We start from the raw sequence: 142,032 nt of genomic DNA, 5'->3' as shown, positions 1-142,032 counted from the left end.
ACAATAAAGGTGGCTTCTCCCTGGCCGAGACTTAAGTTAAAGGGCCTGTCGCTTTCCCCATGTGAACCTAGGGCGTGGGAGGAAAGAAAGGCTGGATCTGCCCTCCTTTTACCGAGAATGGGTATGGATATCCTCCAAAGTTTTCTAGAAACCGGCTGTCAACATGTAACTATTCCTAACAATGAGGAGTTAATTGACCTTAAAGAAACTGGCTTTAAAACAGCAACAAGGGTTTAGTCTAAGCTCTCAGTTTAGTCCCTAATTTAATCTCTTAACTAGAGTAGGAATAAAAGAGAAAAGACAAATTTAATGACTCTCACTGAGTTGTTGAGACCAAAACATACCTATAAACTTTAGGCAAACTTGGCGGGGGGGATTGCAATCTTAGAGATGAATAATCAAAGTTTATGTATTTGGGAAAGGATACAGCAAAAATAACTTTACCACATCATATATGGTTTTCAGAATAGTTTCACCAACTCTTACTTAATCATGCATGACAACTGAGGCTCTTCAATTTTTTCTGATAGATGCTGTTCTTTAATAAAATTGAAAATTTCTTGAATAATTTTTCATGTTTTTAATCATGTTTCATAGGCTCAAAGAAATGCAAATTGGAAGGAAATTTAAGGTTTCAACAACCTTCTTTTTGTAGATGGTGAAGCTGGAGCCCTGAGTGGTGAACTATCTTGCCTAATGTGAAAAGTCCGTGGCAGTGCAACTTGTACCACTTTGTGGAGATATATGTGTACATGTGTGTGTATCTATATAGATATGTGTATATATATGTATATATGTGTGTGTATATAGATATGTGTATATGTGTGTGTGTGTGTATATATATATATAGTGAAAGATAGTGATTCACCTTTGATACACCTTCGATTTTCTCTGAAATCATTTTTCCAACTTCTCTTGGCATCACCTAATTAAGCAAAACTCCCAAACCTGGAAATTGTATTGAGATCCTAATTACGTGGCTTTCTGTCTTGTGTGCTAACATCACAAAAGTGTGGGGAAACGTAAATAAAATTGGAAAGTTGGGCCAGGCGAGGTGGCTCACACCTGTAACCCCAGCACTGTGGAAGACCGGGCCAAGCAGACTGCTTGAGCCCAGGGGTCCGAGGTCAGACTGGGCACCATGGCAAAATCCCGTCTCTACAAAAAAAAATTAGCCAGGCATGGTGGCGTATGCCTGTAGCCCCAGCTATTCGGGAGGCTGAGGTGGAAGGATCACTTGAACCTGGTAAATTGAGGCTGCAGTGAACTGTGATCACACCACTGCACTACAGCCTGGGCAACAGAGCAAGACCATGTCTCAAAAAAAATAAGAAAAAGAAAAAAAAGAAATTAGAAACTTGGCAACCTCATTAGCATATTAAGTGATTAAACTCCCTCTTCTCTTTCCTCTCCTCCTTCATCCAGACTCAGAAAAAGAGAGGCTAAATCCTTTGATATGATCCTTACTTTCCAGATTTTCAGTATTTGTCCAGACAGTTTCCTCCAAATTTCAAAAAGTTTTATTTTGAAAGAATGGGAGAAATAAAACAGAGAGGTATCAATTACCAAGAACAATTACACTGAAGAAAACACAATAATAAGTACTCTTCCCACACACACAACCCCCACCCATTTCCCCATCCCTGGCACAATATTAAAACCACCAAAGCACATCTAACAAGGAAAAACAACAGTACGTAATGAAAAAAGCAAATGTCCATACTGCTCAGTCCAACTAACCCTTATGAAATGTCCTTCCCTCAGCTAAACTCCACCCACTGGAATGATAAAGAAGTGTAGAGACAACCCCTAGGGGGGACTTGGAACTCTGCTTATACTAGCAAAGCTCAGTGAAGAATCAGTAAGAGTAGTGAATCTGTTTGGTAATGAAACACTGGATATAGCTTCCTTTTCAAATTTTGGATGATTGCAGAGAACAGGTAGAGTTTGAGACTCACAGACTTCTAATAGGACTGATCCCTGTTCCCTCAACCCTAACAGTGGAGCAGCTGCCAAATCGTGGTTGGCTGCTGAGAATAGTGGAAGTGAGGCAACTTTGGGCTTAAGACAATCTGAAAAAGATGTCTGGAAACAAGTTTACTGCTTCAGTTTCAAACTGTGAGTAAAGGGGTTTAATAGGTGGGGCTCGGACAAAGGCAAGGTGAAACTTCCTATATTATCACTTGAAGAATTAAATTATCAATTTGACTGCATGCATCCCTTGTTTTAATTAAACTCAATATGGACTATTTAAAATTTAAACAACTGTTGGAATAGAGCCTAATTAATTTCATATATAACTCAGTGTCTGAAATTGAATTTTTTTTTTTTTTTTCCTAAAGTAGTAAGTTTAAGTTTTCAGCATCTATGGAGAGATTCCCGGCCATGGGACTACATGACTTGTTTTATATCAGAATTCTCTTTATAGGAAATTTGTTTTATTCTGCCTTTGCTGGAATCAATCTATAAAGGGAAGGATGCCTGTGCAGGATTAGTTCAAGATCAGAGATTTCTCTGCTCGTGTGTGTATGCATGGGCGCGCACACACACACACAGTAGTTAAATACATTTTCCCACACACAATGCTTGTTGGAGTCCATCTCACAATTACACTTCAATAGTAGCCATATACATGTACATGCAGCAAGATGTGAGAGTTGCCCCAGAGTGATTAAAGGTGGTGCACAAATGTCAATGTGGGGAAGTCATTTTAGCATATAGATGTACACAAGCCAATAGGGTCATTAACTTGCAGATTACATTTTTCCCTTTCCCCAAGATAAATAAATCAAATGAAAAACACACACTGACATCTTCTTGGTGTCATGGACACAACTGCCTGGAAGGTCCACTCTTTGTACTTCCACTTTCCTATGACACCTTCACTTTGCCCTGAGGGGCCTTCTCATATAAGGAGGGTTGCTCCTCAGCATTCCCTGGCAAAGGCTTCTTCTCAGAAGACCGGTCTTCAGGCTTGCGGGCAATCAGCAGGCGGCAGGTGAGCAGGATTCCAAACACCAGAGCATGGGCGTAGCGTTTGAGAGGATCACCGACCAGCTGGTGGAAGAAGAGCACAGCCAACACCAGCAAGAGTAGGAAGAAGTTGGCTACATCTTTGGGACGCCCGGGCACAAGGGTCATGACGATGCCACAGGCCACCTCAAGGGCACCAATGCTTTTTCGGAGGAGAATGGAATTGATCCCCATTTTCTTCAGCAGAGGGAGGGCTCGAACATAGCTCTTGTAAGCACGTTTCTAGAGTGGAAAATATTGTAAGGAAATTACTGCATTAACCATGATTTTAACATTAGAATGAAGAAAACACAAGCAGAGTCCTCCTTCCCTACCTCCATTCCCCTTTCACACTAGCCACTGGTGTCCCATTATATATAATTTTTCATATCTTAATTATATGTAATTAAACTTAGAGACCAGGCACAGTGACTCACACCTGTAATCCCAGCACTTTGGGAGGCCGAGGCGGGCAGATCACCTGAGGCCGGGAATTGGAGACAGCCTGGCCAACATGGTGAAACCCCATCTCTACTAAAAATACAAAAATTAGCCAGGAGTGGTGGTGGACACCTGTAATCCCAGCTACTTGGGAGTCTGAGACACAAGAATGGTTTGAACTCAGGAGGTGGAGATTGCAGTGAGCCGAGATTGCACCACTGCACTCCAGCCTGGGTGACAGAGTGAGACTCCATCTAAAAAAAAAAAAAAGAAAGAAAGAAAGAAAAACACCAAGCAATCTGCTGGAATCCCTATAATTTAAACCTTAGTAGCATCTTTGCTATGGTCTGAATGTTTGTGTCCCCAACAAAAATCATATGTTGAAATCATAACCCCCAAGATGATGGTATTAGTAGGTGGGGCTTTGGGAAATGATTATGTCCATGAGGATGGAGTGTTCCTAAATGAGATTAATTCCTTTATAAAAGAGGCCTCAGAGAGCTGACTTGCCCCTTCTGCCATGTGAGGACACAGTTAGAAGGCACCATCTATGAAGAGAAAGTGGGTCCTCAATAGACGCCAAACTGCTGCTGCCTTGATCTTGGACTTCTCAGCCTACAGAACTGTGAGAAATAAATTTCTGTTGTTTATAAGCTACCCAGTTTATGCTATTTTATTATACCAGTCTGAATGGACTAAGACAAGCACCAAAGGTAATAGGGCGGATAATTTGATTTTATAGTTTAAAAACATTTATGATTATAAATCATAAATAGCATTAAGAATTTTTTTTAGCCAGGCACAGTGGCTCACGCCTGTAATCCCAACATTTTGGGAGGCCAAGGCGGGCGGATCACCTCAGGTCAGGAGGTCTAGAACAGCCTGGCCAACATGGTGAAACCTCATCTCTACTAAAAATACAAAAATTAGCCGGGTGTGATGGGGCATGCCTGTAATCCCAGCTACTCGGGAGGCTGAGGCAGGAGAATCACTTGAACCCATGAGGCAGAGGTTGCAGTGAGCCAAGATCATGCCACTGTGCTCCAGCCTGGGTGACAGAGCAAGACTCTATCTCTAAATAAATAAATAAATTAATTAATTAAATTAATTAAAAGAATTTTTTAAAAATTCACTAGGCCCATAAAAATTGGTACATGTTAGCCACATCCATATTTTCTAGTGCCTGCTTTGTCAACACCCAGGTGCATATGAATACTAAGCAAAATGAAACAAGGCAAGGCACAGTATGGTAAAGCTTCACTAATTTGAACTTCCCTAAATTGGAATCTGTGATATTTCAGAAAAGAGAGAATCTGGAGTTTATATTTGTAGAATCTATAAAAATGAAAGTGTTTGCTGAGAAAATAGAAAAATAAAAATGTATGCAAATGTCAGCCCTTTATATATCTTTAAAGTATAGTAAGACAAAATCAGTCTCATTTCATTGAGATAAATCCCCAAACCTTTATAAGAAGCTACTTTGGCTGGCTTCATTCCTTAATTTTTATTTTATTTTATTTTTCATTCTTTTGAGTCGGAGTCTCACTCTGTCGCCCAGGCTGGAGTGCAGTGGTGGAATCTTGGCTCACTGCAACCTCTGCCTCCCGGGTTCAAGCGATTCTCCTGCCGCAGCCTCCCGCATAGCTGGGTTTACAGGCGTGCACCACCACGCCTGGCTGATTTTTTTTTTCTTGTATTTTTAGTAGAGATGGGGTTTCGCCATATTGGCCAGGCTGGGCTCGAACTCCTGACTCAGGTGATCCGCCCACCTCGGCCTCCCAAAGTGCTGGAATTACAGGTGTGAGCCATTGTGCCTGGCCTCATTCCTTAATTTTGATTCAAGAACTATTTATTGCACACCTGTTATGGGTTTTGCATCAATGATGCAGAGATAAATAAGACAGGGTAATGAAGCTTTCAGACTAGTAGGGGGAAACAGATATGTAAACAACATAAAGCAGCACAGTTAGTGGTACATAAATAGAGATCTATATAAGATCACAAAGTAACAGAATTATATTGACCTTCGAGTTATAGATCATTCATATTTTTCACTCTCCATTTTAACGTGTTCCCCATTTTGGAGTAAATTGATGAGATTTTATCAAGTGTCTTATTGGGTTGGTCCACTGCTTTGTTTGCATTTAGTATCCATTCATCCATTCAATGTTTATTTTCTTTCTTTCTTTCTTTCTTTTTTTTTTTTTTTTTTTTTTTTTTTTTTTTTTTTTTTTTTTTTTGCTTTCCAGGAGGTGCTCTCATCTGAGTTCAATATTTATTAAGTGCCTCCTTGTGCTAGGCACTGTACTGGGTTCTCTGGATATAAGTGTCAATTATTCAAAGGTCCTGTCTTCCTGAAGTTTGAGGTTTATAAGGGGAAGAGCAGATATGTAAATACACAAGTGCAATAAAGTGTTATAAGTGCTGGATACAATTATGTAGCAGGAACAGTATAGGCACACCAGAGGGAGTGGTCAAATCTCCCTACATAGTGACAGAAAATTTGGAGTGGAATCTTAAAGTAGAGCAGGTGAGGCTGGGCGTGGTGGCTCATGCCTGTAATCTCAGCACTTTCGGAGGCCGAGGCGGGCAGATCACCTGAGGCCAGGAGTTCAAGACCAGCCTGGCCAATATGGCGAAACCCTGTTAATACTAAAAAAAAAAAAAATACAAAAACTAGCTGGGCATGGTGGCACATACCTGTAATCCCAGCTACCTGGGAGGCTGAGGCACGAGAATCACTTGAGCCCAGGAGGCAGAGGTTTCAGTGAGTCAAAATGACGCAAGCCTGGGCAACAGAGCAAGACTCTGTCTCTAAAAAAAAAAAACAAAAAAAAAAACAAGAAAGAAAGAAAAGAAATGGAAAGAGAGAGTCCATAAAACAGATAGAAGAAAGTATGGTCAGAAAAGCAGGAGGAAAACCAGGAGAGATCAGGTCATGAACACCAAGATAAGTTTTAAGAAGAGAATAGTCAAAAGTGCCAAATGCTAGACAAGTGTAAGAATGAGGCAGAAAGCCAACTTGACCTCTCAGAAGCATCTGGCACTTAAACTAGTGTTCACACACTCTAGATTTAGAACAAATATTAACAAGCAAATGCACCTTTACGTAATGGATTAATTATGAGTGGCCCCAGATAATTGCCTATGAGGACTCTTAAAAGACTAATGGTTTAGAAAAAAGCATGGTTTGGATGCAAACAGACTTGGCGTCAAATCCCAGCTCTGCCACTTTCTAGTCTTTTTTTTTTTTTTTAATATGGACTGTCACTCTGTCACTGAGGCTGGAGTGCAGTGGTGGGATCAGAGCTCACTGCAGCCTCTACCTCTGGTGCTCAAAAGCAATTCTCCCACCTTGCCTCAGCCTCCTGAGTTGCTGGGACTACAGGGTATGCACCATCATGCCCGGCTAATTCTTTTGCTTTGTTTTGTTTGTTGTTGTTGCTGTTTTTAGAGACAGCGCCTGGCTATGTAGCCTGCCTTAACTTTCCAAAGTGCTCCTGCCGCTTTCTAGTTGGGTGTCTCTGAGCAAATTATTTGAAGGGTCCTGAACAAGCCTGGACTAGGGTAAAGTCAGCAAGGCTACTTACTTTGGGTGGAAAATTTAAGGGGGCACCAAAAACACTCACTAATCAAGGTAAACAATATCCATGATGAACACAATATGAAACTTTTAAATAAAAATAGGCTCTGACGTTACACTTGCACGACCCTGCTTCACTCACTTCTCCCTAAACCTGCCTTGTCAGAGACTGTCCTTATTTAAAATTCTACCTCACCCTAGTCCCTACCCTGTTCCTGAGCCTATATGGAAATACAAAGTGTTAGTCATTCTTCCTCTGTCTTCCCATCTTAGATTAAATCAAAGATTTTTCATAGAGAAATTAGGAGAGAGGTTGACCAGTAGGCAGAGTAAAACCTTGGGCTGAAAGGAGCCAGACCCATGTGGGGCAGAGCTGAGCTGAGGTTTAGGGTACCTGGTGGTGGTGAGAAGCCCACCCCTTTCCTCTCATTAACCTAAATACATGCCACCTGCCTTATCCTTTGCCCTTTGCACTCTGGTGATGGTAGCAGGGGGACGTTACGGGGAAAAATGTAGACCCCAGAGGCTTCCATAATACTTTTTTTTTTTTTTTTTGAGGCAGAGTCCCACTCTGTCACCCAGACTGGAGTACAGTGGCTCAGCTCACTGCAAACTCTGCTTCCCAAGCTCAAGCGATTCTCCTGTCTCAGTCTCCTGAGTAGCTGTGATTACAGGCCTGCACCCCCACGTCCAGCTAATTTTTGTATTTTTAGTAGAGACGGGTTTTCACCATGTTGGCCAGGCTCTTCTCGAACTCCTGACTTCAGGTGTTAGGATTACAGGCGTCAGCCACCATGCCCGGCCTCTTAACACTTCTGAGGGTCTCGCTGTCACCCAGGTGGGAGTACAGTGGCACCATCAGGGCTCACTGCAGCCTCGACCTCCCAGGCTCAAGTGATCCTCCCGCCTCAGCCTCCTGAGTAGCTGGGCCTACAGGCTTGTGCCACCATGCCTGGCTAATCTCTTTTAAATTTTTTTATAGAGACTGGATCTCACTATGTTGTCTAGGCCTGTCTCAAACTCCAGCGCTCAAGTGATCCTCCTGCCTCAGCCTCCCAAAGTGTTGGGATTACAGGCATGAGCCACCACACTTGGCCAGTAAGGGCCATTTCTAATTAGCAACACAAAGGTTCTCAAGAGGCAATTCCTAAATCCTAAGTGTAAACTTCTGATGTGATAAACACAAAAGACAGGATGAGTTTTTTGTTTGTTTGTTTGTTTGTTTTTTGAGACGAGTCTCGCTCTGTCACCCAGGCTGGAGTGCAGTGGCATGATCTCAGCTCACTGCAACCTCTGCCTCCTGGGTTCAAGCGATTCTTCTGCCTCAACCTCCCAAGTAGCTGCGACTACAGGCGCACACCACCACGCCCGGCTAATTTTTGTATTTTTATTATTTATTTATTTATTTATTTATTTATTTATTTATTTATTTTGAGATGGAGTCTCACTCTGTCGCCCAGGCTGGAGTGCAGTGGCACGATCTCGGCTCACCACAACCTCCGCCTCCTAGGTTCAAGCGATTCTTCTACCTCAGGCTCCTAAGTAGCTGGGATTAGAGGTGCCTGCCACCATGCCTGGCTAATTTTTGTATTTTTAGTAGAGATGGGGTTTCACTATGTTGGCCAGGCTGGTCTTGAACTCCTGACCTCGTGATGTGCCCAGCCCAGGATGAGTTTCTTATAGTCAGTTAGGAGCCAAGACTTCCGGATGCTGGCTGAGTGGGTTCTGGAAACACTTCTTTTTTGACTAGGGCTTAACCACCCATCATTCAGGTATAAATTCTTATCTATACTATAGTGCAATCTGTAGCCTGGGGCCAAACTCCATGTTTTAAATCAAGTTCCTATAACTTCAGTAATCTTTTTTCTCTCCATTTAGTAGAACTGCATATTACTTTTTTAGTTTAGCTAACCTCTTAAACTGCAGCTGTGGATATTTTTATGTAACTGTTGCTTCTTTCTTTCCTCCGTTTCTCAAGAGGAAACTGCATGTGGATAAGCCATTTTATCAAATCTTTCATTGAAAGCTGAGTAGGTACAGATAGGATTTATTTTCTAGGACTCCAAAGAGGGAATGTTTAGTTTATTGGAGATGGGACTAAGCTTGGATGGGTCTTGACATTATAGGAAGCCATCAATCTTTCTCCTGTGGAATAGGATAGTGACATCAAAAGAATCCTATTGGCCGGGCGCAGTGGTTCACGCCTGTAATCCCAGCACTTTGGGAGGCTGAGGCGGGCAGATCACCTGAGGTTGGGAGTTCGAAACCAGCCTGACAAACATAGAGGAACCCCATCTCTACTAAAAGTACAACATAAGCTGGGCGTAGTGGCGCATGCCTGTAATCCCAGCTACTCAGGAGGCTGAGGCAGGAGAATTGCTTGAACCCGAGAGGCAGAGGTTGCAGTGAGCCGAGGCCATGCCATTGCACTCTAGCCTGTGCAACAAGAGCAAAACTCCTTCTCAAAAAAGAAAAAAAAAAAGAATCCTATTATTGCGAGCCCCCTCATTATGCTTGGTCCAGGCCACCTCAAGTTAAACAATAGAAGGGTCACATGTCTTGAGTCTATAGTAACTAGGTCTCTAAAGACTTTAATTGTACGGATAGTAATAATAAAGAGAGTTGACAGATTCACTTTCTTAAAAGGCTCTTGCAATTCAGTTTGTTAGGTCTGTATTCTTTCCATTGCAATAACCCAGGCTCTGAAACCATAGTTTCCATATAGGGGGAGGAAAAACAGGAAAAAGACGGGTTTAGTTAAATGTTTCAAGCCCCTGCAATCAAAGGCAATCATCTAGCAATATCCTTGGACTGGGATTCTTAAGCTGAATTCCAATTTTAGTTTTGCCACTAAATTGCTTGGAGAAAATTACTAAGTATTTTATTACCTTAGTTTCCCCTCAGATTCAGTAAATCAAATGAGCATTTTGGAGATTTAGGTAAATAATCAAAGTGTCATAGCATCAGCTGAGGACAACACACACACATTTGATCATTAACGAGCCACACAATTAGGCCGGGTGCAGTGGCTCACACCTATAACTCCAGTACTTTGGGAGGCCAAAACGGGTGGATCACCTGAAGTCAGGAGTTTGAGACCAGCCTGGCCAACATGGCAAAACCCCATCTCTACTAAAAATACAAAAATTAGCCAAGCGTGGTGTCACACATCTGTAGTCCCAACTACTTGGGAGGCTGAGGCAGGAGAATCATTTGAACCTGGGAGGTAGAGGTTACCGTGAGCCGAGACCACGCCACTTCACTCCAGCCTGGGTGATAGAGCCAGACGCTGTCAAAAAAAACAAAAAAACAAAAAACAAAAAAACCCCACACACAATTAGAAATCCATATGTTTGCAAGCCACAGTAATTTAATAACAAAATCATTGATGAATCAAGCAGGTCCATTCTTGTGGTATGAGGACATTCTGATTCAGACATGAGTCAAAAGCATATGGAACCTTTTATTTTTTGTTATTTTGTTATTTTATTTATTTTTATTTTTGAGACAGAGTCTCACTCTCGCCAGGCTGGAGTGCAGTTGTGCGATCTTGGCTCACTGCAACCTCTGCCTCCCGGGTTCAAGCGATTCTCCAGCCTCAGCCTCCTGAGTAGCTGAGATTACAGGCGTGTGCCACCATGCGCAGCTAATTTTTTTTTTTTTTTTTTTTGTATTTTTACTAGAGACAGGGTTTCACCATGTTGGCCAGGATGGTCTCGATCTCTTGACCTCGTGATCCACCCGCCTCAGCCTCCCAAAGTGCTGGGATTACAGGCGTGAGCCAACGTGCCTGGTCTGTAGAGCCTTTTAATTTTTTAAATTTATTATTTTTTTCTTTTTTTTTTGAGATGAATTCTTATTCTGTCACCCACGCTAGAGTGCAGCTGTGTGATCTCAGCTCACTGCAGCCTCCACCTCCCGGGTTCAAGCAATTCTCCTGCCTCAGCCTCCCAAACAGCTGGGACTACAGGCGCCTGCTGACGTGCCCAGCTAATTTTTGTATTTTCAGTAGAGATGGAGTTTCACCATGTTGGCCAGGCTGGTCTAGAACTCCTGGCCTCAGGTGATCCACCCAACTCAGCTTCCCAAAGTGCTGAGATTACAGGCGTGAGCGACCGTGCCCAGCCAGAGCCTTTCTTTAGTCATACCTTTTTTTTTTTCCTTTTTGTCATTTATTCTTCACCACACAGCAAGATCCATGATCTCATATTAATGACATTAAATTTGAATAGCTCAAAACTGTCAAATAATATTAATCTTTGATTACAATTAATAACCAGCCCAAGCCAGCTAACAGGACAAAATACAAAATGAGAACACTGAGCAAGTAGTGTCCAGTTCAGTTCACTCATGCCAATTAGGTAAAAGGAAAAGATAAATTGGCTAATATACTGTAGAATTCCATTTATATAAAGTTCAAAATCAGGTACAATTGACTTACGTTGTTAGAAGTCAGGATAGTAATTACCCTTGAGGGGGGTAGTAACTGGAAGGGGCCATGAGGAAGGTTTCTGGGGTGCTGGTCATGTGGTTTTTTTGTGGCTTTTTTTTTTTTTTTTTTTTGAGATAGAGTCTCACTCTGTCACCCAGGCTATAGTGCAGTAGCACAATCTTGGCTCACTGCAACCTCTGCCTCCTGGGTTTAAGCAATTATCCTGCTTCAGTCTCCCAAGTAGCTGGGATTACAGGTGCCCACCACTAAGCCCAGCTAATTTTTGTATTTTTAGTAGAGACGGGGTTTTGCCGTGTTGCCCAGGCTGGTCTCGAACTCCTGACCTCAGGTGATCCACCTACCTCGGCCTCCCAAAGTGCTGAGATTACAGACATGAGCCACAGCACATGGCAATGTGCTTTTTCTTAAAATGAATGCTTGGTTACACGGGAATGTTCTGAAAATTCCTTGAGCTGCATACTTATGCTATGTGCATGTTTCAGTATATATGTTATACTTCAATAAGATTTACAAGGAAAAAAAAACTATATGAAAGCAGAAGAAAGCACTGATAAAAATATATTTTGGCAAAAAATCTCAGCCTGGTTGCTATCTTAAACCATAAAGCCTACATAAGTGCTGCAAAATGTACTGACTCATGTGTGATTTTTCTGAATCTCTGTAAGAAATAAAGCCCGTGTGAATCACAGATCATTGTTTAAATGTAATAAAAAGCCATTACATATTTAATTGCCAAATTGCCACATGAATGATAAACATCTTTTTTTTTTTTTTTTAGATGGAGTTTCACTCTTGTTGCCCAGTCTGGAGTGAAATGGTGCGATCTCGGCTCACCACACCCTCTGCCTCCCAGGTTCAAGCGATTCTCTTGCCTCAGCCACCAGAGTAGCTGGGATTACAGGCATGCACCACCACGCCCAGCTAATTTTGTATTTTTAGTAGAGATGGGGCTTCTCCATGTTAGTCAGGCTGGTCTTGAACTCCCGACCTATTCTACTTTCCATTGTCATATAATGCCTACCCAAAGAGGAAGCTGGCAAGCTTGATCCTACCAGTCAAAGTGGACGCTTCCCAGATTGCATCTTAAGGCAGAAGACTGACTCCTGCTGTCAGTCAAAGATCTCTCTGAAACAAACTCTGCTTTTGTCCATACTGAGAGGCTACAAGCTCCCCAACATAAACTCTAACACATAGTTTAGCTTGTGATGGCAGACTGTGTGAACTAAGCAAAGCTGCTTCGCATCTCAGGGTCTGTTTCCTCTCTGAAAATAAACGTACTGTACCACCTCAGAGAGTGGTCTAAGCATCAGTAAATTACTATCTTATTACCTAGTTGGAAAACAATAGCAGTGATTGGGAGCTTAAAAGATTACCTATGGACATTAAATAAACTGCCCAAACATATTGGGAGTGTTTCCTCAGGATTACATAAACAGAAGGGCATTTAACTACACATAAACAAATAAATCAAATCAACAAACCTTTACTATGAGGGGATGCAAAGAACCAGGGACTTGCCCAGTCATCCTCAGGACCAAAATCTCTTGGCTTTATTGTCACCAGGATTTTGGTGTTTTCTTACCTTTTCATATGTGGTCCCCTGTGCTTACAGGATGAAGCCACTACTACAAAAAGCTGAACACCAGATTTAAAGCAAGCCAACTATTTATATGTTCCCAGTCACTGCACAGGAAACTGCGTCCCAGCACTTTTAAGGGCTGTCTCCCATTTTCAAGTGAACTAATAAAGGCATTTAGTCAAGGGAATGGCCAGTCATGTTGAATTCACGTGGGATTTAGAGTACTCTATAATGATACTTGCTAAATCTGGAGGAGGTATGGGACAACACATGCCAAATGGGCTATTCAGAGATGCATCTGGAAGTTCTGCATGAGATCCACTGTACATTACACAGCGGCAAGTGTGGATTTTTCAATATTAACTGATTGCATAAAGGTCTGTCCACAAGGGCACATGAAAATAGCATCTTGTTCTTCTAAATGCTTGATTTCAGGCTGGGGGTGGTGGCTCATGCCTGTAATCCCGGCACTTTGAGAGGCCAAGATGGGTGGATCACCTGAGGTCAGGAGTTCACGACCAGACTGACCAACACAGTGAAACCCCATCTCTACTAAAAATACAAAAATTAGTCAGGCGTGGTGGCACACACCTATAATCCCATCTACTCCGGAGGCTGAGGCAGGAGAATCGCTTGAATCCAGGAGGCAGAGGTTGCAGTGAGCCGAGATCACACCATTGCACTGCAGCCTGGGCAACAAGAGCGAAACTCCGTCTCATAAATAAATAAATAAATAAATAAATAAATAAATAAATACTTGCTTGATTTCGGTCCCTTAAACTGGCTATTTAAATCAGTTAGGAAACCACTGCATAAAATAGAATCTCTTTTAATCACCTCACCCAAAGCATTTCTCAAACACACACTATAGCAAACACTGTACCAGACACTTTTATACATAATCTCAGTTAATATTTACAGCCTTCTGAGGTAGGCATTCCTTTTTTTTTTTTTTTCCTTAGGATGGTTTGTTTCTTAAGTGGTAGGCATTCTTATCCCCATTTTATGAACAAAGAAACTGAGACGCCAAGAGTAGCAGGACCTGAACCCAAGCCTGTGTGACTATAAAGCCTGAACTCTTTCCGCTAACCCTTGCTGGCTTCTCCAGCACAAACAGGAGAAAATTTCACAGTTATTTGTTTGTTTTTTAGCAATGATTCTCCCTGGAGAAGATAACACCTAAGAATTACACAAACGATTTTAAAGCAAAACAAACAAACAAAAAAATAGTTGGCAGAAAAGCAAAAAAAAAAAAAAAAAGAAAAAAGAAAAAAGAAAAAAAAAGAAAAAGAAAAAAAAAATAAAAAGAAATCAAATCAAATCAAAAATCTAAATTTTAAAAATTGATTTTGAAGTAAAACAAAATTGAAAATATGGATTGGGCAGTTAAACTGGTACAATAACAGGAGGAAGACTGTGCCGGGTATTCTCAAGAATCGGTTGTCAGTTCTGGCATCCATAAAAACCCAATAGTTTTAACCATTAATGATCCTTCTATTGGGAGTATTGAGTCATGGACTTGGTTTCTCATCTCTGCTCCAACAACAGCTTACCTTCCTTGCCTTGGATATGTCATTAAACTTGTTCTGCTTCAGTTTATCCATCAGTAAAGTAAAAATAATGAATACACTAAATCTACCTCACAGAGATGTTCTAAAGAACAAATAATCTTAAAACAACAACAGCAGCAACAACGCTTTGAGATCTTATAAGAAATGCCACTGCAGTCAATACATGACTAACCTCCTCGATGCAGAGGAATCACTCCTTAATGGAAAACAAAACATCCCGGATAATCATCCCAACTGATCTAGGGTTGGGGTTCTGAGAGACTCTCCTTCCGAGAGACAGGGGCTTCTTAGAGAGTCCCTCTAAGAGGCAAGAAATGGCTCCTGAACTGCATAATCAAGAACCAACCAGAGAAATCTGAAGGGTGGTAACAAGCCAAGGCAATGCTACAATGACTCATTCATTCACCCATCCACTCCACAAATACATATTGAGCACCTTCTCTGTACTAGAACTGAATTTCCCTCCCTTTCCTATGGGAACGAGAATAAAGCTGGGCCAAGCCTAGGCACTATGCAGTAAGCTTTATGCCAGAGAGCAATCTCCAGTCTATGGCACGATGCTCAATGCAGGAGAGGACCCCAGCAAAGGGCAGTCTGAAAATCCTCTTCAAACTATTGTGACGTCTACTTCTCAGTTAGATACAATCTTTCCATTCCCTCTAGATGCCCCTAGCACAGAAGCGCAGAAGTGTGCATACACACCCACACACAATGGTTCTATATTGCTGTGTTACGCTATATCTATTTAAATATGTTCCTATGTATGATATGAAATCTTCATATTTGTTTCTTCTGCCTTTCATTAGGCTGCGCTAGACAGCTCCATTTCTAGGAAGAAACATACTGTAAACCCATTTGTGGCTGGTCCTCCTTGTGAGCTCCTGCCAAGCTGGTAGGAAGCTTCCCGGTGACTCCATCTTAGTTGGATTGCCTGCAGAGCCTAACACTGTACTTAAGGTGCAGCTTGGGGGGCCTCTGAAGCAGCTGACTAGGGTCTGGAGGGCAGGGAGCATACTGAAAAAAGGTAGTGTGTCCCTAAGGCTAGGGAAAGCTTACAAATACCTATGATGCATACGCACAAATATATAAATATATGTACATATGAAAAGTAAAGCAAGAGCATGTTCATTTACTCATAATCTAACACCAAACTACTACCACCAAGACAGAAATATAGTGGCATTTCTCCTCCACCCTATCCCTCTGTCCCAACCTCTTCAAGTCATTTGGTGGCTTCTGCTACCCCACCCCATCCCTCTTCTCCCAGTGCAGGCTGCCTCGGGTACTCATTTTGACCTGATTTCAATTCCATCTGGTCAAACATGCTGGGAGGAAGGGAGGGGAGAAGGAGAAGCATGTAAGGATTTGCCACTGGGGCTAGACCTAAACCCTTGAGTCCTAGCCACCCTCCCCCACCCTAGGGTGATCCTGCGGTGAGGAAGAAATGGAAAGCTCCAGCTTAAACCCTGAGACAGAAGCCAGAGCTGCCTGCAAACATTTTCTGAGCATCTATTAATATAATTTGCCAGTCTCCATCCATTTGCAGCTCACGTTAAGGGGCCCTGGAAAGCTCTGCAGTGGGTTCAGGAGAGCTATTAATTCCTCGCAATGTGTGAGACTGTTCCTCCCTGCCTCAGCCCTAACAGGGCTTGCCTCTTTTCTCTTTCCCCTTCTGTTCCTCCCCTAAGCTCCTTTCTCTCTTGACCTTGAGAGCCCAGTAATGTGCTCCCTCCCATTACGGGCAGTCTGGCAAAGGCGACAAGAAGCAGGGTCCGTTTAGCTGGGGTGGGGAAAAGAAGAGGCAAAGTGACAGGGGAAGAGGGGAGAGATCCGAAAGTGCTGGAAACATTCCCTGCCATCTCCTAGTACTCCACAGCATAAGAGCAAGTCCTCATCACGCCCAACTGGGGAAAGCAGCCCAGCCCCCAGGTTGCAGAGGAGATGTTTTGGCCAGTCACCTTCCGTGATTCCAACTCTGCAGAGGGGAAAACCTGCAGAGGGCCAGGCTCTGGTCATCCACAGAAGGCAAGGTGGGGATTACGGACTGTTTTGCAGGAGAGAAAAAGCAGATTTTGCAGATTTTGTAGATTACCTCACACACAAAACAAAATAAAACAAAATATCTAGCTCTCCCTTGAGAGAAGGGGAAGAAACAAGAGCTTAGTGACCTTTATTTGGGCCAAGAATGCTTTGTCTCAAGGATCCAGATACATACCCAGGTGGCTGGAGGAATACTATCAGCTGTCTGCCTGGGATGAGGAATACCAGCCAGTCCCTAAAAATTGCTTGTTTTAGTAGCCCATTTTTCCCAGCTCTTTCCCTCTTTTCTCTTTGTTCTGCTCTAAAATAAATAAACTCTCTGCTTGCTAAACTCTTAGCTCACAGGGAGGGAATCAGACTTGTAGACTGGTTGCCCGGACTTTGGGTGTGTGCTGGAAGGAGGGAAGGGCTCCTGCCAATGACAGGTGCTATGCAGGTCTCAGCCTTCTGGTTTACTTGGGATGGGGGGTATTTGCTGGGCAACCCCTCCCCCAACTGGCATTCAGTGGCTCCAGTACAGCATAGCCCACAAAAGAAATCGCTCTTGCCCAGCTGCTCCTTCCTTCCGAGCTGCAAAGTTGTTGAGAAGGGAGGGTCCAGGTGGGGATAGGGGCTAAGGGAGTGGTACCAGAAACTGAGAAGGAAAAAAGGGGAGAGGTCCTCGCAATCCCATGGGAGTGCGCTCCTCATCACCCGTATGCTTCACTTACCATCTCACTGTAGGCATCCTTGCTGAGCCTGGGGGTCAACTTGATAGTCCCCATGAAAACAAAGAAGAGTCCCAGGGCCACTGAGAGGGCCACAATAGTTACGGTTCTGGGGGATGCCATGTGGTCGCCAAGGCAGGTCCCAACTAATCCTTCTGATTTGCGCACCCGCTCTGTCCAAGGCGCAGGCAGTTAGCACAGGGAGAGCTGGGGGGACGCTGCGGAGGCAGCAGGCAGCTAGAATGACAAAGGGAGAGGAGGGAGCTCGAGAGAAAAATTGAGAGATCGAGATTCAACCACTCTCACTACAACAATCTCTGGGTCCTAATGCCCTACGTGTGCTCACAGGCCAAAAGGACAGTCTCGAAGTTAAATGAAGCCCTAAACGAAAAACGGAAACTTCAAATCTTAAATGGGGAGAAGGGAGGTTATGTAAGAGTTCAGTCACCGGGTGACCCCAGGAATGAGGAATTAGGGAAGACAGGCTTTGCTGCCACCTTCCCACTGGGCTCACTTTTCATCTCCCCCTCCCACTTATCATCCTTCAGTTATTCACTCCCTTTTTCCATCTCTTCCTTTCTGTCCCCCTTTCCTTTCCCTAAATCAAAATGTTGGTCCTCAGAGAGTTGTTTCTGAAGTTGGTAACACTCAAGTTTAAAACTGCAAAGCTGTCAGTCTTCAATGCTGCCAAAGAAGGCTTTCTCTTGCTCAGAAACCTTTAATGACTCTCATAGCCAGTGGTTAACTCCAGTTTTAAATTTAGAATTCAAGGCCCTCCACATTTTAACCCCTGTCTCTCTTTGGAGATTTAGTTTTCAATGGCTCCCACTGCCACATGCCACCACTCACCTATCTACTCATGGCCTCATACAACCTAAGCCTTCCCACCTCCTCTACCTTTAACTCCCTATCTTTTGACCCCGCCCCCCGCCATCACTCTTCCATTAGCATTAAACCTTTTCTTCAATGTCACCCCCTCCATAAAGCCTTTCCTGATTCATTCTCAGTTAGATATGATTTCTCCCTCCTCCAATTTTCTATAACAATATCCAATAATTGTTAACTGTTTACTAGATGCTAGACGCTGCCCTCTACTTGTTTTAACTAATTTAATCTTTACAGCAACACTATGGACTAAGTATGAGTCCCCATGTTATTAATGGGCACATTGAGGGGCTGGGAAGGTAAGTAACTTGCCCAAGAGTATACAGCTAGTAAGTGGAGAGCCAGGCTTCAAACCTAGGCAGTCATTTCTAGAGCCCAGGCTCTTAACAATTGCTCTGCTGCCTCTCCTGTAATATTTTTCACTATTAGTGTGGCACTTAAAGTTGTTTAGCACTGTAAGTGTGCACGCACACACACGCACATACAGAGTTTTGTTTTGTTTAGAAACAAGGTCTCACTCAAGTGATCCTCCATCTCAGCCTCCAGAGTAGCTGGGATCACAAGCACATGCCACCATGCCCAGCTAATTTTTTTATTTTTTGGGAAGTCGGAGCCTTGTGATGTTGTCCAGGCTGATCTCTAACTCCTGGATTCAAGGGATCCTTCCGCCTCGGCCACCCAAAGTGTTGAGATTACAGGCATGAGCCACGGAGCCCAGCCCGACACATTTTTTTTTTTAAGGCAGTCTTGCTCTGTGGCCCAGGCTGGAGTGCAGTGGCATGATCTCGGCTCACTGCAAGCTCCGCCTCCCGGGTTCACGCCATTCTCCTGCCTCAGCCTCCCGAGTAGCTGGGACTACAGGCGCCCGCCACCTCCCCGGCTAATTTTTTGTATTTTTAGTAGAGACAGGTTTTCACCGTGTTAGCCAGGATGATCTCGATCTCCTGACCTCGTGATCCGCCCGCCTTGGCCTCCCAAAGTGCTGGGATTACAGACGTGAGCCACCGCGCCTGGCCTTTTTTTTTTTTTTTTTTTTTTGAGACGCAGAGGGTCTCCCTCTGCAGCTTCAAGTGGTCTTCACACCTCAGCCTCTCAAGTAGCTGGGACTACAGTCATGTGTCACCACGCCCAACTAATTTATTTTTTGTTTTCTGTGGATGTGGGGTTACCTTATGTCGACCAGGCTGGTCTTGAACTCCAGGGGTCCAGTGATCCTCCTGCATTGGCCTGCCAAAGCGTTGAGATTATAGGCATGAGCCACTATGCTCAGCCCTACAGAATCATTTTTAATGATTGTATAAAACTTTAGCATCACTTGAATGTACTATAGTTCGCATTCATTTAGCATCCTATTGCTAGATATTGATGTTGTTTCCATGGTTTTTACTTTTACAAATAAAAATGTGATGCATGGCCCGGCGTGGTGGCTCATACCTGTAATCTCAGCACTTTGGGAGGCTGAGGCAGGCGGATCACCTGAAGTCAGGAGTTCAAGACCAGCCTGACCAACATGGTGAAACTGTAACCTTCCAAGGGGTTCACCTTGCCCGCTGCCTAGACAGATCCCATTCACCAAGACAGGGGAATTGCAACAGAGAAAGAGTAATTCATGCAGAGCCCACTATGCGGGAGACCAGAGTTTTATTACTTAAATCAGTCTCCCTGAGCATTCGGGGAGCAGAGTTTTTTGCTTGTTTTGTTTGTGTTTTTTTGAGACAAAGTCTTGCTCTGTCACCCAGGCTGGAGTGCAGTGGTGCAATCTAGGCTCGCTGCAACCTCCACCTCCTGGGTTCAAGTGATTCTCCTGCCTCAGCCTCCCCAGTAGCTGGAATTACAGGCATGTGCCACCACACCTAGCTAATTTTTGTATTTATAGTAGAGACAGGGTTTCACCATATTGGCCAGGCTGGTCTCGAACTCCTGACCTCAGGTGATTTGCCTGCCTTGGCCTCCCAAAGTACTGGGATTACAGGTGTGAGCCACCACGCCTGGCCAGGGAGCAGAGTTTTTAAGGATAACTTGGTAGGTCAGGGAAAGCCAGTGAGCCAGGAGTGCTGATTGGTCAAGGATGAAATCATAGAGAGTCAACGCTGTTTTCTTGTGCTGGGTCAGTTCCTGGGTGGGGGCCACAAGGTCACATGAGCCAGTTTATTGATCTGGGTGGTCCCAGATGATTTATCAAGTGCAGGGTCTGCAAAATATCTCAAACACTGATCTTTGGAGCAGTTTAGAGAGGCTCAGAATCTTGTAGCCTCCAGCTGCATGACTCCTAAGCCATAATTTCTAATCTTGTGGCTAATGTTAGTCTGTCAAAGGCAATCTAGTCCCCAGGCGGGAAGGAGGTCTGCTTTGGTAAAGGGCTGCTACCATATTTTTTTAAACTATAAACTATAAACTAGGTTTCTCCTGAAGTTAGTTCAGCCTATGCCCAGGAATGAACAAGAACAGCTTGGAGGTTAGAAGCAAGATGGAGTCAGCTAAGTTAGATCTCTTTCACTGTCTCAGTCATAATTTTACAAAGGCGGTTTCAATCCCTCCCTTTGGGTTTTATAATACCTTAAACTTAAGGTATACGCTATAAAGATGGGAAAAGTCCATCAATCGCTCTGGCTTCTTCCTGCTGACAGGGGATGTAGTGGGAACAGGAGTGAACCCCAAGCTGAGAAGAGTGGAACTGCTTTGCAATTAACTGTCTGAGCATATTCATGCAGGCCTGGTTGAGCTTCCAAGGTTTGTATGGCAAAAACGTTAGTACTCTCATCTATAGTTTTACTACAGTGTTTAAGTGATGAGTCCTAGGATGAGGAGTACAATTCCCAATTTTAAAAGCAAAGATTTGAAAGCATTAGTTTGGGGACTTCTAACCCACAAAGAATTTAGAATTTAGTCTAAACTGCAGAAAAATCCTCAAGAACAGCTAACAACTGTGTACTATAGTTTTTCTTTTGAAGCATAATTTTTCTCTCTCCAGTTCCCATTTTTATTAAAAACAAATTATGATAGAACTGATTTGTTTACAAAATAAGCTTTAGTCTTACTGTCCATGGCCTGATTATTTGCATAAAGTGCAGCAAGAGTATTTTTCACTTAGGCTTTTTAAATTGGCTTTGCTACAACTCTGTTCCATGAAGAATCTCAGATAAGACGTTTTAAAAGCTGAGCCCAACCATGGGTTTGTATCCTCAAATACCTATGAGTTGGGCAAATTCCTTTCCTTTTGAGGTCCCAAGATAACTTGGGGTTCCTGGGCCTGTTAGAAAGTGACATTCTTTACTTACCACAGGACAGGAACCTTGCACAGGGACTCTGTGTGGACAAGGTATGAGGCCAGATGCCTCAATGGGCTTTAATTTGCTCTATAAGTCAACTTTGATTATTTAAAGGAAGCATGCCATTCCAGTCAAAGCCTTGGTAAAATAACCAATTTCTCCAATTGTGTTCTGTTACAAAAGAAAACAAATTCTTATTGAATTTATGCAATTAACTGTACTGCCAGAAATTGAGAATACTCACAGTTTCCAAATTCTGGAGAAATCAGGTAGAGAGGAATAAATATGCTCCAAATTTTGTTCACAGCACTATATTTTACTCACTTTAACAGTTGCAAATGGCTCTAAAGAAATAAGTTCTCTTGACTCTGAAAACAAAGGGTCTAGCAACGTTTAATACATTAGCTCTCCATGAGAGTCCTAGAAGATTGGATTTCCTCTATTGCAATAGCTCAATTTTTAAAGTTACCTGAGACCTGCACTCAGAGTCCTATATCTGATTATAAACTGCCTTTTGAAAAGGACCAAAGGAAGACAAAATGTCTGTGGATGACAAAATTCTATAACCACTATTAAAGCTACAATTGACTAGGAATTTTGGTTACTTCTGTGGCATACAACAATTTTATGTAACAATTATAATTATTGATAATGTACACTAAATTATATCAACATTATAGAAGTTTCCCATAATTTTGGAACACATACCAATAACATATTTATACAAATACAGTCCAAAGAAAACCAAACACCATTCACTCTTCTATTTGAAAGTATTTTTCAATTCTAATTTTACAATCTCCCAGAGTAATTAATCAGAAACTCACATTTAGGAGCACCTCTTAAATTTTATAGCTGATTATAAAATCATCTTTTAAAGAGGACCAAAGTGAGACAACAGTTGTCTGTGGATGACAAAAACATTTTAGGGCAGCCACAGTTAAAGGCACAATTGACAAAGAAATTTACCTCTGTGGCACACAGTCATTTAACATAATAATTATAATTATTACTGATAACATATACTAAGTCATTTTAGAATTATAGCAGTTTTTGGCTGGGTGCGGTGGCTCATGCCTATAATTCCAACACTTTGGGAGGCTGAGGTGGGCAGATCACAAGGTCAGGAGATTGAGACCATCCTGGCCAACATGGTGAAACCCTGTCTCTACTGAAAATACAAAAATTAGCTGGGCATGGCGGCATGTGCCTGTAATCCCAGCTACTTGGGAGGCTGAGGCAGGAGACTCGCTTGAACCCGAGAGGCAGAGGTTGCAGTGAGCCTAGATTGCGCCACTGCACTCCAGCCTGGTGACAGAGCTAGACTCTGTCTCAAAAAAAAAAAAAAAAAGAAAGAAAAAGAAAGAAGAAAGAAAGAAAAGAAAAGAAAGAAAGAAAGAAAGAAAGAAAAAGAAAGAAAGAAAGAAAGAAAGAAAGAAAGAAAGAAAGAAAGAAAGAAAGAAAGAAAGAAAGAAAGAGAGAAGGAAAGAAAGAAAGAAAGAATTGGCCGGGCTTAGTGGCTCAAGCCTGTAATCCCAGCACTTTGGGAGGCCGAGATGGGTGGATCACGAGTTCAGGAGATCGAGACCATCCTGGCTACACGGTGAAACCCCATCTCTACTAAAAAAATATACAAAAAACTAGCCGGGCGTGGTGGCGGGCACCTGTAGTCCCAGCTACTCCAGAGGCTGAGGCAGGAGAATGGCGTGAACCTGGAAGGCAGAGCCTGCAGTGAGCCGAGATCGCACCACTGCACTCCAGCCTGGGCGACAGAGCAAGACTCCGTCTCTAAGAAAAAAAAAAAAAAAAAAAAAAGAAAGAGAAAGAATTATAGCAGTTTTACATAATTTTGGAACATATACCAATGACACATTTACACAAATACAGACCAAAGAAAGCCAAACACCATTTCATATTTGACAATACTTCCTGTATGGTTTTTGTACCAAATAAGCCAAGTGTCATTTTTGGACTTTAGAGGACCTAATATCTAAAATATTAGGTTAGAAAGAGACATAATTTATAATTTGATTTTGGAAAGTTTGTCAAAGATTTAAAGCACTGGATATCACAAAATAGAATCCCAGGTCACTATAAGTCATTCATTTGACCAAAATGGTAACTCCAAAATATTTTTTAAAAAAGAAAACTTTGGCCAGGTGCGGTGGCTCACACCTGTAATCCCATTACTTTGGGTAGCCGAGGCAGGTGGATTACCTGAGGTCAGGAGTTTGAGACCAGCCTGGCTAACATGGCAAAACCCTGTCTCTACTAAAAATACAAAAAATTAGGCAAGCGTGGTGGTGCACGCCTGTGATCCCAGCTACTCAGGAGGATGAGGCAGGAGAATCGCTTGAACTAAGGAGGTGGAGGTTGCAGTGAGCTGAGATCGCACAACCACACTCCAGCCTGGGTGACAGAGGGAGACTCCATCTCAAAAAAAAAAAAAAGAAAGGAAAAGAAGACCTTTGCTCTGATGGAGGAGACTTAACTTTCCAAACAAGACCCAATAAAGATAGCATGAGGCTCACGAAATTAGTCTCTTCTCTCTCTTCCCTTTTTTCCCTACAGTTTACTCAAAGGAAGAAATAAAACACTTTCATCATCTTTTAACATTACATAAAAATCGTCTTCAAAGGAGAAAACCAAATTTAATGTTTGCATTAGTGCATCTCTAATGTTAAGGCTAGTTTTTTAAATAACATTTTATATCTCTATCCAGTTTTAATTAGTTTGACCATAAGGTAAGGTTTTCATAAACTATTTAGAATACTCTACAATTTTCCATCAGATAGATCCATTTTCTAAGAAAATCCTGCTCTAAGAAAATTAGAAAATTGATGGGCCTGGATTCTGGCCCCACAACAGTATCATTTCCATGCTTTAACCTATGGAAAAAAGCTAAATAATTTCTTTTAAATCTTAGCCATCTTGTTTATATCCACAGAATTTTTTTATAAGCCTGACCCTTTTCACTTTGCTTAAACTTTCAGTTGTGTTCTGTTACTCTTTTAGGTTAAAACAATCCTTAAGACCGGGCGCGGTGGCTCACGCCTGTAATCCCAGCACTTTGGGAGGCTGAGGTGGGTGGATCACGAGGTCAAGAGACCTAGACCATCCTGGCCAACATGGTGAAACCCCGTCTCTACTAAAAATACAAAACATTAGCTGGGCATGGCGGCACATGCCTGTAGTCCCAGCTACTCCGGAGGCTGAGGCAGAGGCAGAGGCAGAGGCAGAGGCAGAGGCAGAGGCAGAGGCAGAGGCAGAAGAATTGCTTGAACCCGGGAGGCGAAGGTTGCAGTGAGCCGAGATCTTGTCACTGCACTCCAGCCTGGAGACAGAGGGAGACTCTGTCTCAAAAAAAAAAAAAAAAAAAAAAAAAAAGACAATCTTTAAAACCCTCTGAACTAGACAAAACTACATTCCCTTTAACAAAAGCCATATTCCCAATGCCTTTCTTTACATGAATGTAAAACTGTTTCTCCAGTGTTTTCAATTACATGTTACAATGTTAACTCTTAGCAACTTTTATTTTTAGTGAAAAACCTGATAAGTAAGTAATTTTAATTAGATGCTAGGGGTGGAGCCTAGGACACACGGAAATGAAGATAAGGTCTGACTCTTTTTAGCGCAGCTAGCTGGCATAGCTCTCCATATGTCTCCAGGCCTTATCTATAATCCAATGCTCCAAAGTAGGTAAATCGAACAATTTTCAAAAGTTAAAGAAAGTTTGACCTTAAGGCATTTAGCACATCTGATATCTGACCTTAATTTAGAAAAATGTCTACATTTTCAAGACATTTGATTTTACCAATAATCTTTAAAACTGTTTTTATTTCCAAAAGATTACTAAAGTCATGTGAACAAAAAAGCATTAAAGTTCCTATTTTTCTGACAAAATATTTAAGTGCTTATTTTTCTAAGTCAATTAATCAGAAGGTTTTTGTTTGTTTGTTTTGTTGTTGTTCTTGGTTTTTTGTTTGTTTGTTTGTTTGTTTGAGACGAAGTTTCACTCATCACCCAGGCTGGAGTGCAGTGGCACGATCTTGGCTCACTGCAACCTCCACCTCCCTGGTTCAAGCGATTCTCCTGCCTCAGCCTCCTGAGTAGCTGGGATTACAAGCATGCGCCACCATGCCTGGCTAATTTTTATATTTTTCGTAGAGATGGGTTTCACCACGTTGGCCAGGCTGGTCTCAAACTCCTGACCTCAGGTGATTCCCCCCACCTCGGCCTCCCAAAGTGCAGGGATTACAGGCATGAGCCACAACACCCGGCAATCAGAGTTCTTTTATATGTAAAACATCACACACACACACACACACACACACACACACACACAATGCATATAAATACAGACAGAAGATTCGGCACTTGTAAGAGCCACCGCACCCAGTCTCTATGCATTTTTTAAAGAGTTATTCCTGGCTGGGTCTGGTGGCTCACGCCTGTAATTCCAACACTTCAGGAGGCCAAGGCAGAAGGACCACTTGAGCCCAGGAGTTCCAGACCAGCCTGGCAACATAGTGAGACCCCGTCTCTACAATGAAATTTTAAAAAATTAGCTGGGTGTGTGGGCATGTGCTCATAGTCCCAGCTACTTGGGAGGTGGAAGCGGGAGGATCCTTTGAGCCCAAGAGTTCAAACGAATCATTCTTAGGAGTGTTATGCTATTTTTGTCATCATTAATGCATTTTTATTCCATTATATCTTCTAGCTGGTTGTTGCTGGCTTACAGGAAAACTATTGATTGTTATTTGGCCACTTTTCTGAACTCTCTTCTTTAATTTATGAGTGTTTCAATTGATTCCCTTGGGTGTTCTCTTGATAAACAAATGAACTGGAAATAATGGTAATTTCTGTATCCCTTCCAATAGTTATTCCTAATTTCTTTTTCAAATCTTACGGTATTAACTACAAGCCAGCTTTTAACATTTACTTGGCCTGGGCCAAGAGTACGATTGGTGGCCTACTTACCACACATCAAGGAACCATGAATTGGAACACAAAGAGAAGCAAGAAAACCTATGCTTGTTACTATTGGGAAACAATCATTGTTATGGAAGAATCTATTGCTATTGAGACAGAAAGGATTTGACTAGTTAATTTGTCTTTTCTCTAACCAAGCACATCAGCTACTAAGATTTTCCTTGTACTTCTACTACAAGGCTACAGTAACCAAAACAACATGGTACTGGTACCAAAACAGAGATATAGACCAATGGAACAGAACAGAGCCCTCAGAAATAATACCGCACATCTACAACCATCTGGTCTTTGACAAACCTGACAAAAACAAGAAATGGGGAAAGGATTCCCTATTTAATAAATGGTGCTGGGAAAACTGGCTAGCCATATGTAGAAAGCTGAAACTGGATCCCTTCCTTACACCTTATACAAAAATTAATTCAAGATGGATTAAAGACTTAAATGTTAGACCTAAAACCATAAAAACCCTAGAAGAAAACCTAGGTAATACCATTCAGGACATAGGCATGGGCAAGGACTTAATGTCTAAAACACAAAAAGCAATGGCAACAAAAGCCAAAATAGACAAATGGAATCTAATTAAACTAAAGAGCTTCTGCACAGCAAAAGAAACTACCATCAGAGTGAACAGGCAGCCTACAGAATGGGAGAAAATTTTTATGATCTACTCATCTGACAAAGGGCTAATATCCAGAATCTACAAAGAACTTAAACAAATTTACAAGAAAAAACCAAACAACCCCATCAAAAAATGGGCAAAGGATATGAACAGACATTTCTCAAAAGAAGACATTTATGCAGCCAACAACACATGAAAAAATGCTCATCATCAGTGGTCATCAGAGAAATGCAAATCAAAACCACAATGAGATACCATCTCACACCAGTTAGATTGGCAATCATTAAAAAGTCAGGAAACAACAGGTGCTGGAGAGGATGTGGAGAAATAGGAACGCTTTTACACTGTTGGTGGGACTGTAAACTAGTTCAACCATTGTGGAAGACAGTGTGGTGATTCCTCAAGGATCTAGAACTAGAAATACCATTTGATCCAGCCATTCCATTACTGGGTATATACCCAAAGGATTATAAATCATGCTGCTATAAAGACACATGCACACGTATGTTTATTGCGGCACTATTCACAACAGCAAAGACTTGGAACCAACCCAAATGTCCATCAATGATAGATTGGATAAAGAAAATGTGGCATTGGCCGGGCGCGGTGGCTCACGCCTGTAATCCCAGCACTTTGGGAGGCCGAGGCGGGCGGATCACAAGGTCAGGAGATCGAGACCACGGTGAAACCCCATCTCTACTAAAAATACTAAAAATTAGCCGGGCACGGTTGCGGGCGCCTGTAGTCCCAGCTACTCGGGAGGCTGAGCCAGGAGAATGGCGGGAACCCGGGAGGCGGAGCTTGCAGTGAGCTGAGATCGCGCCACTGCCCTCCAGCCAGGGGGACAGAGCGAGACTCTGTCTCAAAAAAAAAAAAAAAAAAAAAAAAAATGTGGCACATAAACACCATGGAATACTATGCAGCCATAAAAAAGGATGAATTCGTGTCCCTTGTAGGGACATGGATGCAGCTGGAAACCATCATTCTCAGCAAACTATTGCAAGGACAAAAAACCAAACACCACATGTTCTCACTCATAGGTGGGAATTGAACAGTGAGATCACTTGGACACAGGAAGGAGAACATCACACACCAGGGCCTGTCGTGGGTAGGGGGAGGGGGGAGGGATAGCATTAGGAGATATACCTAATGTAAATGACGAGTTAATGGGTGCAGCACACCAACATGGCACATGTATACATATGTAACAAACCTGCATGCTGTGCACATGTACCCCAGAACTTAAAGTATAATAATAATAAAAAAAGATCTTCCTTGTACTTCTAAGCAGTGTCTGATATCAGCAGCAGCATAACTCACAAAACTTCATGGCTTATGGATGGATTTGCCTTTTGTTTCAAGTATATAGATTGAGAGATAGGAAGTATTCCCCTTGAGTTTGGATGATGTTAATCATGAGAGTGGAGGTTTAGGATTATGTGGTGAGCTGTACCAACACTAAGTACTAGATCCCAAGTGACACAAGTGCCTGTGTCTTTTTAAATAAATTTGAGTATTTACAATATGAGATATCCTTTAAAGCATGAGCCCCAGGGCAGAAGCCCCTTTTGTCCAGGTCTAAGGATGATACCGGTTATTCAAAACACTATTAAGCACTTGTAAATGGCAGCAGCCTAGCTTCGTCCTTGACTCCAGTGAGAATGCTTTTAGTTAGAAGGAAGCTATAATTTACAGAGGGTTTGGCCAGGTGCGGTGGCTCACGCCTTTAATCCCAGCACTTTGGGAGGCCGAGGCAGGCGGATCACCTGAGGTCAGGAGTTTGAGACCACACTTTCCAACATGGTAAAACTCCATCTCTACTAAAACTACAAAAAAAAAAAAAAAATTAACTGGGCATGGTGGTGGGCATCTGTAATCATAACTACATGGGAGGCTGAGGCAGAAGAATCGCTCGAACCCGGGAGGCGGAGGTTGCAGTGAGCCGAGATCACGCCACCATACTCCAGCCTAGGCAACAGAGTGAGGCTCTGTCTCAAAAAAAAAAAAAAAAAAAAAAGCATTATTGAGAGTTTATCATGTATCAAGTGCTAAGTGTTTTGCCTACATAATCTCATTCATTCAATACAGCAACCCCCAAAAGTAGGAACTATTATTATTAGGTTTTGATTTATTATGTAACTTGCTCAAAGTCACATGCCTATGTATTCCTGAGCTGGGATTTTTATTTTTTTAAATAAAAATAGAGACAGGGTCTCACCATGTTGCCCAGGCTTGTCTTGAACTCCTGGGCTCGGAGGATCCTCCCACCTGGGTCTCCCAAAGTGCTGGGATTACAGGTGTGAGCCACCTCACACACACATAAACTGAGATTTTAAACCCAGGTTGGTCTGAAACCAAAAGCCCATTTTATTAACTACCACATTTTTCCTAACTTACTTTTTCTCATTTATCGTAATGTTGGTTATTGGTTTGAGATGGATATGCTTTATCTTTACTTGGCTCTAGAGGCAAAATAGAATACCAGATTTTTTTTTTTTTTTTTTATCACTTCTCGGCCTTTTGGTTAAGATCAAGTGTAGAATACTGGATTTTTTTTTTTTGAGATGGAGTCTTGCTCTGTTGCCCAGGCTGGAATGCAGTGGCACAATCTCGGCCCACTGCAACCTCCACCTCCCTGGTTCAACCAATTCTCCTGCCTCAGCCTCCCAAATAGCTGGGATTACAGGCACCCACCACCATTCCTGGCTAATTTTTGTATTTTTAGTAGAGATGGGGTTTCACCATGTTGGCCAGGCTGGTCTTGAACTCCTGACCTCAGGTGATCCACCCACCTTGGCCTCCCAAAGTGCTGAGATTACAGGCATGAGCCACCATGCCCTGCCGGAACTGGATTTTTTACTTTATCTTGGAACTGAAGTGAGATCCAATACTTGGTTCCCACAAAGGGGCGGCCTTCTTTGTTGCCTGTTAAGGCCTAAGAAATTCTGCTGTGTTCTATCTCATTCCTTACATCTTAATGCGTAGATTCTTGTAGTTTTTTGCTTGAACTGTAAAGGTCTCTGGGTGGTGAGTGCACCAGGGGTCACCAATTCACATGCCTACAAGGGGTGAGGAATAAATGCATAAATCTGGTGAGACATTGGGCAATAGATATTAAGTTTTTTGGATTGTGACTCCTGAATACTCTGGAAATTCTGGGTTGACCACTAATTAGGCCACCGGTTATAGTGCAGACCATCCTGTACTCTTCAGTGGTTCTCAGAATGTGGTCTGAGAACCCCAAGTGGTCTATTATTTCCTCAAGGTAATTAATAGGCTGGTCTCTAAGAATATTAGTGTTACTTTGTTTCTGTTTTGCTTTTACTTGGTGTTTTATCCAAAGAAGCATCATTCCCCCCAACCTTTTTTTTTTTTTTGAGACGGAGTTTTGCTCTTGTTGCCCAGGCTGGAGTGCAATGGCACAATCTCAGCTCACCGCAACCTCAGCCTCCCAGGTTCAAGCGATCTCCTGCCTCAGCCTTCCCGAGTAGCTGGGATTACAGGCTGGGATTAACCACCATGCCCGGCTAATTTTGTATTTTTAGTAGAGATGGAGTTTCTCCATGTTTGTCAGGCTGGTCTCAAACTCCCGACCTCAGGTGATCTGCCCGCCTTGGCCTCCCAAAGTGCTGCGATTACAGGTGTGAGCCATCGTGCCCAGTCTTCCCCTTTTGTTATGAAATAGGTTTCCTATGACATGTACCAGGTAGATGGTGTGCATAGCCTTTTACCTTCTCACAGGTGGTCCCTATTGAAAGACCATGTGATCCATAGCAGAATAACATACCCACATCTCCCATAGGGTCACTTCATGACTTGCTCTGCAGGATGAAAGGGGATGCCTTAATTTTTTTTTTTTTTTTCCTTTTTGAGGTGGAGTCTCTCTCTGTTGCCCAGGCTGGAGTGCAGTGGCGCCATCTCGGCTCACTGCAACCTCTGCCTCCCGTGTTCAAGCAATTCTCCTGCCTCAGCCTCCCAAGTAGCTGGGTTTACAGGTGCATGCCACCATGCCTGTTTAGTTTTTGTATTTTTAGTAGAGGCAGGGTTTCACCATGTTGGCCAGGGTAGTTTTGAACTCCTGATCTCAGGTGATCCACCTGCCTCGGCCTCCCAAAGTGTTGGGATTACAGGTGTGAGCCACTGTGCCTGGCCGGGATGCCTTAATTTTATCACTAGCTATCATCTAGGGAGTAATCACTCTGTGCTAGGCATTGTACAATTACAGTCCATTACATACACCAGTACATTCAATCCTTCATGATAGCCCATGAAACAAAGCCCAGTGGGTTCTATTAGTATGCCAATTTGTATAGATGGGAAAATTGGGGCTCAGGATGGTTTGACCATTTGCCCAAGGTCATCTTCTCATAAGTAGCAGAGCTAGAAATGAAATCTGCACAACAGCAGAGCCTATTTTTTTAAAATTACACTTTAAATTCTAGGGTACGTGTGCACAATGTGGAGGTTTGTTACATAGGTATACATGTGCCATGGTGGTTTGCTGCACCCATTAACTCGTCATTTACATTAGGTATTTCTCCTAATGCTATCCCTCCCCCTGCCCCCCACCCCACGACAGGCCCCGGTGTGTGATGTTCCCTGCCCTTTGTCCAAGTGATCTCATTGTTCAATTCCCACCTATGAGTCAGAACATGCAGTGTTTGGTTTTCTGTCCTTGTGATAATTTGCTGAAAATGATGGTTTCCAGCTGCATCCATGTCCCTGCAAAGGACATGAACTCATCCTTTTTTATGGAGCAGAGCCTATTTTCTTGACCACTATAGGTTCTTAACCTTTACTGGCATTAGCATCACCTGGAAATTTGTTTTTAATGCATATATCTGAGGCCTGCCCACAAAGATTTGTGTTTAATTGGTCTAAGGTAGGGTCCCTGGTACAGGTATTTTGAAAAAGCTTCCCGGCCGGGCGTGGTGGCTCTATAATCCCTGTACTTTGGGAGGCTGAGGCGGGTGGATCACCTGAGGTCAGGAGTTTGAGACCAACCTGGTCAACATGATGAAACCCCATGTCTTCTAAAAATACAAAAAATAGCCCAGCATGGTGGCAGGTTCCTATAATCCCAGCTACATGGGAGGCCTGAGGTAGGAGAATCACTTGAACCCGGAAGGCAGAGGTTGCAGTGAGCTGAGATTGTGCCACTGCACTCTATACTGGGCAACAAGAATGAAACTCCGTCTCCAAAAAAAAAAAAAAAAAAGCTTCCCAATGACCTGATGTGCAGTCACCCTAATGAACACTGATCTTTGCTTCATTGCCTAAAAAGTCAGTGACCTTAGCTGTACCTCAGGGAAATACAAGGCATAAGGTGGAAAAATTGAAATAAAAAGAGAAACAAGGTTATGGTAGTGTGAGTATTATCATCAACATGTGCCTCTCTCTGTCTACTGTAGGCAATATATGTTCTTTATAAGGTAGGTGTGAACAGCAGCTCTCAGGAGAGCTTGCACGGTAATGGATCTTTCCTCAGCTTCACAAGATAGTGCTAATCGAGACCCTCCACAGGATCAGGCTGAATGTGTCAGATATATCAAAAACCTCAACTGACAGGTAGCTATACTTGGCAAATACTGCTCTTCGATTTTAACTCTTTGAGTTTCTTCCAAAAGAGAACTAAGATTACATTGTACATGCATCAGCTTTTGGTAGCAGTCAAGACTAAGAAACTGAGCCAAACCCGGGATATGCCCAGCTTTTTGCAGAAATACTGTGTTCTGTGAGCACAGCCTTTGTACTGTGTTCTCCTCCAGAGTGGAATCTCTCGCCTATTGTCTGGTCTTCCTGGAGAGATAGAGACAGACCTGAACATCCCCCAGGATCCCTGAACATGGAGCCCTAAGAAAAGCGCAAGCTCCCTATTGCGCACAAGTTCCTTCTTAGCTTCATTACAGTGGTAGGCTCTTCTGTCCGTGATGGGAGGCACTGGAGTACAAAGCAGAGGTCCTCTGAGTGTACTCTCCAGTGCAGCAATATCAGCATCACTTGGGAATTTTTTAGAAATGCATATTCTCAGGTCTACTGAATCAGGAAACTCTGGAGATGGGACCCAGCAATCTGTGTTTTAACTATCCCTCCAGAGAATTCTGATGCACGCTAATGCTTGAGAATCACTGGTTAAAAGTTGAAAGATAAAAAGTGGAGACATGGGGCTGGGCATGGTGGCTCACGCCTGTAATCCCAGCACTTTGGGAGGCCGAAGCGGGCGGATCAAAAGATTAAGTGTTCGAGACCAGCTTGGCTAACATGGTGAAACCCCATCTCTACCAAGAATACAAAAATTAGCCAGGCCTGGTGGTGTGTGCCTGTAATCCCAGCTACTCGGGAGGCTGAGGCAGGAGAATCACTTGAACCTGGGAAGCGGAGGTTGCAGTGAGCTGAGATTGTACCACTGCACTCCAGCCTGGGCAACAGAGCAATACTCTGTCTTGAAGAAGAAAAAAAAAAAAGTGGAGATATGGACATCAGATAGCTGAATTCAAGTTTTGGTTCCACCACTTACTGTGTGGCCTTGAACAAGTTAGTTATCCCTCTCTAAGTCTCAGCTACCTCCTCTGTAAAATACAGGTAAAACTTTTCTCATGTGTAAAATAAGGACCCACATGAGATAATGCACGTTTTGCACTTAGCATGGTGTGAAGCACAGAGTAAGGATTCAATACATATTGAATATTCGTTATTATTACAAGTGTAGTTCTGGATAATCATTTTCATTTCCAACATAATTGTTTTTCTTTGGCAAATGTCCTAATTATAAGTTCAGAAACCAGCCAGACGCAGTGGCTCACGCCTTTAATCTAGCACTTTAGGAGGTCGAGAGGGGTGGGTCACTTGAGGTCAGGGGTTCAAGACCAACCGGGCCAACATGGCAAAACCCTGGCTCTTCTAAAAACAGAAAAATTAGCTGGGCATGCTAGCACATGCCTGTAATCTCAGCTACTCGGGAGGCTGAGGCAGGAGAATCGCTTGAACTCAGGAGTTGGAGGTTGCAGTGAGCTGAGATCACACCACTGCACTCCAGCCTGGCAACACAATGAGACTCTGTATCAAAGAAAAAAAAAAAAGTTCAGAAACCAAATAACACATCTTAATAATGCAATGGGGATGGGGCAGAAAGTATTTCATCTACCAGTTTCCTTCTTTCTTTCTTTCCTTTTTTTTTTTTCTTTCAGACGGAGTTTCGCTCTTGTTGCCTAGGCTGGAGTGCAATGGCACGGTCTCGGCTCACCGCAACCGCCACCTCCTGGGTTCAAGCAATTCTCCTGCCTCAGCCTCCTGAATAGCTGGGATTACAGGCATGTGCCACCACGCCCAGGTAATTTTGTATTTTTAGTAGAGACGGGATTTCTCCATGTTGGTCAGGCTGATCTAGAACTCCCGACCTCAGGTGAACCATCCACCTCGGCCTCCCAAAGTGTTGGGATTACAAGTGTGAGCCATTGAGCCCGGCCTCATCTACCAGTTTCTTTACAGAATTATGGAACATAAAAGTGAGGATAATAGCAAAGATATAGAGTAAACCTAAATACCCATCAACGATAGACTGGATCAAGAAAATGTGGTACATATACACCATGATATTCTATGCAGCCATAAAAAAGAACAAGATCATGTCCTAAGCGAATTAATGCAGGAAACCAAATACCACATGTTCTTACTTACAAGTGGGAGCTAAACATTGAGTACACATGGACACAAAGAGGGGAACAATAAACACCAGGGTCTGGTGGTAGAGGGTGGAGGGTGGGAGGAGGATTGAAAAACTACCTAGTGGGGCTGGGCGCGATGGCTCATGCCTGTAATCCCAGCACTCTGGGAGGCTGAGGCAGACAGATCACTTGAGGTCAGGAGTTCGAGACCAGCCTGGCCAACATAGTAAAACCCCATCTCCACCAAAAATAGAAAAATTATCCGGGCATGGTAGCATGTGCCTGTAGTCCCAGCTACTCAGGAGGCTGAGACAGGAGAATCTCTTGAACTTGGGAGGCAGAGGCTGTAGTGAGCCGAGATTGTGTGATTGCACTCCAGTTTGGGCAACAGAGGGCGATCCTATTTAAAAAAAGAAAAAAGAGGGCCGGGCGCAGTGGCTCAAGCCTGTAATCCCAGCACTTTGGGAGGCCGAGACGGGCGGATCACGAGGTCAGGAGATCGAGACCATCCTGGCTAACACGGTGAAACCCCGTCTCTACTAAAAAATACAAAAAACTAGCCAGGCGAGGTGGTGAGCATCTGTAGTCCCAGCTACTCAGGAGGCTGAGGCAGGAGAATGGCGTAAACCCAGGAGGCGGAGCTTGCAGTGAACTGAGATCCGGCCACTGCATTCCAGCCTGGGCAACAGAGAGAGACTCCGTCTCAAAAAAAAAAGAAAAGAAAAAAGGAAAACTACCTATCAGGGACTATGCTTACTACCTGGGGGATGAAATAATCTGTACGCCAAACCCCTGAGACATGCAATTTATCTATATAACAAACCTGCACATGTACCCCTGAACCTAAAATAAATGTTAAAAAAAAATGTAAAAAGGCCAGGTGAAGTGGTTCATGCCTGTAATCCCAGTACTTTGGGAGGCCGAGTTGGGAGAACCACTCGAGCCCTGGAGTTTGAGACCAGTCTGGGCAACATGGCAAATTTGGTGTCTCTACTAAAATTTTTTTAAAAATTAGCTGGGGCCGGGTGCAGTGGCTCACGCCTGTAATCCCAGCACTTTGTGGGGCTGAGGTGGGTGGATCACCTGAGATCAGGAGTTCAAGACCAGCTTGGCCAACATGGTGAAACCCCACCTCTACTAAAAATACAAAAATTAGCCAGGCATGGTGGTGCATGCCTATAAACCCAGCTACTCGGGAGGCTGAGCCAGGGAGAATTGCTTGATCCTTGGAGATGGAGGTTGCAGTGAGCCGAGATCATGCCACTGTACTCCAGCCTAGGTGACAGAGAGAGACTCTGTCTCAAAAAAAAAAAAAAAAAAAAAAAATTAGCTGGGTGTGGTGGTATGTGCCTGTGGTCTCAGCTACTTGGGAGGCTGAGGTGAGAGGACTACTTGAGTTCATGAGGTCGAGGCTACAATGAACTGTGATCACACCACTGCACTCCAGCCTGGGTGACAGAAGGAGATCCTGTTTCAAAAAAAAGAAAGTAAGTATACTTCTCTACTCCCACTTCTTCGCTTGACTTGTCTAAGGAGGGAGAAAACAAGGAAGAAAAGTAGAAAGTAGTGTCTTTATTAAGAGTTTACTGATGATGATTTGGAGAGGATGGAAATTATAGCCTCTGGGTAGTTGTAGAATTTGTGCCCGTGGTGTTGAGTCCCAGGCATGAAACCCAGGTTCATGTACTGATGACATTCCAGTGTGTGCAGGACCCAGGATAGTTTCCTACATCTAGCTTTGAGGAATAAGCCACCAGTACTGGAATGTTATTAATATTGAATTGCAAATTTCAACACTATAAAAATCAAAGGGTTGGGACTGTAAAAAGTGAGAAAATGAACATCAGCACCAGCCATTTAAATGTAAGGTAGTAAATATCTGTGTTACCCTAGAAACCAGAAGTATAAAGGTAGCTAGGTAGTTTGGTGACAGTTTCCAGGGTAATTCCTGCCACATACAACATAAGAGCTTTCCTGTTATGTTAACTTTTTCTCTGCATGCCCACTGGACCTTCACTCAATTCCACTATTTCCTCCCTCTCCCAAAAGACTCCCTCTCTGATTTCCCTGTTTTTGTTAGTGGCAGTGCCATTCTCCTAAATACTGTTGTCAGAAACCCTAGATGTTTATCAGTGAACTGAAGGGACCCCAAAGTAATGTGTATCTCCAAACTTAAGAGACACAGTTTAGAGAAAAATCAGACACATAATTTGGGAAATGATAAACTCTTCAACTGAAAAAATTAAAAAAGAAATAAAAGGCTCACAGTAGATGAAACTAGCCAGTTGTGACTCTTCCCAGAAGCGACTTCTGGTAAATACAATTTGTAGATATATGCAAATAAGATTAAGATGCTTCCCACTATCTCACCTGGGAGCTACCAACCTAGAGTGTAATTCATGTAAGACAGCTGTTACCTTGGAAACTGTGACATGTAATGAGAACAGGAGGCAGGTAATATTGTAATGACAGAAGATTCTGATAACTAATTACAGATGGTGAAATAAAGAACATTGGAGAGTAAGTGTTTATGCACTACTATTCAAGTGACAGGAACACTGGTCTGGTACACATGTTATAAATAACCCAGTCAAAGACCTCCCTTAAAACCATTCGGCCGGCCAGGCACCGTGGCTCACGCCTATAATCCCAGCACTTTGGGAGGCAGAGACGGGTGGATTACATGAGGTCAGGAGCTAGAGGCCAGCTTGGCCAACATGGCAAAACCCCATCTCTACTAAAAATACAAAAATTAGCCAGGCATGGTGGCACAAGCCTGTAATCCCAGCTACTTGGGAGGCTGAGGCAGAAGACTCGCTTGAACCCAGGGGGTGGAGGTTGCAGTGAGACTAGATTGCACCATTGCACTATAGCCTAGGCAACAAGAGTGAAACAAAACAAAACAAAAAAAACAAAAAACCTTCAGCTCCATTTGTTCAAGTTACAAGTGACCATCTGATTACTAGTTTGGTTTCTCAGGTATATTAATAGCTGGTAGGTATGACCCTAAATAATAGAGAAGACAATTCCTGCCACTGGAAACTATATTTGTCACTGGCGTTTATTTGACTTGTAAGCCAATATCTTATTTTTATTATCATCATCATCATCATTATTATTATTTTGAGACAGAGTTTCACTCTTGTTGCCCAGGCTGGAGTGCAATGGCGCTATCTCGGCTCACCACAACCTCTGCCTCCTAGGTTCAACTGATTCTCCTGTCTCAGCCTCCCGAGTAGCTGGGATTACAGGCATGCGCCACCAAGCCCAGCTAACTTTGTGTTTTTGGTAGAGACAGGGTTTCACCATGTTGGTCAGGCTGGTCTTGAACTCCCAACTTCAGGTGATCCACCTGCCTTGGCCTCCCAAAGTGCTGGGATTATAGGCATGAGACACTGTGCCTGGGCCTTTTATTATTATTTTTTTTATTCAGATGGAGTCACTCAGTCACCCAGGCTGGAGTGCAGTGGTGTGATCTCGGCTCATTGTAACCTCTACTTCCGGGGTTCAAGCAATTCTCCCACCTCAGTCTCCCGAGTAGCTGGGATTACAGGTGTGTGCCATCACCCCCGGCTAATTTTTAAAAAAATGTTTAGTAGAGAAGAGATTTCGCCATGTTGGCCAAGCTGGTGTGGAACTACTGACCTTGAGTGATCCACCCTCCTCAGCCTCCCAAAGTGTAAGGATTACAGGCATGAGCCACTGCACCTGGCCCATATCTCTATTTTCGTAGAACAGATTCCTGGAGGGAGAATTTCGGGGGCAAATGCTATGGAATTTTTTAAGACTCGTGATTCTATTTGCTTTCTAGGAAGCATCAATTTACAATCCCACTGGCAGTGTATGAAGGTTTCTGCCTCACTGCTCATGGTCTACTTTGAGAAATATGTGTTCCTTTTTTTTTTTTGGTGACAGAGTCTCGCTGTCTGTCACCCAGGCTAGAGTGCACTAGCACTGTCACGGCTCACTGTAGCCTTGACCTCCTGGGCTCAAGCAATCCTCCCACCTCAGTCTCCTGCTAGCTGGGACCACATGCGTACACCACCATGCCTGGCTAATTTTTTAACTTTTTGTAGAGTTGTGGTCTCTTGATATTGCCTAAGCTGGTCTCAAACTCCTGGGCTCAAGTGATCCTCTTGCCTCGGCCTCCCAAAGTGCTGGGATTACAGGCGTGAGCCATTGTGCCTGGCACAGTTCTTTGTAAATCTTTATTAACTTCACAGGTAAAATAGTATTATCTAGTTTGTATACTTTGCATGTTCTGTGATTACTAGTGAGTTAGAACAAAACACCCTACTGAGCAATCAGATTTCTTTTCCTGGAAATTCTCTCTCCATGCCTTTGTCAAAGTCTTTATTGAGGACATCGTGTTCTTGTAAGTTTATGTAAGCTTTTTATCAAGAAAGATAATGACTCTTTGCTATACTTGTATATATTTTTCTGCTTCTTTTTTATGATTTCATTTTGTTAATTATATTTTTGTCATGTCAAGTTCTTAAGGTTAAGTAGTAAAATCTACCTACTTAGTGTTTTTTTTTTTCTGCTGCTTTTAAGTTTATGATGTCCTCTCCCATCCACAGTTCAGATGCATAATCATCTGCGTCTTATTCTAGGGCTTTTAGGGTTTGATTTGATGGTTGCCCAGGCTGGAGCGCAGTGGTGCCATCTCGGCTCACTGCAACCTCTGCCTCCTAGGTTTAAGCGATTCTCGTGCCTCAACCTCCTGAGTAGCTGGGATTACAGGCACGTGCCACCACTCCTGGCTGGTCTTGAACTCCTGACCTCAGATGATCTGCCTGCCTTGGCCTCCCAGAGTGCTGGGATTACAGGCGTGAGCCATTGCACCTGGCCTATGGTTTGATTTTTTTGATCTCCAACTAATTCATCTGAAATTTCAGTTGGTGTGTGGTAGTCGGAGCTCAGATTTTAATGGACATCACCTGGTATGCTTGTTACAAACCTAGATATTCCTGAGCCCTATAACTGCCCCATGGGTTCTTCCTGCCCACTGCACAAACAAAATAGACCATGGCATTGCAGTAGAGAAAGAGTTTAATTGACACAAGGCCGGCCAAACCATCTCCTCAAAGTATCAAAGTATCAAAGGTTAGGGGTTTTTCGAAGGTAGTTTGGGGGAAGGGACAGGGGTGGCTAAGCAATGGGTGCTGATTGCTTGGGTTGAAAATGAAATCATAGGGATTGGAAGCTCGCCTCTTGCACTGAGTCACTTCTGGGTGGGACCACAGGAGTGGTTGGTGGGTACAGGTGGAGCCATGGGTGTCAGACACCCAAAAGACCTGGAGACATCTCAAAAGGCCAATCTTAGGTTCTACAATAGTCATGTTACCTGCAAGAGTAATTGGAATAGTTGCATATTTTGTGACCTCTGGAATAGTGGCTGGCAATCATTTAACTATGCCTACATCTTAGTAGAATGCAGGCCCCCCTCATCCTCCTAACCTGGTTGGTGCCCTTTCATTAGTTTTACAAGGGTGGTTTAGTTTTTTGGAAAGGCTGTTATTTAAACTATAAACTAACTTTCTCCCAAAGTTAGCGTGGCCCATGCCCATGAACGGCCAAGGACAGCTTGGAAGTTAAAGGCAAGATGGAGTCAACAATGTCAGATTTCTCTTAATGTCATCATTTTGCAAAGGCAGTTTCAGTGACCTGGAAGCTGAGGGAGACTGCTGCATACATTCAGATGGGAGGTCATAAGATTCTGTGCTAAGGCAAGCTATACTGCATACTGCAAATGTTTCTCAAAATATGGTCAGGGGCACATCTGCAACATAATCCGCTTGGATGATTGTAACACATATGGATTCTGAGCCCCACTCCACACTTACTGAATTGTCCCACCCCACACCTACTGTGGTTCCGACCCAGGAGCAGACTCAGTCCAAGAGGACCATTTTCCATACCCCTATGATTGCATCCCCAACCAAAGGGGAAGAGGAGGTGATGAAAGGTATAGAGTTGTCTATACATATAACTATAACTACCAAACTATCTTTGAAAAATTCTAGCCTCCAAATTTTCAGGGAGATTGATGTGAGTAATAACTCCATCTCCCACATGTTGTGGCTGAGCTCTCATCAATTAAACTTTTTTTTTTTATTCGAAATGGAGTTTTGTTCTGTCACCCAGACTGGAGTACAGTGGCGTGATCTTGGCTCACTGCAACCTCCGCTTGCTGGATTCAAGTGATTCTCCTGCCTCAGCCTCCCAAGCAGCTGGGATTACAGGCACCTGCCACTATACCCACTTAATTTTTGTATTTTTAGTAGAGATGGGGTTTCCCCATGTTAGCCAGTTTAGTCTTGAACTCCTGACCTCAGGTGGTCCACCTGCCTCGGCCTCCCAAAGTGCTGGGATTACAGGTGTGAGCCACCTCGCCCAGCCTCAGGAAGTTTTTGATCAAGGGGAACTTTAGAATGGCGGTGCTTGTCCAAGAGGGTGATGCTCCTACTCGGTCAATTTTAATACATGTTATTTCTGAGAGCGAATGCTGTAACCTCTCAGCTATCTTTTCCTTGCACCAAAATGAGAATGTTTGACAAATTCCTAGGGATTTCACTTTGCTGTGATTTGGTTGGCTAATAACAAAATTAAGTAAAAGGTTATCTTGGTTCCAGCTCTTATTTGAGTTAACAATATTCCTTATCATCTATGACATATCCACTTACTGACTTTCTGGTTGAAGGGTCTAACCTTTCCTATAATATGGGGTATTTATTTTCCCCTTACAAATGTAATGATTTCACTTTTATAGAAGAACATGCTTTGCCAAATTAAATAAATATAAAGGAGTTAATGGCTAAATAATTACATTTTAGCTTCTGTAATCTCTTTTCTCTCTCTACCCATCAGGGTTTTGCCTCCTTGAATGACAGGCCTGCTTTAAATGAATTTGCCTGGATGCTCAAAATAGGTGGGGGTGAAGGAGGAAATGCCTTCTCTCTTTCAGCAGACAAGATGGAATTCAGTTTAATTAATCAAATATTAATATTTATTGAGCTCGTATTGGACACCTGACTCTGTGCTAGGCACAACACAGAAGGCCAAAATGAGAAGTGATAAAGGAGCAGAAGGGCTTGGGAAGGCAAAGAAAGGGGAAGAGGAGGTGATAAAAGGTATAGAGCTGTCTATCCATATAAGAGGGGATAATAGATGAGAAAGGGAAAATAGAGCCAAAGATAAATTCTCTGGCCTGGTCTCACTTTGTAGCCCTGTATGGGCCTAGAAAGCTGAAGCAGTGGTTTGAGCTCAAATTTTGTTTATGAGCCATGAGAGCAGTTAGGATAGTAGCAATTTGAGTCAAACATTTACATCCTCAAGGGTTTAGGATGGAAGTGAAATCTCTTTTTAAAAAACAAGAAATATATACGTGCGCGGGCGTGTATGTGTGTTGTGGGGGCCACAGCCATTGGCCCCCTGAAGGTTCACTAAAATATCACTGATACGAGGTTGATTCATAGGAGAAAAGGCATACAAATTCATTTAACATGTACACATGGGAGCCTTCATCATGGAGACCCAACTTCCCAATAATTAACAGAAGCTTATATATCATCTTGAAATTACAGAAGGAGGCTGGGCGGTTGCTCATGCCTGTAATCCCAACACTTTGGGAGGCCCAGGCAGGCAGATCACGAGGTCAAGAGATCGAGACCATCCTGGCCAACATGGTGAAACCCCGCCTCTACTAAAAATACAAAAATTAGCTGGGTGTGGTGGTGCATGCCTGTAGTACAGCTAGTAGGGAGGCTGAGGCAGAAGAATTGCTTGAACCCAGGAGGCAGAGGTTGCAGTGAGCTGAGATCGCGCCACTGCACTCCAGCCTGGGTGACAGAGCTAGACTCCGTCTCAAAAAAATAAAAAATAAAAAATAAAAAAGTAAGAAATTACAGAAAGAATGTGGATGGACTCAGAGTATATACAAAAACAGGTTTTAGTAGCAAGATAGGTTATGGAAGAAAGGAAGAGACTTGGTTTGTGAAGGTGGCCTTGTTATGTAGAGGAAGCCTCCTTCAGAAAGAATAGGTGGTAAATGCTTCTTTCCAAACTTTTAAAGATGTCAGACTCAATCTCTCCTGGATCCAGGTAAGGCATAGAAATGGGAAGCTTGGCTGCATTCAAGGAGGTTCTCTACAGACGCAAATTTCCCCCATCTCAGTCCTCTGGTCCTGAGGCAGCCATTTCAAAAATATGGCAAATACATTTATTTTGGGGTAAAATATTTTGATTTCCTTCAGAATGTATGAACACACAGTGTATCAACTTGTTTTGAATGATAATAGCTAACTTTTTTGTGTACTTACTGTATTCTAAGCACTTTGTGCGTATTAACTAATTTAATCGTTGTCACAACCCTATGAAATAGGTACAATTATTTGGACATTTTTTTCAGATGATGAAACTGAGGCACTGAGCAATTAAATAACTTGCTCAAGTGGACACAGCTTATAAGTGGCAGAGCTGCTGGGGACAGTGGCTTATGCCTGTAATCCTAGCACTTTGGGAGGCTGAGGCAGGCGGATCACCTGAGGTCAGGAGATCGAGACCAGCCTGACCAACATGGTGAAACCCCGTTTCTACTAAAAATACAAAAATTAGCTGGGCTTGGTGGTACACTCCTGTAATCCCAGCTACTCGGGAGGCTGAGGCAGGAGAATCGCTTGAACCCGGGAGATGGAGGTTGCGGTGAGCCGAGATCGCACCATTGCACTCTAGCCTTGGCAACAAGAGCAAAGCTCCGTCTCAAAAAAACAGAAAAATAAAAAATAAGTGGCAGATCTGGGCTTTTAATTCTATTCTGACTGACTCAATGTTTGCTACTATTTGAAGTATTGGGCCTTGTTTAATTTACTACTGTACTCACTAAGGCTAACGCATTGCCTTACACATAATAGGCATGTTATGCTTTGAATAAATATTAATAAATGAAATGTTGACTACAAAGTGTTTTCCACTTAAGCACAATTATTATGAAGCATAAAGTATCATTAAATGTACGTTCACTTTTTTTTTTTTTTTGAAACGGAGTTTCGCTCTTTTTGCCCATGCTGGAGTGCAGTGGTGTGATCGCTCACTGCAACCTCCACCTCCTGGGTTCAAGTGACTCTCCTGTCTCAGCCTCCCAAGTAGCTGGGATTACAGGTGTGCGCCACCATGCCCAGCTAATTTTTGTATTTTTAGTAGAGACGGGGTTTCACCATGTTAGTCAGGCTGGTCTCGAACTCCTGACCTCAGCTGATCCTTCCTCCTCAGCCTCCCAAAGTGCTGGGATTACAGGTGTGAGCCACTATGCCCAGCCTGGAACGTCCACTTTGCTGTAAATTTTACTCTGTTAAAGCAACAATATTTTACAGCACACAGATGTGTGTATACCTCAAGTTTTCTTACTTATGTGGCTGGGCTACCGAATGTAGTCCAGGAGGTAGTGAATCAACCAAAAAGAGACATGTCTTCTTTTTGAGTTCTGTAGTTGAAGAAAAAAATTATTTCTGAGGGCTTAGGATTTAATAGTCTTGAGTGGGATCCAGTGAAAAAACTATAAAGTATTTTTCTGATGCAGTGTAAAATAGAGAATGAATGCCTGAAAAACCCCACAGCTCAGAATAGGTCTGACTTTTACCAAAGGATGCCATTTCAGGAAACCACCCTGCTCCTCATTTCCCAATCTTCCAACCTATTATGGATCTGATGTCTGCAAGTCTACCAGAAAACTATTCCTTGAGTTGGCAGACTTAAACTGCAAGCACCCCTGGGATGGGTAACGCAGTTAACACTGTAGTCTGAGTTTCTTCGTGAGTCTCTTATGTAGATCCACCAATGGGACGGTGAGAAAAGAGCAGGTGGTGGGCGGGGCCGCGGGGTGGGGAGGAGAGGAGAACTTAGAGAAGGAAGGCGGCGGGTATCAGGGCTATGAGTGCTTTTAAGTAAGGTCTCCATAGAAGGTTCCCCCAGCAAAGTAGGGAGGGGCACTCCCCGAGAGGAGTCGAGGTGCCGGGGCCTGCTGCCTCGCCGACGCTGGGAGGAGCCCCGCGTCCCGCCGCGCTTGCCAAGGGTTGGCTGCGCTTGCGGCGGGAGTAGAGGCGCCTTGCGCACCAGGAAGTGACTGTTTCCCCGCCGCAGCAAACCAGGCCATCCGCTGGCCTTTTAGTTTGCCGCCTCGGGTTTGTAAGAGGATTTATTGGTTACGAAGGAAGGTAAGGTGGATAAATAGCCCGGAAAACCTGATTTAACCCTTGCGTTACAGAAAACTCCCTACTATGCCAAACTGTCCGCGGGGCGGGGAATGGAGGCGGCAGGCGGGGCTGGGGACGGGACCCGACGGTGACTGCGCAAGGTCGTGTACAGCCTAGCGTGGGCCTGTGCCCTAACTCCTCCCACTCCCTTACTTTCCGTCCTTCCGGGGCCCTGCAGTCCGGCCAAATTTAGTGGTATGCTTTCCTAGCGTCTCCTCTTTGTTAACCCTTCCTACAGACACAGTGGGCAGAACTTGCCTAAAGAAGAAAGGAATGGAAGGGCTAGTGGAGTCTTGTTGGGGACACAAGGACCTAACTGCCTGTGGACTGCAGTTGGGATACAGCAGAGAACCCATTTGCTCGTTTGGTTTAGCAAGGAATAGTGTTTGGGGCCGGTCCAACTGAAGGAAGGGTGAGCAGAGAGTGCAAGCAGGACCCTTGTCGGTGGGTGAACATTTTGCTCCAAAAGGGATCCTTGGCCCTGCGCGGTCAGACCTACCACATAGTCTCTCTGATTTGAACCTCTCTGAGCACAGGTGAGTTAGCCTGCCTTCCTATCTGGGCTACTCTGGACTCCATGGCTTTTCCTGATCAATTCCTGAGGCAGGTATAGAACAGTCGAGCACAACCGCTCACACACCTTTTTTTTTTCTTTTGCTAAGGAAAAAAACGCCCAAGCATTTATTGTTTTTATTTTTTATTTTTTTTGAGATGGAGTCTAGCTCTGTCGCCCAGGCTGGAGTGCAGTGGCGCGATCTCAGCTCACTGCAACCTCCGCCTCCCAGGTTCAAGTGATTCTCCTGCCTCAGCCTCCGGAGTTGCTGGGATTACGGCGCCCGCCACCACGCCCAGCTAATTTTTGTATTTTTAGTAGAGACTGGGTTTCACTGTGTTGGTCAGGCTGGTCTCGAACTCCTGACCTCGTGATCCACCGCCTCGGCCTCCCAAAGTGCTGGGATTACAAGCCTGAGCCACTGCACCTGGCCCCCAAGCGTTTATTTATTGTATTTTTTATTTTTTTGAGATGGAGTTTCACTCTTGTTGCCCAGGCTGGAGTGCAATGGTGGGATCTCGCCTCACTGCAACCTCTGCCTCCCAGGTTCAAGCAATTCTCCTGCCTCAGCCTCCCTAGTAGCTGGGATTACAGGCGTGCGCCACCACACCTGGCTAATTTTGTATTTTTAGTAGAGACAGGGTTTCTCCATGTTGGTCGGTCTGGTCTCGAACTCCTGAGCTCAGGTGATCCGTCCTCCTCGGCCTCCCAAAGTGCTGGGACTACAGGCGTGAGCCACCGCACCTGGCCCCAAGCATTTATTTAAAACAGGACAAGATATAAAAAGGAAATAGTATCTTCTGTGAACAAATGCCTCGCCTGACATTAAGAAACAAAGAAACAGAACTCACCTCCACTGGTATGAGTGTGCTGCCTTGAAAAAGAAATTTCACCACAGAAGTTACTAAATATGACAGGCTTTTACCTAGAATGATGGCTAGTTGGCACCTTGAAATAATAAGGTCCTGTTTTAGACCATACTTGATAATTTGGAAGAGACCTAGATGGACAAGGACCCTCCTGCTGGGGTACAGAGCAAATGAACTACAGTCATGGCGGAGTCACCAGTCAGAGGACCCACACATTCACAAAAAAGTCTAAATGTCGTTGGGGTGGGAATAACTGTCTTCAAATTCCTCAGCTCCCTTGTCCCTCGTCTGCCAATCCTCAAATGGGCCTGCAGTTTCCTTCCTCCTGACTTTCCTGCTGACTGGAGGGACAGGACCCCTCTCCTGGATCAGCTCTACTCCCTTCCCCTGTAGTCTGGGCTTCAAGGACCCTGGCCTCCTCAGACCCACCAAGTCATTCCTTATATCTCTTGCCTCTTCATTCATTTCCTTTGTCTGGCTTTTGCCATTCTCCATATCAAACACATACATTCTCTCATAGGCCACACACTTTTTTTTTTTGAGAAGGAGTCTCTGTTGCTCAGGCTGGAGTGCAGTGGCATGATCTTGGTTCACTTGAACCTCTGCCTCCCGGGTTCAAGCAATTCTCCTGCCTCAGCCATCTGAGTAGCTCGGATTACAGGCATGTGCCACCACACTCGGCTAATTTTGTATATTTTTGGTGGAGACGAGGTTTCACCATGTTGGCCAGGCTGGTCTCAAACTCTTAATCTCAAGTGATCTGCCCATCTCGGCCTCCCAAAGTGCTGGGATTACAGGCGTGAGCCACCCTGGCTTTTTTTTTTTAGACAAGGTCTCCCTCCCAGGCTGGAATGCAGTGGCACAGTCATAGCTCACTGCAGCCTTAAACTGCTGGACTTAAGTGATCCTTCTGCCTCAGCCTCCTAAGTAGCTAGGACCACAGGTGTGTGCCACCACACCTGGCTAATTTTTAAATTTTTTTGTAGAGACCGGATCTCGCTGTGTTGCCCAGACTGATCTCAAACTCCTGGCCTTAAGCAATCCTCCTGCCTTGGTCTCCCAAAGTACTGGGAGTTATGGTTGTAAGCCACTGCGCCCGGCTGCCACACACTTTTGATTGTATTAACAGGTAGTCCAGCATAGGCCATAACCTCACTACACTCCAGCAGGCACTCATGTAGAGGGTCAGAACACTTATGTGTGTATGTGTGTGTGGTGTTTTTTAAATTTCCCACATAACTGTACTCATCCTCACAGCACTTGCATGCATTATTACATCTTGTCAGTTTTGCAGGTTGGAGATGTTGAGGCATGAAGAAACCAAGTAATATGCTTTGAATCAGAGCCTAAGGAAGGGCAGTGACACATGTTGAGCACTGGCTGTCTTTTTTTTTTTTAAATTTATTTATTATTATTATACTTTAAGTTCTAGGGTACATGTGCATAACGTGCAGGTTTGTTACATATGTATACTTGTGCCATGTTGCTGTGCTGCACCCATCAACTCGTCAGCACCCATCAACTCGTCATTTACATCAGGTATAACTCCCAATGCAATCCCTCCCCCCTCCCCCCTCCCCATGATAGGCCCCGGTGTGTGATGTTCCCCTTCCCAAGACCAAGTGATCTCATTGTTCAGTTCCCACCTATGAGTGAGAACATACGGTGTTTGGTTTTGTGTTCTTGTGATAGTTTGCTAAGAATGATGGTTTCCAGCTGCATCCATGTCCCTACAAAGGACACAAACTCATCCTTTTTGATGGCTGCATAGTATTCCATGGTGTATATGTGCCACATTTTCTTGATCCAGTCTGTCACTGATGGACATTTGGGTTGATTCCAAGTCTTTGCTATTGTGAATAGTGCTGCAATCAACATACGTGTGCATGTGTCTTTATAGCAGCATGATTTATAATCCTTTGGGTATATACCCAGTAATGGGATGGCTGGGTCATATGGTACATCTAGTTCTAGATCCTTGAGGAATCGCCATACTGTTTTCCATAATGGTTGAACTAGGTTACAATCCCACCAACAGTGTAAAAGTGTACCTATTTCTCCACATCCTCTCCAGCACCTGTTGTTTCCTGACTTTTTAATGATCGCCATTCTAACTGGTGTGAGATGGTATCTCATTGTGGTTTTGATTTGCATTTCTCTGATGGCCAGTGATGATGAGCATTTTTTCATGTGTCTGTTGGCTGTATGAATGTCTTCTTTTGAGAAATGTCTGTTCATATCCTTTGCCCACTTTTTGATGGGGTTGTTTGTTCTTTTCTTGTAAATTTGTTTGAGTTCTTTGTAGGTTCTGGATATTAGCCCTTTGTCAGATAAGTAGATTGCAAAAATTTTCTCCCATTCTGTAGGTTGCCTGTTCACTCTGATGGTAGTTTCTTTTGCTGTGCAGAAGCTCTTTAGTTTAATGAGATCCCATTTGTCAATTTTGGCTTTTGCTGCCGTTGCTTTTGGTGTTTTAGACGTGAAGTCTTTGCCCATGCCTATGTCCTGAACGGTATTACCTAGGTTTTCCTCTAGCGTTTTTATGGTTATTAGGTCTAACATTTAAGTCTCTAATCCATCTTGAATTAATTTTCGTATAAGGAGTAAGGAAAGGATCCAGTTTCAGCTTTCTACTTATGGCTAGCCAATTTTCCCAGCACCATTTATTAAATAGGGAATCCTTTCCCCATTTCTTGTTTCTCTCAGGTTTGTCAAAGATCAGATGGCTGTAGATGTGTGGTATTATTTCTGAGGACTCTGTTCTGTTCCATTGGTCTATATCTCTGTTTTGGTACCAGTACCATGCTGTTTTGGTTACTGTAGCCTTGTAGTATAGTTTGAAGTCAGGTAGCGTGATGCCTCCAGCTTTGTTCTTTTGACTTAGGATTGTCTTGGAGATGCGGGCTCTTTTTTGGTTCCATAGGAACTTTAAAGCAGTTTTTTCCAATTCTGTGAAGAAACTCATTGGTAGCTTGATGGGGATGGCATTGAATCTATAAATTACCTTGGGCAGTATGGCCATTTTCACGATATTGATTCTTCCTATCCATGAGCATGGTATGTTCTTCCATTTGTTTGTGTCCTCTTTGATTTCACTGAGCAGTGGTTTGTAGTTCTCCTTGAAGAGGTCCTTTACATCCCTTGTCAGTTGGATTCCTAGGTATTTGATTCTCTTTGAAGCAATTGTGAATGGAAGTTCTTTCATGATTTGGCTCTCTGTTTGTCTGTTACTGGTGTATAAGAATGCTTGTGATTTTTGCACATTAATTTTGTATCCTGAGACTTTGCTGAAGTTGCTTATCAGCTTAAGGAGATTTTGGGCTGAGACAATGAGGTTTTCTAAATATACAATCATGTCATCTGCAAAGAGGGACAATTTGACTTCTTCTTTTCCTAACTGAATACCCTTGATTTCTTTCTCTTGCCTGATTGCCCTAGCCAGAACTTCCAACACTATGTTGAATAGGAGCGGTGAGAGAGGGCATCCCTGTCTTGGAGCACTGGCTGTCTTAAGCACAGTCCTGAACATGTCATATATATGAACGCTTTTAATTCTCACCAAAACCGTAAAGATAGGTGTTCTTAGTCCTATTTGTATAGACAGTGACACTGAGATTCATAGTGCTTAAGTAGTAATATCTTGCGTAAAACCGCATAGCCAGTGAGAAGTAGAGCTGAGATTGGAACGTGGCTTCAGCTGAATGCGGTGGCTCATGCCTGTAATGCCAGCACTTTGGGAGGCCGAGGCAGATGGATCACTTGAGGTCAGGAGTTTGAGACCAGGGTGGCCAACATGATGAAACCCCGTCTCTACTAAAAATACAAAAATTAGCTGGGTGCAGTGGGGGGTGCCTATAATCCCAGCTGCTTGGGAGGCTGAGGCAGGAGAATGGCTTGACACAGGAAGTGGAGGTTGCAGTGAGCCAAGAATGTGCCACTGCACTCCAGCCTGGGCGACAAAGTAAGACTCTTCCTTTTTTTTTTTTTTGAAAGAAAGAACATGGCTCCAAAGCCCGTGTTCTTAACTGTACTGTCTTGTTGCCTCTTGATGGGGGGGGTGTTGAGTGGAGGGTGCTATCATTAACACCTGAACTCTGGGCCAGCTTAAATATATTCTGTAAAAAGTTTGAAATCCCCCCAAATGTCACATGCTATGACAGTCACTTTCTTTAGTACTTTGTAATCATACAAAATGGTGTATGGGCTAAATATTGCAGCACCTATGTCATCATCCTCTAGGTTACTTACTGATCATGGAATGTTAATTTAGCAATAATTTGTATGTGTGTGTGTGTGTGTGTGTGTGTATGCATGTATGTATAAATATAAAATTCTGAATTAGGCTATGACTTAACATTGGGATGAAATCCAAGGTAGAGCTTAAGGGCAAAATACAAATTTCACAGCAGGTTAATAGGATGTCAGGCTAAGTCCATTCAAGTGTCCTAAGTACTTAAAATAGGTGTTTATGGCTGGGCATGGTGGCTCACGCCTATAATTCCAGCACTTTGGGAGGCCGAGACAGGAGGATTGGTTGAGTCCAGGAGTTTGAGACCAGCCTGGAAAACATAACGAGACCCCATCTCGTTTTTTTTTAAAGATGGAGTCTCGCTCTGTCGCCCAGTTTTGCTCTGTTGCAGTCTTGGCCCATTGCAATCTCTGCCTCCCAGGTTCAAGCAATTCTCTTGCCTCAGCCTCCTGAGTAGCTGGGATTACAGGTGCCTGCTACCACGCCTGGCTAGTTTTAGTATTTTTAGTAGAGATGGGGTTTCGCCATGTTGGCTAGTCTGGTCTCGAACTCCTGACCTCAGGTGATCCGCCTACCTTGGCCTCCCAAAGTGCTGGGATTACAGGTGTGAGCCACCATGCCCGGCCAACCCCATCTCATTTTTAAAACAAACAAAAACCAGGTGCTTTCACAGCAATGCAGATATACCATAGAGTCCTGTGTTGCAAAGGGAAGCCCCCTACTTGTGTTCTCAGTGTCACCCATGTTAACTCTTCCAGCTTTTGTCTCATAGTTACTCCCATTGTTCCTTCTCCCACTCCCCTCTTTCAGTGTTGCCACCTCTACTCAGTTAAATACTGTCTTTAAACACATCATGACAGTTACTATTAATGCTTACTGAAGAGATTTTGCCAGGTGTTGGACTCTGCTCAGAGTTTCACAAACATACCTATCTGATCTTCTGCTAAGTCCTTTTTTTTTTTCGTGAGACAGGGTCTTGCTTTGTCGCCCAGGCTGGAGCATGCATGATCATGGCTGCCTGGGCACAAGTGGTCCTACCACCTCAGCCTCCCGAGTAGCTGGGACTACAGGCGCATGCCACCATGCCTGGCTAATATTTTAATTTTTGTAGGGATGGGGTCTCCCTGTGTTGTCCAGGCTGGTCTCAAACTTCTGGGCTCAAGTAGTCCTCTTGTCTTGGCCTCCCAAAGTGCTGGGATTATAGGCGTGAGCAACACTGTACCTGGCCTAAGTACTTTTTTTTTTTTTCTGAGATGGAGTTTCACTCTTGTTGCCCAGGCTGGAGTGCAGTGGCTTGATCTCGGCTCACCGCAACCTCTGCCTCCCGGGTTCAAGCGATTCTCCTGCCTCAGCCTCCTGAGTAGCTGGGATTACAGGCAGGCGCCACCACATCTGGCTAATTTTGAATTTTTAGTAGAGACAGGGTTTCTCCATGTTGGTCAGGCTGGTCTCGAACTCCTGACCTCAGGTGATCCACTTGCCTTGGCCTCCCAAAGTGCTGGGATTATAGGTGTGAGCCACTGTGCCCAGCAGCCTAGGTACTTTTTATTAATTATCTTCTTGTAACTCCTACAACCACTATATAAGGTAGATACCATTGTCTCCATTTTACAAGTGAAAAAAAGGAATGTCAGAGAGAATGATTAACTTGGCAACCACCACCTAGGTAGTGAGTGGTGGGGCCGGTGGACCACCCAGGACAGGTCTGGCTGTCTGACTCTAGGATCTGCACTCCTAAAATGTCAAAGCCTTCATTTGTGCGCACTGCCTGCCACTTCCCATTGCCTTCTTTCCCTTCTTTCTTTTGTCCCAGACATAATGGATGTGATACTGCCTTCCTCAGAGGTATCTGCCTTGGCCTCCAGGCCTCCAGGCTCTCTTGACTCTCATTCTGACACCAGCATCTCTTCTTGCTCTCCAAATATTACCTTTCTCCCAGATATAGTCATTGGCCTTTTGCTCTTGCCTTTACACAAAGCACTTTTTAAAAAAAATTTTATTTTGGTTTATTTATTTATTTATTTATTTATTTATTTTTTTGAGACTGAGTCTCTCTATATTGCCTAGGCTGGACTGCAGTGGTATGATCGCAGCTCACTGCAACCTCCGCCTCCCGGGTTGAAGCGATTCTTGTGCCTCAGCCTCCCGAGTAGCTGGGACTACAGGTACACGCCACCATGCCCAGCTAAGTTTTGTATTTTTGGTGGAGACGGGGTTTCACCATATTGGCCAGGCTGGCCTCGAACTCCTGACCTCGTGATCCACCTGCCTTGGCCTCCCAAAGTGTTGGGATTACAGGCATGAGCCACTGCACTCAGTCCTAATTTTTGTATTTTTAGTGGAGACGGAGTTTCACCATGTTGGCTAGGCTGGTCTGGAACTCCTGACCTTGTGATCTGCCCGTCCTGGCCTCCCAAAGTGTTGGGATTATAGGCATGAGCCACTGTGTTTGGCCTCAAAGCCCTTTTTCATCTTACAGCTTGTATTATAGGCACTCAATGAAATCTGTAGCCTTGCCATCTCTCTCGATCTCTCTACTTGTCCTACTGCTTCTCTACTTACTTGTTAGACATTTCCATTTGGATATTTCCCTACCATTCTAAACACAATATGTCTCAAACGTGAATTTCCTTTTTTTTTTTGTTTTTGTTTTTGTTTTTGAGATGGAGTCTCGCTCTGTCACCCAGGCTGGAGTGCAGTGGCACGATCTTGGCTCACTGGAACCTCTGCCTCCTAGGTTCAAGCGACTCTCCTGCCTCAGCCTCCTGAGTAGCTGGGACAATAGGTGCCTGCTTCCATGCCCGGCTAATTATTGTATTTTTAGTAGAGACAGGGTTTCACCATATTGGCCAGGCTGGTCTCGAACTCCTGACTTTGTGATCTGCCCGTCTCGGCCTCCCAAAGTGTTGGGATTACAGGCGTGAGCTACTGCACCCGGCCGAACTTGCTTTTTATTAGCCTCCTTATTTCATCTTTAATTCTCTACACAAGGCCTCCATCATCTCACTATTACCTTCACAATAAAGTCGATGTTTTATTCAGGCATGAACATTCTTTCAAATCTCACTTTGACTTAACTTTTCAGCCTGTTGCCTCTATTCCTTAAAATGAACTACTATTTTAGTCAGACTGGTCTCCCTGCTGTCCTTCAAACATGTAATTCATCTCTCTGCCATCCTTTAAGACTCAGTTTCTGGCTGGACGTGGCATCTCACACCTGCAATCCCAGCACTTTAGGAGGCCTAGGTGGGAGGATCACTTAAGCCCAGGAGTTTGAGGCCAGTCTGGGCAACATAGCAAGACCTTGTCTCTACTATGTTTGTTTGTTTGTTGTTTGTTTGTTATTTATTTGAGGCGGAGTTTCACTCTGACGCCCAGGCTGGAGTGCAGTGGCATGATTTTGGCTCACTGCAACCTCTGCCTCCTGGGTTCAAGTGATTCTCCTGCCTCAGCCTCCTGAGTACCTGGGACTACAGGCGTGCACCACCATTCCCGGCTAATTTTTGTATTTTTAGTAGAGGCGGGGTTTTACCATGTTGGCCAGGCTGGTCTCGAACTCCTGAACTAGTGATCTGCCCGCCCTGGCCTCCCAAAGTGTTGGGATTACAGGAGTGACCCACTGTGCCCGGCCTTATTTATTTATTTTTTTGAGACAGAGTTTCTGCTTTTGTTGCCCAGGCTGGAGAGCAATGGTGCAATCTTGGGTTACTGCATCCTCTGCCTCCCAGGTTCAGGCAGTTCTTCTGCCTCAGCCTCCCAAGTAGCTAGGATCACAGGCATGCACCACCACACCCAGCTAATTTTGTATTTTTAGTGGAGACAGGGTTTTGCCATGTTAGCCTGGCTCGTCTTGAACTTCTGACCTCAGGTGATCCACCTGCCTCTGCCGCCCTAACTGCTGGGATTACAGGCATGAGCCACTGCTCCTGGCTGTCTCTACTATAAATTAAAAGAATGGTGTGGTAGTGCACACCTGTAGTCTCAGCTACTTGCGTGGCTCAGGTGGAAGGATTGCTTGGGCCTAGAAAGTCAAGGCTGCAGCAAGCCATGATCATGCCACTGCACCCCAGCCTGGGCGACAGAATGAGACTGTCTTAACAAAAAAAAAAAAAAAAAAAAAAAAAAAGACTCAGCACCATGCCTCCCTGCTCTGGGAAGCCTTTTCTGAGCACTCATCAGGAACCAAGCATACTGTGTTATTTCCTAATGTCTTTTCCTGTGTCAGCATTTAATCTCCTTAATTAGATTGTAACCTTTGTAACCCCTCTGGTGTCTAGTGTGGCATGATGTCTTGCACATAGTAAGCACTTACTAAATATTAGCTGCTTCATTGGCTGTTGGTTAGGAAGTTGGAATAGGGAAAGAGATTTGTCATAGAAATATATCCAGAGATTTGAACTCTTTCCTGGAGGACAGAGACTATATTTTCCCCATCTCTTTATTTTGGGAACCAAAACATACCTTGCATGCAGTAATTCAGTTCTGCTCAACAGGCTTGCTTTTACTGTCTGCTGTGTGCCAGCATTCTGCTAGGCGCTTGAGATCCATAAGGGTTTATAAATGGATGAATGGGTTTGGTAGTTGTGCTTCCATTTCCCAACCTCTGTATGTGTACCTTTCATGCAGGTGGATTTCAGTGTGTTCTTTGGATGGCAGGCCTTAAGAGAAGAGTCCCAATGCACAGCCTCAGATACTTCATCTCCATGGTGGGTCTCTTCTCCAAATCAGGACTGCTTCCCTGGTATGCCAGAAATCCACCAGGATGGTCACAGCTCTTTCTGGGCACAGTATGTAAGGGAGATTTCACCCATGTGGTAGCCACGAAGTGTCAGAAAGGACAAAAAAGTCAGAAGAAACCAAGTCATCTTGGACCACTAGATGGTTCCTGGCAGGAAAGGTAAAGGCCAGGCTGATGTCCTCTTTCCTTAGCAAGTCTCAATCTGTGCATCTACTGAAATTCTGTATTCCTAATGTAACTAATGTAGCATTACAAGGATTTGTGGGGCCACCTGAGGTAGGATACCCAGGGCAAATTTGAGGACGTCTGAAGAATATTGGTGGAAATGCTTTGGGGTTGCAGAAACCATTCTCTTTGTCTTTGAGTGTGTTTTTATCAGAAAGAAGATACTAATCTGGGACCTTGTCTTTAATAAGTCCAGGACAGGTTTGCTAAAAACCAGGAACCCAGAATGATATTAGATGGATTAGAGATGAGTAGTCCCATTGCAGCCATATAAGCACAAATATACCTCATTTATGCAACAAATGTATTTTCTAAATCAAATTATATTTTAAAAGCATTAGGAAGATAAGCTATTTAAAGAAACCCAACAGAGAAGCCTTTTGTAATATGATTAATTACCTCCTGAAAAATCTGGATTTTTCTTATATTAGGTTTGCTCCATCTGTTCTGCTTTGTTAAGTAGACAACATCAAAATGGGCTGTTCTCCCAGACTCCATCTCCCTAGAGGGCATGAGAGTTAGGTCTTCTGAAAGTACTTATGAATAGTAGGTGCTCAGTACATATTTATATAATTAAAGAATTGCCTGAATTATTTTATTCCAGGCTGGCTGATGTTGTTACACCACTCTGGAGGTTGAGCTATGAAGAACAGCTCAAGGTAGGTGACCAGCCTAAGTCTTTACCCCTCCTTTCCAGGAGAATGGTGCCAGACTCGTAGGAGGCTTGACTGGGCAGTTATTTATTTATTTATTTTTAATTTTAAGTTTTTTTGAGATGGAGCCTTGCACTGTCACCCAGGCTGGAGTTCAGTGGTGCAATCTTGGCTCACTACAACCTCCACCCCCCCGGGTTCAAGCAATTCTCCTGCCTCGGCCTTCTGAGTAGCTGAGATTACAAGCATGCGCCACCATGCCCAGCTAATTTCTGTATTTTTAGTAGAGATGGAGTTTCACCATGTTGGCCAGGCTGGTCTTGAATTCCTGACCTCAGGTGATCTTCCTGCCTCAGCGTCCCAAAGTGCTGGGATTACAGGCGTGAGCCACCGCGCCGGGCCTTGACTGGGCAGTTCTATGCAGAAGCCCAAGCAGCTCCTTAAACTCATTATGCTATTGACTCCAAAATTGGAACTTTAGGCCAATTATATCTTCCTCACTCTAGACCCATAGATCCAAATGTGTGTTTCCTCTCTTTCTTGCATTTTTGTTATACTTATAGCTCTGTGTATGTGAGTAGTAGTGCTCTTGCTGTTTCACATGTAGCTGTGCTTTCCAACATGGTAGCCAGTAGCCATATGTGGCAATTTAAATTTGAATACAGTCAGTTCTACTGCTTAATTCTAAATAAGCTCTACTGCTTATTTAGAAAAGAGAAATTTATTCTAACTAATTGACATATTAGGGAAAATTTGAGAATAATGCAAATTTCGTGTTTACTTAGAAGTAATTTTGTCCATAAGAAACGCTAGATGAAAGGAGACCATACTCAGCTGAACCGAGCTATTTAAGAACATATAAAATGAATGCATGCACATACCTCAAACATCTACCGGCTCCCTCAGTTCCCCCAGTGTGTTTGTTATAAGCCATACCCATCCACATCCGTTGTTAGAACTTTCCATCTGACTCACATAGCCCTCTTTTTATGACTTCGTGATAACTCCAAGTTGCAATTCTTTTTTTTTTTTTTTTTTTTTTTTTTGAGGTAGAGTCTGGCTCTGTTGCCCAGGCTGGAGTACAGTGGCGTGATCTCAGCTCACTGCAACCTCTGCCTCCTGGGTTCAAGTGATTCTCCTGCCTCAGCCTCCCCAGTAGCTGGGACTACAGGCACATGCCACCATGCCAGGCTAATTTTTATATTTTTAGTAGAGACAAGGTTTCACCATGTTGGTCAGGATGGTCTTGAACTCCCGACCTCAGGTGATCTGTCTGCCTCGGCCTCCCCAAGTGCTGGGATTACAGTCATAAGTCACTGCGCCTGGCCCAAGCTGCAGTTCTTCTGATACCCACTTCCATAAGCAAACTTGGTCATTGTCAGGGTAAAGTGTTATCCTTATTGTAGTATTCATGTTTCTTTCTTTTCTTTCTTTCTTTTTTTTTTTTTTTGAGATAATGTCTCACTCCGTTGCCTGGCTGGAATGCAGAGGTGTGATTACAGCTCACTGCAACCTCTGCCTCCAGGGCTCAAGGGATCCTCTCACCTCAGCCTCCCTAGTAGCTGGGACTATAGGCGTGTACCACCATACCTGGTTAATTTTTTGTATTTTTTGTAGAGACAGGGTTTTGCCATGTTGCACAGGCTGGTCTCGAACTCCCGGATGCAAGCGATCCACCTGCTTCAGATTCCCAACATGTTGGGATTATAGGCATGAGCCACGGTGCCTAGGTCACTATTCATATTTCTTTTTTTTTGAGACGGAGTCTCGCTCTGTCGCCCAGGCTGGAGTGCAGTGGCCAGATCTCAGCTCATTGCAAGCTCCGCCTCCCGGGTTTACGCCATTCTCCTGCCTCAGCCTCCCGAGTAGCCGAGTAGCTGGGACTACAGGCGCCCGCCACCGCGCCTGGCTAGTTTTTTGTATTTTTTAGTAGAGACGGGGTTTCACCATGTTAGCCAGGATGGTCTCGATCTCCTGACCTCGTGATCCGCCCGTCTCGGCCTCCCAAAGTGCAGGGATTACAGGCTTGAGCCACCGCGCCCGGCCGACTATTCATATTTCTTAACCACTTGCCATGTACAAAACAGTGTTGCTGTTTTTATTAGATTCTTAATCTTTTCTGTGGGTGTTACTGATAAAGTTTTGGAATGTTGTATGCCTAATCCTGTTTTTCCCATGAGCCTTGAGATCTTTTTGTGCGTGATTTTGCATAGTGTGGTATAGGAACACTTATGTCATATTATAGCAGGGCTGACTCTTAAGTTAATTAAAATTAAGATTAAAAATTTAGGTCCAGGTACAGTGGCTCGCGCCTGTAATCCCAGCACTTTGGAAGGCTGAGGCGGACAGATCACCAGGTCAGGAGATCTGAGACCATCCTGGTTAACACGGTGAAACCTGTCTCTACTAAAAATACAAGAAAAATTAGCCAGGCATGGTGGCACACTCCTGTAATCCCAGCTACTCAGGGGGCTGAGGCAGGAGAATCACTTGAACCCAGGAGGCAGAGGTTGCAGGTGAGCGGAGATCACACCACTGCACTCCAGCCTGGGCGACAGAGTGAGACTCCATCTCACAGTAAAAAAAGAAAAAAAAAGAAAAAAAAAGAAAAAAAAATTTAGGCTGGGCATGGTGGCTCACCCCTGTTATCCTAGCACTTTGGGGGGCTGAGACAGGCAGATCACTTAAGCCCAGGAGTTTGAGACCAGCCTGGGCAACACAATGAAACCCCATCTCTACTAAAAATACAAAAAATTAGTCAGGTATGGTGGCGTGTGCCTGTAGTCTCAGCTACTTGGGAGGCTGAAGTGGGAGGATCACCTGAGCTTGGGAAATCAAGGCTGCAGTGAGCCAAGATCTCATTACTGCACTCCAGATTGGGTGATGGGAGTGAGACCCTCTCTCTAAAAAAAAAATTAAAAAAAAATTTAGTTCTTCATTGCTACTGACCACATTTCAAGTGTTCAATAACCACATATGGCTAGTGGCTACTGTATATGTAGAACACAGTGCAAACAGAACATTTCCACTGTGGAAAGCTCTACTGGACAGAACTGACATATACCTTGAGTGTTCAGTCTGAAAGGGCAGATAAATTGATGAGCTTACACAAGAGCTCATTCTTGACCTTTCCTCATTATCTTTTTAGGTCTGTTTTTGTTCCTTCATTCTGGATTCCTCATCTGTTGAGACCATGAGTCAAGAATCTGTGGAACACTCTTCTTTTGTACTGTTTGTTTTCCATTCTTTGCGGTGAAGCCACAAAAGTATTTCATTTCTTTCTTTCTTTCTTTTTTTTTTTTTTTTCTTGAGACGGAGTTTCGCTCTTGTTGGCCAGGCTGGAGCAGTGCAATGATGCGATCTCGGCTCACCACAACCTCCGCCTCCTGGGTTCAAGCGAATCTCCTGCCTCAGCCTCCCGAGTAGCTGGGATTACAGGCATGTGCCACCATGCCCCTCTAATTTTTGTATTTTTAGTAGAGACGGTGTTTCTCTATGTTGGTCAGGCTGGTCTTGAACTCCTAACCTCAGGTGATCCGCCCGCCTCAGCCATCCAAAGTGCTGGGATTACAGGCGTGAGCCACCATGCCCAGCCAGTATTTTGTTTCATTGCTTATATTCTTTTGCAGGTGAAATTTGAAGCTCAGAAGAAAATTTTACAAAGACTAGAGTCTTACATCCAAATGCTCAATGGAGTCAATGTGACAACGGCTGTACCCAAATCTGAGAGCCTCCCTTGTCTTCTCCATCCTATTATACCCTCTGTAAGCCCCCACCTCCCTATTCCTTATCTGTTAAATCCCCTTAATGCTAATAACATCAGCTAATATTTACTGGGTACTTGCTGGGGACCAGGCCCTATGCTAAATGATTATCATGTATCACTGTCACATTTTACTGTTTATAATAACCCGGAGGAATAGATACTACCATTTTATAGATGAAGACCTTGAGGCCCAGAGAGATTGAGTAATTTGCCCAGGACACACATCTAGAAAGGGCCAGAGCTGAGATTCACACTCAGGTCTATCTGATAGAGAGCCCATTGTATCAACCACTCCACTATTACCTCCCTAGAAAGGTTCCAAACTTTGGAAACCTTTCTCCCTGCCACCCCCACGCAATTTGCCCATGTAACATTGGAAACCTTTCTAATGTGGCCTCAGAGGAGTGGAATTTCATTTATGGCAGGGGTTAGCAGACTACAGCTCTTAGGCCAATTTTGTCTTGCTGCCTGATTTTGTAAATAAAGTTTTATTGGAACACAGCCAAGCTCACTTGTTTATGTATTGTCTATGGCTGTTTTTGCACTGTGATGGCAGAGTTGAGTAGTTGCAACAGGGACCATATGGCCTGCAAAGCCTAGATTATTTACTCTTTGGCTCTTGACATAAGTAGTTTGTTGACTCCTGCTTTTTGGCAAGATTGAAACTCCCCTTCTTGACTGTCTTGATCTTCTTAGCCACAGACTTTCACATATGCCATACCTTCCAAGCAAACTTTATTTGTCCTCATCCAGAGAACATTCCTGCTTTCCCTTTATTGTTATCCTCCTTAGTTTCATTTGACCTCTTGTCACCCTCCTCTCCAGCCTGTCATCAATGGTTACCGAAATAAGTCCACCTTCTCTGTGAACCGAGGTCCAGATGGCAATCCAAAGACTGTGGGGTACTACCTGGGAACTTGGAGAGGTCAGTTGAAGGTTGTACAAACCAAAGACTGAAGAGGAATGAAAGGGCGCAGAGAAGTGTCAGTAGAAGTGGAAAATACGGTGGCCTTAAAGAAGAAGATTAAATTGGAAGTCTTTGATGCAGAACGTGATCATGAGGTTGATTGTGGGTACTTCTGATGGGTAGTCATCATAACACAGTGATAGAAAATGCAACCGTCGCCCTTTCTTCCTCTAAAAGCCATATGCCTGATACCTAGTAAACACTTAGTAAATGCTGGCATTGTTGCTGCTGCTGTCTCATCATCATTGTTGTCATGATCATTTTATGCTGCTTTCTGCAGATGGAGCAATCTCTTTGTTAGAGTTGTCTTCCTATTTCACGTCCCCATATCTCTGAAAATTATTTCTGTGGTAAATCTACCTTAAAAGAATTGGTAGGGGAGCTGTGTGTCAGTGAGGGGAATCACAGTGGCATAGTTCCAGTACTTAATTTCAGTTATCCATTCCCAGATTCCATTCCTGAGCTTTCTTTTCTTTTCTTTCTTTTTTTTTTTTTTTTTTGAGATGGAGTCTTGCACTGTCACCCAGGCTGGAGTGCAGTGGCGTGATCTCGGCTCACTGCAACCTCCACCTCCCAGGTTCAAGTGATTCTCCTGTCTCAGCCTCCAAGTAGCTGGGATTACAGGCATGTACCACCACACCCAGCTAATTTTTATATTTTTAGTAGAGACGGTTTAGTTTTGCTATGTTGGCCAGGCTGGTCTCGAACTCCTGACCTCAGGTGATCCACCTGCCTCAACCTCCCCAAGTGCTAGGATTACAGGCATGAGCCACTATGCTTGGCCCATTCCTGAGCTTTCTGTTTGCCCATTTTCAATAAATCCATTTGAAATACCATCATTTGATGTTAGTCACACTGTTTAATATCCATATGTTTTAAACTGCTGTTCGTTAGGGCATGGACTTGACTTTTTTCCATCCTGTGTGCTGAATTACATGACTATGTGATGTCAGTGTTCTATTATTCAGTAATAGAAAAATGAAACCCATTGCATTTTATTTCCCTCTTAAAATCTGAACAGAAAACAGACGTTGTCATATAGCGCATGTGTGGCGTGAGAGAAAATATTGAGGAGTAGCTTCATAAAGAATTAGCTGCTCAATGGCTAGACCAGGAAATAATTAGGTTTTCTCTGAAAAGTGGCAATGAGATTGTATTTGCTTTTTCATATCTACATATGCCACTTTGACGATGGAAATTTGAGTTGCCAGGCATTTTCTTTTAAATAATCTTTGAGAATAAAACCATGTAAATTCTTTTTCTTTCCATAGATGGGAACATTGTCTGCGTGCGGTCTAATAATCTGAAAAACATCCCTGAGAAACACAGTCAAGTGGCACAGGTAAAATGGAACAAGAGCTGGTTGAGGATGACCTGGGGCGTTGTGGTCTACAACAGCAACATCCTTGACATTTTGATAATAGAGCCAGTTCTAGTGCTAGAGGGAAGGAGGGGCTCTGTACTGAAAGCATACCTTGTAACTGTGGAGAGAACATTGCTAGGTTTTCATTTCAGGGAGAGTGGAGAGGGGAAGAGAGAACTGTGTCCATTATTGTAAATGTCAGGCATCCAAGGACATGTTCATAGTAGGGATGTATTAGGAAGAAGCGCTGATGAGGGCACTATAGCAAGTGTCAGGTGTCTGAAGTATTTGGAAGGCTAGTGTTTTCAGCAGAACAGAATTGAGGAATATGAGGTGAAGTGGTGATAAGCTAGTACATCATGAGCTTGGCCTCTGAGACATTTCTTTACTTCTTTCTTTCTTTCGTTTTTTCATTCTTTCATTCGTTCTTTTGTTCGTTCTTTTGTTTGTTCTTTCTTTCGTTCTTAGATGAGGTCTTGCCATGTTGTGCAGGCTGGTCTCGAACTCCTGGCCTCAAGCAATTCTGCCACCTTCTGTATCCCAGAGTGTACTGGGATTATAGGCATGAGCTACCGTGCCTGACCTCTGAGACACTTTTTTTTTTTTTTTGAGACAGTCTCATTCTGTCGCCCAGGCTGGAGTGCAGAGGCATGATCTCGGCTCACTGCAACCTCTACCTCCCGGGTTCAAGCAATTCTCATGCCTCAGCCTCCCAAGTAGCTGGGACTACAGGCCCATGCCACCACACCCAGCTAATTTTTGTATTTTTAGTAGAGATGGGTTTTTACCATGTTGACCAGTCTGGTCTTGAACTCCTGACCTCAAGTAATCCACCCGCCTCGGCCTCCCAAAGTGCTGGGATTACAGGTGTGAGCCACCATGCCTGGCTTTTTTCTAGTTCTTTATGTCAAATTACTGTGTCCCTTGAAATAATTCCACTCTTTGTAGTTAAGCCACTAACTGGATACTTGATACATAGGTTCTTTTTTTTCCATTTTGCTTTCAAATTTTACAGATCTTTTTACATTTAAATTTTGTTTTATACTTTAAAAAAATACTTACATGGTTCCAAACTCAAGTCTACAAAATAAAGGTATATTCAGAGAGGTCTAGCTTTCACCTCTGACCCCTCTACCCAGTTCCCTCCCTCCCACGGGTAACAATTTTTTTTTTTATTTTTGCTGATTTCAGAAAATGTAGGCCGGGCATGATGGCTCATGCCTGTAATCCCAGCATTTTGGGAGGTTAAGGCAGGTGAATCACTTGAGGTCAGGAGTTCGAGACCAGCCTGGCCAACATGGCTAAACCCCATCTCTACTAAAAGTACAAAAATTAGCCGAGCGTAGTGATGCATGCCTATAGTCCTAGCTACTCAGGAGGCTGAGGTATGAGAATCGCTTGAACCTGGGAGGCAGAGATTGCAGTGAGCCAAGATCGCACCACTGCACTCCAGCCTGGGTGACAGAGCGAGACCATGTCTCAAAGAAAGAAAGAAAGAAAAAGAAATGTAGGCCAGACATGGTGGCTCACGCCTTTAATCTCAGCACTTTGGGAGACTGAGGCGGGCAGATCACCTGAGGTCGGGAGTTCGAGACCAACCTGACCAACATGGAGAAATCCTGTCTCTACTAAAAATACAAAATTAGCCGGATGTGGTGGCGCATGCCTGGAATCCCAGCTACTTGGGAGCTTGAGGCAGGAGAATTGCTTGAACCCGGGAGGCAGAGGTTGTGGTGAGCCAAGATCATGCCATTGTACTCCAGCCTGGGCAACAAGAGTGAAACTGTCTCAAAAAAAAAAAAAAAAAAGAAAAAAGAAGAAAGAAAATGTTAATAGATATTTGTATCTTCCCCCTTTCATAGTTAAAAGGCAGCTTACTATAGACATTGTTCTATATCTTGATTTTTTTTCACAGAATAATATACTTGACTTTTTTATAGTTGCGTAGTCCATTTTATATCTTTTTGTTTTTATTGGCATGAATAATTACCTCATTTTTCCATTTGCTTTGTTTTATTTCTTCTCTTTCTTTCTTTCTTCCTTTCTTTCCTTCTTTCCTTCTTTCTTTCCTTCCTTCTTTCCTTCTTTCCTTCTCTTTCTTTCTTTCTTTCTTTCTTCCTTTCTTTCTTCCTTTCTTCCTTTCTTTCCTTTCTTTCCTTTCTTTCCTTTCTTTCCTTTCTTTCTTTCCTTCTTTCCTTCTTTCTTTCCTTCTTTCCTTCTTTCTTTCCTTCCTTCTTTCCTTCTTTTTCTTTCTTTCTTTCTCTTTCTTTCTTTCTTTCTTCCTTTCTTCCTTTCTTCCTTTCTTTCCTTTCTTTCCTTTCTTTCCTTTCTTTCCTTTCTTTCTTTCTTGTATACGAAGTCTCACTCTGTTTCCCCAGCTGTAGTGCAGTAGCGAGATCTTGGAGCACTGCAGCCTCCACCTCCCAGTTTCCAGTTCCAGTGATTCTCCTGCCTCAGCCTCCTGGGTAGCTGGGATTACAGCACATGCCACCATGCCCGGCCCATTTTTGTATTTTTAGTAGAGACAAGGTTTCACCATGTTAGCCAGGCTGGTCTCGAACTTCTGACCTCAGGTGATCCACCCACCTTGCCCTCCCAAAGTTCTGGGATTACAGGTGTGAGCCACCGCACCCAGCCTGCTTCATTTTCTATAAGCCGATTGCTAATTTCTTTCTTTTTTTTTTTGAGATGGAGTTTTGCTCTTGTTGCCCAGGCTGGATTACAGTGGCGTGACCTTGGCTCACTGCAATCTCTGCCTCCTGGGTTCAAGTAATTCTCCTGCCTCAGCCTCCCAAGTAGCTGGGATTACAGGGGCCCACCACCACTCCCAGCTAATTTTTGTAATTTTAGTAGAGATGGGGTTTCACCATGTTGGCCAGGCTGATCTTGAACTACTAACCTCAGATGATTCATCCACCTCGTCCTCCCAAAGTGTTGGGATTACAGGTGTGAGCCACCGTGACTGGCCTTCAATTTCTTTCCAAATGCTTTATAAGATCTGTCAGATATTCATCAATATTTTCCATATGCTCAAAAGCTTCAGTTGAAGTTTTTCCCTGAAGACCTTTTTCCTGAAGTCTGCCATCCTAGGCTCAACCTGTCTTCTGCATGGCTGTTATCCTGGGGCTTCTTTTGCTAGGCTCTAGTCTTTTTTTTTTTTTTTTTTTCAAGACGGAGTTTCAGTCTTTTTGCCCAAGCTGGAGTGTAATGGTGCGATCTTGGCTCACTGCAACCTCCACCTCCCGGGTTCAAGCAATTCTCCTGCCTCAGCCTCTTGAGTAGCTGGGATTACAGGCACCAGCCACGACGCCCAGCTAATTTTTTTTCACAAAAAGAATTTTATTTTATTTATTTATTTATTTTTTTGAGATGGAGTCTCGCTCTGTTGCCCAGGCTGGAGTGCAGTGGTGCAATCTCAGCTCACTACTACCTCTACCTCCCGGGCTCAAGCAATTCTCCTGCCTCAGCCTCCTGAGTAGCTGGAATTACAGGTATGTGCCACCACGCCCAGCTGATTTTTTGTATTTTTGGTAGAGGGGTTTCACCGTGTTAGCCAGGATGGTCTCGATCTCCCGACCTCGTGATCCACCCACCTTGGCCTCCCAAAATGCTGGGATTACAGGTGTGAACCACTGCGCCCAGCCCCTCTCCCTGATTTTTTTTTTTTTTGAGAGGGGTCTCACTCTGTTGCCCAGGCTGGAGTGCAATGGTGTGATCTCAGCTCACTGCAACCTCTGCCTCCTGTGTTCAAGTGATTCTCCTGCCTCAGCCTCCCGAGTAGCTCAGATTACAGGCGCCTGCCACCACACCTGGCTAATTTTTGTATTTTTAGTAGAGATGGGGTTTCACCAGGTTGGCATGACTGGTCTCGAACTCCTAACCTCAAACGATCTACCTACCTTGGCCTCCCAAAGTGCTGGGATTATAGGTGCTCCCAGCCCCCTCTCCTTCATTTTCTATGTGCTCGCTATTCTTCCTATTAGATTTGGGGAACTTATGGATTGCTTCTGTCATCTTCTGCTCATTTCTCTCTCCTGTTTTTCATCTCTTTGCCTTTTTGTTCTTTTTGTAAAATTTTATTGACCTACGTACCAACAGCTTTATTGAATTTGTCTCTATCATTGTGTCTTTAATTTTCAAAAGGTTTTTCTTGTTCTCTAATTGCTCCTTTCGCATAGCATTCTGTTCTTTTTTAGTAATGTAACATTAACGTATCTTTCTATTTGCTTTTTTTTTTTTTCCTGTGACAGTTTTGCTCCTGTTGCCCAGGCAATGGGCAATGGCGCGATCTTGGCTCACTGCAACTTCCGCCTCCTGAGTTCAAGCAATTCTCCTGCCTCAGCCTCCCAAGTAGCTGAGATTACAGGCATGTGCCACCACGCCCGGCTAATTTTTGTGTTTTTAATAGAGATGGGGTTTTGCCATGTTGGCCAGGCTGGTCTTGAACTGCTGACCTCAGGTTATCTGCCCACCTTGGCCTCCCAAAGTGCTAGCATTATAGGCATAAGCCACCGTGCCTGGCCTCTGTTTGCTTTTTTTCCTGTTAGAAGTGTCTGTTCTCTCCTGGATTTTTTTCCTGTGTATTTGCTTTGGGCATTGTCTTTTATAATGGAGGTGTTAACCAAATAGCTGGTAGTGCTTGGCTGGCTGTTCATATTTAAGAGTGAGGCCTTAGGACCAGTGTGGTGGCTCATGCCTGTGATCCTAGCAGTTTGGGAGTGTGAGGTGGGTGGATCACTTGAGTTTAAGAGTTCAAGACCAGCCTGGGCAACGTGGCAAAACTCTGTCTTTACTAAAAATACAAAAAAATTAGATGGGGGTGGTGGCACTCACCTGTAGTCCCAGCTCCTTCCAGGGCTGAGACAGGGGGATTGCTTGAACCCAGCAGGTTGAGGCTGCAGTGAGCTGAGATGGTGCCACTGCACTCCAAACTGGGCGATAGAGCAAGACCCTGTGTCAAAAAAAAAAAAAATAGTGAGGCTTTGACCAGTTAATAGTTCATCTTGAGTGGGTTTACTGATTCTTGGATTTACTGCTGGTAATTGTGGACAAGTCTTCCATGTCTCTGTCTCTTGAGTTATTTTCTCTGGGGTTATTCAGTCCCTACAAAGAATTATATTCAAATCTGCCTGGCTACTGGCCTTCTGGAATAAGGTATAGAAAGGGGCCCAGATCTCACACCATTAAGAATGCAGATTTATGCTGGGCACTGTGGCTCACACCTATAATCTCAGCACTTTGGTGGGCCGAGGCGGGCGGATCACAAGGTCAGGAGTTTGAGACTAGCCTGACCAACATGGTGAAACCCTATCTCTACTAAAACCACAAAAATTAGCCAGGCGCAGAGGCAGGTGCCTGTAGTCCCAGATTCTCAGGAGGCTGAGGCAGGAGAATCGCTTGAACCCGGGAGGCGGAGGTTGCAGTGAGCCGAGTTCACGCCACTGCACTCCAGCCTGGGCAACAGAGCGAGACTCCATCTCAAAAAAAAAAAAAATGCAGATTTATATAGACTTTTCCTGCTTCCATCTCTCTACCACTGTCAGTGTGCCTGGTATCTCCAAGTTCTGAACTTTGATGGGTTCAGTTTCTCCTGAGAAAAACATCTTCAGTCTCCTGGTAGAGGAAGATGGAAGTTTTTGATAGGATGAAGACATTTGCCAGTTTTTGTTTGTTTGAGACAGAGTCTCAATCTGTCGCCCAGGCTGGATGGAGTGTAGTGGTGTGATCTTGGCTTACCGCAACCTCCACTTCCTGGGTTCAAGCAGTTCTCGTGCCTCAGCCTCCCAAGTAGCTGGGACTATAGGCACATGCCACTATGCCCAGCTAACTTTTGTATTTTTAGTAGGGACGGGGTTTCACCATCCCTAGTTGGCCAGGCTGGTCTGACCTGACCAGTTGGCCAGGCTGGTCTCAAACTCCTGACCTCAAATGATCCACCAGCCTCAGCCTCCCAGAGTGATGGGATTACTGGTGTGAGCCACTGCATCTGGCCAACATTTCCCAGTTTTGTGTCCAGACTTTTTAGCCAAACCCTGAGTTTAGTCATGCATCTTACCCCATCTCAGCTTCCTGCAGTATTTTGCACCTTTAAGTGTGAGCCTTACCAGGATTGTGTAGAGCAGATAAGCCTTTTGACTTACCAGATCCACCTCTGTGGTCACTCCAGATATAGCTTCCTTCACCTTGCTAAGTCACTTGTCACTTCACTCTGCTGTCCATCTTCTGAGATTTTACTGAGTTTGCTTTTCTGTTGTCTTCTCTCCCATTATCTTTGTTCTTTCATTTATTTATCCAACAAGTAGTTTTGCACCCCTATAAGTGCAAGGCACTATTCTAGATGCTTAGGATACAGTAATGAAGAAAATAAGTTCCCCTCCCTTGTGTAATTTAAATTTTAGTTGTGGGGGAGGCAGATTTTTTTAAAAAACAGTGAGTAAATCGTATGATATGTTGAAAGTTGATAAGTGCCATGGGAAAAAATAGAGCAAGGAGGATAAGAAGTTTTGGGGGCTGGAGGAAGTATGGGTTATAATTTTATTTATTTATTTATTTATTAGAAAGAATCTTGCCCTGTCGGCAGGCTGGAGTGCAGTGGCATGATCTCAGCTCACTGCAACCTCCGCCTCCCAGGTTCAAGTGGTTCTCCTGCCACAGCTTCCCGAGTAGCTGGGACTACAGGCGCGTGCCACCATACCCAGCTAATTTTTGTATTTTTCGTAGATATGAGGTTTCATCATGTTAGCCAGGATGGTCTCGATCTCTTTCTTAACCTTGTGATCTGCCTGCCTCGGCCTCCCAGAGTGCTGGGATTACAGGCGTGAGCCACTGCACCTGGCCCTTATTTGTTTATTTATTTTCAGATGGAGTCTCGCTCTGTTGCCCAGGCTGAAGTGCAGTGGCATAATCTTGGCTCACTGCAACCTCTGCCTCCCGGGTTCAAGTGATCCTCCTGCCTCAGCCTCCCAAATAACTGAGATTACAGGTGCGTGTCACCACATCTGCTAATTTTTTTTTTTTTTGAAATGGGGTCTCACTCTGTCACCTAGGCTGGAATGCAGTGGCATGATCTTGGCTCACTACAACCTCTGCCTCCCGAGTTTAAACAATTCTCCTGCTTCAGCCTCCAGAGTAGCTGGGACTACAGGTGTGTGCCACCGCACCTGGCTAATTTTTTTGTATTTTTAGTAGAGACGGGGTTTCACTATGTTAGCCGGGATGGTCTCGATCTCCTGACCTTGTGATCTGCCTGCCTCGGCCTCCCAAAGGGCTGGGATTACAGGTGTGACCAGCTAATTTTTTATATTTCTGATAGAGACGGGGGTTTCATTATGTTGGCCAGGTTGGTCTCGAGCTGCTGACCTCACGTGATCCACCCACCTCTGTCTCCCCAAGTGTTGGGTTTACAGGCATGAGCCACCACACCCGGCCTGGATTGTAATTTTAAATAGGGTCAAGGTAGGCCCCATTGAGAAAATGATATCTGAATAAAGCAATGATTCTCAACCGAGGGCAGTTTTGTCGTGCAGGAAACATTTGGCAGTGATGTCTGGAGACATATTTGGTTGTCATCACTGGGGCGTGGCTGGGCGGTGGTGTTTGCATCTACTGGGTAGGGGCTAGCAATGCTGTTGAACATCCTACAATGGCTGGACACAGTGGCACGCACATGTAGTTCCAGCTACTCACAAGGCTGAGGTGGTAGAGGATTGCTTGAGCCCAGGAATTTGAGGATGTAGTACACTATGATTGTACCTGTGAATAGCCACCGTACTCCAGCCTAGACAACATAGCAAGACCTCTGTCTCTAAAAAATGAAAGATCCTATAGTGTATGGATCAGCCCCCTACAATAAAGCATTTTCTTTTCTTTTTTTTTTGAGACGGAGTCTTGCTCTGTCGCCCAGGCTGGAGTGCAGTGGTGCGATCTCGGCTCACTGCAGGCTCTGCCTTCCAGGTTCACGCCATTCTCCTGCCTCAGCCTCCTGAGTAGCTGGGACTACAGGCGCCCGCCACCATGCCCAGCTAATTTTTTGTATTTTTAGTAGAGACAGGGTTTCGCCGTGTTAACCAGGATGGTCTTGATTTCCTGACCATGTGATCTGCCCACCTCAGCCTCCCAAAGTGCTGGGATTATAGGCATGAACCACTGCACCTGGCCAATAAAGCATTTTCTGCCCCCAAATGTCAGTAGTGCTGATGTTGAGAAACCCTGGAATAAGGACTTAAAGGAAGTGAGGGTGTTAGCCATGCAAAGGTCTGAGGGAAAAGCATTTTAGGCAAAAGAAAGAGCTATTGCAAAGACCTCAAGACGAGAGTGTGGCTGGCTTTTTGGAGGAACTGACAGTAGACCCAGGCAAATGAGAGGAAGAATAGTAGAAGATGAGGTGAGAGTTAATGGTAGTGACTTTGGCTTTTATTCTGTGTATTAGTCTCTTCTCACATTGGTGTAAAGAACTTCCTGAGACTGGCTAATTTATGAAGAAAAGAGGTTTAATTGACCCACAATTCCACATGCCTGGGGAAGCCTCAGAACACACTATCATGGTGGAGGGGGAAGCAAGCACATTTTACTATGGTGAAGCAGGAGACAGAAGAAGGGGGAAGTGCCACACACTTAACAAACAACCATATCCTGTGAGAACTCCATCACCAGAACAGCAAGGGGAAGTCCGCCCCCATAACTCAATCACCTTCCACCAGGCCACTCCCCCAATATGTGGGGATTACAGTTCGAGATAAGATTTGGGTGAGGACATAGAGCCAAACCACATCATTCTGAATGAAATGGAGAACCGTCAGAGATTTTGATGGGGTGAAGGAGGAATGTCATGATATGGTTTAATGATCACTCTGGTTGTTGTGTAGGGAATGGATTATTGGTGGGGGCATGGTTGGATAGAAGCAGGGAGACCAATTGAGGGAAGCTGTGCAGCAGTAATCTAGGTGAGAGATGATGTAGATCAATCAGTAGTAACAGTGGAGATGGATATACATTGAGGCTAGAACAACAGGATTTCCTGATGGATTGAATGAGAGGTATAAGAGACAGAGAGAAGTGACTGGGTGCGGTGGCTCACACCTGTAATCCCAGCACTTTGGGAGGCTGAGTTGGGCAGATCACCTGAGGTCAGGAGTTCGAGACCAGCCTGGCCAACATAGTAACATAGTGAAGCCCCATCTCTACTAAAAATACAAAAATTAGCTGGATGTGGTAGTGGGCACCTGTAATCCCAGCTACTGGGGAGGCTGAGGCAGGAGAATCGCTTGAATGCAGGAGGCGGAGGTTGCAGTGAGCCTAGACCATGCCATTGCACTCCAGCCTGGGTGACAAGAGCAAGACTCTGTCTCAAAAAAATAAAGAGAAGTAAAAAATGGCTCCAACAAGGACATTTTTTGGAGGTAATGAATGTGTTTAGTACCTTGGCTGGTGGGGGTTGGTATATGTATATGCCCAAGTATATGTATATGTCCAGGCTCATCAAAATATATACATAAAAACAGGTGCAAATTTTATGTATCAATTATACCTTAATATAAAAAAATGACAAAAATGGCCCCCGGTGTTTTGTGTAGAGCAAGTGGAAGAATGAAGTTACTGTCAACTGAGACTGGAAAGACTGGTAGAGCAGATTTGGGTTGGAGGAGATGAGTAGTTCAGTTTTGGTCATGTTGTATTTGAGGTGCCTATTAAACATCTGAATGGATATGTTAAGTAGTTAGTTGGCAATATTAGACTGAAGTTCAAGAGAGAGAAATCCAGGAATTGTTAGCATGTAGATGTCATTTAAAATTATGAGGCTGGCAAGAGATCACCAAGGGAGTGAGAGTAGATAGAAAAGTGAAGAGGAACAGGGACCAATCCCTGGGGCACTCCCATTTTAAGAGGTTTGGAAGAAGAGGAAGAACCAGTAAAGGAGACTGAGAAGGGACAGTCAGTGAGGTTGTAAGAAACAGGAGTCGGTGGCTCACACCTGTAATCCCAGCACTTTGGGAGGCCAAGGTGGGCCGATCACAAGGTCAGAAGATCAAGACCAGCCTGACCAATATGGTTAAACCCTGTCTCTACTAAAAAAAAAACAAAAAACAAAAAAAAGCACGAAAATTAGCTGGGCTTGTTTGCGCGTGCCTGTAGTACCAGCTACTCAGGAGGTTGAGGCGGGAGAATCGCTTGAACCTGGGAGGCAGAGGTTGCAGTGAGCCGAGATTGTACCACTGCACTGCAGCCTGGCAACAGAGTGAGACTCCTTCTCAAAAAAAAAAAAAAAAAAAAAAGAAACAGGAGTAAGGTTTCCCTGGGAGCCAGAGGAAGAAAGTAAACAGAGAAGGAGTGGCTTTTCACCTGTGCCCAATGCTTGCTGATAGGTCAAGGAAGTGAGGACTTAAAGTTAACCATTGGACTTCATAACAAGGAGGTCATGTTATGTGACCAGGTTAATGTGAACTGTTTTCGCAGAGTAGTAGTGACCTGATTCAGCTGGGTGAGTAGAAGAATGGGAGGCAGTGAATAGGCTCAGTTCTTGTGATGAGTTTTATGAGAAAGAGGAGCAGAGTTGGGGAATATAGGGTCAAGAAGATTCCTCTTTTTTTCTGCTTAAAATGGGAGAGTAAAAGCAATCTGATAGTATATTGATGGGAATGATCTAGTACGGAGCGAAGGCAATGATGGTGCAGGAGAGAGAAGGGAGAATTGTTGGAAACAATGAACCTAAATAAGCTTATGCCTTTTTAATCCCTTTGTTTCATTTTAGTAGGATTTAGTAGGACTTTCATTTAGTAGGAGTTTTAGGTGGAATATTCTGTTATTTTAACCAGAAGTTCCCTTTAATCTTAATACTTACTTAAGCATTCCCATATAAGAATAGGAGTTTCAGTTTCCATCTTACAATGAAGAAACCAAGGCCCTAGGTCATACAGGGGAGAAGCTGTACTTCATATTTACCCATTATCCTTTAAGTCAAGCTCAGTTTTTCAATTGCCATCCTTCCAGAGCCTATATGAAATTTTTTTTTTTTTTTTTTTTGAGACAGAGTTTTGTTCTATCACCCAGGCTGGAGTGCTATGGTGTGATCTCGGCTCCTTGCAACTTTCACCTCCTGGGTTCCAGCGATTCTCCTGCTCAGCCTCCTGAGTAGCTGAGATTACAGGTGTGCGGCACCATGCCTGGCTGATTTTTGTATTTTTAGTAAAGAAGGAGTTTCACCATGTTGCCCAGGCTGCTCTCGAACTCCTGACCTCAAGTGATCCACCCACCCACCTTGGCCTCCCAGAATGCTGGGATTATAGGCGAAAGCCACTGCACCAGGCTTTATATGATATTTTTTGCTTCCAAAAAGCATTCCTTTCTAACCAGCCAGTAAACAACAGTTGAACTAGTCTTTCTTTCTTCTTTCCTCTCCATCTCTTCTTTCTTTCCTTGCTTTCCTCCCTCCCTTTCTTCTCTCTCTCTCTCTTTCTGTCTCTCTTTCTTTCCCTCCCTCCCTTTCTTCTTCCTCCTTTCCTCTCTTCTCCTCTCCTCTTTTCTTTTCTTTTATTTTTCTTTTGATTGAGTCTCACTCTTGCCTAGGCTGGAGTGCAGTGGCACAATCTCAGCTCACTGCAACCTCCACCTCCCAGGTTCAAGCGATTCTTCCTCCTCAGCCTCCCAAGTAGCTGGGATTACAGGTGCCTGCCACCACACCTGGCTAAATTTTGTATTTTTAGTAGAGACGGGGTTTTGCCATGTTGGTCAGGCTGGTCTTGAATCCCTGACCTCAAATGATCTGCCCACCTCGGCCTCTCAAAGTGCTGGGATTACAGGCAGGAGGCATCACGCCCAGTGGAACTAGGCTTTCTTTAAATCACCAACCTTAAAATTTGAAAACTATGTTGAGTAAAAATCAAGGATATCTTATGTGAAATTATAGCAAAAGTGATCAGGTACAACCTTAATTGATCTTACCTCTCAGGTAGCGCTGTTTTGTGGTATAATTCCCCATTTACTACATAATTTGTGGTTTGTTTGTAAATACAGTGGACCCAGAACACATGCATTTTGAGAACAAAAGGACCTAGTAAATCAGATGGTGTTTCCTGTTATGGCAGCAATTGGCTTTTAGGATTTTTGAGATCATAACAACTAAATCAGGATTGCATTTGACTTGTATATACCAGGAGGAAATGGAGGATCTGACTAAGCTATAATATAGTTGGTACTCGGTTATATGAAGAAATATAGAAATGATGTGCTTATATCAGGACATTAAAAGTAAGAGTGGAATCGTAGCAGCTTAGTACATTAGGAATTCACAGAAAGGGAAGATTATTTTCCATAAATAAATTGGAGTTCTAAGTAAGAATACCTTTCCTGTTCAGTCATTCATACAATTTTTCAATAATATTTATTGAACACATATGTCAGACTAAGGAAACAACTCGCTTCATGGAGCCTACAGTTCGGAATGTAATTGATAGCATCCTCTGTAAAGTCACAGGGCAGAAATCATGATTCTTTCTTTTTTGTTTTTCTGAGACAGAGTCTCACTTTGTTGCCCAGGTTGGAGTGCAGTGGTAAGATCTCGGCTCACTGCAGCCTTGACCACCCGGGCTCAGGCCATCCTCCCACCCCAGCTTCCCGAGTAGCTGGGGCTACAGGCGTGTGTCACCATGCCTGGCTAATTGTTGTTGTTGTTGTTGTTGTTGTTGTTTTGAGATGGAGTCTCTGTTGCCTAGGCTGGAGTGCAGTGGCATGATCTCGGCTCACTGCAACCCGCCTCCTGGGTTCAAGCAGTTCTCCTGCCTCAGCCTTCCGAGTAGCTGAGATTACAGGTGCCCACCCTGATGCCTGGCTAAATTTTGTATTTTTAGTAGAGACGGGGTTTTGCCATGTTGGCCCAGTTGGTCTCAACTCCTGATCTCAAAGTGATCCACCCGCCTTGAACTCCCAAAGTGCTGGGATTATAGGCTTGAGCCACTGCACCCAGCCTATTTTTTTTATTTTTTGTAGACAGGCCATGTTGTCCAGGTGGTCTTGAACTCCTGGACATAAGCAGTCCTCCCAGGTTGGCCTCTCAAAGTGCTAGGATTACAGGTTTGAGCCACTGTGCCCGGTCAGTCATGTTTCTTTTTTTTTGAGACGGAGTCTCGCTCTGTCACCCAGGCTGGAGTGCAGTGGCCGGATCTCAGCTCACTGCAAGCTCCGCCTACCGGGTTCACGCCATTCTCCTGCCTCAGCCTCCCGAGTAGCTGGGACTACAGGCGCCCGCCACCACGCCCGGCTAATTTTTTTTTGTATTTTAGTAGAGATGGGGTTTCACCATGTTAGCCAGGATGGTCTCGATCTCCTGACCTCGTGATCTGCCCCTCTCGGCCTCCCAAAGTGCTGGGATTACAGGCTTGAGCCACCGCGCCCGGCCTAATCATGTTTCTTATATCACTGTATTTGTCTGCAAGGGCTGCCATTACAAAATACGGCAGACTGAGTGGCTTAAAGAAATTTATTTCCTCCTTGTCTGAAAGCTAAAAGTCTAAGATCAGAGTCTCTGCTGGTTTGGTTTCTGCTGAGGCCTCTCTCCTCGGCTTGTATAGACACCTTCTTGCTGTGTCACATGGTCTTTTTCTTTGTGTACCCAACCTTGGTGTCTCTGTGTGTCCACATTTTCTCTTACAAAGACAGCAGGCATGGTGCGGTGGCTCACACCTGTAATCCCAGCACTTTGGGAGGCCAAGGCGGGAGGATCACCTGAAGTCAGGAGTTCGCAACCAGCCTGGCCAACATGGTGAAACCTTGTGTCTACTAAAAATACAAAAATTAGCAAGGCTAGGTGATGGGCATCTGTGATCCCAGCTACTCAGGAGGCTGAGGCAGGAGAATTGCTTGAACCCGGGAGGCGGAGGTTGCAGTGAGCTGAGACCATGCGACTGCACTCCAGTCTGAGCAACAGAGTGAGACTCCGTCTCAAAAAAAAAAAAGACATCAGTGAGATTGGATTAAGGCCTGCCTTAACTGCCTCATTTTAACTAAATCACCTCTTTAAAGGCCCTGTCTCAAAATATAGACACATTTTGAGTACTGGTGGTTAAGGCTTCAACATAGGAGTTTTTGGGGGACACAGTGTAGCCGCAAACCATCACCTAGCATGAATAATCAGCTGTGAAACTTGCTAGTTTTGCTTGTGTAATAATTCGGTTCTCTTCCTAGTACTATGAAGTATTCCTTCGACAGTCTCCATTGGAGCCCTGCCTTGTATTTCATGAAGGTGGATACTGGCGTGAGCTCATAGTCCGCACCAATAGCCAAGGGCACACAATGGCTATCATCACTTTCCATCCCCAGAAATTAAGTCAGGTGAGCCTCACAAGATGTTAAGCAACCATCACTTTTACTACTACTATTACTGTAATTGTTTTTTTTTGAAGTTTCAGGGCATATAGCAGAAACTGTACATCCACAGAGTATTTGTGTTGATTGGGTAGAAGAGTTAGAGATGAGGAGAAGATGGCAAGGATACTATTTAACCATACTGCTCGCATAATCAAACCACAGAGACTGTAGCTAGGCTACGTGAGAACTCCCAAGTAATTTCACAAGAGCTTTGCCCATGGTAGTAGTTGCTCTTCCAAATCCAAATGCCAGTTCACAATAGAGACTGCAATGTCAGAGAATTTCATAACCCAAATAGTACTTTACATTTGTCATGCACTTGGTGCTTTCAAACATACCTGTGTTAAAACATTCCTATACTTATATGATCATCTCAACAAACTTGTAAGGTAGGCAGGAGGAGAGAGATTGTCACCCTCATTTTACACCTGAGGAAATGGAGGCATAGAAATACCCAAGGTTAAAGAATCAGTAAATAGCAAAGCTAGGATTTGAACCCAGGCCCTTTGACGCCTGGTGTTTTTAACCCTATTGTTCCTACATGGTTTATTGGCAGTATATCCTGGTATCAAGCTAATACTTAGGCTCTCTGTAGTTATGTAAGAATTTTATTTTTTATTTTTATTTTTTGAGACAGTGTCTTGCTCTGTTGCCCAGATTGGAGTGCAGTGGTGCAATCATAGTTCACTGTGGCCTCAAACTCCTGGGCTCAAGCAGTCTTCCTACCTCAGCCTCTTAAGTAACTGGGACTACAGGCATACATCACCACATCTGGCTAATTTTTTTTATTTTTATTTTTGAGACAGTCTCGCTTCTTCGCCCAGGTTGGAGTACAGTGGCATGATCTCAGTTCACTGCAACCTCCGCCTCCCTGGTTCAAGCAGTTCTCCTGACTCAGTCTCCCAAGTAGCTGGGATTACAGGCACGTGCCAGCACACCTGGCTAATTTTTGTATTTTTAGTAGAGACGGAGTTTCACCATGTTGGCCAGGCTGGTCTCGAACTCCTGACCTCAACTGATCTGCCTGCTTTGGCCTTACAAAGTGCTGGGATTACAGGTGTGAACCACCACTCCTAGCCTTTTTGATTGCTTGTAGAGACAGGATCTTGCTATGTTACCTACGCTTGTCTTACACTCCTGGGCTCAAGCAGTCCTCCTACCTCAGCCTCTCAAAGTGCTGGGATTATAGGCATGAACCATCATGTCTGACCTGCTTTATGTTAAGTGTTATTTATAATAAGATTTGTGAAATGTCTTCGTGTCTGATTACTGCAGGGCTGATTACTATAGAGCTTAGAGAGAAAATTTGTTAGAGATGAGTCTTTGCTTAACTACCAATTTTGTGGTCTGGGCAGGAGGAGCTCCATGTTCAGAAGGAGACTGTAAAGGAATTTTTCATCAGAGGTCCTGGAGCAGCCTGTGACTTGACCTCACTTTACTTTCAGGAAAGGTAAACCTGGGACAGCCAAATAGGCTGATGGCTTGCCAGACTCTTGGTTTATGGATTGCCGATGCAGGGTTGCTGATTGATGGTGGAGGATATTGGCTAAATGGTTCTGGCCCTTGTACACCAGCCGGGTCTGGGAACACAGGCCAGAATGTAGATGTGAGAGTGTCCACATGGACTTTCATCCCCTGACGGGGAAACCGTTGCAGAGCTCTCAGGGCCATGGCAGGGACTGTGTCTCCTAGCTGAGATGCTGGGGCCTCCCTGTCTACCCAACCACTAGTGATGTGATGGTCTGCCATTTCAAGATGCTTTCTTTTTATTTTTTTTCTTTTTTTTTCTGAGACTGAGTCTCGCTCTGTTACCCAGGCTGGAGGACAGTAGTGCAATCTTGGCTCACTGCAACCTCCACCTCCCGAGTTCAAGTGATTCTTCTACTGCAGCCTCCTAAGTAGCTGGGATTACAGGCATGTACCACCACACCTGGCTAATTTTGGGATTTTCAGTAGAGACGGGGTTTCACCATGTTGGCCAGGCTGGTCTCAAACTCCTGACCTTAGGTGATCCCCCCGCCTCGGCCTCCCAAAGTGCTGGGATTACAGGTGTGAGCCACCACGCGCAGCTCAAGATGCTTTCTTCTTTTATTCTTTTCCAGTACCATGACCCGTTGTAGCCATCAGCAGTCTCCCTATCAGCTTCTGTTTGGGGAACCCTACATCTTTGAAGAACTTCTGAGCTTGAAGATCCGCATCTCTCCAGATGCCTTTTTCCAGATTAACACTGCTGGTGCAGAGATGCTGTATCGGACTGTGGGGGAGCTGACTGGAGTGAACTCTGACACCATCCTTCTTGACATCTGCTGTGGAACTGGCAAGTGGAAGCCCAGGGCAGAATCTGCATGCTGCTCAGCTCCCAGGGCCCTTGTAGCTTGCAGAGGTGGTCGGGGAGAGTGGTGCAGGCGTAATCTTATTGGTCTAAAACCCTAAAATTGCAGCCAAGTGTGGTTGCTCATGCCTGTTATCTCAACACTTTGTGAGGCAAGGCAGGAGGATTGGTTGAGCCCAGGAGTTAGAGACCAGCCTGGGCAACATAGTGAGACCCCATCTCTACAAAAAAATTAAAAATTAGCTGGGCATAGTGGCATGAGCCTGTAGTCTTAGCTACTCGGGGGGCTGAGACAGGAGGATTGCTTTAGCCCGGGAAGTCGAGGCTGCAGTGAACTGTGTGCCATTGCACTCCAGCCTTGGCTACAGAGTGAGACCCTGTTTAAAACAAACAAACAAACAAAAAAAGACAAAACAAAAAACAAACTACCACACCCAAACCCTAAAATGCTGCCTCCTTCTTCTTCTCTTTTACTTCTTCAGGTGTGATTGGCCTCTCTCTGGCTCAGCATACATCTCAGGTTCTCGGGATTGAATTGGTGGAGCAGGCAGTGGAGGATGCAAGATGGACTGCAGCCTTCAATGGTACAGTTTACAGTCTGTGTAGAAATTAAGGGATGCAGTTGTTTCCGTGCTATGGAAAGAATTGTGTGGGAAAGGACAACTACTGTATCCCTGACCCACAGGGAGGAAGGGAGGGAATTCTGGAGTGGTCAGAATGGTTTTCTGGAATAGATCCTCATGGTTTTCTGGAATAGGTACCAATATCTAACGTTTTTCCTATCCAGAAGAGGAGCCTAAGGGAAGGTACATGTCTAGCTGATAGGAAGAAAAGTTGCAAAACTTTGGACAGAATAGAAGAATCTCCTTGACATTAGACTCATGAGGCCTTATAGCATAATACAATAGGTTTCAAACCTATATTTTCAGCAACAAAACCTTTTCTTCAAACACAGTCTTCTGTCAAACTGCAATATAGAAAATAGATCATCTTGCTCCCACTACTTCACCTCCAGAATGCTCCTGAGGCATTTGGTGAAAATGTCTGATATAGCAGGAAGAGCACTTGAGCAAAAGTCAAGATTCTCGTCTTGGTATAGGTCCTTGCATGCTACGTGAGTTGTAAAGTTGTAAAATAGCAGGCATGGTGGCTCACACCTGTAATTCCAGCACTTTGGGAGGCTGAGGCGGGTGGATCACAAGGTCAGGAGTTCAAGACCAGCCTGGCCAAGATGGTAAAACCCTGTCTCTACTAAAAATACAAAAATTAGCCGGTCGTGGTGGCAGGCGCCTATAATCCAAGCTACTCGGGAGGGTGAGGCAGAGAATTGCTTGAACCTTGGAGGTGGAGGTTGTAGTGTGCCGAGATCGCGCCACTGCACTCCAGTCTGGGCAACAGAGCGAGACTCCATCGCAAGAGAAAAAAAAAAGTGTAAACACTAGTTGCTCAAGCTGAAAGGCTTACTGAGATACTCTAAGGGAAAGTACTTTGGAAAAAATGAAGCGGGTCTGTCCAAAAGCACTTCTTTCCTTGTTACTTGGAGTGATGCTAGATCCAAAGGGAAGATGGCAGAGCCCTTGGCTCCTGTGCATTTCTGTGAAGCTGAAGCTTTCCCCCACTGCTGGGCTTGAGTTATGTCATGTGGGCCTGTCTTCCATAGGCATCACCAACTCTGAATTTCACACTGGTCGAGCAGAGAAGATTTTGCCAGGGCTACTAAAGTCAAAGGAAGATGGACAGTCAGTTGTTGCTGTGGTGAACCCAGCCCGTGCCGGACTGCGTAAGGATGAACAGCTATTTTGATGTTCCCAGTGTTATCCACCAACTTTGGTTCTTCTTTTCCACACCATGCTATGGGTACTTCCAGTGGGCTGGCTCTGAACCTGTTTCCCCTCTATTTCTAATCAATCCTGAGTTCTGGTCAGTTGGAGGTTTGTGATAACAGAGACCATGGTAGTTAATTATACTAATAGCAAGGTATTTCTTCCTTCAGATTACAAGGTGATTCAAGCCATTCGAAACTGCGGGGCCATCCGCACGCTAGTTTTTGTTTCCTGCAAGCTCCATGGTGAATCCACTAGGAATATCATTGAGTAAGTCTTGACTTCTGTTTAAAATTTTTTGTTCTGATTATCAAAGTCATTCATGCTTATCGTGCACACAGTTGGAAAGTGATTTGAGCTTTCAAGTCATGAGAAGTGTAAAGAAACAGAAACCAAAAAAAAAAAAAAATACCACCTTCAAGACTCAATTACAGGGCTGGGTCAGGAATGAGGCAAGTCAAGTACTTAGTTTGGGTGCAAAATTTAAGAATGTGTCAGCCGGGTGTGGTGGCTCACACCTGTAATCCTAGCACTTTAGGAGGCCAAGATGGGTGGATTGCCTGAGCTCAGGAGTTCAAGACTAGCCTGGGCAACGCAGTGAAACCCCATGTCTACTATAAAAATACAGAAAATTAGCCAGGCATGGTTTGTGTGCCTGTAATCCCAGCTACTTGGGAGGTTGAGACAGGAGAATCGCTTGAACCGGGGAGTGTTAGGATTACAGGTGTGAGCCATCATGCTCAGCCTTCATGACATTTTCCAATTAGTTATTGCCAATCTGGTGTACAGCTACCTTACTCTATTATTAGTTTTATTCATTTTTTAGTTGGTTCTCACATTGTTGTGGCAGCTGACCATATGATCACCATGTATAAAAATAATTCTGTCCCTCTCCTTCTAATACTCATTTCCTTTTGCTTATTATATTAGATAAGAAAATGTTCCATTGTAGATGTGATAGGGAATATTTTTGTTGTGTTTTTGATTATAATGGGACAATGCTATCTAAACTACAGTCTTGTGTCACATAATAACATTTCAGTCAACAATGGACTGCATATATGATGTTGGTCCCATAAGATTATAATGGAGCTGACCGGGCAGGATGGCTCACGCCTGTAATCCCAGCACTTCAGAAGGCTGAGGCGGGAGGGTCACTTGAGGTCAGGAGTTTAAGACCAGCCTGGCCAACATAGTGAAACCCCATCTCTACTAAAATACAAAAATTAGCCGGGTGTGGTGGTCATGCGTGCCTGTAATCCCAGCTATTTGGGAGACTGAGGCAGGAGAATCGCTTGAATCCAGGAGGCGGAGGTTGCAATGAGACAAGATTGTGCCACTGCACTCCAGCCTGGGTGATAGAGCAAGACTCCGTATCCAAAAAAAAAAAAAAAAAATTATAATGGAGCTGAAAAATTCCTATGGCCTAGTGACATCATAGCTGTTGTAACGTTTTAGCACATGGGTTACTTACATGTTTGTGGTCATGCTGGTGTAAACAAATTTATTGTGCTGTCAGTAGGTTTGTTTACACCAGCATCACCACTTATAAAATTAAGTACGTGTAGTTATCTGTAGTACATAATACTTGATAATAAATGACTGTGTTACTGGTTTATATACTTACTATACTGTACTTTTATTATTTTAGCAGATAGTCCTTCTACTTATTTTTTTAAAGTTAACTGTAAAACAGCCTCAGGCAGATCCTTCAGGAGGTATTCCAGAAGAAGGCATTGTTATCATAGGAGATAACAGCTCCATGTATGTTATTGCCCCTGAAGACCTTCTAGTGGGACGAGATGTGGAGGTACAAAACAGTGATATTGATGATCCTGTCCCAGGCTAGAGTACAGTGGTGTGATCTCAGCTCACTGCAACCTCTATCTCCTGGGCTTAAGCCATCTTCCCGCCTCAGCCTCCTGAGTAGCTGGCACTACAGGTGTGAGCCACCATGCCCAGCTAGTTTTTGTGTTTTTTGTAGAGACAGCGTTTTGTCATGTGGCCCCAGCTGGTCTCGAACTCCTGAGCTCAAGCAATCCTCTCATCTCAGCCTTCCAAAGTGCTGGGATTTCAGGCATGAGCCAGCATGTCTGGACCTTAGTTTATTTATTTTTTATTTTTTGGTAAAGACAGAGTCTCGCTATGCTGCCCAGGCTGGTATTGAATTCCTGGTTTCAAGTGATCCTCTGGCCTCAGCCCCCAGAGTAGCTAGAAATACAGGCATGTACTACCACACCCAACTAATTTTAAAATCAGTTAAAATTAAAATTTTGTAGAGATGGAGTCTCACAATGCTGTCCAGGTTGACCAGTTTTTCTACTATATTTTTACAGTACTTTTTAATGTTTAGATACATAAATACTTACCACTGTGTTACAGTTGTCTACAGTATTCAGTACAGTAACATGCTGTACAGATTTGTAGCTGAGGAGAAATAGGCTATAGCGTATAGCCTAGATGTGTAGTAGGCTCTGTCATCTAGGTATGTATAAGTATGCTCTATTATGTTCACACAATGAAGAAATTGCCTAACAATGCAATTTTCAGAATGTACCCCCATTGTTAAGTGATGCATGACTGTATTGAATGTTATCCAGGCAAACAAATACTCTTCTACTTTGCTGGTTTGGATGTAAAGTGGTTACAACCCTTTTTAGAACAGTTTGGTGATTATGTATCTTAAGGCCTTATAAACATACAGGCTTTTCAGCTCCAACCAAATATGTGTTGAACCCTTATTCTGTGTCACATACTGGGAACACAGAAATGAATATTAAGCAGTGTTTACTTCATTTCTACCCTTAAAAAGATTATACTTCAGTAAGGAAGATGGTGAAGAAAAACAGTTATATTAAATAAGATAAATGCTGTATAAGAGAAACACAGGGGGCCTGTGGGAACACAGTGGAAGGGCCTCTATTTTAAGCAATTGTATTCCTGTGGGTTCTTCCTTTTATTCCTGGGAACTGATGCTATGTTCTGTTTCTGCAGGCTGTGCTGTCCTCCAGACTCTGCTAAGAAGCACTTAGGCGAGCCCTTTGTCCTACAGCAAGCTGTCCCTGTGGATTTGTTCCCCCACACCCCACACTGTGAGCTGGTGCTCCTCTTCACTCGATAAGCAGCCTCCTAGAAGACTGCAGGCTATTTGTTAAGGCTGAAGTTTCAGAAACTTTCAGGTTTGGCATATTGCTACATTGCAGACCCCGGGAGCATTACAGTGGAAACCAACCTTTGGTTTGTGAATAGGAAGAATGTAGTAGGCCTCTGGTCTGAGGCAGACTTTTTTTTTTTTTGAGATGGAGTCTCATTCTTGCCCAGGCTGAGTGTTGTGGCATGATCTTGGCTCACTGCAACCTCCGCCTCTCGGGTTCAAGTGATTCTCGTGCCTCAGCTTCCCCAGTAGCTAGGATTACAGGTGCGTGCCACCATGCCTGGCTAATTTTTGTATTTTTAGTAGAGACGGGGTTTTACCATGTTGGCCAGGCTGGTCCCAAACTCCTGACCTCAAGTGATCCATCCGCCTTGGCCTCCCAAAGTACTGGGATTATAAGCGTGAGCCACCGCACCCTCTCAAGGCAGACTTAACCTTAGTTTTCAGATTCCCTTTCAATCATGCCCGTTTGCTTGGGTTTGACCACCCCCCACTCCTGGTTCTTTACTGTTTCTTCCTATTGCTGTCAGCCTTGGTTTTAGTTTATAGTCTTGTCTCCTCCATTTGATTCTGCTTATGGTGTGGACAAATGACCTTTTTTTAGCAGCTGGTAATAATTTTACATTGACTGGAGCCTGTGCATTTGCTCAGAGATGCTACAATTTTTAGATATTTCTAAGACTTCTGGATTCATGAGGTAGTTAAGGATTAAAACCAGACACAGTCGAGGTTTTTTAAAGGAGAGTAAGCCATGAAGTGAATACCGGGTGACTGATCATTAGATGAGATTAATTCTTTCGGGTTTTCTTGGTTTTAAGGCATCTCGAATGCCCCTTGAAAATGTAGTTATCACTGGTGGTGGGCACCTGTAATCCCAGCTATTTGGGAGGCTGAGGCAGGATAATTGCTTGAACCTGGGAGGTGGGGGTTGCAGTGAGCCGAAATCACGCCACTGCACTCCAGCCTGGGTGACAGAGCAAGACACCATCTCAAAAAAAAGAAAAGAAAATGTAGTTGTCCCTAGGAGCAATAGCACCAATTAACTCTCACCAATGGAGGAAGAATTGGTTATTGGAGAGACCCTAAGGGAAAGGAGATTTTCAAAGAGACTGAATACCTATAACTGTGCTGTGTAGTGTGGAGGCAAAAGCTCCAAAATCTAATATAGCATAATAAACTGGATATTGAAAACTGACTATATTTAACATTCTCTAGTCCATGATTTCATCAACTCTGGAATTGTTCTTAGGTACTTGCCCAACAATTTAGATTATGTTTTGATAATCTAAAGGCCTAAGGATGTGTAACTTAGTAAGCGTTGTCTGATTCACAAAGTGATATCTGGTTAACTGGTATTTTTAATTCTTCTCAATCAAACATTCTAGAGAAGCCTCCTTCTTAGAAAAATATGGCTGTTAAACCTACTATATAATGTTTTCTGTTCTTTTTTTAGATGGTGGGTCAGGTATAGCCAGAAGAGGAGACACAGGAGAGGCTCAGGAAAATGAAGTCTATTATGCTCACAGGTCCTAGAGACAGGAGACATATTATGCCACATAGGGCTACATGGGAAATACACCAGAGTAGGCAGGAGGCAGAAGACAGAAGAGGGGAAGGTTTAGGCCACTGCTGTTACTTGAGTTTCCTTGGGAAAGGCAATGCAGGGCAGAGTGAACAGTTTAGGATTGGCTACTTTGAATAAGGTATAGGGGTGCTCCCTAGTTGTCTGGTACCTGGCCATGGGGTGATTAGGACACTGGAATGTTGTCTCTTGGGGTGTCCGTGCCAGATAGAGGCAATATAGCTCTGAATTGGTTAGTTTGTATATCAAAGAACTCTTCCAGCTGAACCCTTGCTATCTCTAAGAATTATCTAGCCCAAGGAGGAGCAGCCAGAAAGATTTATTTTATTTTTATTTTTTGAGATGGAGCCTCACTCTGTCACACAGGATGGAGTGCAGTGGCGTGATCTCAGCTCACTGCAACCTCCGCCTCCCAGATCAAGCGATTCCCCTGCCTCAGCCTCCTGAGTAGCTGGGATTACAGGTGCCCGCTGCCATGCCCAGCTAATTTTTGTATTTTTAGTAGAGACGGGGTTTCACCATGTTGGTCAGACTGGCCTCGAACTCTTGACCTCAGGTGATCCACCTGCCTCGGCCTCCCAAAGTGTTGGTTTATGGTAGTCGCATAAATTTTTTCATTTCCTTATTTTTTAATTTTATGCAATGAGTTATATTATTTTTATAACTGAAATTTTCAAAAAAGCATTTTTTCCCATTTATTCCCTATATCAGCAAATGGCAATACCATCTCTATCAATCACTTAAGCCAGAAAACAGAGTTCCTTTTCATTCCTGTATCCAACTACCTATAAGGTAACTTCCTCTTGGGTATCTTCTAGATTCTTCAAACTCAATAATCTAATGTCGAATGCTTTCCATCTTTCCCCTAAACATGTTCTTCCTCCTCTATTCTCAGTCTTTATGAATATAACAATTTACTCAGTCACCCAAGCCAGAGCCTGGGAATGACTTCTGAGTCCTTCTCCTGTACTATTGGACCCATCCAATTTTTCACAAACTCGCCATCCCTGCAGGCTTCCATCATCTCTCTCCAGATTATTGCTGCAATAGTCATCTTCCCAACTGTTGCTGCTTGTATTCACTCTTGCCCCAGTTCATTCTAGCACCATGGCACACACCTGAAATACCAGCTACTGTGGAGGCTGAGGCTGGAGGATTTCTTGAACCCAGGAGTTCAAGACCAGCCTGGACAATATAGCAAGATCCTATCTCTTAAGAAAAAATGCAAATCTCATGTTTCTCCATTACTTAAAATCTGTCATTGGCTTCCTGTTGCTTTTATTTTATTTAGTTAGTTATTTTGAGACAGGGTCTCAGTCTGTCACCCAGGCTAGAGTGCAGTGGTGCAATCTCAGCTCACTGCAACCTCCGCCTCCTGGGTTCAAGCGATTCTCGTGCCTCAGCCTCCCAAGTAGCTGGGATAACAGGTGCGTGCCATCATGCCTGGCTCTTTTTTTCTTTTTTTTTTTTCTGTATTTTTAGTAGAGACAGGGTTTCACCTTGTTGACCAGGCTGGTCTCGAACTGCTGACCTCAAATGATCCACCTGCCTCGGCCTCCCAAAATGCTGGGATTACAGGCGTGAGCCACTGCACCCAGCCAACTTCCTATTGCTTTTAAAATAAAGTCCAACATTATTGATGAAGCTCAAAGGCCACTTCATAATCTGAAGAACTCCATTTATCTAGATATATTGGATTCCTTTCCCTGAAAAGTAGAAAGTTCTTTCATTCTGGTCCTTTTCACATTCTGTTTCCTCAGCTTGGAGTATTCTTTTCCCTAACTCTTCTGACTTAACTCTACTCACCTTTCTGTTTTTAACTTAAATATTCCTCCCTGAAGGAATATTTAATGAATAAATATAGGATTGGCTATGGAAAATCAACTTCCTCATAATTTTGTTACTTGTTTATGGTTATACCCTCAGAGATATTGCGGGTTTGGTTCCAGATTGCCACAACATAGTGAATATCTCAATAAAGCAAGTAACATGAATTTTATGGTTTCCCAGTGCATATAAACATTGCTTATACTATAGTCTATTAAGTGTACAATATCATTACATCTAAAAAACCAGTGTATGTACCTCAATTAAAATGTACTTTATTGCTTTAAAAATGCTAAAAATCATCTGAGTCTTCAGTGAGTCATATTTTTTGTTGTTGTTGTTAAGACAGGGTCTTGCTTTGTTACCCAGGCTGTAGTGCAGTAGCACTATCATGGCTCACTGCCACCTTGAACTCCTGGGCTCAAGGGATCCTCCTATCTCAGCCTCCCAAGTAGCTGGGACTACACGTGTTTGCCACCATGCCTGGCTATTTTTAAATTTTTCTATAGTGATGAGATCTCACCATCTTGCTCCGGCTGGTCTGAAACTCTTGGGCTCAAGCAATCCTCCCAGCCTGGCCTCCCAAAGTGCTGGGATTACAGGCATGAGCCACCGTGCCCGGCCAACTCTTCATCTTTAGATGAAGATACCTCATCTATCTGTATAAGGTATACAGATACGTGTATACCTTATACATCTATCTTCTAAGCATAAGGACATTTTTCTACATAACCATAATATTATGAGTTCAACTAAGAAAATTAGCAGTACCTCACTAATCTTCACTAATGTCATCTAATGTAGTCCAGTGCTTCTTGAGGTGTGATCTGGAGACTGCCTGATGTTTCACAGGGAGATAAGGAGTTTATACCAAAGTATATATCATAGTACCACATTCTTTTTCTTTTTCTTTTTTTTTTTTTTTTAAGATGGAGTCTTACTCTGTCACCCAGGCTGGAGTGCAGCAGCACGATCTCAGCTCACTGCAGCCTCCACCTCCTGGGTTCAAGTCGTTTCTCCTGCCTCAGCCTCCTGAGAAGCTGGGATTACAGGTGCGTGCTATCACACCGGGCTGATTTTTGTATTTTTAGTAGAGATGGGGTTTCACCATGTTGGCCAGGCTGGTCTTGAACTCCTGACCTCAGGTGATCCACCCACCTCGGCCTCCTAAAGTGCTGGGATTACAGGCGTGAGCCACTGCACCTGGCCTGCATTCTTTTTCTTTTTCTTTCCTTTTCCTTTTCCTTTTCCTTTTCCTTTTCCTTTTCCTTTTCCTTTTCCTTTTCCTTTTCCTTTTCCTTTTCCTTTTCCTTTCCTTTCCTTTCCTTTCCTTTCCTTTCTTTCTTTCTTTCTTTCTTTCTTTCTTTCTTTCTTTCTTTCTTTCTTTCTTTCTTTCTTTCTTTCTTTCTTCTTTTTCTTTTTCTTTTTTTCTTTTTCTTTTCTTTCTTTTTTTATTTTGAGTGAGAGTCTTGCTCTGTCACCCAGGCTGGAGTGCAGTGGCGCAATCTTGGTTCACTGCAACCTCTGCCTCCTGGGCTCAAGAAATTCTTATGCCTCAGCCTCCCATGTAGCTGGGATTATAGGCATGCGCCATCATGCCTGGCTAATTTTTTTTTGTATTTTTAGTAGAGATGGGGTTTCACCATGTTGGCCAGGCTGGTCTTAAACTACTGACCTAAAGTTATCTGCCTGTCTCAGCCTCCCAAAGTGCCAGAGTATCACATTCTTTATCAAAAAAGTCTTAAAAAAAAAAAAAAGGCACCTGAATTAAACAGTGTATTGACTTAGCGACATTGTTCATTTACATCTGTGGTCTGGCAAGGTACAACTGCTTTACATTCAATTGCCCCAACTGTCCCCAAAATGTTTTTTATGGCCAATTCACATGTTACATTTGGTGGTTGTGTCTGTGTCTCTTTAGTATCTTTCTTTTTTTTGGGAGATGGTCTTGCTCTGTCATAGCCCAGGCTGGAGTGCAGTGGCACAATCTCAGCTCACTGCAACCTCTACCTCCTGAGTTCAAGTGATTCTCCTGCCTCAGCCTTCTGAGTAGCTGGGATTACAGGTATGTGCCACCACACCCGGCTAATTTTTGTATTTTTAGTAGAGATGGGGTTTCACCATGTTGGCTAGGCTGGTCTTGAACTCGTGACCTCAAGTGATGCACCTACCTCGGCCTCCCAGAGTACTGGGATTACAGGCATGAGCCTCCATGTCTGGCCTCTTTAGTCTCTCTCAATGTAGAATGATCTCCTCACTTTTTTTTTTTTTTTTTTTTTTTACCCAAGGCACTGACTTTTTAGAGACCAGGTCTGTTCCACATTATGGATTTGTCTGATTTTAAGGTGACCAACTGTCCTGGTTTGTCTAGGACTCTCCTAGGTCGAACACTGATCTTACATCCTGAGAAACTCCTCAGTCCTGGGTAAACCAGGATGTTTTGTTTACTTGTGTTCATGTTTAACTTTTTCTTGACCTAAATTTCTTGTAAACTTGAAGTTAGGTCTAGTGGCTTGATTAGACTCACATTAAAACATTTTTGATGGCCGGGCATGGTGGCTCACGTCTGTAATCCCAGCACTTTGGGAGGCTGAGGCAGGTGGATCACCTGAGATCAGGAGTTTGAGATCAGCCTGACCAACATGGAGAAACTCCATCTCTACTAAAAATACAAAATTAGCTGGGCGTGGTAGCACATGCCTGTAATCCCAGCTATTCGGGAGGCTGAGGCAGGAGAATCACTTGAACCCGGGAGGCGGAGGTTGTGCCATTGCACTGTAGCCTGGGCAACAAGAGCGAAACTCTGTCTCAAAAAAACAAAGAAACAAAAACACATTTTTGACAAGAATACTTAAGTGATCTGTGGGCAGTGGCTCAGGTGGAGGCAGGAGGATCACTTAGGCCCAGGAGTTCAAGACCATCCTCAGCCTTGGTAACATAGAGAACCAAATCTTGAGAACCAAAATATGTTTTTTTCTGTGTGAAAGGGTTTTATATCAGTTTTTAAAGTTTTTCTTTTCTTTTTTTTTTTTTTCAGAAACAGTGTCATGAAGGAAAGTTTTAAAATCTTTTTCTCCAACCTAGGCAATATGGCAAAACCCTATCTCCACAAAAAACAAAAAAAAATTAGCCAGGCACAGTGGTGCACACATGTAGTTCCAGCTACTTTTGGAGGTTGAGGCAGGAGGATTGCTTGAGCCTGGGAGGTGGAGGCTGCAGTGAGCCATGGTTTTACCACTGTATTCCAGCCTGCATGACAGAGCAAGACCCTGTCTCAAAAAAATCCAAAATTGAACAGCTAGCTGGACGTGCTGGTGCATGTCTGTAGCCCCAGGTATTTAGGAGGCTGAGGTGGGAGGATTGCTTGAGCCCAGGAGGTTGAGGCTGCAGTGAACCATGATGGTGCCACTGCACTCCAGCCTGGGTGACACAGCAAGATCCTGTCTCAAAAAAAAAAAAAAAAAAAGCCCCAAAACTTAAAGTGTTGGTATGTACATCATGTTGCATCCCATTAGGAGGTACATTATTTCAGTTGTTCACTTGTAGTAAAGGTGATGGTTAAGTTGATGGCCCTCAGAACTCTCCATGTAATTTTCTTCTTTGTAATTAATAAGAAATCTGTGGGAGTTGGCCAGGTGCAGTGGCTCACGCCTGTAATCCCAGCACTCTGGGAGGCTGAGGCAGGTGGATCACCTGATGTCAGAAGTTCAAGACCAGCCTGGCCAACATGGTGAAACCTCATCTCTACTAAAAATACAAAAATTAGCTGGGTGTGGTGGTGCACGCCTGTAATCCCAGCTACTCGGGAGGCTGATGCAGGAGAATCGCTTGAACCCAGGAGGCGGCAGTTGCAGTGAGCTGAGATTGTGCTATTGCACTCCAGCCTGGGCAACAAAAGCGAAACTCCATTTCAAAAAAAAAAAAAGCTATTGGATGTCACTCTAATGCCATGTGACTATCCTGTTTCCCAACAACCTCTTCCCTAAAGATTTTAGCATCCATTGATTATTGTTTCCTGACTCAGTCATTTAATATTTTTTAATTTTTTAATTTATTTTGGTCAGATGCGGTAGCTCACACCTGTGTAATCCCAGCACTTTGGGAGGCTGAAGCAGGAGGATTTCTTGAGTACAGGAGTTTGAGAACAGCCCGGGGAACATGGTGAGACCAGGTCTCTATCAAAAAAAAAAAAAGAAAACTTGGCATGGTGGCATACACTTGTATTTTTAGCTACGTGGGGGTCTGAGGTAGGAGATTAGCTTGAGCCTGAGAGGTAGAGGCTGCAGTAAGCCATGATCAGATCGTGTCACTGCACTCCAGCCTGGGTGGCAGAGCAAGACCCTGTCTCAACAACATAATTACTTTCTCTTTATTTTATTTTATTTTTGTGTACCCACTGATGGTAAATTAATAGTTTAATTGGGGATTGAAAAGCCATGATTTCCTAATTCTGTCAATCAATCTGTGTTTATTAACTGTCACTTTTTTTTTTTTTTTGGAGACGGAGTTTTGCTCTTATTGCCCAGGCTGGAGTGCAATGGCACGATCTCGGCTCACTGCAACCTCTGCCTCTCGGGTTCAAGCAATTCTCCTGCCTCAGCCTCCCAAGTAGCTGAGATTACATGCACCTGCCACCAGGCCCAGCTAATTTTGTATTTTTAGTAGAGACGGGATTTCACCATGTTGGCCATGCTGGTGTTGAACTCCTGACCACAGGTTATCCACCTACCTCGGCCTCCCAAATTTCTGGGATTACAGGCGTGAGCCACCGCACCCAGCCAGCTGTCACTCTTTTATAAAAATGAGCTTTTCCCTATGTCAAGGGTATGAACTAGAGTTCCTCCAAAAAAGCCAGGTAAAGACCTAAGTCTTTCCCCTTTAATACCAATTTTTAGAGCAAGAAATTAGTATAATAATTGCTTCCTAATAATTACTATGGTGACTATATGGTAAATGCACCTGATAGCAATAACTGAAGCATATCCTGAGAATGGCCCTGTATGGCAGATGCACTTGAATGCGATAGGGAGTTTCCAGCTAGGGAACCCAGAGATCCATTTCTTATCTGTGAGGAACATCTGAGGTCCTGGCCTGTCCCATGAAATGCAGGCCATATGAGGAATTGAGGCCCTTTGTTTTGGTTTAAATGAGGGTTGCCAGGTGCAGGTTGTTAGGGGGAGGGTTAAGTGAAAATGCTATATAAACCCCATGCTTTTGCACATGGTTGCAGTTCCGTCCAGCCCATCACCACTGGACTCTTCCCTGAATGTAAGTCCCCAGTTAAAACAAAAACAAACAAACAAAAAAGCACCATGTCTTGTTTGCTGTCTCTGGATCTGTTCTTCGGCCTCTTGAACCCGGTTCTGTCCAAATTGGAGTTGACAGTGGTCCGGCACAATAGTGGCAAAGTTGTTTTCCCCCACTTTTTTTTTTTTTTTTAACATCACTTGATTCAGTGATTTTCTTATTTGAATTCCGTGTTTTAAGTTCAATTCAATTATCTTCCTTTTGATGCTCAAATTTTCTACAGTTTGGCCAGTGGGAGTCCCTTCAGCTGGCTCTCATGTAACTTAACATGCCTCCATTAGTATTTGAGCACTTCCTTAGATTCTGGCACAAGATTCCCAGGGTCACTTTACATTTTCCTTGCCCCAGTCCTGGAACCAGCCATTTCCAATGAGCCCTGGTTCCTTTCAGTGTAGAATGGTGTTTAGAAACCAAGATCTGGGCTGGGTACAGTGACTCACACCTGTAATCCCAGCACTTTGGGAGGCTGAGGTGGGAGGACTGCTTGCATTCAGGAGTTTGAGACCAGCCTGGGCAACATAGTGAGACCTCCATCTCTATAAAAAAAAAAATTCCGGGCGTGGTGGTGTGTGCCTGTAGTCCCAGCTACTCAGGAGGCTGAGGCGGGAGGATTACTTGGGCCTGGGAGGTTGGGGCTCCAGTAAGCCACGATTGTACCACTGCACTCCATCCTAGGTAACAGTGTGTGGCCCAGTCTCAAAAATATATAAAAAATATTGATGACTGGGCCCCAGAGATTCCAATTTAATTGGTTTGGGGAGGGTCTTAGTCATAAGTCTTTTAAAAATTACTGTCCACCCTGCCCGGTGATTCTAGTATGCAGTCAAGGTTGTGAACCAGTAGTCGAGTTTTACCTGTCTAAGTGTGATCCCTGGACCAGCAGCTTTGGCATCACCTGGAAACTTGTTAGAAATGCACACATTTGGGCTCTCCACCAACTGAATCAGAAACGCTGGGGCTAGGGCAATCTAATTTAATATGTCTTTCAGGTGATTCTAGTGTGCATTCAAGTTTAGGAACGAATGACTCAGAGCAACTATTCTCAGCCTTGGTTGCATATTACCTGGAGACCTTCAAAAACAAGTTCCTGGGTGTCATCCCTTCACATTCTGATTTAATTCATTTTGGGAGTAGCCCTAGCATCGTTATTTTAAAAGCTCTCCAGATGACTCGTGTGTCGCCAAGGATGAGAATCACTTTGAATTTTTGGTCTCTAAGTCCAGTGTTTGGTGTGATGAGTAAAAGTGCACACCAGGTTGCAGATAAAATGTAACTACAGTAGTCGGGTAATACATAGGCCAGATAGCTTGTCTTTCTGCTTGCTACTCTTCTAGACCTACCCAGCTGTTCTGAGCACTGGTTTGCAGTCCTTTGCAAAGGCTTTTATTTCTTTAAAGCACTCCTTTCTCATTCCTTCTGCCATTATTTTGGGGGGTATGGTAGAAAGTAGGGCTTAGGTATCATCAGTTACTAGTAATCCTAGCGAAAGATTATAATTCCTAGCCTAAGTTAATAAAATTAACTCTCAGGCTGGGTGCGGTGGCTCACGCCTATAATCCCAGCACTTTGGGAGGCCAAGGCAGGTGGATCACCTGAGGTCAGAAGTTCCAGACCAGCCTGGCCAACATGGTGAAACCCCATCTCTACTAAAAATACAAAAAATTAGCTGGGCACGGTGGTGGGCACCTGTAATCCCAGCTACTCAGGAGGCTGATGCAGGAGAATCACTTGAACCCAGGAGGTGGAGGTTGCAGTGAGCCGAGATCGTGCTATTGCACTCTAGCCTGGGCAACAAGAGCGAAACTTCGTCTTAAAAAAAAAAAAAAAAAATTAACTCTCATACATGTGAGAGAAAAGTGAGCTCATTTTAATATTAAAGTAGGACAGTTATCCTCAGTCTGCTTCCCACTGCCCTTCTAGAATGGGCTTCTTTCCATTAGGCTCATCTTAGAGTTGCTGAACCAATGAGTGCAAATTTTGTCATTGCCCTTTCAGATTTGGAGTTTCACCTACTATGGTGGTTTCCAGCCTTGGCTGCACATCATTGGAATCACCTGAGGGAGCTTTTTAAAACACTTCCTAGTTCCTGGGGTTTGATCCTCCAGAGATTCTGATTTAATTGGTCTGGGGTGTGGCCGAAGTATCTGAATTTTTAAAAGATCCCTAAGGTGATTCTAATTTGCAGTCAATCAGGGTTATGATCCTCTGATTAGGGCTGTGGTTCCCAAACTTGTATGTGTATTAAAATCTCCCAGGGATCTTTCCAAACTTCCAAGTGCGGACCATGCCCAGACCAACTGAATCATCACAATTGCTGGAGGTGGGACGTAGGCGTTGGTAATAGTAAAATTTCCCCGGTGATTCCCATATGCAGCCAGCATTGAGAAGCACAGTATGATGGTATTAGATAATGCCCTTTGATTGTTTTTGGGCTGGAAGGGAGAAAATGATTGTCATTTGTTGAGATGTAAGTCTCCCAACCCTTTATCTTCACAATCATATTGGAAATTTATAGCTTACAGGGGAATCATTGTCACTTTCCTAAGGAATATATTTCAAAATGGCATGCCCATGAAGTGCAGTCATGAAGCTCCCTTAGTACTTGCCAATTAATGTAAGTGCAAAAGGACAATTGAAATGAAATACAGCTATTATGTCTGACACTTAAAAATTTTCCATCAGATGATTCTATTTCATTAATACATGTATTTCCACATTATGTTTCTCATTGTCTCTCTTCAAAGGAGACTAAGCAGGGTGGCAGTGCCCACATGTGACCCAGAGCCACACAATGAAGGAACATGTAAATATCCTCATGTCCATTTGTAACTGTTAGGGACATTCATGATACATGGAGGGGAGAGGCCTTTGCTCTGAGGACCTACAAAAGGAATTGAAGTATTTCAGGATATTGGTATTTACCATTTGCCTTTACTGATTACCTTTATACATAACCAAGCCAAGGAATATCAAAGAAGAGAAGGCTATACTAAGCTGTTTAGTAGTCTGTCTCCTCCAACTAGACTGTAAGGTTTAAGAGGACAGGTGCTATATCTTGGTCACTGTTGTATATGTAACACCTAGCACAGTGTCTGAAATATGGCAGGTGCTTACATAGGCGATATAGCATACTGGTCAAGCAGAGCAGTTTTGGAGTCAGGCTGACCTGGCCTGAATCCTGACTCTATCACTTATATGCTCTGTGATCTAGAACAAGTTACTTGACCTCTCAAACGCTCTTTTTATACCCCTCTCCGTGTAAAATAAGGATAATAATAGCACTTATCTCATGGATATTGCTGTGACCAATTTAGTGAAACAGTCTATGTATATATAAAACACTTTGCAAATTGCTTGGCACATAGCATGTGTGAAATGGGTGTCATTCTTTTTTCTTTTCTTTTTGAGATGGAATCTCGCTCTGTCACCCAGGCTGGAGTGCGGTGGCACCATCTCGGCTCACTGCAACCTCCGCCTCCTGGGTTCAAGCGATTCTCCTGCCTTAGCCTCCTGAGTAGCTGGGATTACAGGCATGTGCCACCACACCCGGCTAATTTTGTAATGGGTGTCATTCTTTTTTTTTTTTTTTTTTTTTTTTTTTTTGAGACGGAGTCTCGCTCTGTCGCCCAGGCTGGAGTGCAGTGGCCAGATCTCAGCTCACTGCAAGCTCCGCCTCCCGGGTTCCCGCCATTCTCCTGCCTCAGCCTCCCGAGTAGCTGGGACCACAGGTGCCGCCACCTCGCCCGGCTAATTTTTTGTGTTTTTAGTAGAGACGGGGTTTCGCCGTGTTAGCCAGGATGGTCTCGATCTCCTGACCTTGTGATCTGCCCGTCTCGGCCTCCCAAAGTGCTGGGATTACAGGCTTGAGCCACCGCGCCCGGCCTAATGGGTGTCATTCTTAATCATCCAATTATTTGTTGACAAATACATGGATGTCATGGCCTGCTTTCCCTTCCCATTACTGAGATTAACTGGCAAAAATAATTTGTTTCCTGTAAGTTTTCTTTCTTTTCTTTTCTTTTTTTTTTTGAGATGGAGTCTCACTCTGTCACCCAGGCTAGAGTGCAGTTGCATGATCTGGCTTACTGCAATCTCTGCCTCCCGGGTTCAAGTGATTCTCCTGCCTCAGCCTCCTCAGTAGCTGGGATTACAGGCATGCACCACCACGCCCGGCTAATTTTTGTATTTTTAGTAGAGATGGGGTTTCACCATGTTGGCTGACTGATCTCAAACTCCTGACCTCAAGTGATCCCCCCTGCTTCAGCTTCCCAAAGTGCTGGGACTACAGGTGTGAGCCACTGCACCAGGCCAATTTTCTGTGTTTTCAATAATTAATTTTAGGCAAATCAAACCAAACACGTTGCAGAGTCCCTTCCCTGTTGGTGTGGGTGTTTCTCAGCATTTATGTTTTAGTCAAATATTACAGCTTCTAGTGAAAAGTTTATATGATTTGAAGAAAAACGAAGCATAGAAAGCAGACTAAGAAGGCTATCTCTCATTTTGTCACCTTCATAATGTTGGTTGCTAAAAATAACCTACTTGTCAAATCGTTTTGTACTACTGTGAGAAGTGCTAGTGTAAGACATGTTTTCTGAAAATAACTGTGATGAGGTGTCATGGATTAAGGACTTTGGTACAGAATTGATGGAGTTCCCTTCTGGGTGGGGTGGCTCAGGATCATAAATTGTTTGGAACACCTAGTAGCTTGCCCTTTCAGCTCCTTAAGAGGAAACCTGTTTGTAGGATTTTTTTTTTTTTTTAACTAACCAATCTGTAAATGTTGTATGGGATCCTGAATTAAATCTTGAACAACAACAAAAAGAACATTAGTGAAAAAAACTGAAGTCTAAATAAAGTCTATTGTCTAGTAACTAGTATGATGCTAATGTTAATGTTAGTGTGATAGTTTTGATCAGTGTACCGGAAGATGAGATGCTACCATTAGGGGAAGCTGGGTGAAGGGTGTACATGAACTTTCTGAACTATAGTTATAACTCGTGAGTAAATCTAAAATTATTTCAAAATGCAAAGTTAAAAGAAACTAACTATAGTCTTTGGAAAACTAAATATACTAATTGAGAGCTAATTCTAGAAAAACCAGGTCTGGTCAGGTATTAAGACTACATCTCGAGGGAGAGAATTTTACTCATTCAGATACCCAGATATGTGCTAGATGTTTGACTGACTGTAAGTACCACCCCTGCCAAGGTGACAAGAGGGGTAGCGTGTAACAATTCTTTTACAAATATGGAACTTCTAGAAGCCTATCAAAAAAAAAAAAATCTAGTTCCTTTCTTTCCATATAAGCAAGGCTAGTTCAAAACACAGTGGCCCGACTAAAAGAGGTTCAAATATAAGTTATTTTTTGGTTTTTTGTTTGTTTGTTTTTTGAGTAGCATCTCACTCTGTTGCCCAGGCTGGGTGCAGCGTTGTGATTATAGCTCACTGCAGCCTCAGCCTCCTGGGCTCAAGTGACCCTTTTGTTTCAGCCTCCTGAGTAGCTGGGACTACAGGCACGTGTCAATATGCCTGGCTAATTTTTGATTTTTAGTAGAGATGAGGTCTCACTATGTTGCCCAGGCTGGAAAAGTAAATTTTCTTTTTCTTTTTTTTTTTTTTTTTTAGAATGGAATATATTTTTTAATTTATTTATTATTATTATACTTTAAGTTGTAGGGTACATGTGCATAACGTGCAGGTTTGTTACATATGTATACTTGTGCCATGTTGGTGTGCTGCACCCATCAACTCGTCATTTACATCAGGTATAACTCCCAGTGCAATCTCTCCCCCCTCCCCCCTCCCCATGATAGGCCCCGGTGTGTGATGTTCCCCTTCCCAAGTCCAAGTGATCTCATTGTTCAGTTCCCACCTATGAGTGAGAACATGCGGTGTTTGGTTTTCTGTTCTTGTGATAGTTTGCTAAGAATGATGGTTTCCAGCTGCATCCATGTCCCTACAAAGGACACAAACTCATCCTTTTTGATGGCTGCATAGTATTCCATGGTGTATATGTGCCACATTTTCTTAATCCAATCTGTCACTGATGGACATTTGGGTTGATTCCAAGTCTTTGCTATTGTGAATAGTGCTGCAATAAACATACGTGTGCATGTGTCTTTATAGCAGCATAATTTATAATCCTTTGGGTATATACCCAGTAATGCGATGGCTGGGTCATATGGTACATCAAGTTCTAGTACCATAAAAATCCTAGAGGAAAACCTAGGTAGTACCATTCAGGACATAGGCATGGGCAAAGACTTCATGTCTAAAACACCAAAAGCAACGGCAGCAAAAGCCAAAATTGACAAATGGGATCTCATTAAACTAAAGAGCTTCTGCACAGCAAAAGAAACTACCATCAGAGTGAACAGGCAACCTACAGAATGGGAGAAAATTTTTGCAATCTACTCATCTGACAAAGGGCTAATATCCAGAACCTACAAAGAACTCAAACAAATTTACAAGAAAAAAACAAACAACCCCATCAAAAAGTGGGCAAAGGATATGAACAGACATTTCTCAAAAGAAGACATTCATACAGCCAACAGACACATGAAAAAATGCTCATCATCACTGGCCATCAGAGAAATGCAAATCAAAACCACAATGAGATACCATCTCACACCAGTTAGAATGGCGATCATTAAAAAGTCAGGAAACAACAGGTGCTGGAGAGGATGTGGAGAAATAGGAACACTTTTACACTGTTGGTGGGATTGTAAACTAGTTCAACCATTATGGAAAACAGTATGGCGATTCCTCAAGGATCTAGAACTTGATGTAAATTTTCTTAATCTCCCATCTTAGACTTATTTGGTCGGCTTGGAGTTAGGAAGGAATTTCTCACTGTAGTGCCAAACCTGAAATGGTAATTGTGTTTGAGCGAGTTCCCTGAACATAAGGGGGCGAGGGGAGGAAGAGGAACAATCCAGGCCATTTTTGTTGATACATAATAGTTGCACATATTTTTTTGGATACATATGATGTTTCAATATATGCATACAATGTGTAATGATCAGATCAGGGTAACTGAGATATTTGTTGCCTCAAATATTTTTTCTTTGTTGGGAATGTTTAAACTGTTCTAGCTGTTTTTAAATATACAATAAGTTATTGTTAACTGTAGTCACCCTACTGTGCTATTGGACATTAGAACTTATTCCTTCTATTATAACTGTTTGTTTGTATTGATTAACCAACCTCTCTTTCTCCGCTCTCCCCTCCACCCTTCCCAGCCTCTGGTATTTATCATTCTATTCTCTACCTCTGTGAGATAACTTTGTTAGCGCCCACATGTGAGTGAGAACATATGATATTTGTCTTTGTGTGTCTGGCTTATTTCATTTAACATAATGGCCTCTAGTTCCATCCACATTGCTCCAAATGACAGGGCACCAGCCCCCTTAGTATTCAGTTCTCCTTTAGTCCCTGAACCACACTATCAGTGGAGCTAACTCCTGTGTTAGCTAGAAGGCAGGTGTCTTTGTAACCTAGTGTAATCAGCATGACAATTTTCTTTAAAAAAATGTATATTAAGAATGTGTTGGAGTAGGGGCTATGGAATGTAAAAGAACTGTAGAACTCTTCATTATTTTAAGTTCTTTAGAGAAGTGCTCTTATATGTATGCTTTACATAGTTAGGATCAGCATGTGTATCTGCTCTTTCCTATTCTGCTGTTTTCACTTAACATTATTTCACATTCTGGTTTCCACCCACACAGTGCACATAATTGCCATCTTTAATGACTGTGTAACATTCCATTGTATTGAATAGCATGCCAGTTGTTAGGACTGGGCTTATTTTTCTGAGCAGATCTAAAGGCCTGCTGTCTCATAGCACCAGAGGTCTATTTTAGTGCCTGGATGTGGCGACTAGCATGAGCGTGGGATCGCGTGGGATTCCTGAGTCATCAGTGCACAGCACAGCCTGAGTGCTTTGTTAACATTGCTTTCCCATCACCCAACAGCAGAGCCACCTCAGCTCCCTGGACCGGAGCCTGGCACTTACTGGGCACAGGGGTGGAAGTACATTCCTCCTGAGCTGATATTATCTATGTGCCAATAGCAGAAAGCATCTGCCACCTTCTCCTGCCTTGGATAATAATGCCACCTTGTTTCCCCTAGAGTTTGACATGAGAAAAAAGGCAAGGGGAGTGGGAGAATGTTTTATTACAGCTGAAGGAATAAGGCACAGATCCGGGGTGCCGTGGCTATAGTTCTTTTAGTTGCAGCTATTGAAAATACAGTGTGATGAGGGGATGGTTTCAGTCTTAGAAAGTTGGGTGACAGTTCTCATTCTCTGTACTCCTTCGTGTCAGAAATTTAAGGTTTGGTCCTCCAATAAAGGGTTTACAGGGTTGAGTAACAAAGCAGCGAGTTCAGGCTTGACCCGTAACTCAGCCATGGCCATCTTATGGTTAAGAATACTAGTTGGCAGGATTCTCCTGAGAAGAGTGATCTTGTGTTAAGTGCACTTATTACATCTTGCCAGTAGCAACTGCCTTGAAAATGAGTGATTTGAAGACATTATTGAGAGGGAAGAGCGATATTCAAAACACAGCTGGGGCTGGGCACGGTGGCTCACACCTGTAATCTCAATACTTTGGGATGCCAGGGTCGGAGGATTGCTTAAGCCCAGGAGTTCGAGGTTGCAGCGAGCTATGATTGTGGCACTGCGCTACAGTCTGGGTGACAGAGCAAGACCCTGCCACTAAACAAAAATAAAAACACAACTGGTATGGCCCAAACACCCAACACTTGAATCTCTGGGGGATTTATAACTAATTTAGCTACTACTGGTTTCCATGCTCCAACCCTGAATTACCACTGTTCTTTCTTAACCTTTGCTGCGTGCTAACTATATGACCCATTTCCTACAGAGGTCATAGATTGCTTAACAACTCTGCTGACAGAGCGCTACTGGCAGGTAGACAACACATGAATGGCGAGTGAGGACTGGAGTGCAGGAGTTGAAAACCATTTAGAGCAGAAGGACCTGTCTACTTATCCATAGTGAATTCTCTAGTCAGAAAGCCCAGGTCTGTCCCTGAAAGATAAGATAGAAACATACCCAGAGCCATATGAGTGAGTGATAGGCCAGGGTCATTCAAGCTGCAAGTGCCTCTGATGGTAGCTACATTCTAAACGTCCTGGAGAGCGACCAATACATTGACAACTAAAGAAAAAAAACCCCACTCATAGGTGGGAATTGAACAATGAGATCACTTGGACACAGAAAGGGGAACATCACACACCGGGGCCTATTGTGGGGAGGGAGGAGCGGGTAGGGATAGCATTAGGAGATATACCTAATGTAAATGACGAGTTAATGGGTGCAGCACACCAACATGGCACATGTATACATATGTAACAAACCTGCACGTTGTACACATGTACCCTAGAACTTAAAGTATAATAAAAAATAAATAAAAATAAATAAGAAAAAGAAATTACATCAAAATGTTAACATTTTACAAAGCTTGGTAATGGCTGTGTTATTGCATTATAACTCCCTGTATGCATTTCATTTTGCTTAATTAAAAAAAAAAAACAACGAAAGAAAGAAATTGAATTCAGTCTGAGCCATTGAGAGGGAGAGGAAGAAATGGGAGGGGATGTTAGTTTACTCATCCATAAAACAAAGAGGAAAAGATCACCTTTTTTATATGTTGAACATTGAGAAGTCTATTTCTGTGACATCTATTCTCCTAAAACTTTTAATCAGGCAACCCAGAAGACTTGAACCTTCATAAACCAAATGCCAGCTCTAAAATGCAGCCTTACTTGAACTGACAGGTCAAAACAATATAATAATTCATCCTGACAAAAATGAAAAATTATTTTCCATTAGCCCATTTTGCTGAAAGGCTAATAACAATATATTTCCTTATAAACTTATTCCATTTCAATTTTAAAAATGGAATTTTGTATCTATTTTAGTTTTTATTATCTTCTACTACCTTCCATTATTGTCCTTTTTTTAATTACGAAAGAGCTTATCTCTATAAACTATCTTTTTTCTGTGACGAGTTAAGAGACAGCAATAAACTTATACAATTTTTAAAAAGCAGCATTTAATATTTTAGATACTGAGAGCAATTCATTTATAACCATTTTAAGGGGGAAAAAAAAGCCAAATGTGCTCCTAAGACTCCTATGAGTAAATGTATTATATTAGTCCATTTTCATACTGCTATGAAGAAATACCCAACACTGGGTAACTTATAAAGAAAAAGAGGTTTAGGGCCGGGTGCGGTGGCTCACACCTGTAATCCCAGCACTTTGGGAGGCCGAGGCAGGTGGATCACCTGAGGTCAGGAGTTCAAGACCAGCCTGGCCAACATGGTGAAACCATGTCTCTACTAAAAATACAAAAATTAGCCAGGTGTAGTGGCACACACTTGTAGTCCCAGCTACTTGGGAGGCTGAGGCAGGAGAATCACTTGAACCCGGGAGGGAGAGGTTGCAGTGAGCTGTGATCATGCCACTGTACTCCAGCCTGGGTGACAGAACGAGACTCCATCTCAAAAAAAAAAAAAAAAAAAAAAAAAAAAGAGGTTTAATGGACTCACAGTTCCACATGTCTGGGGAGGCCTCACAATCATGGCAGAAGGTGAAGGAGGAGCAAAGGCACATCTTACATGACTGCAGGCAAGAGAGTGTGTGCTGCGGAACTGCCCTTTATAAAACCATCAGATCTTTTGAGACTTATTTACTATCATGAGAACAGCACGGGAAAAACCCACCCCATGATTCAATTACCTCCCACCAGGTCCCTCCCACGACATGAGGATTATGGGAGCTACGATTCAGGATAAGATTTGGACGGGAACACAGTCAAATCATATCATGTATATTCGTGATACATCATTTGAAAGAGTAAAATACGATGGTGTAACAGAAAAAAAAAAAAAAACCCCAAGGCAACCACTTGCCTTTAAGAAAATTTGCCCTCCAGGTTCAAGAGAGTATCCATTTCTTGGTTCCTGGGCTGCCCCACTGAGAAAGAGATTTGTAAAACCTCTTTGGCAGATTTAGGATTCTCAAAGACAAAAATATGGGAGACATTGGTTGTAATTACCCTAGATTCTCTATGCACTTTGTACTTGAGAGTCTAAGACATCTCTCTTTGGGCTGTTCTCTACAGAAAAGTGGATACCTATCCCAGAAGGGGGACTATAGCTTTCTAATGATCTCACCGAGCTCCTTCCCTAAATCAACATAAGGCCGGGCGCGGTGGCTCACGCCTGTAATCCCAGCACTTTGGGAGGCCCAGACGAGCGGATCCCGAGGTCAGGAGATCGAGACCATTCTGGCTAACACGGTGAAACGCCATCTCTACTAAAAATACAAAAAATTAGTCGGGCACAGTGGCGGGCGCCTGTAGTCCCAGCTACTCGGGAGGCTGAGGCAGGAGAATGGCGTGAACCTGGGAGGCGGAGCTTGCAGTGAGCTGAGATCGCGCCACTGCACTCCAGCCTGGGCGATGGAGCGAGACTCCGTCTCTAAATAAATAAATAAATAAATAAATAAATAAATAAATAAATCAACATAATAGTAGCTAACATTTAATATCCTACTTAGGATGTGCCAGGCACTATTCTAAACATTTTTTTATGTATCATCCCTTTTAAACTTTACAGCAGGCCTTTGAGGTAGGCACTGTTATTCATGCCTTCACTGGGGGAAATTGCCTGGTCACTCAGCTTGATAAGGGGTTTGGAAAGTATATTAACAGCCTGTAGCAACACAATTAAGATTCACTCAAAAAGAGATTTTTTTTTTTTTTCTTAAATGATTAAGGGTACACTGATTGTATTGGGAGGAGGTTATTTAAATAACTTTTTGTGATTGATAGATTCTATGTAGGAAAATTTGGTTGACACCCAGGAACACCTACATTGCACAAAAGGAAGTGTGCCAATATACTGAAATTCAGTTGTGTTAGATGTTGTTCAACTTAGATTCTTCACCTAGCTCACCTTCATAGGGTATAATCCCATCCCTTTTTCCCATCCACTTTGCCTTCTCTATTGACTGAGAAAGTATGCCTGCCTCATAAACACACGTTTTATAGTATGCCCTCCTATAAAACGTTATAAAGAGAAATGTGCATGATCCAATTTTCTTACAGTTTGTTGAATTGTAGTCTCCTGCCTGATAAAACTCTTATTCAGTAGAGATATTTGTTGCATCCCCAGGTGAGAATGATTGTCAGCAGAATTCTCCATCGATATTTATCAGGCAAATTGGAGGAAGGTAGATGGGCTGAGAGGCCAAAGAAGACCCAGGGAGGATGCAGTATTTTTGAACAGAGTAAGGCACTGGCTTGGGCACACGAGATCTGGATTTTGAGGAGCAGCTCTGCCAGCCATCAGCTGTACCATCTTGGGCAAGCCACTTAACCTCTCTGTACCTCAAGTTCCTCATTTTTATAACAACAGAGGTTGGACCAGAGGCTCTGTAAGGTTCCTTTCAGCTTCATAATTCTAAGGTGTGCCTTAGTCAGAATCCTATCAAAGACCTGTAAGGTGCTTGGGATGGTTCCCTTGAAGATAAGAGCAAATGATGCAGCCATCTACAGTGTCAGACCTTCCAGATAGGGTTGTAAGGGGATCCTTCTGTACAAAGTTTCTATCCCTGAGAAGCAGTTATGAGTTAGTTCATTTATACTACTTGGTGAGATGGTATAGGGTAGACAGCTAAGAGCAAGGGTTGTGGAGTAGGACCTTAGTTTGAAAACCATTTCTGCCACCTCCTGTCCCAGGGTCCCCAGGGAAAAATTATTTAACCTCTCTGAACATCATCTTCTGCCTCTGTAAGATGGTGGTGGTAGAATCAACTTCACAGGCTTTGGAAGATGAAAGGCAGTTATATATATAAAGCACTTAGCCCAGCAGCTGGCAAAATGGAAGTGCTGGATCAACAATGTGTGCTACCACTATTGGTGTGCTTATTGATATTAACATAATTCTCCTGACACGGGCATGGATATACTTCAGCTTTTTTTCTTTTTTTCTTTTTTTTTTTTCAGACAGAATCTTACTCTGTTGCCCAGGCTGGAGTGCAGTGGCGCGATCTCAGCTCACTGCAACCTCCATCTCTGGGGTTCAAGTGATTCTCTGGCCCCAGCTTCCCGAGTAGCTGGTATTACAGGCTTGTGCCACCATCCCTGGCTAATTTTTGTATTTTTAGTAAAGGTGGGATTTCACCATATTGGCCAGGCTAGTCTTGAACTCCTGACCTCAAGTGATCCACCTGCCTCGGCCTTCCAAGGTGCTAGACATGAGCCACCGCACCCGGTCAGCATTTTTTCTTAGATAAAGCTTTCTCTTTCTGGCTTTAAGTAGCTCTAGAGTCAGAAAGATCGGGATTGAATTCTCTGCCCTGCTTTTTATTTTCCTCAACCCCAAATTTTCAAATTCAATTTAATTTCTAAATTGATATATAATAGATGTACACATTTCGTGGGTACATACGGTAATTTAATACATATAATTTATGAAGATCAAGTCAGTGTAATTGGGATATCCATCACCTTTAATATTTGTCTTTATGCTAGAACATTTGAGTTACTCTCTTCTAGCTATTTTGAAATATACAATAGATGATTATAAACTATAATCACCCTACCAATCTGTCAAACTGTTTCTATGTATCCATTAATCAACCTCTCTTCATCTCCCGCCCCATCCCCCACCACCCCGCACTTTCCTGTCCTCTGGAAACTGCCAGTCTATTCTCTATCTTCATGAGATCCACTTTTTTTTTTTTTAAGCTCCCACATATGAGTGAGAACATCCTGCTCTGCTTTTTGTAGGGTGTGGGATCTTGGGCAAGTTTATTTGACTTTTCTGCCCCTTAGTTTCCTCATCTGTGAAATGCAGTCAGGTATAGTGCTTACCCCCAAGAGTTGTTATGAATAAGATAATGGAAATAAAGAACTTAGCACTGTGCCTGGCATCCAGAAGGCACTCAATAAGTGGTGGCTGTGCTGCTCATGGTGAAGGTAATATAGATTGAGCATCCCTAATCTGAAAATCCAAAATCCAAAATCTTCTAAAATTAGAAACTTTTGGAGTCCCGACATGACACTCAAAGGACATGCTCATTGGAATGTTTTAGATTTTTGGATTAGGGATGCTCAACCAGTAAGTACATATAATATTCCCAAATTAAAATAAATCTGAAATCTGAAATGCTTCTGGTCCGAAGCATTTCAGATAAGGGATACTCAACCTATAGTAGTAGTAATGGTAAATAACTACCACCACTACCACTGCTAACCTTGGGATAGAGGGATCAATGCATTCAAGTGCCTACATTTTTTTGCATAGCTAACCAAAGTGTTGGTAGAGGCAGCAGTTGCTGTTACTGAAGGGACAGCAAGGCAATTGTTCTGGGCTTCACAGACAATGTCTGGGGCTTTAAAACAAAGTTGTTTATGGAGGTATGACTGAAAATGATTCAGTAGCGCATAATTCTCAGCAAAGGAGTTCTGTTTATTTTTGCCAATCCTTTTCTGCCCAAGAACCTTAAAGAAAAAATATGTATTTCTAAGGCTCAATTTTGGTTGATCACCCATGACTTATTGTCCACAAGCTTTGTCAGCAGCATCTGGGTACGAAGATGTAAAGTCTCTGTTCTTTTTTACCAAGGTGGTCTTCATTCTCAGTGGATGCCATCTCACTCTTCTTGAGCCTCTCAGTGAGTATAGGACTGGTTTGATGGCTAGAATATAGATATACAGGAACAACGGGTTCTCAGGGATGTGATATTAGGGTAGGTGGAGTTGTATGGGGAGTGTAGAGATATTATCAAATGGAAATTTAAAAACCAGGTAGTCCTGATAGTTCTGGAGATGAACCTGTTTGCTGAGGGAGGGATATCAGCTGTTTCTTTTGGTTTCCCTGTTTTTCTCTTTAGTAGTCTGTTGAAAGTAAAAAGAGAAAAAGGTCAGTTATTGTAAGTGAAGCCAAGTGCCAGGTTTCCTGTCCTTCCCAGACCATTTCAGGGTAGGAGGATATTGGCCAGTTTCCAACAGGGTATAAACTGCACCCCACGAGGCGCCCATCCTCTGCCCTGGCGTCGTACTTTCTCTCACTCTTGCTCTCTCCCCTCTGCCCTTCATTTAAGTAGTATTAACTATAAGAACCAAGGCTTCTTCACAGGAATTTTCCAGTAACATCTTTTCTGTGTCCCAGGTATCCATTCTTTTTTTTTTTTTTTTTTGCCCTAAGTTCTGGAGTTATAGAAAGGAAAATGGATTTAAATTTTCAACAAAGATTTTGGGGTAGTTACTGATATCTAAAAAAAAACACTTCCTCTTCTACCACTTCCTTCCACTCTACTCTCTACTCTCATCCTCACCCCTTGTCCCCAGAGCAGTGTCTATCTCCTTGTTAGTGGCCCAGGCCAAGTCCAAGCCCCTCCATGTAGGTGTAACAACCCAAAGCTCCAAGGTAGCCAGGGATATAAAAGGTCATGTCCCTTTCAGAGCTGAGATGACATTATAATATTGACAGTTAACAATCTTGGAGACTGGGGTCCTAAGGAATACTGAGAATGAGTGGCCAGTAACTACAGCCTTTAAGCCCTCATAGCTTTTTTTTTGTATTGGGAGAAATGATATCTGCTTATTATAAAAAAAGAAAATTTCTTTTCTTTTTTTTTTTTTTTGAGACGGAGTCCCGCTCTGTCGCCAGGTTGGAGTGCAGTGGCGCTATCTCAGCTCACTGTAAACTCCGCCTCCCAGGTTCAAGCAATTCTTCTGCCTCAGCCTCCCCAGTAGCTGGGACTACAGGTGCCTGCCACCACGCCCGGCTAATTTTTGTATTTTTAGTAGAGACGGGGTTTCACCATGTTGGCCAGGATGGTCTTGATCTCTTGACCTCATGATCTGCCTGCCTCAGCCTCCCAAAGTGCTGGGATTACAGGCATGAGCCACTACGCCCGGCCAAAAAAAGAAAATTTATAATAAAAAATCCAAAAGAAAGGCATTTAGGCCTTTTACATCTCACAATCACCTAGTATCTTTCGGTGATATTCCTCCAGGTATTTCTATATCTGTATATGTATCCTGCTATACGTGCTGTACTCTAACTTGCTATTTTCCCTAACAAAAATGCCAGGTTGTGGAAAACTTTCCATGTCAATAAATAGAAGTCCACATTAGCCTTTTTAATGTATGCATAGTATTCCACAGCATAGATGCATCCTAATTTATTTAGCCATTCTCCATTGTTGGACATATAGGCTGTTTCCCACTTTTAGTTATTGTACACAGTGCTGTGATTAAACATCCTTGAGGGTCGTTTTTTGGGTACTTGTGTAACTATCCTTGGAGACAGCTCAAGAATTGAGATTACTAGTTCATAGTGTATTCATGTTTTTAAAGTTCTTGAGATATATATATAAAGTTCTTGTACTTCCACCACTGGAATCATAAACTTTAAGATAACCCTATAGCCATCTAAAGATCTTGTGTCAACCAGTGCTGGGGCATCATGCTGGACTACCAGAAGATGGTACCCAAGCACCCTTCCTGTACTTCTTCTATTTCTCTTCTCCTAATCACCAACCATAGAGTGAGGAAAGAATTTCAGGCTCAAAATTGGTATACTATTGTAGAAATTGTTAGGGAAGGCCTATGTAAATTTTCTTCTCTAACCACTGATCCAGCATTACCTTCAAAAATATTGTCATCAACGTATGGAGCTGGAGTCTATAAGTCACTCCTTCAATTGTAGTGAAACTTCGTAGTGTTCTGAACTCTAGTTCTCCTAGAACATTCACCTTCTTTCATGGGTTCATCTAAAGCAAATGTTACTGACATATTCTTTTTAGGCCGTAATCTTGTACCTTCTTTCTGTACAGCAAGAAGATGGGGGAGGGGATGGGGAAGTTAGTTGGTGTCCACGTGTTCAGGGATTGGTCACTGAGTATTAACATTTAAAGGGCCATTTACCTGTAGGATTGACTTTAGAGGCTTAGCTTCTGTTGGGCGTTGTTCTAGATGCTGTCTTTTCTCCTTTGACATTCCTGTTCTGGTGGATAAGCTGGGGGAAGATAGAAAGGATAAGAGTAGTAGAAACAGACACACTTCAAGCTTCTTTATCTAGTGCAGCTACTACCCCATCCCTGCCATATGCCTTTGGGCAATGTGACAACAGAGCAGGAGGATGTTTAGGCCTTTTGCTCCTCAAAACTCTGATCACCTCCTATTTTCTTCTTCTTTTTCCTCTTTTTAACATTTCTATCCTCTCCCATCATTCCTCATTATTGGGAGGATTGTAGAACTAGACACTGAGAATCTGGAGTAGGTTCATGGCATTCATCCGTAGAATAATGCCAGTAGGCTCTTTAAGAGGCTTATGTTCATTTTCTCTTCCACATGGCAAATCAGAGATTAGAAACCCTGTTTTGGGGAGGCTGTAATGCTGATAGGTTGGCTTACCTTTATGAAAATCATTCCCCTCACATGACCACTCAAGTTATGCCAGGGGTGGGGTGTACCTAACAATGTTGGAGTGTTGGTGGGCACTGCCGTAGCCCCATTTGAGCCAATGATATCAAGAGACTTGCTCAGTGCCACCCAGAATCCAAGCACCTCCCAGAACTCCTCGCTTGTGAGAAAGACTGATCCCTGTTGCTTTTCTTATCAGTAAATCTCATGGAGGCATCTCAGTACCTGTGTGATGAGCATCTTTCTCCAGAGCCTGTGTTATTCTTGGAGATTGAGATGCTCGAGGTAGGTGGTAGTTGGCAGGTATTAATGACAGCTAATAGCCAGCGCAGTCCTTCAACTATGGGCTGATGGTTTCTTCTTTCAAGGTTTCTGATGGCTGAACATGGCTCCTGTGACAGAAGAGAAGGATGCAGACCTGGAGCCTGGGACCCCTGGGGCCCACAGAACCAGTCACTCTCATTCAAACAGTGGAGGAACACATAAGGTCTGCTATGCCTAGAGAGGCTCTGAGACTTCTAGGAGACACTCAACATTCACATCTGAGAAAGCATAATAAAGCTGAGGTCCTTTAATAAAGTGGTTGTGGTGTCTTGGGTGTGTGACCTTGAGCAAGTCACATAGAGTCTCTGAGCCTTGGCTTTTTTATCCATAAAATGGGGATATTCATGTGTCCACTTTACAGAACTATTTTGAAGGCAGAATGCAATATTTGTTACCACCATCAAGTCAGGAATCACTATGGGTGTTGCCTGACAGCGAGAGACTTTGCCGCAAACCCAACATATGGGGCTGATTATAGAATGGGCCAAGGGCTGCATCTGCTGGGCTCCAGAGGAAGAGGGAAGGAAGGGGTTGACACTTACCACTCGGCATGGGCACTTATTCTCTTTCACTAGCTTCTTTAGAAGTAGATAGTCAATAATATCACAAGGCATGAGGGCTTTCTTCTTGTCTTGTTTGTTTGCTAAGCTAAAACAGAGCATATGAGAGAGGGAGGAAAAAAGAGTGCAAGAGTGAAACCAAAATAGAAGCAAAAGGCGAGAAAAGAAGGGAAAGAGGAGGAGAACAAATTCTACTATAACTGCTACATATCCAGGAATTAGGTTTAAAGACATACCTAATGAGATGAGCTAGACATTTTTCTAGCCAACTCCCAATGAAGGAAAGTATAGCACAAATCATTTGAATCCACGATAGTCCCCCCAGGGCTCATTTCTCACTTCCCCTACATTATGCTATCAAGCTTTAATTAGAATTGCTAACTGGGCTATGAACAGATTTGGAGTTTTTACATCCTTTCCCAAACTCTGTTCATGCTCTAGTTGGGGTTGCTAATGAGGAATGAAAGAGGCATAAAGGGAGTTGGGGGCGGGGATGAGAATTGACTGGCCACCTGCATTGTCACCCTGGAATAAGTGCTAGTTATGTAACTTTTGAGCAATCTGATCAGAGAGGAGGTCATTGGCATCGATTATACAAGATAGGGGTTCTCTGCTATCATGAGGTTTCAGGATCAGAGACCGAAACCAGAAAAGATAATAAGCAAATCCAGGAAGGTAGTATTCAGGAAGAGTCAAGGGGTGGAGGTGGTGGATTCCGCTTTTCATTTCCTTTTGATGCTTCCCTTCAAAATTACCTTTGTACAGTTAGGTAACATGTCCCCCATGGCAGTGTGTGGTAGAAAGTAGCTCTTGAGAACAGACCCCAGAGAATTGGGCCGCTTTACCTCCCTGAGCCTAAGGGAACAGAAGGCCTAGCTGGGTGTGACAAAGGGACCACCCAACCCTTCATTTCTATACTTTTAAGGGTACAAATTGGGAAGCGGAAATAGGACATAAAGGCAGAATCTTACAGTAAGATGGGTTTCCCTGCCACTCTTTTATCAGACAGCAGATGTGTTAAGATGATCTTCACTTCCTGCATGCGTCTTATGTCACTGGAATCCAGGACGAAAACAAGCCCATGGGCCTGTGCATAGTAGTTTGGCCATGCTTCCCGGCCCTTCAGATCTCCATTCAGGTCGTAGATGGAAAGTTCATACTCATCTAACAAAAGTGTAGTCAGTTCCGATTTCATACAATGGTCTGTCTTACTGGGAAGTACTATGCATAGGGGAAAAGAGGAGAAGCAATCACTTAGATGGAAACTCCATACTCATCTAACAGCCGTAGAGTCAGTTCCGATTTCATACAGTTGTCTATCCTACTGGGAAGTACTATGCAGAGGGGAAGAGAGGAAAAGCAATCACAAAGTAGGGAAATATAGTTAGATCAAATAATTTGTTGAACCCTGACTAGAGCCTGCTCTGAGAAATCCCACTGAAGCATCCTGCCACCCTGCCCATACTTGGGTACTATCTTCCTAAATAATCGCTTTACCCATACTATCCTCTCCTGGCTCAGTAACCTTTAGTGCGTGTCCACTGCTTCCAGATATAATACAGACTCCTTCACCTCCTAACCTGCCAGACCTATCTCCTAGTGCTATAACCTGACGGGTGTCCACACTGTCCCTGGTACATACCAAATCTGTTCTTCCCTTGGCTCCTTTGCCCCTACTTCTCCCACTCTACATCAATGTCATGCTTTCTCTTGCCCTGGGATTTTACAAGATGTCATTCTCTCTGCTTAGAACACTTCTACTCTTTGCTCAGTTAATGCCTATTTTTTAAAATGTCAATTTTGATCTTGTTTATTCTAGAGTTTTCCCACACACCACCAGCCATCTGGATAAGGTACCTTTCTTCTGAGTTTACCATTGTCATAGCACATATTACAGTGTTGTAAATTCTATGGTTTATTTATCTGGGTTATAAACTGCAACAGGACGGGAACCCTTTCAATTTTATTGAAATTTATTCACCATTATATCCATGATGCCAAGCACATTCATTATTGAATTAATCTGATAAATGAATGAATGAACAGAAGGTCCTTCTCTCCCACCCTTCAATACCCAGCTCAAGTACTGTTTAGGAAGACTTCTCTGGCCTGTCCACTTCGCACTTCTCTCTCTCTTGTTGAGCACATGGTCTGTTGAGCTGGTCCTTCACCTCTTTTTGTGCTTACTTTGTCTCTCCAACTAAAACATAAGCTATATGAGGGAGGATGTTTGTATTACCATACACACAGTAAGTGTTCAATAAATGTTTATGGTGGTTGTTACTGTAGATGAAGGTATGAAGTTGTCTTCCACATATGTCTTCCAAGAAACCATGCTAGACTTAGACACATTTTCCTTTGAAAAGCTATAGCCAGAACATAAAATCTCACAGGGAATTCCATACCTCATTCAGCTCCCATAGAAATGGAGTCGAAAACGGCAGTCTTGGCTGGGCACAGTGGCTCGCGCCTGTAATCCCAGCACTTTGGGAGGCTGAGGTGGGCGGATCACCTGAGGTTAGGAGTTCAAGACCAGCCTGGCCACCCTGGCAAAACCACATGTCTACTAACATACACACACACACACAAAAAAAAACCCCAGCCAGGTGTGGTGGCACACACCTGTAATCCCAGCTACTTGGGAGGCTGAGGCAGGAGAATCACTTGAGCCCTGAAGAAAGAGGTTGCGGTGAGCTGAGATCACGCCACTGCACTCCAGCATGGGGGACAAGAGTGAAACTCCATCTCAAAAAAATAAACAAACAAACAAAAACAAACAAAAAGAATGAAAATGGAAAACGGCAGCATTTATATGCATTCCAGTCTGTTGAACTGACCATTCTAGCCTAGGTCTCTTCCCACATTAGTAGCAAAATGACTTTATATATTCTCTATACCCATACCTGGGAGCACTAAGACTAGAATTCATAACTTCTTATTTGTAGTCTTAGATCTGCATGTGACATTTTCCACAGGACTGCCAAAATGAGTCATTAATGTGAAAAGTTAGTAATATGCTTTTGGGTCTTTGGAAATGAGAATACATATATATGTATGTGTATGTATATATTATTATTATTATGTTTAAATGTGATTTTCATAACATCTCTTCTGATTTCATGTTAGGCAATGAACTTTTAAATTATAGCTTTCAGATAAAATAATTTTCAGCCACAACTTTGATGTGATATTTGCTATATCTGTATTAGACTACTCAAAAATAATAAGTGGGCCAGGGACGGTGGCTCACACCTGTAATCCCAGCACTTTGGGAGGCCGAGGCAGGCAGATCACCTGAGGTCAGGAGTTCAAGACCAGCCTGGCCAACATGGTGAAACCTTGTCTCCACTAAAAATACAAAAATTAGCCAGGCGTGGTGGCGGGCACCTGTAATCCCAGCTACTTGGGAGGCTGAAGCAGGAGAATCACTTGAACCCAGGAGGCAGAGGTTGCAGTGAGCTGAGATCTCACCATTGCACTTCAGCCTGGGCAACAGAGCAAGATGTCTGTCTCAAATTAAAAAAAAAAAAAAGTGACTAGGTTAAAACTCTAAAGGTAATATTAGAGTTTCCTTCATCAAGAAAAGCTTTATATATTTTTTTGCCCTGTCAGAGAAAAAAATTTTTTTCCTTAGTTTTCTTTTTCTTTTTACTTGAAACCTTACCAGTTCCTTCAGTTAGTGCATTCTATTGTTGGTGAACCCTAGATGCTGTGAGCAGTTGTTCCCTGACAATTTACATTTATCTTATTTCCTCTATTAAAGTACAAACACTCTAAGGACAGGTACTGAGTCTGATTCATCTCTGTATCCCTAGTGAAGTGTTTCAGAAAGCATGGTCCGGGCACCATATAATTGAGAATTATGCAGGGGTGATTGTTAAAGCCTAGTCCAGACCAAATGAATCAAAACCTCTAGGCTTGGAACACAAGTATTTGCATGTTTAATGAACTCCCTATGGTTAACAAAATCCTGAGGTGATTCTTCTGCACTTTAAAGCTTGAGTACCACTACCCTAGAGAGCCATGAAACTCATGCCTGATTGTGTCTCAGCATCATCTGATGAGCTTGTTAAGATACAGATTCCATGCTACACACCTGTAATCCCAGCTACTTGGAAGACTGAGGTGGGAGGATCGCTTGAGCCTGGGCAATCAAGGCTGTAGTGAGCCATGATAACACCACTGTACCACTGCACCCCAGTCTGGGTGACAGAGTGAGACTCTCTCAAAAAAAAAAAAAAAAGAAAAAAAAAAAGGAAACTGTAGATTCCATAGGCCCTTCCCAGACCAAAGTTTTTGAATCTCCAGGTCCCCTGTCAGTAGGGTTGAAAGCTCTCCAGGTGACTCTGGTTACGGTTACTGGTTCTCAGTATTCACTGTTCTCCATGATCACCTGTAGAGCATTGTATTTATTTATTTATCTATCTATTTATTTATTTATTTATAAGCCTGGAGTGCAGTGGCACCATCTCGGCTCACTACACCCTTTGCCTCGCAGGTTCAAGCAATTCTCTTACCTCAGCCTCCTGTGTAGCTGAGATTACAGCCCCCCGCCACCACACCCAGCCAATTTTTGTATTTTTAGTAGAGACGGGGTTTCACCATGTTGGTCAGGCTGGTCTCAAACTCCTGACCTTAGGTGATCCGCCCACCTCGGCCTCCCAAAGTGCTGGGATTACAGGCGTGAGCCACCACACCCAGCCATCCCCAGGCCTCGTTCTCTTAGGGTTTGAGTCCATAGATCTGGGGTGGGGCTGAAGCATCGTGACTTTTTAAAAAAGCTCCCCAGGTGATTGAAATATATAGCCAGGTTTGAAAGGCACTAGTCTAAATGTCCTCATTTAGGGCACCTGCTTGTGCCAGTGGTTGGGTTTCTTCTTGCCTTACATGACCATGCCAGACAAAAGAGTTTTAGTGAATGGTGTCAATAATAATGACTTGGAGGAGGTGGCATAAGATGGCCAAATAGAATCCTTCAGTGATGGTCACCCCTGCAGGAACACCAAATTGAACAACTATCCACATGAAAGCACCTTCATAAGAACCAAAAATCAGGTGAGCGATCATAGTACCTGGTTATAACATCCGTATTTTTTTCTTTTTTTGAGACAGGGTCTCACTCTGTCGCCCGTGCTGGAGTGCAGTGGCTCAGTCTCAGCTCACTGCAGCCTTGACATCCTAGACTCAAGTGATCCTCCCACCTTAGCCTCCTGAGTCACTGGGATTATAGGCATGTGTCACCATTCCTGGCTAATTTTTGTATTTTTTTTTTTTTAGACAGTTTTAGCATGTTGCCCAGGCTGGTCTTGAACTCCTGGGCTCAAGCGATCTGCCTGCCCTGGCCTTCCAAAGTGCTGGGATTACAGGCATGAGCCCTCGCACCCCACCTTGGTTATAACATCATGTCAAGGAAAGAGGCACTGAAGAGGGTAGGAAAGACAGTCTTGAATCACCAGTACCACCCTTTCCTCATTCCCTGGCAGCACCACATGGCACAGAGAGAGAATCTGTGCTTGGAAGAGAGAGTGCAGTGATTGTAGGACTTTGGATTGGAACTCAGTGCTGCCCTGTCACAGCAGAAAACTACATAGGGCAGAATTTGCCTAGCACTTATGGAGGAAGCATTTAGACCAGCCCTAGCCAGAGGGAAATTGCCCATTCCAACAGTTGGAACCTGAGTTCCAGCAAGCCCTGCCACCATGGCCTGAAGTGCTCTGGGGTGCTAAATAAATTTGAAAGGCAGTCCAGGCCACAAGGACTGCAGTTCCTGGGCAAGTCCTGGTACTGTGATGGGCTTGGAGCCAAGGACTTAGGGGGCATGCAACCTAGTGAGTCACCAGCCAGAGTGACTAAGGGAAGTGCTTGTGTCACCCCTCCCCCTAGTGCCAGGCAGCACAGCTTGCAGCTCCAGGAGGAGAGGGAAGAGTAAAGAGAACATTGTCTTACAACTTGAATACCAGCTCAGCCACAGGAAAATAAAGTACCAAGCAGAGTCCTGAGGCCCCCATTTCAGGCCATGGCTCCCCGATGACAGTTCTAGACCCATTCTGGGCCAGAAGGGAACCCAGTGCCCAGAAGGGAAGGACCCAGTCTTGACAGGATTCACCACCACCTGACTAAAGAGCTCTTAGGCCTGAGTAAACATCCCAAGCAAGTGCCAGGCAGCAGTCACCATGGGCCTTGGGCAAGACCTGGTATTGTGCTGGCTTCAGGTGTGACCCAGCACATTTTCAGCAGTGGTGGCCATCAGGAGAGACTCCTGCTTGAGGAAAGGAGAGAGAAGAGTAAAAAGGACTTTGTCTTGCAACTTCAGTACTAACTCAGCCACAGTGAAATACAGCACCAAGCAGACTCCTAAAGTCCCTGATTCCAGGCCTTAGCTCCTGGAGGGCATTTCTAGACTCACCTTGGGCCAGAAAGGAAAACGCTGCCCTGAAGAGAGAGACCCAGGCCTGGCAGGACTCACTGCCTGCTAACTAAAGAGCTCAGGCCTTGAATAAACATTGGTGGTAGCCAGGCTATAGTCACTATGGGCTCGGGGCTGTGATGGCCAATTCTGCTTGAGGAAAGGAGAGAGGAATATAGAGAGGACTTTGTCTTGCAACCTGGGTACTTGCTCAGCCCCAGTAAAATAAAGCACCAAGCAGATTTCTAAAGCCCCTGACCCCAGGCCCTAGCTCCTGGTGGCATTTCTAGACCCACCCTGGGCCAGAAAGGAACCTGCTGCACTGAAGGAAAATACCCTTTCCTGGCAGGATTCATCAGCTACTGACTGAAGTGCCCTTGGACCTTGAATAAATATCAGGGATAACCAGGAAATAGTTGCCACAGGCCTTGGGTGAGACCCAGTACTGTTGGCTTCATGTGTGACTCAGCACAGTCTCAGTGGTGGTGGCCACAGGAGTGTTTGTATCACCCCTTCCCCAACTCCAGGCAGCTCAGCACAGAGAGAGAGAGAGACTCCATTTGCTTGGGAGAAGGTAAGGGAAAAGAACAAGAGACTTTGCCTGGTAAACCAGGGAATTCTCTCAGATCTTACCCAAGACCACCAAAATGGTACCTCTACAGCTTTACAAGAGTCACAGCATTACTAGGCTTAGGGTGTCCCCTAATGCGTATACAGCTTCAGTGACCAAAGATTTGATCACAACACTCAATTCCCTTTGAGTCCTTCTCAAGAAGGATGGGTAAAAACAACCCCAGTCTGCATAGATTAAATACCTAACTTTTCAATGCCCAGACTTTGATGAACATCAATAAACATCAAGACCATCCAGGAAAAATGACCTCACCAAAAGAGCTAAATAAGGCACCAGTAACATTATGGAGTGACAGAGATAAGTGACCTTTCAGACAGATAATTCAAAATAGTTTTGAGGAAGATCAATGAAATCCAAGATAACACAAAGAAGGAATTCAGAATCTATCGGATAAGTTTAACAAAGATTGAAATAAGAGAGAGTGGCATGATATACTTAAAGTATATCAAGGAAAAAAACTTTTATCCTAGAATATTATATCCAGCAAAATTATCCTTCAAACATGAAGGAGAAATAAAGTATTTCCCAGACAAACAAAAGCTGAGGGATTTTTGTCAACACCAGACCTCTCCTCCAAGAAATGCTAAAGGGAGTACTTCAACCTGAAAGAAAAGGATGTTAATGAGCAATAAGAAATCACCTGAAGGTATAAAACCCACTGGTAACAGCAACTCACACAGACAAATACAGAGTATTGTTATAATACTGTAATTGTGGTGTGTAAACTACTCATAGCTTCAGTACAAAGAATAAAAGATGAACCTATCAAAAGTAACAACTACAGCAACTTTTAAAGACAGTATAATAAGATATAAATAGAAGCAACAAAAAGTTACAAAGCAGAGGGGATGAAGTTAAAGTGTACAATTAATATTAGTTTTCTCTTTGCTTGTTTTTGCAATCACATTTTTCATCAGTTTAAAATAATGGGGTCTCCAGGGGGCAGTGGGTGAATATTTTAAAAAATGGGTTATAAGATGTTATTTGCGGCCGAGCGCGGTGGCTCAAGCCTGTAATCCCAGCGTTTTGGGAGGCCGAGACGGGCGGATCACGAGGTCAGGAGATCGAGACCATCCTGGCTAACATGGTGAAACCCCGTCTCTACTAAAAAATACAAAAAAAAAAACCAAACTAGCCGGGCGAGGTGGCGGGCGCCTGTAGTCCCAGCTACTCGGGAGGCTGAGGCAGGAAAATGGCGTAAACCCGGGAGGCGGAGCATGCAGTGAGCGTCTCAAAAAAAAAAAAAAAAAAAAAGATGTTATTTGCAAGCCCCATGGTAACTTCAAATCAAAAAACCTACAACAGATAGACAAAAAATATAAAGCAATACATCAAAACATACTACGAGAGAAAATCACTTTCACAAAAAGGAAGACAGGAAGGAAGGAAGGAAAAGACCTCAAAATAACCAGAAAGCAAATAACAAAGTGTCAGTAGTAAGTCCTTATTAATAATAACATTGAATATAAATGGACTAAACTCTCCAATCAAAAGACATAGGGTGGCTGAGTGGATTAAAAAACAACAACAACATGATCTGTTTCCTACAAGAAACACACTTCATCTATAAATACACATATAAACTAAAAGGGATAGAAAATTATATTCTATACAAATAGAAACCCAAAAGAGCGGGAGTAGCTATACTTCAGACAAAACGGGTTTCAAGACAAAAGCTATAAAAAGAGACCAAGAATGTCATATAATGATAAGGGGGTCAATTCAGCAAGTGTATATAACAATTATATGTGCACTGAACACTGGAGCACCCAGATATACAAAGCAAGTATTATTAGAGCTAAAGAGAGAGAGATAGACCCCAATACAGTAATAATTGGAGATTTCAGCACCCCACTTTCAGCATTGGACAGATTATCCAGATCAACAATGAAACACTGTACCTAATCTGCACTATAGAGCAAATGGACCTCATAGATATTTACAGAACATTTCATCCAATGAATGCAGGATATACATTCTTCTCAGCATATTGATCATTCTGGCAAGGCTGTGGAGAAAGAGGGACCCTCATACACTGTTGATGAGAACATAAATTATGTTCCACTATGAAAGTTCCTCAAAAAACTAAACATAGAACTACCATGTGATGCAGCAATCCACCTGCTGTGTATATATCCAAAAGAAAGGAAATCAGTATGTCGAAGAGATATCTGGTGTCCCATGTTTATTGCAGCACTGTTCACAATAGCCCAGATTTGGAAGCAACCTAAGTGTCCATCAACAGATGAATGGATGAAGAAAATGTGGTACTTATACACAATGGAGTACTATTCAGCCATAAAAAAGAATAAAATATTGTCATTTGCAGCAACACGGACAGAACAAGTACATGATATTAACTTAAATAAGCCAGGCACAGAAAGATAAATTTCATATGTTCTCACTCATTTGTGGAAGCCCTAGAGTAAAATAATTGAACTCATGGAGATAAAGAGTAGAAGAACACAGCCGGGTGTGGTGGTTCATGCCTATAATCCTAGCACTTCGGGAGGCCAAAGCAGGCAGATCACCTGAGATCAGGAGTTCCAGACCAGCCTGGCCAACATGGTGAGACCTCGTCTCTAATAAAAATACAAAAATAAGCCAGGTGTGGTGGCACATGCCTGTAACCCTGGCTACTCGGGAGGCTGAGGTAGGAGAATTGCTTGAACTCAGGAGGTGGAGGTTGCAGTGAGCTGAGATTGTGCCACTGCACTCCAGTCTGAGCAATAGAGCGAGACTCTGTCTCAAAAAAAAAAAAAAGAGAGAGAGAGTAGCATAGTTACTAGAGGGTGGAAAGGGTAGTGAGGGGAGGGAATGGGACGGTTAATGGGTACAAAAATATAGTTAAGATCTAGTATTTGATAGCACAACAGAGTGACTATAGTCAGCAATAATTTGTTGTACATTTAGAATAACTGAGGGAGTACAACTGGAATGTTTGTAACACAAATAAATGGTGAATGCTTGAGGTGATGGATATCCCATTTACCCTGATTTGATTATTACACATTGTATGCCTATATCAATGTATCTCACATATCTCATAAATATATACACCTACAATGTACCCATACAAATTTAACAAATTTTTAAAAATGTCTTGTGTGCCAAAATATTTTATAGCTGGTGTCTTCAAGTGTTCACAGTATTACTTGCAGACGGGCATTTCCTTCCTAGGCAATTATCTGTTCTTGGCAATCAGCTTAAAAACATTCGCAGCAGCTGGGCGCAGTGGTTTAAGCCTGTAATCCCGCCACTTTGGGAGGCCGAGGCGGGTGGATCACCTGAGGTCAGGAGTTTGAGACCAGCCTGACCAACATGGTGAGACCCTGTCTCTACTAAATACAAAAAGTTAGCTGGGCGTGGTGGCACATGCCTGTAATCCCAGCTACTTGGAGGCTGAGGCAGGAGAATCCCTTGAATCCAGGAGGCTGAGGTTGCAGTGAGCCGAGATTGCTCCATTGCACTCCAGCCTGGGCAACAAGAGTGAAACTCCGTCTCAAAAAACAAACAACAACAACAACAAAACATTTGCAGGGACAAGGGAGGTAAATTATTCAATTTTGGGCACAGAGTAACCTACTAGATTGATTCTGATGGTCCTGCATAGACAGAGGTGGCCTGAGACATTCTTCAGAATGTGATATCAGTGCCCATTAAAAAATTATCTGTGAATGTAGTCACAACCAATAGATTTATGAATAATCCCCCAGATATTCACTGAGAACAAGGCAAGTTATGCAGTAACAAAATAAATAGATTTTAGGCAGTGTCCTCTAGGAATTAAAATGGGAAACAGACAGTATTCTCACAGGCAAAATAGCATACCGGTAATTGCAGGTGAGTGCTTCCAAAAGCTGGCTGGCCATCAGAAACCCCTGAGGAGTTCTTAAAATATGGATTCCTAGGGCCCACCCAGACAAAAGGGAATCCAGGGATGAGGTTGAGTTGGGGCTCTAGAAAATTATCCCCACTTTTTTCAATAATCTTGTGATTTTTGCTGGCTCCTGGATTTTTCCTGCTGCTATTTACCTTCTTAAACATTTCTGCCTATCAGAGAATTGGGAGAAGCAAGGAGTTAAGTTTGTTTCCTACAAGGGGGGATACAAAGCTGAACCCATTGGCTAAAATGTGAGGCTTGGAGCTGCTAATGGGACAGAGGAAGTTGTTACAGAAAATGGCAACATGTCGTCGGGTGCAGTGGCTCACACCTATAATTCCAGCACTTCGGGAGGCTGAGGCAGGAGGATTGCTTGAGGCCAGGAGTTCCAGACCAGCCTGGCCAACATGGTGAAACCCTATCTCTACTAAAATCCAAAAAAAAATTAGCCAGGTGTGGTGGTGCATACCTGTAATCCCAGCTACTCGGGAGGTTGAGGCATGTGAATCGCTTGAACCTGGGAGGCGGAGGTTGCAGTGAACTGAGATTGCACCACTGCGCTCCAGCCTGGGCAACAGAGTGAGACTCCGTCTCGGAGAAAAAAAAAAAAAAAAACAAAGAAAATGGCAACATGTTGTCTTAGGTGAATGGTGGAATGGGGGAGAACATCCATTCCATGAATATTTATTGAATACCTACCTGAAAATGCTAAAAGACCACAGGCTAAAGATACAGAGAGGAAAAAAATCCATTATTTCTCTCAAGAGGCTCACAATTTAGGGGATGGACTTACAATTGCCTGATGATGTAATAAGTGCATGCCAGAGCGATGCATGGAAGAGTGGGAGCTGAGGCAGGAGGGCACTGATAGGGAAGGCTTTCCTGAGGTCAAGCTGGGCTGTGACTTGAGGCTTTTGATTTAGCAGGTAGATAATGGCAGAGGTAAAATGCTAGGTAGTGGGATAACATGTACAGAACTAGAAAAGGGGGATGGCAAGTCATTTGTTGTGGCTGTATCAGAGGGCATGTGCAGAGAGCATGGGAAATGAAGTTGGAGGAGGACTCAGGGACCAACTCATAGAAGGCTTTGTGTGCTGCTAAGAAACTTGAGTTTTATCTTGAAGATAATGGCATTGAACAGTTTTGAGCAGGGAAGTGCCATGATCAGACTTTTGTATTAAGTCCTTCTGGTAGCTATGTGGATTAAATACTGGGAGAACAACTGGAGATGACAAGATCAGCCAGAAGGCTCCTGCTGTAGTTCAAGGAAATTGATGAGCACTTCAGGTAGGTCAGTGGCAGAGGAGTCAGGTTAGCCTTTTTTGGCATCAGGGATGCCAGGTTAGATAAAACTCAACCACGTCATCATACTACTTCATTTATTCAGTAAACATGGATGGAGGGCATCCTGTGACAGACAGTGCTGGCTTCTTTGATTGGTCCTTAATAAGTAGTATAGTACCTTTCTGAAATTCTGTGTAACTGCTTCTTGAAATGTCAAGATACTGAACTAGAGACCTGGTATTAAACTTGCACATATCGGAACTGACAACATTTCTCAAGCTCCAACTCTCTATATTAGCTGTCACAGAATTTCATGTTATTAAACTTCTTTATCATCCCACACTTGTCTCTCTTATCTAGACCAAATTCCACTTTAATTGAGCCCTGAAACTAGACATCATTTCAAACATGCTATCCTTCATAATTAACTGCAATGATTTACATAGTTTGAACTTATGCATACTGACCCTATGAAAGGACTTTCAATTAGAATAGCTTGTAAAGGGAGCAGGTGACAGACATTACATAAACAGGCTGTTTATGTAATGTGGGGAAGGGAGGGAGGGAGGGAGAGAGACAGTGTGTGTTGGAAGGTGTTTATGCGCAAAAAAAAAAAAAAAAAAAAAAAAGGGAAACTGAGGGCCATGAAGTAATGCTAGGAAGGAATGATTATTTCACTGGATTCTGGGGTCCATGGGAGACCCACACCAGTATCTAATGCTCTCAGTTCCTTACATTTTTGGAATGCCTCCACAAGAACAGTTTTGCCTGAGTTGTTCAAGCCAATGATAGGGATGGTCACATTCCTAGAAATGAAAAAGAAAAATGAGCCAAAGTCTTAAAACAGTTAGGTTTTAGGCTAAACAGAGAGTTATACTCTTCCTTAGTGTTTGGGATTCTGCCTGCAGTAATCTCAATGTATGTACCATAAAAGGCCCAGCCAAAGCAGTAGAAGGTGGTATGGGAGTCCCTCATCAAAGCCCCCAAGGATGCTTTTCTTCCCTGATTCGCTTAACCTTGTACAATTGGCCATCCCTCCTCAACCCTGCTCCCAATCTTACAAACAACTGCTTAATCACTTCAACTAACAATATATATTATGAAGATTTGTACCTTGAGGGACTATGGGCAGATTTGTGGGAGGAAATAGTGGAATAGGCCTAGGGAAATAATTGTAATATTACCTTCGTGTCTCTTCTGTTGTCTTTAGCCAAGAGCAGCAGGAGGTCAAAAGCCGGAACATGATTCATCTTAGTTCTTAAATATTAAGAGAAGAAAGAAAATAAGAAATAAGTTCCATTATAAACACTGAGCCTTTAGTCAGCTTATGACTAAACAGGTGCTGATAAACAGAAAGCCTGGGATTGTTAGAAGTCTATTACTTTATTCTATCCAACTGTGTCTATAAATGTCATAGAAGGAGGGACTGGTTATTCTCAATTGCAGTGACAAGTTCTGTGCTAATGAGTAGCTTTCTTCAAAATGGGGTGATTTCTTAGTATAGCAGCCTACACAGACATAATCAGATGTGGCCTATCCCTTCAGCCATAGTTCATCCTTGTTAAGAATATCTTTATTCAACCTTGTGGAGGTTGGGATGATGCCTAAGAGAAGAACCAACTTAGGCTTCCAGAAGGAACTATTGGGAGACCTGTTCCAAGTACCAATAATGTCTCTTCTTCAAAGATGTGGGCATTGGTGACCCGCTATTAGAGATTTTTTTACAATTTTTGGAGCTATCAGGGACCTTAGAGATAATCTATTCTAATGGATTTCAAACATTAATCCAGGTGTCCCATCCTCAAAGATTGCCAGGGAGCTGCATAAGCTTCCCAGGTGATGTCAATGCACAGCTGGATTTAGAAGTGAATGCCTAAGTAAAAAGGATAATTTAGGCAATCACTTCAAGTTTCATCCATGGAAAGCGGATTGTTTCCACTTTTTGGCTCTTATGAATAATGCTGCTATAAACATTTGTATATAAGTTTTTGTGTGGATATGTTTTCTCTTGGGTATATACCTAGGAGTATTACTGCTGGGTTATGTAATAAATCTATATTTAACCTCTTGAGGAACTGCCAGACTGTTTTGCAAAATGGCTACAACATCTTACATTCCCACCAGTAATGCTTGTTTTTTTGTTTACAGCTATCCTAGTGGGTGTGAGGTAGGTTTTTATTTATATTTCCCTAGTGACTAATTACAGTTGACCGTTGAACAACATGGGTTTGAACTGCATGAGTCTACTTATACCAGGCTTTTTTTTTTTTTCGACCGAATGAGGATATTTGTGAATGTGAAACCATGTATATGCAGGGCTAACTTTTCATATATATGGGTTTCATAGCGCCAACTGCAGGATTTGAGAATGCACAGATTTTGGTATATGAGGGGGTCCAGGAGCCCATTTCCCCCAAGTTTACTGAGGGACAACTATATGTTGAAGCCCAGAATTGGAGGAAGCCCTGGCTGGGTTAGCAAAGTACTTCAATTGATGCTTAGATGGGCCTTGCTTAGCTATCTGATGAGCACAGTTTATGTGCTAGCTTATTAAGGGATAATTTATCAGGGTTCTGCAGAGTCATCCAGTCATTTACTGGTCTGGAGAGTTGCCATTCCAAAATACTCACATTTCATAGCATTTGTTATAGCACAGCTCACGCCCTAGGAGATCATTAGGTTTCCCATAAAGACGTCCTGGATAATGGCTCTGGCTTATGCCAGACAAAAGAGAAACCTTATATATGGCCTGTGATCAAAACCAGCCTTACTCCAGTTTTGCACATGAAGCTGATATGACCAGGAGCCTGAAACATCAGAGCCTAATTGTCTGGGTTCCATGATAGCCATCTCCCTTGGAGGAGAGGCCAGTAACTGCTTCATGTCTGTTTCCTAATAATTGGCAGAGCCTTCTAACTTGATGTCAGGCTCTCTGTGTTTGTCAGTGCCACCAAGAAGTGTCAAATTGGCATCACACAAGTTCTTCCTTTATAAGGAAGGGTAGGTAGGATAACCCAACTGGGAAAATGATTGAATTAGGGATGACTGGTCTGATCCTTTATTTCTAGTGCCTCTTCTGGGTAACCTGAAGTGAAATCACCTCAACTAAACCTATCATTTCCAAATTTCTTTTCTTATCTGTAAAATGAAGATAGTGACATATTTTGCTTACCATGAGGTGGTTATTTATCTGATAAGTTGATTCTTTTTGGATGGAAGACATAAGATATGCAGAGTAATAGGAAGATGCATTGAGCTTTCTGGCCTTCTTGTCAGATTAACACAGCTCAGGTTGTCCACTTATAAAAGCTATGGCAATGTCCTAATAATGGTTGTCAAGGTACTGACATGTCTATGGCAACAACTACCTGGTTCATAGCAACCAAACTTATATCTCCTTACCTTGTATGATTTTAGATAATTACTAAAGGAACTTTTAGTCATCATAGTTTTTATTCATTTTACAAAATATTTATATAGAATTTACTGTGTGCCAGGGCTCATTAAAGCACTTTATACACATTAATTCATTTAATCCTTACTACAACATGACAAAGTAGGGGCTATCATTCCTACTTTTCAGAGATGAAGTTGTTCACAAAGGGGTTACATAACTTGCCAAAGGTTACCTAGCTAATAAATGGTAAAGCAAGAATTCAAACCTAGGCATTCTGGCTTCAGAGTTGTATTAGGTCAAAGGTCTTGCAGACCTCAGGTACCAGAGAAACTGCCTCTGCTCTGGGTATCTCTTCTAGCCAAACTGTACCATACTTAGTGAACTTTTTATAAAACACTTTATTTTTCAGAATGGTTTTAGGCATACAGAAAAATTGCTAAGACAGTACAGTGAGTAACCATCCCCAACACCCAGTTTCCCTCATTGTTAACATCTTATGATACTGCATTTGTTACAATTAATGAGCCAGTATTAATACACTGTTATTGACTAAAGTCCATACTTCATTCAGATTTCCTTAGTTTTTAACTTAAGCTTCTCAGATTTTGTTTTGTTTTGTTTTTTAGAGACAAGGTCTGGCTCTGTGGCCCAGGCTAGAGTGCAGTAGTGTGATCATAGCTAACTGCAGCCTCAAACTCCTGGGCTCAAGCAATCCTCCTGCTTCAGCTGCCCAAGTACCTAGGACTGCAGGCATACACCACCATGCTTGGCTAATTTACTTTTTGTTCTTTTTAGAGAAGGGTCTTGCTATATTGCCCAGACTGGTCTCAAACTCCTGGCCTCAAGTGATCCTCCCACAGTGGCCTCCCAAAGGGGTGGAATTATAGGCATGAGATACCACATCCAGCCACTGTATTTGTCTTTGATGACCTTGACAGGAGTGTTCATCAGGTGTTTTGTAGAATACCCCTAACTTAGTGTTTATCTGATGTTTTTCTCATGATTAGACTGAAGTTACGCGTTCTTGGGAGGAAGGCCACAGAGGTAACATGCCATCCTCATCACATCATATCAAGGATACATGCTGTCAACATGACTTATCACTGATGATGTTAACCTTGATCACCTGGCCGAGGCAGTGTTTGTCGGATTTCTCCACTATCAAGATACTCCCCCTACTTTCTATCCTGTACTCTTTAGAAGGAAATCAGTATGCATTGGCCACACTTATAGAATGGGGATTTATCCTCCACCTCCTTGAGGTGGAGTATCTACAAAAGTTGCTTGGAATTCTTCTGTATGGGGGAGGGGGTCTGTCTATTCTTATGCATTTGTTTATTAAATCATTTGTTTATACAGTATGGGCTCACATATATTTATTTTATACTCTGATTATAATCCATACCACTTTATTTTCTTGTTCAAATTGTTCCAACTTTGGCCGGGGAGCTCTTTCAGTTGATTCCTCCCTCTGACATACTTTCATCATTGTAGGTTTTTTTAAATTTTTATTATTATTTTTGAGACGGAGTCTCACTCTGTCGCCCAGGCTGGAGTGCAGTGGTGCGATCTCAGACCACTGCAACCTTCGCCTCCTTGGTTCAGGTAATTCTACTGTCTCAGCCTCCCAAGTAGCTGGGACTACAGGCACACACCACCATGCCTGGCTAATTATTGTATTTTTAGTAGAGATAGGGTTTCACCATGATGGCCAGGCTGGTCTCGAACTCCTGACCTCAGGTGATCCACCCGCCTTGGCCTCCCAAAGTGCTCAGATTACAGGTGTTAGCCACCGCACCCAACCCACATACTTACTCTTAATTCTAAATTTTGAATTGGATCACAGACCAGGCCTTCAGCTAGGGTGACTTATGTACCTATTTGACCAGAACAGACTTGATGTGTGTTTTCCCCCAAGCCCATGGCCAAACTTGTATCCTAACCTGTTTTCTTTCTTGCTTGCTTTTTTTTTCTTTTCTTTTTTTTTTTTAAGATCAAGTTTTGCTCTTGTCACCCAGGCTGAAGTGCAATGGTGAGATCTCGGCTCGCTGCAACCTCTGCCTCCCAGGTTCAAGCGATTCTCCTGCTTCAGCCTTCTGACTAGCTGGGATTACAGGCATGTGCTACCATGCCTGGCTAATTTTTTTTTTTTTTTTTTTTTTTTTTTTTTTTTTTTTTTTTTTTTTTTAGTAGAAATGGGGTTTCGCCATGTTGACCAGGCTGATCTTGAACTCCTGACCTCAGGTGATCTGCTTCCCCCTTGGCCTCCCAAAGTACTGAGATTACAGGCGTGAGCCACTGCGCCCGGCCTCCTGGCCTGTTTTCTTATGGTGTCTGGGCTAAGAATGGTTTTTACATTCTTAAAGGGTTAAAAAGAAAAAAAATATATGACAGAGACTGTATGTGGCCTCTAAAACCTAAAATATTTACTATCTGGCCATTTTTAGGAAAAATTTGCCCACCTCCATCCCAGAATCATTACTAATAGTGCCTCCTTTCATTCACAAAAGTGTCCAGGCTTGGATGATATTCTGTATGAACACTTATCTTTATCTGAATGAGGCACTTTACAGCCCTTTGAAAGTTCTCAGCCGAAGGCTTTTCTAAATATGTAGATTGATTTTTGGCCAACTGGAGGTTGCATTTTCCCCTTCTTTTCTCCATACTTGCCATCCAAGGGGAGCTGTCTATAGCTGAGATCTTGTGCTAACCCTCAAGGGAAGTAACCCACTTGATACCACTGTTTTTCCATCATGCCCAGAAATGTGTTAGGTAGAGGAATAATTTACTGTACCTTTCTCCCATCTTGATTTAGTTGTTTTCTTATTTTATAGATGACTGTGAATTCATGTTATTTTCTTTGGTACTTGCTTAGAAGTATGGAGGAAAAGTTTTGACTGAAGAAGGTGAATGGAAATGTGACTGAGACAGGAAACATGACTGAGACAAGCTGAATTCTGATTAGACCTTGTATTAGGCTGTTCTCACACTGCTATAAAGGAATACCTGAGACCTGAAAAGAGTTTTAATTGGCTGTCAGTTCTAGTGGCTGTACAGGAAGCATGGCACCAACATCTGCTCAGCTTTTGGGGAGGCCTCAGGGAGCTCTTACTCGTGGCAGAAGATGAAGCTGGAGCAGGCACATCACATGGTGAAAGCAAGAGCAAGAGAGTTGGGGGGAGGTGCCACACAATTTTAAACAACCAGATCTTAGGAGAATTCACTCACTATCATGAGGACAAACCATGAGGGATCCACCCCCATGACCCAGACGCCTCCCACCAGGCCCACCTCCAACATTAGGGATTACATTTCTTTTTTTTTTTTTTTTTTTTTTTTGAGAAGGAGCTTCACTCTTGTCACCCAGGCTGGAATGCAGTGGCGTAATCTTAGCTCACTGAAACCTCCACCTCCTGGGTTCAAGCAATTCTCCCTCCTCAGCCTCCCAAGTAGCTGGGATTACAGGCACCCACCACCATGCCCAGCTAATTTTTGTATTTTTAGTAGAGACGGGGTTTCACCATGTTGGCCAGGCTGGTCTCAAACTCCTGACCTCAGGTGATCCACCCGCCTTGGCCTCCTAAAGTGCTGGGATTACAGGCATGAGCCACCGCGCCCAGCCAGGGATTACATTTCAACATGAGATTTGAGGGTACAAATATCCAAACCATATAATTCTGCCCTGCCCCCTCAATTCTTACGTTCTTCTCCCATCTCAAAATACAACCATTCCTACTCAGTATTCCTGCAAAGTCTTAACTCATCCCAGTATTAACTCAAAAGTCTCAATTTCAAGTCCAAAGCCTCATCTGGAGATAAGTTTCTTCCACCAATGAGCCTATAAAATTAAAACAAGTTATTTACTTCCAAGATACAGTGGAGGTACAGGCATTGGCTAAACATTCCTGTTCCAAAAGGAAGAAATCAGCCAAAAGAAAGGGGCTACAGGCCCTAAGCAAGTCCAAAACCCAGCAGGGTAGTCATTAAATATTAAAGCTGCAAAATAGTCTCCTTTGACTCTATGGCCCACATCCAGGGCACACTGGTATGAAGAGTGGGCTCCCAAGGCCTTGGGCAATCCATACCCATGGACAGCCTCTGTGGCTGCTCTCACAGGTTGAAGTTGAGTACCTGCAGCTTTTCCAGGCTCAGGGTCCAAGTTGCTGATGGATCTACCATGCCAGGATCTGGAGGATGGTGACCACCTTCCCAAAGCTCCACTAGGCAGTACCCCATTGGGGACTCTGTATGGGCCCTCCCACCCCACATTTCCGCTCTGCACTGCCCTAGTACAGGTTGTCTGAGGGCTCTACCCCTGCAGCAGGCTTCTACTTAGGCACCCAGGCTTTCTCATGTATCTTCTGAAATCTTGGCAGAGGTTGCCAAGCCTCCTTCACTCTTGCATTCTATGTGCCCACAGGCTTAACACCATATGGAAGCCACCAAGGCTTATGGCTTGCACCTTCCAGAGTGGTGGCTCACACTGTATCTGGGGCCCTTTGAGTCAAGGCTGGAGCTGGAGCAGCCTGGATGCAGGGAGCAGTGTCCCGAGACTGTGCAGGGCAGCAGGGCTCTGGGCTGGCCCAGGGAACCATTATTTTCTCTTAGGCCTCTGGGCCTGTGATGGGAAGGGCTGCCTCAAATATTTCTGAAATGCCTTCAAAGTCTTTTTCCCATTGTCTTGGCTATCAGCACCTGGCTCATTTTTAGTCATGCAGAGCTCTGTAACAAGTGGTTGCTCTGCCACCTGCTTGGATCCTTCCTCAGAAAAAGCTTTTTCTTTCTTTGCAGGTGGCCAGGCTGCAAATTTTTCAAATGTTTACACTCTGCTTCCCTTTTAATTATAAATTCCAACTGTAAGTTATTTCTTTGCTCCTGCCTCTGAGCATAAGTTATTAGAAACAGCCAGATCACATCTTAAATGTTTTGCTGCTTAGAAAAATTTCTTCTGCCAAATACCCTAAGTCATCACTCTTAAGTTCAAACTTCCACAGATCTCTAGGGCATGAACACAATACAGCCAAGTTCTTTGCTAAGGCATAACAAGGGTGACCTTTGTCCAGTTCCCAACAAGTTCCTCATTTCCATCTGAAATCTTGGCAGCCTGTACTTCACTGTCTGTATCACTATCAACAATTTAGTCACAAGAATTTAACTGGTCTCTAAGAAGTTCCAAACTTTCCTTCATTTTCCTGTCTTTTTCTGAGCCCTCTGAACTCTTCCAAACTTTACCCATTACTCAGTTTCAAAGTTGTTTCCACGTTTTCTTTATAGCAATGCCCCACATCTGGTACCAATTTTTTGTGTTAGGCCATTCTCGTATTGCTATAAAGGAATACTCAAGACTGGGTAATGTATAAAGAAGAGTTTAAATTGGCTCATGGTTCTACCAGCAGTACAGGAGGCATGACACCAACATCTGTTTGGCTCTGGGAGAGGCCTCCGGGAGCTTTTGCTCATGGGAGCTTGCACATCACATGGTGAGAGTGAGAAACAGAGTAGGGAGGGAGATGCCACACACTTTTAAACAACCATATCTCATGAGAACTCACTCACTGTTGCAAGGACAGCACCAAACCATGAGGGATCCACCCCTATGACCCAAACACCTCATACCAGGCCCCACCTTCAACATTGGCGATTATATTTCAACATGCGATTTAGAGGGGATAACTTCCAAACCATATCAGACCTCATGCAAGGTAAAATATTAGTAATAACTAGGATCAGGATCATTTTCTGGTTACTAATTGACTAACATTAGATCGGTTAGCATGAGGATTGGTGAAGAGCAGGCTTATGATGAGATTGGATCTAAGAAGACCAGCATATATGGTATTATTTAATATTATCTTGACAATTAGTAGAGATAGAATCAGTGAAGAGTGAACAGAATTGCCTAGTGTTATGTGTCATCAGGAATAAATTATAGCTTTTAAACTGAAATATTAGAGGGGCATAAGTAAATGTCATGGCAGTTCCCCCAGTGGGTATAGTTTAGTTTTGTTGGTTGTGGGATTCTACTGATGTGACCCTGGTATGACACTTCCCTTTCAACCCAACCTGAGTTGCCTATTAGGGTTCTTTCGTGACTCGGAAAACAAAGCTATTTTTTTTTTCTTTTCCTTTTTTTTTTTTTTTTTTTTTTTTTGAGACAGAGTCTTACTCTGTCATCCAGGCTGGAGTGCAGTGGCGCTATCTCAGCTCACTGCAAGCTCCGTCCCGTGAATTCACGCCATTCTCCTGCCTCAGCCTCCCGAGTAGCTGGGACTACAGGTGCCTGCCACCACACCTGGCTAATTTTTTTTGTTTGTTTGTATTTTTAGTAGAGATGGGGTTTCACCGTGTTAGCCAGGATGGTCTCCATCTCTTGACCTCGTGATCCACCCGCCTTGGCCTCCCAAAGTGCTGGGATTACAGACGTGAGCCACCGCACGCAGCCCAGCTATTTTTCTTTTGCACTTTTTTCAAATGTTTTTATTTTATTGTCTTATATTTACCACCAACTTAGTAGCACTGCCTGTCACAGTATCTCTAGGTCTCTGATTTATTGGTCTTTTAGTTTTATTGATCAATTCTGCTGGGATTTTTTGATAATTTATTTTCTATTTCATAATTTATTTTGTTTTTGTAATATTCTTTTATTTATTTATTTATTTAGAAATGAGGTCTTGCTATGTTGCACTGGTTGGCCTCATACTCCTGGGCTCAAAGTGATCCTTCCACCTCAGCCTCCTGAGTAGCTGCGACTACAGGCATGCACCACCAAGCTCAGCTATTTTATTTTCATAGGATAGTTACATTTCTGCAAAACACATAATTAACCCTTCCAATCTATGAACATGTATATATATTTGTTTATGTCTGTATGAGTGTGGAGAAATGATTTAACAACATCAGAACAACATTTGTTACCTTGGAGGGGCAGAGGTGGGAAAGCAAAGTGGAATAGTGAGGAAGATTATTATTATTTTCTTTGTTTTGTTCTAATGGTTATTTTGAAGAGTTGATAACTGTGGATTGTTGTGTAATATTATAAAAAAGAGAATTTAGAAACTACCCATATCTCTCAGATCTATGACTCCCATCTGCCTGCAAGTTCCTATCACCTCTTCCCTGCACTTCTGTGATAGCCTCATTGCATTTCTATTTTTGCCCTTTTCCAAGTAGTTTCCCATCTAATAGGCAAGATAATTCTTTGGAAACCTAAATGAGAACATGGCACTCTCTTGGTTAAAAACCTTCAGTGGCTGGGTATGGTGGCTCATGCCCGTAATCCCAGCACTTTGGGAGGCCGAAGTAGGTGGATCATTTGAGATCAGGAGTTTGAGACCAGTCTGGCCAACATGGTGAAACCCTGTCTCTACTAAAATACAAAAATTAGCTGGATGTGCTTGCTTGAACCCAGGAGGTGGAGGTTGCAGTGAGCTGAGATTCTGCCACTGCACTCCAGGATGGGTGACTGAGTGAGACTCTGTCTCAAATAAATAAATAAATACCTTCAATGCCTTTCCTTATACTTTGAATACATTTCAAACTTCCTTTCTCATGCTAAAATGCCCTGAGCAATCTACACCTACCCACCTCTCAAATTCCTCCTCTTTGTTCCAGCTTTCCCCATGCCCACTGGACTCCAGCCCCAACTGTTAGCTACTGGAGTAGGAACAACTACATAATCTTGCCTCAGGGCCTCCTTATATCCTACCCCTTATATTCTGCCACCTGTTCTCTGCCTCTGATACTATCTTCCCCCCTTTATTTAAAAAAAAATTTTTTTTTTGAGATGGAGTTTCACTCTCATTGCCCAGGCTGGAGTGCAATGGTGCGATCTTGGTTCACTGCAACCTCCATCTCCGGGGTTCAAGGGATTCTCCTGCCTCAGCCTCCAGAGTATCTGGGATTATAGGCGTGCGCCACCATGCCCAGTTAATTTTTTTATTATTAGTAGAGACAGGGCTTTACCATGTTGGCCAGGCTGGTCTTGAACTCCTGACCTCAGATGATCCACTTGTCTCAGCCTCCTAAAGTGCTGGGATTACAGGTGTGAGCCACCGTGCCTGGCCCCATCCTTTACTTTAGTAGCCCTTTCTTATCTTTCAGTGCTTAAATGTTACCTCCTCAAAAAAGCCTTCCCTGACTCATCTTGTTTCCATCTCCCCTTTTTATCTCTGCTATTTTAAACAAGTTTTTAAATATAAAATAAAGCACAGTTAGAGACAACTACACAAAACAAAGGTTAAGGAGTTATTTTAAAGTGAACACCCTTGTAACCACCGCTCAGGTCAAGAAATAGAATGTTGTGAGCCATCCCAGAGGCTCCTCCATTTGCCACATTCAAATCACAGCTCCCTCCTTCCCTGCAAAAGTAGCCATGATTCTGACTTTTTTTTTTCTAATTATTTCCTTGTGTTTCTTTATGGTTTTTTATCATCTATGTATGCATTTCTAGGCAGTATAGGATTTTTAAAAATGTATTTTCTTAGTGGTTACTATGGGGACTACAGTCAACATCTTGAATTTATAATCCTCTAGTTTAAATTGATACCAGCATAGTTTTAATAGCATATAAAAATTCTGTTCCTTTGTAGCTCCACCCCACTTTGTTGTCACAGTTTACATTTTTGTACATTGTATGCCCAGTAATATAAATTTAAAATTATTTTTACACATTTGCTTTTTGAATCATGTGGGAAATAAAATGGAGTTACAAACCAGACTTGCAGTATTACTGGCTTTTATTTGTACACAGTTACTTTTACTGGAGATCTTCATTTCTTCATACGGCTTCAAATTACTGTCTAGTGTCCTTTTGTTTCAACTTGAAGGCTGCCCTTTAGCATTTCTCACAGGGCAGGTCTACTGGTAACAAGCTCCCCTAACTTTTGTTTGCCTGGGAATGTTTTATTACTCCATTTTTGAAGGGCAGTTTTGTTGGATATAGAATCCTTTGTTGATATTTTGTTTTCTTTCATCACTTTAGTATTTATTTTTTAATAGAGACAGGGTTTTGCCATGTTGCCCAGGCTGGTTTTGAACTCCTGAGCTCAAGCAATCCACCCACCTCAGCCTGGGATTACAGGTGTCCACCACTATGCTCAGCCTCTTTTGAAGCAGTTTATTTTATTTTTATTCTTATTTTATTTTTATTTATTTATTTTTTTGAGACGGAGTCTTGCTCTGTCGCCCAGGCTGGAGTGCACTGGCACGATCTCGGCTCACTGCAACCTCTGCCTCCCAGGTTCAAGTGATTCTCCTGCCTCAGCCTCTCAGGTAGCTGGGATTATAGGCCTGTGCCACTATGCCTGGCTAATTTTTGTATTTTTCGTAGAGCCGGAGTTTCACCATATTGGCCAGGCTGGTCTTGAACTCCTGACCTCAAGAGATCCGCCCGCCCATCTGACCTCAAGAGAAGCCTCCCAAAGTGCTAGGATTACAAGCATGAGCCACTGTGCCTGGCCTAAAAACCTCTTTCCTTTATAAATTACCAAGTCTCAGTCATTTCTTTATATTAATAGCAGTGTGAGAATGGACTAATACACAGACTTACACAATAATTTGTGAATAAGATTTGCTCTGTTGTCTCTGGAACCAGAGAACAGGGTCTTAAACTGGGAATGCAGGCTGCCATCTTCTAAACCACCACCAAGCCAGAGGAGTGGGGCAAGGATGAGTAAAAATGCCACAAAGCTCTCCTGCCATTTTAGTTTCTTTTTTTGTTGTTGTTTCAGTGTTCACTTGGTTGCTGTAAACCTTTGACTGTTTTCCAAAGTCCTGAAAAAGTTGGCTTTGATGGTTTCTGTTTGTTTTTCTATGTTTCTGTGGAGGAATAGGAGTTTAGAGCTACCTAATCTGCCATTTTGCTGATGTCATTCCCTTATATATTATAGTACTGCTCATTTTTAAAAAATTTGATATTTCAATATCTCTCTTAATCTGGTTTCCTCTCTATCTCTTTTTTCTTTCTCTGTAAAAATTATCACATATTAAAATTGACTTTTTAAAAACACATCTATACCATTTTAAAAAAATTATTTTTTCTGATAATAAAATACTTTATTGGTCCTATTTAATAAATGTCAGAAGCATAGTAACATTTCCATTGGTTAGCTTCCATCTTTAAAAGCTAGTTTAAAAACAACAGGAGGAAAAGTAAACTCATTTGATTCTCTCAAAAAACAAGCTGTAACTTACCTTTGCAAATACTTATGTTATCTCACTTTAAATACTATAATTCACTGGTCTTCATAATACATAATTGTATTAATATATAAAAGGAGAAAGTGGCCTGATTTTGCAGAGAACATTTCACACATCTTTAAAAAAAAAATCCCTAAACACCACCACAACTTAAAACTTGTAAGAGTTATTATAATATTGAATTAATATAGCACCTAGAAATTTGAAATTTGTAATATTTCAGATGATATGATTTACTGAGAAAAAGAGTAATGATTTTTCTTCAGTCAATTTTCAGGGGTTTAGGTACTGATAAAATTCAACATAGGTCTATTTTAAAAGCCGAAGGTTAAAAAATTTATGCATGCTAGGAATTGACCTGATGGTAACAGATCCATGAGTGACAAATAATGTGGTGCAGTCCTATCTGAATATAACTTCTTCTTCACTTTGTCTCATTAATTTATACCTCAATTAAAACATTCTATATGCAAGTGATATATTTCTCTAAAACATTCCATATTTCAGATTTCCATTCAGACTATCTTCCTCTCCTCCTTCCTTTTCTCAAATCAGAGTGATCTTGTGGTATACCATTTGCTTTTTCTCCCCACAATGAAACTCTTTTTCAACTCAAAGTATTATAGTAATGCAAATACAAATGTAGCATTTATTAATATATTAGAAAAAAGGATAGCTAATACATATAGGTCCATGCCAAATGAGAAAATCGAAAGCAAAAACAAAACCATGCTATGCTCATTTATTCTGAACCACCATGGGAAAACCCTGATGTAGCTGGCGCACGTAAACTAATGTTCCCAGACACAGCTAGGATCCTGTACTCCAACATAACTAAATGCTCTGTTAAAAACGTTTCCGTGTTCTTTTCTGTTTGTGCAAAATAGTCTACAGCAACTCTGACTACTAATCCTGAACATGATGATAATATAATAACATTATATATATATAAAATATACATATATATAATATATATATATATTTTTTGAGACGGAGTCTCGCTCTGTTGCCCAGGCTGGAGTGCAGTGATGCAATCTCGGTTCACTGCAAGCTCTGCCTCCCAGGTTCACGCCATTCTCCTGCCTCAGCCTCCCGAGTAGCTGGGACTACAGGTGCCCGCCACCACGCCCAGCTAATTTTTTGTATTTTTGGTAGAGACAGGGTTTCACCATGTTAGCCAGGATGATGTCAATCTCCTGACCTCGTGATCCGCCAGCCTCGGCCTCCCAAAGTGCTGGGATTACAAGCGTGAGCCACCGCGCCCGGCCATAACATTATATTTTTAATCAAGCCATAGATTCTAATCTATTTTCTACTATTACCCATTTGCTTAAAAACAGACTTTCAGGAGGCTAAGCATCAGTAAGTTAAGGAGTTTTTATTCCTGCCTTTCTCTTGATTGATTGATTATTTCAGATGTGTCAAATAATCATCCTCTACTTCAGTGGAAAAGGATTCTTCAAGCTATCAAATCAAGCAGGCTGACTCAGGGGTGGGCAGGTGAAGATACCTGTCCACACACTATGCCCATAACACTCCATCTCCTCTGTAAGAATGTGCTGCTCTCCACCCACCAGCAACCCAGCACATGCCATCCTCTTCACCCAGATACAATCAGGACACCATACAATCCCACACGCAATCAGAACATGGGTACCAGGTAGAACTAACTCAAAACAACTTTTGGGACAAATACCAGATTTCAATTTGTCAATTATTCCATAGTGCAGTATTCTCACAAAACAGAGACTTTATGTTGAAACATTTGTTTTTTCTTCTCAATCAAGTTGAACTGCTAAAGTAATGTCAGAAAGAACATGAAAAATAAACATGTCTTCTCCAAAAGAAGCACTGCATCCGGAAGTAGAATTAAGGCTAAATAAATAGTGCTAGTTTGCGGTTCACACAGTAACGCATTATGATTTCAACCAACAGCTTTGCTGTTTATCCTGTACGCCTGTTTATGAAGCTGCGTCTCTGTTTCCCCCCGAAGACCGGCATTCCCATGTGGGAGTGAGAGGCCTCATTCATGGCTTTAGACTGGATGCACATGTGGTACTACTCAGGGGTCAGCCCATCAGCACAGCGCTTTTCATGCCACAGGTGGAAAAGACTAGGAAACGGAGTCCAAATCACAATGAGGTCACCATGTAAGAATTTTTGATAAAGACGAACATCTCCACCCCAACCTTTCACTTCCATGTCAAATCCACCAATGGTCGGGAAATCTGATCGATACTGACAAGTCATTCCAAAGCCAATCTCTCCAAAAGCCAGAATCCTTTTTGTGAACCAGCTGCTGCTCCACAGGTGGTGGCACTTCCTGTTTGGCATAAACAATGGCAGGATTGTAAAGACTGAACACCACAGGGTAAAACACCTTCTTACCTGACTCAGCATTTAACTGGCAGCTGTTAAGGAATTCGGCTGAGAAATAGATATCAACATCACAGAAAAACATCAAGACCTCTCCCTTGTCCCAAGCTCGGGCACCCACATTTACTCCTCATCCACGATTAAATTCTTCATTCAATGAGATCAATTGTGAAAATTAGACTCACTTGTGACAGATTCTAGGCTAGACCTGACTTTAGACAGTCCTTCATTACCAAAATACACCACTGTGAGATGAATCTTGTCTTGATGAATACAAACCTCCCTGAAGTTCTGCAAAAACTGTACAAATGCTTCAGTTCTTTCAGCAAGTGGTGTAATGATATTAATAACTGATCTAATGATGTCAATAATCTCGCTCTTCACTTTCATGAGAGGTCCAAAAGGGTGGAAGAGGGTCACATGTCTATATTCCATAAGGTCTGCTTTCTTAAAAAAGAGTTCATACTGCGTGCCCTTATCTCCAGTCTAACCCTCTTATCCACTCCCCTCACCTCTAACTTCTGACAACCAATAATCTGTTCTCTAATGACAGTATTGTCATTTCAAGACTGTCATATAAATGGAAATATCTATTTTAGTTTAGTTTTGGTTTGGTTTGGTTTTTGCTTTAGAGACAGGGTCTCACTCTGTTGCACAAGCTGGAGTGTAGTAGTGCAATAACTTAAAAAAATTTTTTTTACAAATTTCTAAAACTTTTATGTTAAGTACAGGGGTATACATGCAGGATGTGCAGATTTGTTATATAGGTAAACATGTGCTGTGGTGATTTGCTGCACAGATCATCCCATCACCTAGGTATTAAGCCCAGCATGCATTAGCTGTTCTTCCTGATGCAACTCCTCCCCCCACCTCCTCACATGTGCCCAGTGTATGTTGTTCTTACCATGAGTCCATCTCTCATCATTTAGTTCCCATTTATAAGTGAGAACATGTGGTATTTGGTTTTCTGTTCCTACATTAGTTTGCTGAGAATAATGCCTTCCAACTCCATCCATGTCCTTGCAAAGGACATGATCTCATTCCTTTTTATGGCTGCATGGTATTCCATGGTGTATATGCGCCACATTTTCTTTATCTAGTCTATTATTGATGGGCAGTTAGGTTGATTCCATGACTTGGTGCAATCACTTTTGAAGCTGGCTTTTTTTCATTCATCATAATGCCTTTGAAATTCATCCAAGCTATTGTGTGTATAAATAGTTGGTTTGTTTTTATTGCTGAACTGTATTCCATTGTATGGATATACCCACAGTTTATTCTGTTCTTTGAAGGGCATTTGGATTGTTTCCAATGTTCGGCAATTATAAATAGAGCTGCTATAAACATTCATATCGAGGATTTTTGTTTTTGCTTTTTTTAAAAAAAAAACTCTTTATTTATTAATTTTTGAGACAGAGTCTTGCTCTGTCACCCAGGCTGGCGTGCAGTGCCATGATCTCAGCTCCCTGCAACCTCTGCCTCCCAGGTTCAAGCTATTCTCCTGCCTTAGCCTTCTAAGTAGCTGGGATTATAGGTGCCCACCACCATGCCTGGCTAATTTTTATATTTTTAGTAGAGACAGGGTTTCACCATGTTGGCCAGGATGGTCTTGAACTCCTGGCCTCAGATGATCCGCCTGCCTCAGCCTCCCAAAGTGCTGGGAGTACAGGCATGAGCCACTGAACCCGGCCACTCTTTATTTTCAAATAATTATAGATTCACAGAAAGTTGTAAAAATAGTACAAGGAAGTCCTATGTACCTTTCACCCAGTTTTAGCTAATGGTAATCACTTGTGTAACTATAGTATGATATCAGAACTATGAAATTGGCATTGATAAAATGTACAAACTGTATTCAGATTTCACCAGTTTTACATGTACTCGTTTGTGTGTCTATAGGCCTAAGCATATTTTAAAACAATTTTTTTCTTTTCCTGTCCATGCCCGCACCAGTAGCCAGGACACAGGCCACATTTTTTAAAATGACAGTTTTATTGAGACATAATTCACATATCATACGATTCTTCCATTTAAAATGTGCAGTTCAATGTTCTTTAGTATATTAAAGAGTTTTGCCTCTATCGCTGCCATTAATTTAAAAACATTTTATCATTCCCCCACTGCCACAAACTCTGTATCACTTAACAGCCACTAGCCTTTTTTCCCTACCCTCGCCATAGACAACACTAATCTACTTTCTGTTTCAATGGATTGCCTATTTTGGACATATCATATAAGTGGAATCATACAATATGTAATCTTTTGTGACAGGCACCTTTCACTTAACTGTCTTGAAAATCCATCCATGTTGTGGCATGTTTCAGTAATTTATTTTTTACTGCTGAATAATGTTCCATTGTATAGATATACCACATTATATTTATTCATTTATTAGTTGATGGACATTTGGGCTGCTTCCATTTTTTGGCTATTATGAATAATGCTGTGATAAATATCCATGTACAAGTTTTTTGTGGGCATATATTTTCATTTCTCGTTATTATATACCTAGGAGTGGAATTGCTAGGTCATATGTTAACTCCATACTTAACCTTTTGAGGAACTGCCAGATCAGTTTCAAAGCAGCTGTATTATTTTACAATCCCACCAGCAATGTATGTAGGTTCCAATTTTGCCACATCTTTGAATTTTTTTTTTTTTTTTTTGAGA

At 43.1% G+C, this 142,032-nt stretch overlaps 3 protein-coding genes, 1 long non-coding RNA gene and 1 pseudogene across 42 annotated transcripts; 1 reads left to right on the top strand and 4 right to left on the bottom strand.

Annotated features, from left to right (window-relative positions):
* Positions 1-1,497: 1,497 nt before the first annotated feature.
* On the bottom strand, positions 1,498-17,633 carry TMEM35A (transmembrane protein 35A). The gene is made up of 2 exons (XM_015127811.3): positions 17,390-17,633; positions 1,498-3,255 (listed from the first exon to the last, which is right to left on the bottom strand). Exons 1-2 carry the CDS (start codon positions 17,507-17,509, stop codon positions 2,872-2,874), a joined length of 504 nt encoding a protein of 167 aa, XP_014983297.1. The 5' UTR covers positions 17,510-17,633; the 3' UTR covers positions 1,498-2,871.
* Positions 17,634-44,661: 27,028 nt separating this feature from the next.
* Positions 44,662-128,148, top strand: TRMT2B (tRNA methyltransferase 2 homolog B). 37 transcript variants are annotated; one of them, XR_013413006.1, is made up of 14 exons: positions 44,662-45,026; positions 55,363-55,633; positions 56,304-56,358; positions 59,982-60,116; positions 60,944-61,043; positions 62,357-62,427; positions 76,624-76,770; positions 78,162-78,256; positions 78,909-79,123; positions 79,621-79,722; positions 80,799-80,918; positions 81,132-81,231; positions 83,956-84,140; positions 127,797-128,148. XR_013413006.1 is itself a non-coding variant. In XM_077989188.1 (14 exons), the coding sequence occupies exons 3-14, from the start codon at positions 55,386-55,388 to the stop codon at positions 84,080-84,082; spliced, it is 1,515 nt and encodes a 504-aa protein (XP_077845314.1). In that variant the 5' UTR covers positions 44,699-44,993; positions 45,077-45,166; positions 55,363-55,385; the 3' UTR covers positions 84,083-85,310. The 37 variants fall into 37 exon arrangements, 13 of the variants coding, with proteins under 13 accessions (XP_014983292.1, XP_014983295.1, XP_014983293.1 ...); XR_013413005.1 differs by lacking the exon at positions 127,797-128,148 and adding an exon at positions 85,050-85,310 and having other exon boundaries at positions 83,956-84,282; XR_013413001.1 differs by lacking the exon at positions 127,797-128,148 and adding an exon at positions 85,037-85,310 and having other exon boundaries at positions 83,956-84,287.
* On the bottom strand, positions 92,173-98,114 carry LOC144338708 (uncharacterized). The gene is made up of 2 exons (XR_013413026.1): positions 96,956-98,114; positions 92,173-93,416 (listed from the first exon to the last, which is right to left on the bottom strand). It is a non-coding gene; the product is annotated as an uncharacterized LOC144338708 (long non-coding RNA).
* ARL13A (ADP ribosylation factor like GTPase 13A) lies at positions 107,318-126,666 on the bottom strand. 3 transcript variants are annotated; one of them, XR_013413025.1, is made up of 9 exons: positions 126,565-126,666; positions 124,577-124,649; positions 124,128-124,198; positions 112,157-112,406; positions 111,168-111,273; positions 110,527-110,693; positions 109,804-109,894; positions 109,524-109,704; positions 107,318-107,567 (listed from the first exon to the last, which is right to left on the bottom strand). XR_013413025.1 is itself a non-coding variant. In XM_077989198.1 (8 exons), the coding sequence occupies exons 2-8, from the start codon at positions 124,633-124,635 to the stop codon at positions 107,541-107,543; spliced, it is 771 nt and encodes a 256-aa protein (XP_077845324.1). In that variant the 5' UTR covers positions 124,636-124,649; positions 126,565-126,666; the 3' UTR covers positions 107,318-107,540. The 3 variants fall into 3 exon arrangements, 2 of the variants coding, with proteins under 2 accessions (XP_077845324.1, XP_014983291.1); XM_077989198.1 differs by lacking the exon at positions 109,524-109,704; XM_015127805.3 differs by lacking the exons at positions 107,318-107,567; positions 126,565-126,666 and having other exon boundaries at positions 109,444-109,704; positions 124,577-124,635.
* A 10,762-nt stretch (positions 128,149-138,910) lies between the features above and the next one.
* LOC100425840 (chondroitin sulfate N-acetylgalactosaminyltransferase 2 pseudogene) lies at positions 138,911-139,475 on the bottom strand (annotated as a pseudogene).
* Between the last annotated feature and the right edge of the window lie 2,557 nt (positions 139,476-142,032).

This window comes from Macaca mulatta, chromosome X (genome assembly GCF_049350105.2).
Source record: "Macaca mulatta isolate MMU2019108-1 chromosome X, T2T-MMU8v2.0, whole genome shotgun sequence".
NCBI lineage: Eukaryota > Metazoa > Chordata > Mammalia > Primates > Cercopithecidae > Macaca > Macaca mulatta.
Note: the sequence above shows the minus strand (reverse complement) of the source record. Positions and strands in the feature narration are given on the sequence as shown.

Coding starts and splice junctions, on each gene's coding strand:
- TRMT2B (XM_015127806.3), top strand. CDS start 55,386: ATGGCAGGCCTTAAGAGAAGAGTCCCAATGCACAGCCTCAGATACTTC. Junction 79,124..79,620: donor TGACATCTGCTGTGGAACTG/GCAAGTGGAAGC, acceptor TTACTTCTTCAG/GTGTGATTGGCCTCTCTCTG. Junction 80,919..81,131: donor CCCAGCCCGTGCCGGACTGC/GTAAGGATGAAC, acceptor TTCTTCCTTCAG/ATTACAAGGTGATTCAAGCC.
- ARL13A (XM_015127805.3), bottom strand. CDS start 124,635: ATGTTCCGGCTTTTGACCTCCTGCTGCTCTTGGCTAAAGACAACAGAA. Junction 110,694..111,167: donor ATAAGTGCCCATGCCGAGTG/GTAAGTGTCAAC, acceptor CTTCTGTCACAG/GAGCCATGTTCAGCCATCAG. Junction 109,705..109,803: donor CTCTAAAGTCAATCCTACAG/GTAAATGGCCCT, acceptor CTTGCTGTACAG/AAAGAAGGTACAAGATTACG.
- TMEM35A (XM_015127811.3), bottom strand. CDS start 17,509: ATGGCATCCCCCAGAACCGTAACTATTGTGGCCCTCTCAGTGGCCCTG. Junction 3,256..17,389: donor AGGATGCCTACAGTGAGATG/GTAAGTGAAGCA, acceptor TTTCCACTCTAG/AAACGTGCTTACAAGAGCTA.